At 41.0% G+C, this 127,616-nt stretch overlaps 3 protein-coding genes across 3 annotated transcripts in view; 1 reads left to right on the plus strand and 2 right to left on the minus strand.

Annotated features, from left to right (window-relative positions):
• Positions 1-13,217: 13,217 nt before the first annotated feature.
• fgf22 (fibroblast growth factor 22) lies at positions 13,218-36,644 on the minus strand. Its single transcript, XM_062396011.1, has 3 exons — positions 36,272-36,644; positions 14,703-14,806; positions 13,218-13,413 (listed from the first exon to the last, which is right to left on the minus strand). The coding sequence occupies exons 1-3, from the start codon at positions 36,642-36,644 to the stop codon at positions 13,219-13,221; spliced, it is 672 nt and encodes a 223-aa protein (XP_062251995.1). The 3' UTR covers position 13,218.
• Positions 36,645-45,585: 8,941 nt separating this feature from the next.
• Positions 45,586-88,196, plus strand: polrmt (polymerase (RNA) mitochondrial (DNA directed)). Its single transcript, XM_062395958.1, has 21 exons — positions 45,586-45,757; positions 46,994-47,092; positions 47,438-48,270; positions 49,440-49,573; positions 54,863-55,049; positions 56,866-57,015; positions 58,396-58,563; positions 59,035-59,205; positions 60,172-60,411; positions 61,656-62,441; positions 62,674-62,796; positions 64,132-64,254; positions 66,272-66,451; positions 67,464-67,550; positions 69,611-69,724; positions 77,571-77,623; positions 81,206-81,304; positions 81,578-81,650; positions 82,832-82,923; positions 84,760-84,833; positions 87,414-88,196. The coding sequence occupies exons 1-21, from the start codon at positions 45,616-45,618 to the stop codon at positions 87,461-87,463; spliced, it is 3,978 nt and encodes a 1,325-aa protein (XP_062251942.1). The 5' UTR covers positions 45,586-45,615; the 3' UTR covers positions 87,464-88,196.
• Positions 88,197-98,315: 10,119 nt separating this feature from the next.
• hcn2b (hyperpolarization activated cyclic nucleotide-gated potassium channel 2b) overlaps positions 98,316-127,616 on the minus strand; it is a 35,276-nt gene continuing 5,975 nt past the window's right edge. The window contains exons 3-8 of the mRNA XM_062395761.1: positions 126,661-126,822; positions 119,112-119,330; positions 107,292-107,438; positions 106,536-106,776; positions 102,710-102,874; positions 98,316-99,304 (exon numbers count right to left, since the gene is read on the minus strand). Coding sequence (XP_062251745.1) covers positions 98,334-99,304; positions 102,710-102,874; positions 106,536-106,776; positions 107,292-107,438; positions 119,112-119,330; positions 126,661-126,822 — 1,905 coding nt within the window. The 3' untranslated portion in view covers positions 98,316-98,333. The remainder of the gene's footprint in view (positions 99,305-102,709; positions 102,875-106,535; positions 106,777-107,291; positions 107,439-119,111; positions 119,331-126,660; positions 126,823-127,616) is intronic.

Below are 127,616 nucleotides of genomic sequence, written 5' to 3' on the forward strand. Positions count from 1 at the left end.
TTTTGGAAACACTTGCATCAAGCATGCCAAAACAAATTTTTGAAGTGATCAACAATAATGGTGGAGCTACTCATTACTGAGTCAGTTTTTTACACTTTAATTTCTGTTTTAGGAGGTTTCTGTTTTTTTTTAGCTGTGGTCTTAAACTTTTGATCAGCTGATGAACAGCCTACTTCAGTTAAATTGTTGTTTTCAATAAATTGCCTGCTCACAACTTTTGGGCTCTTGTTCCCATTTCTTCTTTTTGCATTTTGAGACTCTACTTAGAACCTTCCTAAGATTCAACAGTGCAAAATGCAAATTCATGCAATTTTTTAACTGGTCTTAAGACTTTGATCAGGAGTGTACATAAACACTGATGTATTCAAATGAATAGAAATAATAACAATAAATGCAAAACTAAACAACAAATAAATGCAAGAAAGAAAAAAATGGATAAGGACTCACTTGCTCAAATGAATGTAGATTAAGATGCATTTATTTGTCCCAAACACATGCACAGACATGCACAGGCACACTCATGCAGGTAGGGAAATTTAATCTCTGCTTTTGACTCATCGGGTGCAGGACACACAGAGCAGTGAGTGACCATTATTTGATCATAAGAGGGCGCCAAACAAAAATCCAAACCATATGTCTGGTTATCCCTCTACAAATGATTAATTTTGCAGTGATTCATTATTGCCTCAACTTATCCATATCTCTGTATCAGATGGGCTACAGAATGAGTCATTTAAGTTTTAGGTGTGACTGTCCTGTATGTTCTTGTAATGAAGATAAAGATCATAAAACATGTGGAACACACACAACTTTGGCCGAGGGGGAGAGCGGTTGTCCTCTAACCAGTAGGACGGCAGTTTGATCAATGTCTCCCCCATCTGCATGCTGAAGTGTACTTGGGCAAGATGCTGAACCCTGAATTGCCCCTCATAGAAAAATCATGATCATAGATGCACTGTATGAATGTGTCTGAATGGATGAATGGCACTTACCTGTACTGTGAAGCGCTTTGAGTGGTCATCAAAACTAGGAAAGCGCTATATCAATACAGACCAGTCACCATGGTTCTTTATTTTACATTTTCAGTTAAAGACTCATCACAACATTTGTGGAGAGGAGATATATGTATCTTAAAGCAACACAATGTAACTTTTACTTCACAGCAGCGCCCTCTGCAGCCACATAAGCTGATCCTATTCTCAAATAGGGAAATAACATTTTGTTGACTGGATGTCTGACTGCTTTAACCCACTCATGGACTGCAACAGTGGATATTACCTCAAGCCCTCCCAGATTCCTGAACCAGAGGAGATGCCACTTTAACAAATATATCAAACTCTGTTTGGAATTTTTCATGTTCTTTGCTGAATACCAAAGCTAACCACATTTTTACTGACTTCTTAGTGTTTGAACTGATCTACAATTCAGCATTAGTCATGTTGCTGGGCCTGATTCTGGCAATTTAAACTGCAACATCAGTTGGTTACACTTTACCATCAATCTAATTTTGAAGCTGCTAAGGTTATTCTTTTTTTTTTTTTATAATTTTTTTTATTGAGCAACAGAGATACAAAGTGAGAACATAGAATAGATATTTTACAATGCTCACATTAACCCTCCAGCCTTCCTCCCGCATACCCACCCGCACCTCCTTCTCCTGTAGGAGGTCCCACCCCTATCTGCCTGTAGGTAAATGGAAAAGAAAAAAGAGAAAATAGAAAAAGAAACAAAATAAACACTAGGAACAAATAAAAAAAAAGGGAAAAAAAAGTAAACTAAAGAAAAGCTAGCATTCTGGGAATGTACATTTTAGTGGTACGTCAGCAGAACTCAGATATCCGACTCCTCAGGTGTAATATCCAGTGAGTCTATAATGGATAACAAGGGGTTCCAAATTTGGCCAAATTTCCCCAGAGAGCCCTTGAGGGAGAATCTTAATTTCTCCAACTTTAAGTTGTGTAGAATTTCCTTAACCAATCGAGTGTAGGATGGGGGGAAGCTGTGCTTCCAGTTCAACAAAATTAAGCGCCTAGCTGCTAAGGTTATTCTAAGGTAAAAAAAATGCTGCTTGCTTTTTGTCTTTTTTTGGAGGGGCAGACAGCCCTTGATAGAAACCTTTGTTTTTGTCATATCCACCTACCTGTGGTGGCTGTGCCCTCCAACATTCTGAGACAAAACACCTTTTTAAATATGTAAGACATACTTTAATTAGATAATAATATTTTACTCGTACAATGCACCTGGTAGACCGTAAGGACCTGAGAGCATTCCATAGAAATATTTCCAAATTCTATTTGGTTCATTTCTGTCTAAATATATATACATCCTGGTATGGGGCGTCGACCAAATGGCTGTGAATGTGGGTCCTTAAACATTTGGCAACCACGGAACCTGAGACTGCTCTTTAATTGGTTGTTGTGGATTTTCCACAGTCTCTCTGCGCACCAGACACTCCCACTTTTATTTCCAGAAAATAGGTATTAATTTACATTTTTATTTGTCTACTGTGATTGGCCGAACCTCTCAGGGAAATCGCCTCTCACTTAATTACTTCTGCTGTGAGCTGACCAGCAGAGATATGGTGACCTGAAGTGGAACTGTGTAATTTCTTTACAAAAACACCCTTTCACAAGGTGTTCACTCGAAGAAAACAATTGAACTTGGGGCAGACCGCCTAATTGACAGATTCAGCAGCCGGCAATTTATGAGGACTTATATCCGAGGGCTCCTGCCGGTCCAGTTTGTGTGCCCGCACAATGATTTGCATATCTACCACTCGCAGCTCATCAACAGCTTTACTAGGACATCTTGTGGAACCCTCTTGTAAGCTTATGTTAAGTTTAATGTTAAAACACCATCTACGATAGAGGCAAGTGAAATAGGCATAACAATATCGTGTAGGGGTAAATTTTGTCCATGTCATCAAAGGAGCCTTCTTCATTTAGGACAGTTAGATTCCAAGACACACCCAAAACTCCAGCCTGATCCTGCTCGACAAAGCTCACTATAGAATTTATTTGAACTCTGTGACAAAGTAGATGAACCAGAGAAACCACAGTTTCACATGTGATCCTCAGTGGTCTCACAGTTATGAAACCGATCCTTAAAAAAGCCCTTTCATTATTAATGGACAGCTAACAGGCAAGCTTGGTTTTTCGGTTGATTTATCTGACCATAATCTAAAAAATGGGATACGTTATACAAATATAACCAGGCAGCAGACAAATCTCTGTCTCATATCTGTGTTGATTTCAGTAGGACCATAGAAATCTTCTATATTCTTTACATAAGCATAAATATTCTTTACATAAGCAGTTGGATCTGTGCTGTAGAGAGCAGAGCCTTTTCAATGCAAGCTTAGATTTAAATATATATTCTTCATCAAACCTCCCCTCAAAAACATTTGTGAATATCACATAAGAATGTTTTCCTTTACTTAGAGATAATACAGATGTCCAGTTATCAATACAAGAACAGTATATAAAACCAGACTGATGGTGAAGATATAGAGCATAAACAGAAAACAAAAGGACAAAATAAAATAAAAGTTGGTAAAAAGGAGGTCTAGTCAGGAAACAAAAGGGTGTGTGAGCCCAGACATTCAAATTCGACTCGGAGAGGCTTATAACACGATGTAAATGACGCTTTTTCGAGTCAAATTTGAATGTCTCGGCTTTCGGACACTTGGATGACACCACAGGAGCAGCATGGAGACATTGTTTTTTTTTTACATCTGAAGAATGAGTACCATTTACTTCAGTTGTTTTAGATTTGGCTGCAACACTGTTTAACCCTGAAAGTCTTTTGTGGAATCAAACACGTCGCCCACCCCTCCATGGTCATAGTGGTGAGTAAATAATGATGTATAATGTTTTTATCTGTGAGCTGTGCCTTTAAGTTATCTGGGGTATTTGTGCCCTGTATGATTTCACTCCCTGGTGCTTAGAGATTAAATAGAAGTAAAGGATGAGTTCAAGCCTGTATGACACAGAGTAAAAATTAGTTTCATAGGGTGAAACAGCAGAACCTTCTGTAAGCATGCATCGACCCAACCCCCAGTTAACCTTTATATACAAAAGTGTGCTCAATAAGTGTCCCTGTGGTTTTCCTTTTCTTCATCTCGACTTCTTTGGCCATATCCTCTCTGCATCACTGCATTACAGTAACAGGTACATGTGGTCAGTGAAAAAGAAACTGTGTTACTCCTGACCCCAGTGGAACAGGCCACTTAGTGACATTTATTATAATCATTTGTGAATCAAGTATTCTCACTGACTGAGGATACTGTGACTAAACCCAAACATGTACACAACCCTCTGGTTGTTTAACAAACAGGCATGAAATATGTGCAGAGGAGTCACCCGGTGAAATGTATGAATGAACATTTTGATTAGCAAATATCAAGGGCACATGAGGAAGAGCCTCAGAGCATGGAAACATTTAGTGAAAATGTTCCAGTGGTTCAAACAGTGGCAAGATATCATAAGTAAACCTTTGTGGTTCAAATATATGTACAAATGTGTATAATCTGTGGTCAGAGCTACAGTAATGAAAAAAATACCACAATCTCTTATGAGTAATAACACAAAATAAAAATTATCAAAAAAGACTTTCAATTAAGAATAATAAAAAAAAAATCCACCTCAAAAGCTTGGAATTAGATACAAGTCACTTGAAGCAACTGGAAGAGCTTAGAAAGTCACCAGTCCACAGTGAGACAAGCTGTCTGTGAATGGATATGAGTTAGTTTTGCGGCGAGAGGTTGGTGCCGAGCTGACGTGGTTTCAGAGGAACGACACAAAATGCACAGTGAGGGGAAGATAAACAGACAGTCAGAGTAACAGCTGGAGGACTCGGTGTTGTAACAACCCATGAGTCTACCATTTAGAAATCAGGATGCATGTGACGTCTTCTTGTCCTCTGCCCCACTTATCGTCCATCATTATGCTGTGGTACTTTCAGTCAGTTGCCTTATGCAGTGTATTAGAGTGCTTTTCAAAGACTAGATTAAACTATAGCACATTCATGTTTTTATTATTATTCAATTGACAGAACTTTGTTTATTCAGTGATCTGCTCATATTGTGGTGAGTGATTTTAGTGTTTCCCTTTTTCAATCATAAATCCACCTCAGCTCCGGCCTCACATTTTTGTGTCATGTATTAAAAATCTGTTAAAAACTCTTGTTGTTAAATTTAACCTTAATGCAACCCACTTTACACATAACCATCAATGTGGTAACATGTAAAGCCCTACTGATACTGTTACATTGGTCAGTTCTTAGTAACATCCAGTAGAGGGGGCCAGAGTTCTTTATAAAACTTTTTAAGTTACGCTGCTTTTGACCATCAGAAGGAGACAGCCTTCCGTCAGTAGAAATTTAAAATGAATTGAGCCGTCTTATGTATGTTACTGCATGCAGCCCTCTGACCCCTGTGGTACATTCAAATAACCACTTTCAAGGAAAACAGTTTGATTACAATCCAATACAAATACTTAATATTGAATATGAGGGTATAGAAATTATTCATGCTGCTGTGGATTGATATTCAAAAACACGAACACTTGAAAGTAATGATTTTTAAATCAACACATATTAGATTAGTTTGAATGAAGCAAAGACCAAGAATAACCAGGGAAGCTCTTCGAATTCAGGCTTTCATATCATTACAAATAATTTATATTCCTCTCTTTCACAGTTGCTACCTCCATCAGCATTAATCTACAAAATAGTCACAGACTATCTGGTTTCCTGTGATCTGTAGGATTGATGATACAGTTATGTAAAGTGGCCTTAAAAAGAGCTTGTGACAACAACCACAACAGATTTTTCCTGAGGTTTTCAAGCTCTGAGACGAAACTGTACATTGCAGAGCTTCTCTCGATTCAAGCCTCAATTCTGTTGCCACTGAGTCTGGTGCTGAGGGTGGAGAAAGTATGTTAGTCAGCAGTTATATTTAATGTACTGCTTTGTCAATATACCGTCAAGATTTGTCCTGTAAAGTCAAATTGACTTTAGATCTAAAACACTTCAATTTGAATAATAAAAACTCAGTCAGTAAAATAACCACATGTGAACATGTGTTAAAATCCATGAGTCACCTTTATATAATATTGGTCTGAAAGTCTGAACCATCCCCCCAAAAATCATCACTTCTGAAACCAACCATACCTTAGTTTAATTTGATCAGGACCAAGACCCTCCCCCTTTTGGTCAAGCAGAATGTTGGTCCATTGGTCCTGTCCCTGGTCCGAGACGCCTTTCACACCTGTTAATTAGCTTGAACTGTACTAATGAACTGTAAAGTCTGAAGGTAGTTGTGAAGTGCCTTAGGTCTACATTTCACTGTTACCTTTCGCAGTGTGCCTGTATGTTTTTTTAATCCCTTGTTTCAACCAGTAACATGACATACTTTGACTATTGTCAGACACAAGCCAAGGATTGTAATCAAAACAAAAAACTTCTCATCTACTTTATATCAAAAAGAGTATTTATACATGTGCTACATGTTCAGGAAGAACATCCACCTGTTAATCTTTGAACTGAAAAAAACCCTAAACTGCAGTGTTGAAGAAAAACCTCTCCATGCATGCAGTGGTGAAAGACAGGGTCTGTCTTGTTTCACTGGCATGAAGAATTACTTCACACTCAGCCTGGCTTGAGGGGCAGGGTGGATAGGCTTTGGAACCGCTGGAACTTTGCATGAAGCAGCACTGACTTTGGTCTTTTCCAGCCACGAACAGCCAAAGACAACCTCATGATGTTGACTGGCCCGCCTCAGCTGGCTACACTCTATACTGCTCTGTGCCCCTTTAGAATACCACCACCTTCTCTGTGATCTTTTATATGTGGACATTTTTGCTATTGTCTTTTCATTCCATTTATTACTATAAACTATAATGTTACATCTGTGTGAAAAACAGTGGGATAGTAACAGATACAGAAACTAAACAAAGTGAAAGGATGAATTGAGGGCCCACACATGTCTCCCAAGGATGTGGTTCTTTCCCCTCTTCTCTCCTCTCTGCCCAAATGGTTGAGAAAGTTGACCGCCAGTTCTAGTTGGTGTTTTCTTCCTATTGAAAGGGATTTTTTTTCTCTCAACAGTTGCCAAGTGCGGCTTAGTGGAGGAACTTTTTGGTTTCTCTCTAAAATATTGTAAATGACCTTATGAAAGAGAGTGTCTTGCTGTATACAAATATACTTGAATTGAAATGAAGGTCAATATAGATGCGTCCATCCGTCAATTTTCCATATCACTGGGGGGGAGTTGCAGCCAATCCCAGCTGACATCGGCCGAGAGGCAGGGTGCATGCTGGACAGATCGCCACCGAATCCCAGGGCCAGCATACAGAGCCAGACAACAATTTACATTCTCACCCATAGTCAATTTAGAGCCTCCAATAAACCTGACCAATTTGCATGTTTTATGACAGTGGGAGGAAGTTGGATACCCGGAGAAAACCAACATCAATCACACAGAGAACAGGCAATCTCCACACAGAAAGACCAAACTGGGATGTAATGCAATCAAGGGCAGCAGTAGTTTTTCATTGAAATTATAGTTATTGGTTGAAGACAATATTATATAGCCTCATGCTGACCTCTATTTGAAATGCACACCTATCCCTGCTTTCAATATTCATATATTTGTGCTCTAACTGAGTTGGAAATGTTAAGATTGATTTAGATACCAGGTTTTTGTACGTTCAGGCATTCGGTTTAGGACATTTGCTAACACTCTTATATATTTACATTCAATTTAAGTAGTAGTAGCAGCAGCAGTAGTTGTACATGGATGTTGGACATATTTGTCTGTTGCCCGATTTAGAAAACTCCTAGACTGTAAATTTCACTAATTAGCAAATTACCTTTCGTTTGTTTAAACTCAAGTCTCGATTGGTTGGCGTGGCAACCTCACTGTGTTTGAGGCCAGAAAGTCTCTGAGGGAATAATGAAATATTAACACATGAAGACAAAGTCTTTTACAATAATTTAGTCTGATGTCACGTGCATACACCAATATTGCTCTCCTTCGTTCTGATTCATCAGAGCCATCTTTCCGTTCATCTCTCGACCTCCTCCCCTGGTGTCTGGCACACTTGCAGGCATCCAGAGAATGCTTGACATGGGGTTTGGCCGGTCTGCACCACATACCTGCAGCGTGGCATGGCACAGCTTTAGGGGAATTGTGGCGCATGTGCCACTCAGCAGCCCTGTCTGATGTCCACTAAGTGGCTTCAGACATGAGCACTAATCCACTCAGTGATGAGAAGGCTGCAGCCTGATAGCTCTGCTGCAGGCTGCCAAAATTGTCCAAGCATAGTCTCAGGGTCAGACAGAGCACAATGGAGACAAACCTTGAGGCTTCAAAGGGAATTATTGTAACTTCAGTGAAATTATATTTCCTTTGCAGGAATTTGACTGTGATGAATCAATTTGTTCATGTTGTCCCTCTGTTTTATGAAGTCTTTATTTGGAAAAGGAGACTGAGGACCATGAGCTCTGTCTTTGCCTTCTCGTATGCACATCAGCTCACAAACACACACAGTAAATAGAGGATTTATTAAAAGACACAACAGGTTAATATGAGAGTTGTTGGAAGGCCTGTGTTTTCATTTTTGGACTGAGCAAAGCTAAATGACAAAATTCTATGACTTAACTGTGACTGTGTAAAATTTTGGGGAACATTTTTATATCAAATGGCACAGTTTCTTCAAGGACAGTGCTGAGTGGATCTGTTGTGCTTTTGAACATGAAGGCGAGAGCGAGTCATCTGGAAAAGACGACAAACTCATTTTTTGGAATGGAATGAGAATTGAGCCGAACACTGATTAGGTACTGTATTCTTAGTAATTTTGGTCATGAACATAGCCTGTACCCAATAACCACACACACGCACACACTCAAACGCACACATGCTCGCAAGCTCACATGCACTCTCTTCCATCGTCCATCCTTGAGTCCATCTATTCAGCATTATAACTTGGCTGTTTTTGTAACAAAACAAGGCCTAATCCTAAATTCAGGGAACTGTGAATGTGCTTCAACAAATGGCAGACAAATGAGGAGGATTAGCGAGGGCCTGTGAAAGAGTGAAAGGTTTGCCATTGATCTACGGTGGTCCTGTTCTCTTTCAGGGCCACTCGGTTTGAAGACCCCACTGAGTAAGAGCATACAGGGCCACTCCAGAGCCCCCTAGGCCACCGAGAGACACACAACAGCCACAATTAGTCTCAGGAGCTGTAATGGCAATTCAATAAGCGCTTTAAAATTGTGCCTTAGTCTGACTGCCACCCCCCAACCCCTCCCAACCCTCCCATTTTCGTCTACATACATAAGATTGGTATTATGAGTGGCGAGGGGCTCTTTTTTCTTTCCCACCCACCACAGTTCTTTTCAGTCACTCCGCGAGAAAATGACCACACAGGGTTTCAAAGGTTCCAGAGGCTGTGGTTTGTTGTCACTGAAGCAGCATGACTTGTGCCCCTGTCGATTTTGGCCAAGGCCCTCAAAATGGATTTCAATTATTACTTTCTTCTGTCACTCAGCAGCAAATTAATTTCGAAGCATTTAAAGTAACCTTCTCTGTAAACACTCATTATTGGGTCATGCAGAGCACCTCCATCCAAGAAATATCTTCATGGGCGTACAGTGTTCTGATCTTGCAGACATTTCCATCAGGATCCGCTTGTGCCTTTGCACAGGCATAGAGATGTGGCCTGCTGTGGAGCGTATATACCAGGTGCTATCTGACAGACACGAGCAATAGCATGACTCACTGTCTCAGTCCTCTCGAACATGGATCAGATCAAACACAGACCAAACACCTGTGCTCCTGACATCAACACGTCATAGCAGAGGAGGAGCTGAGGACGTCTTCTGGACAGCTGTCTCCTCCATTCCTCGTTGATTTTACAGTGTTTAGTTTTTTTTCTTCCTTTTGCCTCGTGATCAAAGGCCAAAGCTTTTGATCAGGACTTCCAAAGGATCCCTATTGTTTTTTGCTGGAGAACACACTGACAGGACAGTGTTCGAGCAATGATAATTACACCTCCCATTTGGTGTCCTCAGATCTGGCACCAGCAGCCAGTCGCACCCTCAGGCCAAGAAGAAAAGAGAGGTTCTTGGATGGATAAAAAGAGGAGAGAGGATAGGTACAGAGAAGAGATGGAGGAAACACTGACAGAGAGGCGAGTCAATCGAGGGAACAGGCAGAAAATGTGATTACCTCCTGCCGTCCATGTTTTTAGTGTGTCTGTGTCTGCTGAGGGTTGGATACCAATCATAAGTTCAGAAACACCTTCGAAAATGAAAGTCACTTGTACTCTGACTCAGGCTTTGTTCCATTTTGGTTTAAATTGAATAATAATTTTGGAAAATACATTTATTTTTTTCTTACCACACCTTCAGTTTAGATTTAAACCCCTCTCATGTCTGTACAGTAGGCTAAGTGTGAAGCTAGAGATAGCAGACAGTTAGCTTAGCGCCAAGACTGAATATATGGGGATATTCTTCTTTAATCCGTCCACCAGCGCTTTTTAAACTCATTGATTAAAAAAAACTTTAAGTAACCCACATAACATCCTAAGTGTAAAATGACAACTCACTGCTTTGCATGGGCTGCACTATTTCTTGCTTCCAGGCAACCAGAACCAGAGTTTTTGTGCTGGCATAATGAGATACGACTTGTAAATTTGGAACTCTAGAGATTATGGATTCAGGGGAGCTTCCTATTTACTGTACAGATGTAACACTTCATATGATTCTGGGAAAGAATTGCATTTCCAAAAATATCTTTTCCCTTAAATTACTTGATACCACAGTTTAAATAGAATTGTAGGACATTTACGACACAACAGCGCCTCAAGAATTCAAAGTTAAGGACAATGAAATTTGCATGGCAACAGTATACACCAGACCCACATTACCATATTTGTGTGCCGCACCCAGACTTTTTGAGATGAACTACAGTGTGACTTCACGCCATTCTGACCAGACATGTAACCCGTCACAGTAATCTCACATTATGTCAGACTCAAAGGTTGGTCTTTATTCACCCCTAACAGCGTCTATTCATCCCCGACTCTCCTTTCTGTTCACTGAAAGGGCTGAGTGGCCTCCTGTGCCACTGGAGGGCTCATCTGTGTGTAAATGATCTCGATGCTCGGTTGCATAGTTCATAACCACAGACCTTTCATCAGACACAGGGAGGTCCTCCACATCAACGGCTCTCCCTCTGTGAGTTTTGTCATGATTATGATGAGGAGGGGGGATTATGTCCGAGAGCTCTGATGGAGACGTTACCAACACTTAACGATCAGTGTCAGGCGTATGAGAAGGTTTAAATCCAATTTTAGCACTTCAAAATTATGTAAAGATGGTTAAAAACCCTAACCCTCAAGCAATAGAGCCATGAGTCATGATTCATTTACATTTTTTATTGAAGTTTACCAAACTCAGCATGGACCAAGGCACTCAAATGATTTTACTTTGCTGAAATAAAGATTGGTTTGTTCTGAGGATTTTGGCTTTATATACAACCTGCCAGTACTGGCCTCCAACCAGAAAACAGTTTATGATAAATGAATCACAAAATATCCAGTAAAATTACCATACAAAATGAATCGAAAATGGGCTTGAATACAATGAATTTTCCCCTTATTTTATAACAGTAGGACTACAATCCAACACAAAAAGTCAACAATAAACATTAACCTTAAACAGTTAAAGAGTACACAATGTTTTAAATATATTAAATGCTCTATTAGCAACAGGGTTGTTGTTGAGACAATGTTAGAAAGACAGATGTAATATCCATTTACAACTGTGAACAAAATGAATGATGTTGTGATCTCTCATGTACCTACATTCTTTGTAATGCATCTAATGTCTCAAAACGTATATTAATTATCTCAAACCCAGACGTGGAGAAACTGATTTCTAACCCATTGACATTCTGACAGAAACACACATCCCAGTAGTTAGTTTTGTCTCTGCTGTGTTCTTGTAACTGGTGTACGTATTTTTTTCTTCTCATCTTATCCTCTAGCATCATAATATCCCAAGCAACAGTAATCTCATAGATTTGTAGAAGGGCCACAGCCAGGATTTGAGAAACAATGCGGACACGGTCACATATGATTAATATCAAACATTTCACATGGGACATACATGGAAATCAATCAATAGCGAATTTTCCTATGTGAGATGATGATGACCATGTGCTTGAGATGAGAAATATGTTCAACATGATAAATCCACATATTTATTTTTAAAGTATAATTATACAATATTAAAGGAGCTATATGTAAGTTTTTGCTATTGTTACAAAGCCAATGTTAGCATTGATCTCTGATTCAAAGCCAATGAAACAGTTTCTCGCAGCAGAAACTGATGACGTATTATGCTCTATAGATTGTAAACACAATTATGGTTGAAGGTGTTGGTTAGCGACGATCACCACCACTCGTACCTGGCAAAAAAACATGCTCGGCTAAAGTGAAAACTTACATAAAACACCTTTTAAGTTTAGAAATACTGGAATCAGCTCATGAACTAGCCACAATATGTTAGTTTTTAATTGTAGAGTTTGACCCTCCCTCCACCCCCACATTGCTTAATCCCCCAAAACACCAAGGATATGACCCAAGTGTCTCATTGGTAGATATACAAATATTTTTTGATTTTTGTTGTACCAATGCATTTGGCCCATCCCTTCTTGAGCTTTAAGTACCCGATTTGTAGCTGCATATCTCAAAGTATGTTTTGTTTCATAATGATACTTCCATTTCAGATTGATAAGTATAACATGATTTCCCTTCTTATTCCGTTGAACATCTGAAATTGGGTAAAAAAGAGATTCGTTTCTAAGCCCTTTTCGGTGCTCTTGTAGTCTCTTTAATTCACCCTAACACCACTTCACATCCACTCCAGACCCACAGATGTAAACTATAACCAGACAGATTCTTGAAGAAGGAATTATTCTGGACTGTGTTGCTGAACATCATTAGAAAATGAAGAAAATAACTTAAAAGTACATATCTAACTACAAATGTTACAGACCTCAACAAATGTACATTTATTTGACAGGAGGATGGAGTATAATAATAAAGATCACAGCTAGATCAACACTAGTGTGTGTGTGTGTGGGGGGGGGGGGGGGGGGGGGGGGCAGGCGAGCCAGCCAGTTGCCGCTCAGAGTTCAGACTTGCAAAGCTAGGATGGGAGCATGGGCAGGAAATGGGTGGATGGGTGCCTTCGTCGAGCCTTGTGACCTCGCCTCGGCTTCCCACGCCCGTTAAGTGAAACAAACATCTGCCGGCCGCCGTGCTTCCAACGCAGGGAGGCGTACGTGTTGTAGCCGTTCTCCTCAATGCGCTCCTTGAACTTGCAGCTCGGGTTGTACTTCACCTGTGATCAGAGGAAGATAGACATGAGATATTGAGGAGGTTATAATAGATGAGTCTTTACCAGCTGACGTGCTGTAAGGGGCCAGTTCCCATGTATATTGTTACAGTACGATATTTTGCAGGTGTTGTGCAGCTAAGGTGAGATTTTCCATGACAAATTATTTAGTTTACGTTCATTTTTCTTAGTCCGCAGTCCGAGTTGTTTTTCCTAAATGCAGCGCAGATACAGTAGATGTGACATTTTGAGACAGTATCTGAAACATCTTCCTTATCCACATAATACTGTAGAAAGCATTAAAAAAGACAGTGAAATTATTGCCTATCAAGGAATATTTCGGTTACTCAGGATAATCCACAGACCTTCCAGTTAAATTTATACTGTGTCCCATTCATAAAAACTGACCACAGACTGAGTTACTTCAGTAACTGGGATGTTTTAATTGTTATACACACACTCTATTGTGTTGGATCGGCCGAGGAAATCCGATATCCTAAAACTTTAAAAAATTGAAATAAATGGAAAAATAAAAATGTTGGGGGCAACTTGCGTGAGTAGGATTTGGTGAACCAACCCTTTAAGTTCTCAGGTGTAACAAAATATAACCACAAGAGATAGTGCTGCATTCCCTTTTGCAGATCGTTATCTCGCTGTCATAATGAGAGCCTCTCTGCGATAGGATCAGGACAGTCTGAGCTTAGCATGAATCGCCTGCCCTTTTGATATGATGGGACAATGCAGAGTTAAGTAAAGGCCCAGATCTTAAGGTCTATTTCTGTCATATCTTCTGTGTTAGCTTGTCAGACACACTTGTCTTATCACTGCTGTCTGACTGATTGCTTGTCCCTGATTGCTAAGATCTAAATGCATGAGCTAGACACCACACTTTTTACTCACCTACAAAGAGAGGTGATTACTTTTGAAAGCTTGCTGTGCAAAGCAACAATTGGCAGATGACACGCAGACCTTGAAAAGAGCCCAGCTGGCTCTTTGTCATTGCTGGTTGGGTTTCTTTTTTCTGTTATATCTATTTTGACAGTGGAACAAGCATACTCAAAGTGCAGGTATCATCAACCAGGGCCCAGGTGTACAGCCATGATTGATGGTAACTCTGAACCTTCTCTTGACGTTCCAGCAGAAGATTCCCGAGATTTCACTTCAGCAGAATCAAACATGTTTGGATAGGAACTCATTTAGGACCCCTATTCGTATATACCTCCATCACCCTCCTCCCCTTCCCAGCCAATTCCATCTTGACCTCCAGAAACAATGTTGCCAGGTTGTATACTCACCGATCCAAAGAGCGTGCCTTTCTTGGACATAGCTAAGTACAGCCCGGTGCTGACAGATTTGATGGCAACAACTCCCACACTGACAGATCGGATTTCCATCAGGCCTGGAAAATAAAAGAGAACAAGAGTCTGGTTAGAAACTTCAAGCTCTGGGAGTTCCCCATCAAAAGCCACTCTATCATTAGTGATTACAATACCACCATATGCTCTGGGGAGAGAGATCCAAAGACAAGAAAAACAGACAATGACTTTTTTTTTAGATTAACTGAGCATTTTGGTCAACAGGTGTAAGTCTGGCTATACTGGAAAAGCCAAAAGTTAAAATTATTTAGTTTAGTGTCATTGCATAGTGTTGCAAATGTACCCCAATGTCCTGAACGATACAATAGAATATGTTCCACACACTTCTGTGGCAGACATGCGCAGTGTCTGAGCCTGCACAGTGTCAGTCTGCCCTGCTACATGCATTCATAAAAGCCCCCTGACTCCAGATGTGACACTCCATCGTGATGATACCCAGTTTTGTTTACTGGGGCGCACAACGCCTGTGTCTGCTGGCCACTTAAACGACCTCTCTCACTCACTTCACCCCATGAAAAAGCTGGCAAGCTGATGGGCTAATTGTTTCCTGTGGGCACTGATTGCAAACAAGTCCCATGTGGCTCTCTTTTGATCTGGTTTTTGTCTGCATTCAAAAATGAAGGCACACACCCATTGTCATGGCTACGACAGGGACTTGTTTTGGAGATGACCTGAGGGCTTTTCACAGTCTCCTGAATAGAAACTAATTGCTAGAGATGAAGCTTTTTTTGATGTTTTTCTTTTTCTGTCTTGATTTGCCCACTTACACCTTCAAAAGCACCCTTATGTGGCCTGCTATCTGATAGCAGAGCACTTAATCTTCTTTTTACACCCGTGAAAACCACATCTCTGCAGATAAAACATGTTATGCTGCTCCTCCAAGGCTTTGTCCCGCTGGATATTTGTGAAGACGGATCGTTGGATTTGCAAAGATGCTGTAAATGCAGCACCAGATCACGGGGCTGGAGGGCATATTGACCCAAAGCTTTTAGGAAATGAAGGAGTGATAAAAGCTGGACCCAACTGACTAACCCCCGGCTGCTTCTGTACAAACACAGATCTTGTACAGGGTAGACTGAGTTCCTGAATAGTCTTACTGATTAAATCCATTCGGTAATGAAAAAGGAATGTACACATCAAGCACCCAAAAATGAATCAAAGCCGCATCACAATTAAAAACACACTCATAGATCAGTTCCCTATATATGCATGATTGTTTTCATCAAGGTCGATGCATTAATCCTTGAGAAATTCGTAAAAGTTTTCAAAAACGGTCTATTTCACAATATTAGGAGTAAAAAAATGTAATGGACTCTTTCTTGGTCAGTATCTCATCCTCCCAAGTTTCATGGAAAACCTTTTCATTAATTTTGCCCAGTCCTACTGACAAACAACCAAAACTTTGTTGGTTGAGCTAGGTTACCACTCTCTGTTGAATAAATCCTATGACTTACAACTGGAGTGCAAGTTTGGGTTACAACAAGGACTTCAGTAAGGCTAGGTGGCCTTTGTCGCCATGGTTACAATAACAAAGACCGGTCATGCTTGGAGAATAACTTTGGTACGGATGACACCAACATAATAAATAATCGTATTTGGCACAAAGGCTATATCTATACTACTACGTTCAATTTAAACTAAAACAAACTCTGGCAACAGGACGTTTTTTGCTGGTTACTGATAGAGAATACTAAAAAGAAACAACAATAGTGATAAGAGCAGGGTTTTCTATTCTTGGACAAACAATGTGTGTAATTGTATGTAAGTAAGTGTGAGGAAAGTTTTGCCTTCATTGCTAGTAGTTGAGCCATGACTGATAAGATCCAACAAGGAAGCGAATGTCATACTTTACAAATGTCCGGTTTTGCCTGACCATACTAAAACGTTGCAGGAATTTTCCAACAAATACAGGGCCAACAACATTTGCAAACCCTGTTTCAGGCTCTCGAAATCTCTGGAGCAGTGTGGACTGAATGTGTTAACATGGCCAAGAAATGTGTATAAAAACTGAAATGTCGTAGAGCGTGTGTGTAGCCTCAGTCCTGGATGGCTGCTAATACCATCATCCTTCTGTTGTCGGTCTCAAAGAGCACCAGAAACATAAAAACACACATCTGCTTCTCCCATCACTTTAAACAAGCAACTATCTCCAACTTTTTTTTTTCTTCTTTTTTTCAGAACACCACTGGTCGTGCTTACCAAGTGAGGTCATCTACTTTAGTCCCGGACACAAAGAGGTACAAAGGGTAAAAAGACAGCAAAGGTAAACAAACACAAACTCCTGTTGAGTGTCTTTCTTCTCTGACAGGAGTGTGTAAATGAAGCCCTCTCTCAGCTCACCACAGCTGCAGGGACGGGGGGGGGGGGGGGGGGGGGGGGTGGCTGAGTCCATCTAGGTATCAAGCCCAGCTGCACCCCCATCATTCCTACGTTGTCTCTGATCCTCCGAGGAAACATTAACACTTTGATGGCAGTCTCCTCTTTACGAGCTGTGTTTACAAACACCGGGTGTGCTATGGTGGCACTTGGAGCGTGCAAGGGACTCATAAGCAATTAGCTGAGGCCCGGCTGGTGATTGGAGCGCTGCAAGGATTTATGGGGGATTAGTCCAGGCCTATGAAAACCGCTGGTGCCTGAAAGTGGTGCCAGCAGTAATTGCCTCTTTTTTTTTTTTTTTTTTTGCTGGTTTAAGTTCCAGGCACAGTAGGTGTGTTTGAAGCAAGAGTTTGTCACATCTGAGACATTACAAGTACCAACCCAATCCAAAACTCTGAGTTGTTTACTTTTTGGAGGGGAAATTAGAGGCATCTTTTGTGCAATATCTGTAACTGCGACAGGTTTTCAGGTTTGTTGGTAATCATTTTCTGAAGCACTTCAACAGAACTCCCCACGTCTTCCTTATGGCACATTAAATATTGTCCTTCCTCTCTTCAGGACTACTCTACATGTCATTGCATTCATACGTGGCGGTGGCCCAGCCAGCAGACACAAAGATCTGAGGACATAAACTGGGGATTTCACGTTGTCTACAGAAATCACTTGGGCTCTGGACGCTTGGCCACACATCTATAAAGACCAGTTAGATCCATATAACTCACAGTCCCCCTTTGAAAAGTCACTCCATTGTGTTCGAAGCCTGAGAAATCAGAGTGAGGCACTGAAAGCTATTAGAGGGTTTTCCTAACTGCTAAAATACAAAGGTCACTTTAGTGGAAGGAAGGCCTATATTGAGTTTGGCCTCCAGACTTGAACAAATGGAATTTAGAATTGATATAGTGTCATGGAACATTTTACAACATTTATCATAAGTTTTTTAAAAGATGTCCAGGTATATGGATGATTTAAAGAAAAATGTCACTATTTAAAGTTTAAGAATTTGTAAATCGTGTCCTTTTGGTTCCTTAAAAAAAAATTTTGGTTTATATCGACAAATAGCCCTGTGTCTCTGAATGTGTACTTAAAATACTTTAACTATGTATTCCCTGGAAATACTCCAGCCTTTATAAACCTCTTTTTTGACATATGATCTGTAAATGATCGGTTGATTTATTGTTAGGAAATGAATCTATGCAGACAGGCAGGAATATGAAATGAAATGTATTTTTGTTTGGTGATGATTAAGTAGAGAAGCGAGAAGCAAAGGAGACAAATTGCCTCTTTGTTCTTAAGTCGCATTGAGAACTAGAGGTCACCTCTTCACCGCATTCTGCAGAGCAAGTATCAACTGATGGCCCTATTGAGCTCATGAAAAAGGTGCTTTTGGCTTCCCACTCGCAATTGGCCAGATCTCTTAACCTTTGACATGTTTTGGCTGCGACTGTCAAGAAGCTCAAGCTGCCATTACAAGCAAATCCCGCACTATACATGTCTAGTCAACTGTGGACTTGCTATTTATTTCTTCTCTATGGGATTTTTAAAGCATAGAAAAGGTCTTTTGCCCAGTCTTTTTTTTACTCTTTCTTTTCTTTCCGTCCCCCATTTTTTTGGACGTTAGCCCATCGTCAGATCATTCAAGTCTTTTCTGACCTCGAAAAAAAAGGCAGAAAAGACAGAGAGAGACACTCTCACGGGGTTCCCTTTTATCAGACTTGGTATGGGGGAGTAGGAGGAGGGAGCCAGTACAGGGTGAAGGTGCTGGGTATAAGATGGGGGGATGGGGTGGTGGTGGGAAGGCTGCCCCCCTCCCCTCTAATAAGTCTTTGTTAGTCACCTGAGAGGTGAAGAGCTAGACAAGATCTTATTAATGACTAAGCATTTTCAATAGGGCTCCACAAAGTGTGGCAAAATGGTTCCTTCCATCACAGATTTAAAGCAGAAAAGGGTGAAAGACTGAGCAAAGGGAGTGAGAAAAAGAGATTTTCCTGCTCCTTTCCTCCTGTCTTCTTTTTGTTCCTTTTCCCAGGTCTTTAATTTCTTGGGTTGCCCCCTTGAGCAGCCCTCTATGGCTCAGTGCTCGACCAGAGCGGAGCCTGGGAATCTCGGAGTTCCCGCTGTGCTCCTGCTCTTGATTGACATACCTTTTCAATTATTTCACAGTTTGCTTGCAGTTTAAATGAAGAGGGCCCTGTTGTTTTTTTCCTTCTGCCCTCCTTTTCAAAATACAAGCTTTTCATGTTGGGTCTGGGCTGCCGGGCCTAATGGCTGTGACCAGCACCTTTGATCTGCCATGACCCCCTCGAAGGGTCTGGTAGTGGGCGAAGCATTCGCCTGTGTGTATCAGCATGGACAAAGGCTGCATCACTCACGTTTGCTTTAAACACCTTGAGAGATTACCATGAGAGCAGGCTCTAGTGGAGGCCTTCACCGGTCGTGTGATATGGAAACTTGTTAACCCTTGAACGTACAGTAATATACCAACCAATCATTAGCAGGAACTTTCTTAGAAGGAAGGTTTTCATCAATTATTCCAGAGGGTAATGTTACCTGTGTACAATTAAAATTTTTACCGTAAAAGAAAAATATCCCTGCATATTTAAGCAACTTTGCAAAGCTACTGGCCGATGATCATTGCTTTGTAAGATATGTATATTTACAAGAAAAACATTTTATACTCTTCATCAAATCAATAGAATGGAAGATATTCTCACTGATTTCTTCCAGGTGGTGGATTTGCATGTTGATGCAGTGGAAGCAAGCTAACCTGACATTAATTTAAAAATGGCTTTAAACACAACTTGCAATTGAATAAAACAGTTGCTTGTACAGTTTCATTGACTATCCTCATCACTGCCTCCGAGTACGACTAAAAGCCTGAATGTGCTTCAAGCAAAGTTCTGGATGAGTCATCTAACAGCGTCGAAACCTTTCAGCAGACTTGTGGCTATTCCTCCATCAACTTAAAGAATTCTCGAACGATAACGTCTATTTAGTACAGAAATTGGCAAAGCCCTAACCATAAGTAACTTACTATCACCCACAATTACATTACATGTCCAAAACACTCACAACAAATGTATTAATTATGAATGAATTTGGACCAGATATCAGTTGTCATTTGATTTTTCAGTTGGATTTAAAAGTGGATGTACCTGTGGTTTGAAATACTTGCACCCAAAGAGATTTAATAAATGGTTGTACAAGCGATGATGAAATTCAAGCAATGACTCTTTGACTGCCCATAAAATGTTACCATGACCTTGATTTGAGGGAGAGGCCATTGTTTATGTCCCGACAACAAACTGTGAACTTGTCCGCTTGTCAGCTTGTGATGTCTAATCAAAGGCAGAAGAGGTGTGTGAGCAAGAATCGCTGCTTCTGTGTCAGTGGCTTTGAGGACACACAGGAAGCATAAAGCAACCACTGCTCTTGCAGTACTCTTGTTTAAAAAGGGCACTCCCTCTCCCAAATGATTTTCAACTGAGACTCTTTCAGTGAATCAAATTTGCCAAAACGTTGACCTCATTCTTTGTTGAAAAAAAAATCCCAACGCTTCATCTCATCTTGTATGTGACGGATGGATTAATGTTTGCTCAGGAGGCTCATATAGCAGGATCCTAGTATTTCCGATTTGTGGCACATGATACTAGGTCCCTTGGTGCCGTGCATGGCTGCCCACTGCTCTGTGTGTCCTGCGATGTTCACCAGATGGGTCAAAAGCAGAGGACAAATTTCCCTCATCTGCATGTAGTGTGACTACATGAAGATGCATGTGTGCATGTGTTTGGGATCAATAAATGTTTCTTATCTTATCTTATCTTATCTGTCAGTGATGATCTCATTGGCTGATATGAAAGCTGATCTTCCATATTCTGTGGAATATGAAATTGCTGCTGAGAAGGAGAGAAATAATTTACAAATAGCATGGTGTGATGGACTTAAATTGTTAGCAGCAGAATAGTTATGTTAGCTTCTCTCCCTTTTAAATTGCAGAAGGTAAATTACATCTTTTAATACATGCATGTGTACTTGAGCTACAACAACATGTACATACATTCAGGTCGCTCCATATGTTACTTTTACTTAGATACTTTCCACATTCACATTGTCATGAAGGTCCATGTGACATAAATTTAGCCATGCAATATCTGCTTTGACATGCAAAAAAATCATTAATGCTCTACATCCACTGATAACATATATCTTTAACATATATGTTTGGTCCTAAACTTTCTTTACATTATTCCAAGCTATCTTGAGTCTTTGTGTTTTGGTACAGACGCCAGTCGGGCACACACAGATAGGACAAGCACAGACTATGGCTTTAACCAGGGGATTACGGTGGAAGCACAAAAACATTAAAAAAACACCAATCCCTTTGAGTGCAGTGGTAAATATACCACCTTGAAGAAGCATATCGTCCAGATGACTTTGTCTATCTGACCTTCCTCTGATCAAATACCTAACTAATTGGACTTTGAGCCTTACGGACTGAAATGTGCTGAGCCCTCAGTGGCAGTTATTGTAGAATTGGTTACTTTCAATACTGAGAGGGTTGTATACATTTTAACACAGCTGCCAGCCTTTCACATTTGAGTTGGGTACTTGTCAACCCGACCGGTACCAGATTGTCAACCCAGTTAGCTGAATGCTTTTTCCTGATGCACACTAGTATTTGAAACCAATGTTTATTATGTTGAACCCCGTACTGTACTGTGCAGAAATAGTTAGCCACAAGCTGGTGAACATAGTGGAGCTTTTAGCAGCTATTAAGTCAGATATTTGTGGTTGGAAGAGACCAATAACAGAGCTATAAGGCAGAGAGAACCCTAACCCTAACCCTAACCCTTTTCATTGAAAGTGTGGAATAAGTAATACCTAACTATTTTCTAACAAGTTGTCTATATCAACCTAAAAGATTATGATATGTCAATGCAGTTTTGGCATCATGTGTTTTCTGGTTTTCTGGCCGTTCCCCTTGCCTGCCAGACTGAGCCACTAAGTAATTCTTCTTCTTTTGTCCCAAAAATGACAACACAGTAGAGATTTGAACCAATGTACATCTAAGAGTACTCAGCTTTTTCAAGTTATAACTTATTGACATATGTTTACTATCAGTAAAAGCACCACAAACTATATATTTGATCAATGGCTTATCAAAGGACTAAGATAAAAATGACTGGCCAGGCAACTGTCATGTTTGATCACTGAGTTGTTTACAGGTTAGTTCAAGTTCAGTGAAAAATCTCTCCAGCTGTGATGTTGCTAAACCCAAAACATTACGAAACACTAAAGCTGCTCCCAGACTTGCACTGAACTCACGTGAGAAGTCCAAGTCCGTTCCTCTTGACAATTTCTAGAGCATTTCCTGGCAGACCCCGTGTAAAATGTCCTAAAAATGTCAGAGTAAGCCGATGCGGAAGATGCCAATGAAAATGTGAGTTTGGAAAAACAACAAGATTTGAGAGGTTTTGATGACCAGGGCAGATGCCTGTGTTGATGTGCTGTTCACAAACATGTAGTTTATGATGTTCTGGACATTTTAATGTTATTATAAACACATCTGACCAGTACAATCTTCTGCAGTTCTCTACAGGCAGAAACTTCTGAGCATGAAGCATTTTTGGTCCCACATGAGTGACGTCTGAACAGGTGTCTAACATCTGCCTCTGAAAGCTAAAACAGGACTGATTGGAGTGCCACAACGGTTTTCTGCCCTATGTCTTGAAGGGACATTATAATTTTGGTCTTCTTTGATTGAATTACTTGTGTAATGATGAGCCCATTTATAAGTAGTACTTTATGTTCATCTCATATTGCAGTTTTATTATGCAGCTACATCAACACCTTGTCATGACCATATCATGATATCAGGGGAAGCTTCACTCTAAGATAAAAACGTAAGGCTTTATTATTTTAGTTAAAGCTGATGGTAGGGTTTGTATATAACACATAAAGTCACTGTCCACAGTGTTTGATTCACATGCTGGTGAAATTACATTCATTTTTGTTTGAATAGGTGTGATCAGCCTCAAAATACACATTGTGATGACCTCATTGGTTTCTGGACAGCAACAAAATTTACAATGTCTTTAAAAGGGGCTGCACTACTGCGTGTGTGTGTGTGTGTGAGAGAGAGAGTGCGTGTGTACGTGTGCAGAGCAGCTGTCGGTCTATAGGCAGCACTTCCGTCAATTCCTACACAAAATGTACCTGTCTTTCATCCTGTCTCCCATCTGCTATCCTGCTTTTCACTGCCCCTCTGTACCTCACTTTTTCTCTGTTTTAGTCTGGCTCTATCCCTGGGTCACTCCATCACTCCCTCCCTTCTAGCCTGTCTGCACCCGGTCTCTGGAAATGCATCATAGCTATTAATTTTCACTGGACTCAGATGATTTATTCATCCTCTAGCAGCTATGAGATGTGTCTGCTTCAAGCCCAGGAGAGCTGAACTGAACACACACAGACACACACACACACGCAAACACACACACAAACACACACACATCAAGCTCACAGCCTACTGTTCTCAACTCATCACCTACACATGTGCGCGGTTGTATCAGAATTAAACTGCACAATAGGGCATAGGACGTTATTATTGTTAAATAGGGCGCGTTTTACAATAATAACGGATTACAATAATAACGGAGACCCAATTAGTACGCAGTTGTAAGTGTCTGTCATAATTACATAGCATCCCTGAAGTTTTTTAATTGCAACAGCGTTTTAAAATTTTTGCATCTCTAAATCTACAGACTAGTGTGGACGGCAGGCGTATCTGTAGGAGAGTTGATGTGTTTTCAAAAGAAAACATGGTGATATGGATGTAGGCTTAATAATGAGCCTCAGTGTGATCATCAGCCACATGTGAGTCAAAGCAGCACGTCCAAGCCAACATGCCAAGTAACCTGGCACTGAGATCTTATTCTGTTTGTCAAATGAGCTCAGACCGTCTGGAAGCCTGAACAGTGTTTCGCCCAATTTAGCTCAGAATTCCTGGACAGTTGGGAATCTTTCAGCTCGACTCGTGCTGGCTTTGATCAAACACAATTTAAAAAGCACTTAATTTAAGTCACAGCAAAGGAAATAAGAAACAGGATTATTTTTGCCCTTTTTTCTTTCTAGTGCTCTTGAACTTTTCACAGATCTAAACATGCTGTCACTTTCCAAATCGCTTGTGTGCTGTCATTTAAATATGACTGTACACAATGTCCTCTATACCTGAGGAAGTAGGAAACATGAAAGACTGGTCTGCGTGTGTGTGTGTGTACATTTTCTCGCAGGTGGCCCACCCTGTCCAAAAAACAGGGAGGATGGATATAAAGCACAAGAAGAAAGGAGAGAAAAGACTGGCAGAGGGCAGGTCTTCCCTGCCCACATATCACTTGCTGTTCCCACATTCCATCGAAATCTCTGGAGGGATGACAGTGAAGATGAGACTGATAAGATTGTTTTGTTTCTGTCTTTTTTGAATATATCATTCTATAGCCAATGATGAGGGCCTATTGTACAGCAATGATTTTGTTATATCTATTTTTTATTATAATGGAGTAGTAGTAAAGTAAATTATTATTATCAGTTATGGCAACAAGCCTTTCTGCAAGACAAACAGCTTCATAACAGTGATTTAAGAAAATGTGTTGCATTCACCAATGTTTTACGCAGATTAGTGTAAGATAGAAAATCCTGCACCATATCAGAGTTCAATATCACCTGCTGTATAATGTTCTCGTCTCCATCTCCATGACTCATACATCTCCTTGAACAAAGTCATAGACTTCTTTGCTTTGGCGTCAAACCTCAGGTCAAACCATTCCCTCTTCAGTATCGGGGATATCAATCTCTTTATTATTGAATGGGTAAAACATGAATAACTACAGTACCTTAGCACAAATTACAAAAAAGAGTCTGGAAACAATTTGAAGTGCACTCCATACTTGTGCGCAGGCTGGTTTTCTGGCCGTTCCCCTTGCCTGCCAGACTGAGCCACTAAGGGAGGTGTAAGGCAGAGACAATCTACGTCTCTACAAGCCCAGGCCCTGTTTTTTGGAGCCTGTGAACAAGCCACATGGTGGTGATCTGCTGAAAGCTGACTCCCACACTCCCTCGGCCCCAGCCCCGGCCGCAAGGGGTGACATTCTCTCACACACAATCCAGAGGCTGGTCCTCTTTCAGGACTCGCACTCGGCCCTGTTACCCCCACCCTTTCATATGGTGCTGCTGGGAGAAGTACTCCAGGGATTAGCCCAGTCAGGTCTTTCAAAGGCCATTAGAGCAAATTACAGGTATCCTGTTACCAGTGCGCTGGGACAGGCCAGGTGAGGGGCGTAGAGGCCAGGCGGGAGAGCAGGGGTCAGCTTGGGACAAAAAGACAAGGCCACCCTGGGCCCCACTCTGTCGGAGTGTCTCCCTGGCTCCCCGAACTGGTAGACCTGCATCTATGAATGGCTCACTTGATGGGACCTCAGAGACATTGTCTCACCAACGTAACTTTAGCCTTTTTTTCTTAGTGCCCCCCCACCCCCAGACCTCACTCTCCCCACCCTGGTTTTTCTTGTATTTCGATTGATGTGGGCATGACTTCGACCAGATAAATGATCACACAGCCTTTAAAATGTAAGGGTTAGACTGTAATGCACCACCTCTCCACCATTGCTTGACTAAAATGCTGCAAACACATCATGTCATGGCTACAGCATGCGCCCAAAAAGACTCATGCCTCAGGTCAAAGATTATTTGAATCACATTAACTATTTCTACTTCAGACCAAATTCAAACTGTAATGGCAACCACACAGCCATGAATGTGTTCTGTCAATGAATCACTGTGCTGCAGGCTTCATGAGTTTGATGCTTCTGATAAAGTCATGGAGATGGCCACAGGGAGTTCCGCATCCTGCCATTTTCTCTGGACTACACACACACTCTTGGCCACACAGACACACTCACACGCCTCACCCTATACCAACCGGTGGATGGCAATCTAGTAGAAGAGCTCCGGAAGTGTTTCATTAGCCAATTACCGCTGGAAGATAAAGCCTGTGTTCCCACAGTTGGCGAGGCCCGGGGTCAAATGTGACCAATTACCCTCCATCCCCTCACAGGACAGATTAGTTTGTCTGATTTATCCCCAGACAGGCTGACCCAATACTCCAGAATCCCCATCCACATCTGGATACACATGTGTGTGTGTTTGTATGTGTGCATGTGTGTGTCTGAGCAATTCGGATTCCAACACAATGCTTATATAGCCAATTAAACTTTGATAATGACACCAACAGGGACTAAATAGGAGTAAAAGGTAATTTTCCGGGAGTGACAATAAGAAGTAGAGAAAAAACTCCCCTGTCAGTGGTCAAAGGGCAGCACTGAAATGTCTTCTACCACAAACCCCACCGAACAGTAACCTGCATTTGCTGTCATTATGCATTCAATGGTAGTTTTACCTCTGAACACAGATTTCCGTGGACATGCTGAGCTGTGATTGTATGAAATGGAACATCTATCAGTTCATTAAGGACCTCCAGGATGCTGAATCAGAGGCCCTCTGTTGATCAAACCCCAACATTTACAAGCGTGGTGGGGGCAAAGGGTATAGAGCATGCTCTGAGGCAGTAGGAGAGTGGTGGGGTGGAGGGCTGCTGTAGGGGGGCTATGGGATAACAGAGGTGAAAAAGGTTAACGAAGGCAGTGTGGAGCCTGCTTGCTCGTCTGCGCCTGTGTGGCACTGAGGGGCCGCAATCCCAAGACCAAGAGGCCTTTTTCTTTAATCAAGGAGCTAGAACGGGGAGGGCAAACTGCCTCCAAATCATCCATCACATCCGTAACAAGCGCACGGCGAGCTATCAAAGGCTTCACAGATAGTTACGAGCAGATCTGCCCACTGAGAGCTTTTGTGACTCACGGCTTCTGCAGTTTCCTGCACTTTGGTACCTTGGGAGGGGCTGCTGGGCCGGCGGGATCCACATTAGGCCGCGGCCATTCCCCAGTGCCACAAATTTGCGGTAAGCTTGCGTATTGCATCTGTGACTGGTTTGGATGGCTGTCCAGAGCAGATTCAGCCACCAACCAGTCGAAGTGTTATCAGGAGAACACAAAGACCATGTTTCGAGTTTCCTGCATTCACCTTCACATGGCTCTCAGTAAAAAGAGTTCATACCCACTTTTTACACATCTGTCACATTTGAACCAAACCAGCAGTCGATTTAAAACACAATGGACCTGTGTCTAGTTTGGAACATATTCCTGAGATTAAAGGTAGATAATGAATCTCTTAAAGCAAATGATTTGACCAACGCAGATCTTGTAGGTGAGCGACATATGAGGGCGTGAAGCCTGTCAGTTGTATGATTTCTTATTAATCATGTCAGTGTTTAAACCTTTTGTGAACAACAAATTAATAATTAATTGTTGTTTATTTGTATTTTTGTGATTATGAAGCACGCTGAACCAGTCCCTTTATTTTGGAGAGTGGTACTAAGGGTAAGTGTGTGCATGTGAGTCTCAGGTGTGCAGCGAGGTTCCGGTGAGTGAGCACTAGGACACAGAATATATTCTGTGGTCTGAGCTTGCTCCATATCTACATTATTAAAATGAGATGGGCTTACGGGAAGGTGACAGAAGGCACAAGAGTGAAATCAGGGCCATGTCAGAGCTGTCACTTGCTCCAGTGGTCAAAGGGGCCTGACCCCAACCCTATCCACTGCAGGGGAGGAGAGGGAGAAATGGAGACAGCAGAAGGGAGAGAGATGATGAGGTGTAGAAAGGTGTGGACAAAAAACTAAAAAAGAGAGTTGGTAGTGAAAGTTATGTGCATACAGATAGAAAGGGCCACAGAGAGAGCACCAGCATTGTTACATTAGCATTTCACGTTCAGCGTCCGTCTGTGCAAAACTGTAGTTTCCCAGCCAGCACCCTGATAAAATGTCAGGAAAATGTCAAAGTGAGCTCATATAGGACTGATGATATTTATTGACATGAAACCTACTGCCACATTCTTCTTATGTTGAAGGCAAACTTCTGAAATTGTCCGCACCAAATTTTCTGGACATTTTCTGGAGTAATAGATGTTCAGTTAAATCATATCCAGAAAAAATGCCCTAGATGAAGATAGATGTCCACTTTCTCAAATTTGTACTAGTTGTTCAGCAGGTAGCCTCCATTCGGGACAATTACAGGTTTCTGTGACTATGTATGACTGTTACATGGTTTGCACTGTACTGCCTCAACTATATCACTGCAACACGTTTTGCCACCCTCTGTGTCCTAATGAGGAGCATGACTTTCCAGACAGGGAAAAACACCCGTGTGCACAAAAGCTTGCACATGTCTGCGTGCATGCAAACACACACTCACACAAATGTATCTGTATCCAGTGCAAGGTAAGGTCTGGTTCGTATTAACCATTAGGGAACGGAAAAGCACATCTTTTTCGGTTTAGGGTCCACTTCATGCTCCCACAGTGGCACAAGTATAAACACAGGCACATGCATTCTAAAAGTACACACACGTTCAAAACGCCTTGACACGATACTCACATCCTACTCGCATTCGTTTAACGAAATGGCCTCACAGATAAAAAGCAGGTACGGGTGGATGTGTGTAATGTAGTTCAGAGAAGACGCTGTGTGTAGTCTCATTCTGTTGTTACGCATGGACCTGCACTGGAGTTGCTGTTTTTAGACTCCCCGCATTTGCATTAATTATCCGACTTCTACTCTCAGGAAGCGCATTTGCAACAGTTATTTAGTCCAGATAACTTCCCCGCTTCAGACTTCGAGGCACAGGCAAACGTCAACATAGATGCTTTTAATCTAATGGAAATAAATAACACAGATTATTTGTTTGCTCTCTGTCAAATATCATCAAAATCCAAAATATAATCCAAAGTTAAGTTTCATTTGAATTTTTTACTTTCAGCTCAAGTTCTAGTCCAAGGTAGGTTTACCCGTATTTTAACATAGTCGTCCGTATGGTTTGCATGCTGCGACATATGTACAAGGAGGTGCATGGCCCGTATTCAGTAGGTGATTTGGTATTCTTCAACCAGGGTGGATCTTCCTGGCGTCCATATGTAAAGCTCTCGTGCATATTACTCTGAGGTGTATCTCCTGATGAGTAACTTTTGGACCTGATTCACTGGGGGTGGGGGTGTGAGGGGTGACACCCTTGCTTGTTACTTACTTGTTGCGAGAGCACGGACAGCAAAAGCGGAAGCACCCAAGTTTATGTAGAACCCTTCCCTGCTGAACAGGGTAAATGATTTATGGAGTAAAAAGAGGGAGTAAATTTGACAGGTCATTGAAGGGGAATGTTTTTTGATCATTTTGGTTTAAAGGGGATACCCCCCCCCCCCCCGGCCACAATCTTGTGCTCTTGTTGGTTGGTTGGTCAGTGTCCCACTTTGTTCCACAAGGAAATATCTTATCAGCCATTGGATTGGTTGGCAACAAAGGTGACTTTTTCTTTCAGGCCACCAGCCTGACTGTTGGATGATTCCTCTAGGGGCACAGACATACATGGCTTGATGGTTACATGATAAGGAAAGTTGGGTCACCTCGGGTCTCTCCTGTGCAGTATTTGACTTGAGTGTGATGAGTTGCAAATATGTCACATCCAGAGGTGTGTTTTCATGATTCGACACATTTTGAGTATGTTGCACATAGCGAGGAGCTGTTGTAATGCACAAGCTGTTTATGACTTGATTGCTCAACATCAAGTCAATATTTAGCCATGCAAACTGATGGGCAGGTAGAGGTGTTTGTGGCTGGGTGTGATTGAGGGATTGAAGTCTGCTGAAAGTTCAGGGAGCTCCCATGCATGCGCTCCTGTGGCTATATAACTTCACAGGGGAAAAAGGGTGGGGAGCCCCAGATTTACCAGAATGTCACCTAAGAGAAAGACTGAGGCACCTGATTTTACTGCCTCTTTTGCTCTCTTTATGATCTGGACAGGGAGGGATATCTGCCTCGTGGGCATCAGGTGCATTACATTCCTGCTATTATTGCTTCCTAGTCCCTGGCTCCTTGTGAGTTCAGGTTAAATTTGAACACCTTTAAACTCATGTAGCTGTTGTCGGTGAGCTGTAGCTGTATTTAAGGATGCCAAGTTGTTTCTTTTTTCCCCATTTACCGCAGGGGTTCTCCCTCAGTTTCTATATTCCTGGGCCAGTGGTTAAACGTCGTCCAAGACATGATGTCTGGCTCAGTCTGAGCAGGGAGGTGAGAGGCTTTATTGGAAGGTTCGAAATAAAACCATTAATCTGTCTTGGTCTAGCTGAGGTTGAGGCGAGACCTGTCTCCCAGTACTCAATGTGCTGGTCATGTCAGTGCAAATATGTGTCTGTGTGTATGTGTGTGTGTGTGTGTGTGTATGTGCATGAGTAGTGAGTGGTGGCTGCTCCTCTGTGAGTATTTCCTTTGGCGAATGATGTAAAACATGTGTTGCTGCATGAGTAAGACTAGCTGGCTGACTGTTCCCACCTGATCTAACTAATACTAATTTTACACCTTTCACAAAAAAAACATTCACAGTATTAACAGCACTAATATGTTCTCATTTGGGAGAAGGCCAAACTTTTCACTCCCATTAAAAAAACTCTGCATTTGGCTGTGACCCTCCAGTATTGCTTTACCCTACTGTAATTTATTCTGACTCATTACAATGGTGTAAAAAGCATCTAAATCATTGAGGGAGTAGTTTTTGGATGGCAGCTGATATACTACAGTCTGCTCACTGGAAAGAATATGAGCAAGTATAATGGTTATTTTTTCTGGACCAAACACTAAAGAGTCAAACCTCAATCGTTCTGTATTACACTTTAATCGCTTTTTCATGTTAACACTCTTTCCTCCAAGAATTTCAGAATCAAATTGTTTTACGAGCTTCTTTAAAACACCAAGGCAAACATCTTCTATCGATGACTCAAATGTTCAAGGAGCTGATTACTGGCACCACGAAGGCCTCTCCTTTGTGTCCCCTTGTCCAGAATTATGAAGGAATCGACTGACGTTGCCAAAGTCAGACTCTATACACCTACTGATGAACCCAGTAAATCTCTGAGAGGAGCCGCAGACAGTCTGCTAAAGGCTCTTAGCTACTAATTGCTACATTTCCAGAGCCCATTCATGATAGGCCATCAAACCCTGGTGGCAGAGACCAGTGATACCGGGCTAATTAGTGTGACACCGACACTCTTGTCCTGCAATGTTCCCAGGACAGTGATGGTTAGTGCATTTGTAAAGGATTTAACATGCACGTTCACCATCTGTGTGTGTGCCAGAGATGATTTATTTAGGTTTCAGCCTCTTCACACCAGTAACAGCTGGCAAAGGGTCGATTCTCAAGTGTCTCCCATCGGCTGAGTTCATGCACTGTCTCTATTGGAGTAGAATAATAAATGCATGATTCGTGGGATTGTACCCTCCCGTTGGCATCCAAAATGTCCACGGATCCCCTCACAGTTGAGACGACCCAGAGGAAACCTTACATAATGCCTAATGAGCAACGGGAAACGCTCCAGCACTCCTCTAGCCTTTAATTTCCACCTCAATACTGAGCAGAGCACGCCCAAGTCCTTCTCCTAGCCTCATTAACATGTGTATTCTCCCGATTCAAAACACCAAAGCACTTCCTTCAGCCAGGTGCTTCCCTCTGTAGCCCCTCCAGCCCCGATGCTGTTGATCCAGTCACACATCCCCATGTAAGCGCGAGCAGGAGTGAGTCATGGTGAGGATGTAGGAATGCCAGGGTAGAATAAACTTTCACAGACCTCTAAAATGGCAGAACAGACATTTTGTAATGTCTGTCGTTGTAGCATGTGGATGCCATTGACAAAACATCTGACATGCGGCTTGATCAAAAAGCTGTTTAATTTCACAAAAATCACACAATGTGCCTCCAATTATATAAAGTTGAATATTGTTAGGCTCAATGACAAAGTAAAAAACGGGTTTAGCATAACCCAACTATGTATTCTATATATTTGTCTGTGTGTGCATAGCATTGCATGTATATACAAAAGATTAGCAGTTAACTTCAATATCAAATTTTAAAGCCTAGATGTGGAAGTTGCAGCATGTGATGAACTTTTTTGTACTGCTAATCACATTCAATTACAGCCCTATAAATGTGTCCTAGCAATGGATTTACATGTTTTATTATTTATTTTCTAGATCAGACATTCATGTATTTTTACTTTCTGGCTCTCGATTTAGTGAATCATTCATTTAAAAATTGCTAAACATTGCTTAGAATCTCGGAGGGACTATAATTCCTTTCCGTATTAAAAAACAAAAATTGTCTTATGTTGCTTTATTTTTGCCTGGTAACTTATAACAGGCATAATACGATTTGAAGATGGCAATTTTTGCACAATGACAGTAGAGTTATTCAATCTTCGAATCCACCAGTCCTAGCATTTACACAAAACTATGTTTTTGTACATTTGGTAAAAAGTCAGCAACCATCCATATGTGATTCCGGATTTGTTATTTATCTCTATTTTACCGCCTCATGAACAGATGCTCGTCACTGCCTCCGATGTCAGACTGGTCAAACCTTGGACTTAGTCATCTGTCTGCAGTTTCCCCCTTTCTACAACACGTTTGAATCATTTCCACAACACATTTCTACGGGTTGGAAGATTTTCTTCCTGTGGGTCTCATCCAAGTTAAATACGCTCATGAACTTGGTAAACTCTCACATCAAACAGTGAGATGTTGGACACCGAGGGACATTTGGTAAACGCAGCACGCCCTGGCTGCGAGAGTTGTGTGGTTGCAGGGGCAGAATAGAGCAGGTCTGGTTTCAGTGACATCTGCGATTATAGCCGGTTTGGTGAGGTGACCTTATTTCCTACAAGGATGAATGGGCTGTCACTACCTGGAGACCGCACAAGCGTTTGATGCCTTAAGCCACACACACCCAACATTTAACAGTCCATCCTTTAAAATGAGAGGAAATATATGTAGGGTGGTGATCTAAAAACAGACACTAAATTATGGCAGAAATAAAAATTAGGCTTCTAATTAAAGTCTAAAAAATACAATCACTTTACACATAATAATTTAATTTGAATTTGGTTACTCTACTCTCTCACAGTTGTGTGATCTGCTGTTGTTATTGATTGTGAGCGTGTTGCTGGGTGTGGCTGTGCAGCTGTTGTGCTGCAGAAATGTCCAATTAGCAGGCTATGACTGATGACCCAGGCCAGGATATGATGCATACCTGCCTGCTGAGCTTTTGTAAACACTTGGATGTGTTTTTCCTTTCGATCATGCGCTACTTTGCCGTAGGTCAAAAGGGAAAAACATGTCGAAGCCCTCTCCTTCCATCTGTCAAACTACTGTACTTGTCTCACTTGGCTGATCAGGTGGATAGTAATTATAGGTGGCACTATTTGGAAATTGGCTGGTTTCAGAGGCTGGAGTCAGTTTTATCGGATTGCTATCTTAATAGTTTGATTAATAAATGGCCTGCTTAGCTGTAAAAGTGTGATACACGTGTATGCTTTATTCTGATAAGGAACAGATACCTGAACCTGATATTTTTTCAGAGCACTTTGGATATGTAACTGATATTAAGTCTATCCTCACTGCTGTAACTGATAGTTTTGAATTTCAGCACCCTGCAAATTGTATCTCTTTTTTGTCCTTTAGCCCATTTGAATGACTCCTTCACAATATTGCTTCATGTCATTCTAAAATCCTTGTGAGTTACTCTGCAAGTTCGATAAACAAAAGAGTACTTATTCTCTCATTCTCTGTCTCCCTTTTGACTCTGGCCAGCTCTCTCATCCCTCTAAAACAGCCTTTGTCCCCCTCCCCTCTTCCCTCAGCTGTTCCATGCCCCTGCTCCACTGGGATTGATACAATATTTTCCAGCCTCAATTAGCCGAGAGCCTGTTGACTAATTCCAACTGTTTTTACACCTGAGAGGGAGCTGGGAGTCGGTGCTGGAAAAACTGAGTGGGGTGGAGGTGAAGGGCTGGAGCCTGGGTGTAGCAGGCAGAGCTGTTGGGGTAATATAGCTGTGTCGACAAGGGCGTAAGGGCAACACAGAGGACAGAGCAGGGGTCGGCCAGACTGCTGGGAAGCTGCAGTCAGGCTGCGGGAGGACAGTCCTGAGCTGACAGCTACACATTCCAAGCCATCATGCCTGATACAAGCACATGTCTTCAATGTTTGCATTTGCATTGTGCTGTTTCATACTTTTATACAACAGATAGAACATGTATTGATTGAATCTTATGGAGAAATGCATCCTCTTTCCTGTGTAAGATGAATCTGTGCCACTGCTCTTGTCATTAAATATGTAGCACTTCCTGCTTGTCCAGCGTGGCCACTGTATCGGTATCAAGAAAGGATCTGGGTATTTGATGAAAGAAACGGTAGTCCCACTCAGAAATAGGACAAGACCTCAAAATGGCCTTTAAACTAGATCACTCCCATTGATAGACGCAACTGCAGACTTACCACAAGGAGCGTTTTTTTCAATTCAAGGCAAAGCGTACATGACCGCTGGTCTGGCAGCGCTCAGCTCAGGGTGCAGGTACACACCCTCGCTCTGTCTGAGCGCTGAAAGAATCGTTCTTTCCATTGAAGGTAATGAGAGGATGATGGTCAAAGGGTATGAGGACATTACGTTTAAGGGGACTGTACTTTTTCAAAGAGTGCAGCTCCAATCACCAAAGCATAAATTACATAATATGGCAATTAAAGGCATCTCACATCAATGCCCAGACATCAATTTAGCTGCCTTCCTTGAACACTTGTTTAAATTTGAACTCCCTCATGTTTCCAAATTGCTACCAGTCTTCCAGCATGACTTTTAAAGTGTCAAGTTTATTTGAGAGAAATATTTTATTATGGTAGCTGACACATTACAACTAACATGGGAAAATAATGTCTGAACTGGGAGACGCCCACAGGACTAAATTTAACAGAGTAATAATTCATCTGAAGATGACTTCCTATCTGTGTGTGTGTGTGTGTGTGTTTGCGGGTTTCTGTGTTTGTGTGTGTGTGTGTGGTTTTAAAAGATTCTGCCAGATGACTAATCCTGACAGGTTAACAGATGTCATCCAGTCTGCAGCTCTAGCTTGATGAAACTGTGGCATCAGACCTGACACTGGACGCAGCAGCTGTTCCTGCCCACCAGAAGCCGTATGGAAAATCTGACTCACCCACTTGGGTAAAAAGCATTAATGACCAAATACATAAATATTACCGTCAAAGGCATAAATGTCTCTGAGGGCTATCCAGTCCGTAAGTCAGCCAGTGACTAATGGAGAGGGAGGTCAGATCGTGACCACAGTCGGCTTCTCTGACCTGGTCAAGGATCAACCGTGGACAGACACACCCAAGAAGCTTATACCACTAGAAAAACCTGGGTCTATGTGGATGTGCATGTTGCACACATGAGTTCAACAAATGTACTGGCTGAGCAGGTGCTAAGAAGCAAGATGTGGGGTTGGAGAGAGACAGCAGACTCTGAGTCTGTGAGCATAAGTTGACGGTAAATGATTGTCAGTAAAGTGCTCATACACCAATCCAAAATCACTGCTATAGACCAAAGCTGTTACCTTTTCAAACGCACAGTCATAAATGCACATACACGGTATAAGCGCTTTCTTAGTTTATATCCGACTTCAAATCTGCCGTCTCAGCATAGAACACATGAATCCATGTTTGCAGTTGTTTGAAGAATGTGTTTCGGCTTACACCTGCTACTTACACGATGCATTTCCATCACAGTTTTGACAAGTTAATCCTCAGTGAAACTCAAGCTTTTTTCCCGCGTCACCAGTTAACATCGCCGACTGATGCTGAATGTCTTTCCTCAAGTCAGCTTTCTTGTAAACTCAGGGCCGGCTGTCCCATGAGGAGCCTATATCCAAACAAGTGTATTCCCTTCTTACCTAGCAACGCTTCTGCTCTAAACACAACACAAACAGCTCGGTGGTGATATTACCTCAGGATATCCCAATGAACTGCTATAAAAGTGAAAAGATAAGCAAGTCCAGCTTAACAGTAAAATTGAGAACGTCATCTCTGACACTCAACACACGTGTGACAGACAGAATGCACTTAGGCTGTGCCAGCTACTTACTGTCTGCGTAGTTTTTCCGCCGAGTGCCGTCCACCTTGCCTGTTTTGTCAATGCACAGAAAGAACTTGTTAGCAGAGTAAAGCCGCCGTAGTCGGACATCGCCCTCTAGGTGATTGTAACTGCGAGTGTGCCTTTCCAATGTCCATGAACAGTTGATGCCACTTGTGAGAACCTGTAGGGATTCATGCCCTACCCCGGGAGGACAGGCCCCTGTGGCAGTGCCAGTGGTGACCAGGAGCAGAGTGAAGCATGCCAAGCAAAGGGAGGCTGCACTGGGTAGGGGGAGAAGTCGCCTGGCGGAGGCTGCAGCAGTGGTGGTGTCAAGGGTAGGTTCAGGACAGAGATGGGCTACGGACAGCGTCCATCTGCACATGGTGGGTCAGACTCCCAAGGTGCACCTTGTGCAAGCTGTAGGCATGCTGATGATCAGTAGATGTCCTGGTGGAGGGATGACAGGAGGGTGGGAGTCCTGAAGGGAGGGAAAAATTGCACTCTCTCCGCAGACCCTCTGGATATCACCAACAACCAGTGTCCACTCCGTGCTGACAGCAGGCCTCCCTACAGAAACAAGCTCTTTTCTCCAGTTGTCATCTTTAGTCCTTTTTGTCTGTTTGTCCACTTCTTTCAGAAAGTGTTGTAATTCAATGAATCCACCTTTAAAAGTTCCTTTTTAATCCTGCTCCTCGTCTCTCAGTTTGTCTTCTTTCCTTCTTCTTTCCTGGTCCCCAGATAAAAAGTCCTGGGCTGTTTGAGGATGCTCACATTTGTGTCTTTGTGTGTGTATGTGTGTGTGTGTGTGTGTGTGTGTGTGTGTGTGTGTGTGTGTGTGCGTGTGTGTGTGCACCTCACAGTGCTCTGCTCTTTCCAGCTGGATAGTAACAAGGTGCCTGTCTGAGCTGCTGGCCCGCGGTTGAATGAGCGTTGGTGACTGACTCTATGTGAGTGTGTATGTGTGTGTGTGTTTGTGTGTGCGTGAGTGTGTGATACTGGGAGAGAAGAGGGAAAGAGAGGGAGTGAGTAAGTGAGTGAGTATGGGAGGGAGAGAGCGTGTGTGTGTGTGTGTGTGCGTTTGTGTGTGTGTGTGTTTGCGACAGAGAGAGAGAGAGAGAGAGAGAGAGAGAGGCAGTGAGAGTGTGTTTGTATGTGTCAGATTGAGTGGCAGTCAGCGAGTGTGTGTCAGCCAGCACGGGGCAGCGAAGCAGTAAGTTAATGGCCTCGCGCTCTGCTGTGTGCAGTCAGTCGGCCAGTCCTCTCCTCTGTGGAGGCACCGGCTGAGTCGTCCTGCATTTTATCCTGGGCAGGGCCGGCATCTCGGGTGTTGAAAATGAGAGGGGGGGGGGGGGGCTGTGGGGTGGGGCCACCTCACTCATTCATAACCATTTCAAGCAAACTGGAAAGTCTGCGACGAGCACCAGCCCCTATCCATTCTCACTCAGGAAAGTTTGTTCTGTGAAAACAAAACCAAAAAACAAGTAAATTATTTTCCTACCTGAGGGTTTTTGTTGTCCTCATTTCACAGACACCTGGAAAGACTTACATCCCCTTCCCCTTCCAATCCCGTGACCTCTGCTGTCACCCCCCCTTCATGTGCACGGTGAAGCATTGTGCAACTCCATCAAATCAGCTCCATTACTGTCCACTGACCAAGCTCGGAGGCTGTCCTTTTTTTTTTACACCTTCACCCTCTTTTTGTCGCTCACTCTGGCCACATGGGGCAAATTAAGGGAGCCTTTCCTTATTTTCTAATGGCCGCTGGTTTGAATCATCAAGTGGTCGGAAACACAGAGCAGGTTGCGGGAGTGTCGGCGGAGTTAGTCCAGAAGAAGCCTGAGAGACCCTCTGATCACCTGTGTTAATATTTCAATGAAACACCTTCTCTGATCTTTGTCCTTTAATTTTGGGAGGGCAGGACGGAAATGAAGAACACCTTTTTTGTGACTTCCAACACTCTTGTCTGTTTTTTTACAGGCTGTGAAATGAGCCTGATTAGGACAAGGCATCAAGCTCAGCCCGAGGAGTTCAGATAGCAGTGGTGACTCTTTATTTAATGTTATAACTTTAAATATCGATGTAAAGCAAAAGAAGAATAAGACATATTCTATTCTCTCTGTTTGCACAATAGCTTTATTGCATTTTTGACATTTGGGAAACAACGCTGTTTTTGCTTTCTTGCAAAAAGTTACATATAACCACTCTCATATCTGCAAAATAAATAGACAATCAGTTATCCTAGGTTAGCATTACGAAAATCTTGTCCTCAATGTGACAGCTTCTACACATAATATTCTATAAATCAACAACCGCGTCTCCACTTCCTCCCACAATCCAGAAATGAAACGAAGATAGTCTGGATTTGAACGCTGCTATCTTGCGCATTTGGAGCCGGAGTCAGTACAGTATAGGGATCATGAGAAGGAGCCATAGTAGCAAGATCCTATTGACAAAAAACAATCACAACCCATCACGGCTCGGCTAGCTGTCGATCGTTATGTTTCAAATGACACTTGAATATATATCAGTGTGATAAGAACTACCGAAAATGACAGAAACCATCTTTGAGTCAAATAGATTTATCGGATGACTTTTTTAGTTTGAAGCATGTCCCATCCACTAACAAGGAGGAGACGGGTTTCATGGCCTATGCTGCAACCAGCCACCTGGGGGTGATCAAGACCCTTTGACCTCTTTTGGCCAGCTGTTATTTCATTATGTACATTCAATGCTGCAGAACATGAATATTGAATCTGCTTCCCATAAAGACAAGCTACTCCTTCAAATTTTTATCAAATTTAAAAAGCGTGATGAAAACTAACATGTACCTTATTTCTATATCGATGTTGATGCTTATCGAAATATAAAGGGAGATTGAAACAGTGACAGAAAGATTAAAGAGTCACACATTCTGAAATGATGCAGCCCAGTTAACGTTGTCCCTGCTGTACAAGTGTCCTTGCTTCAGTTATAGTTAACTCCCTGAGATCCCTTGATTTTCTTTTTATGAATTTGTGGAGTGGTACTATAAATTTCTCACATTACAATACAGCGATAAATAAAGGCTTTCTATTCTATTCTATTCTGCACAAGTGGTTCTGAGTTGAGTATGTGTTCAGAGACGGTGACAGTCACTTCACACTATTTTGCTAATTTACTTTCCCAGAGACTTGCTGTCCCCCTAACCCCTATTTAAACTTCACAACCCTCACAAACAACAAAAAAAATCTACTGGAGGGAATCCAGTAACCTCTTACTCCAACTCAGCTATGACCCCCAACTCCCCCGAGCCATTCCTGTCTACCTATGCTCTGGTTCCCGGTCCCAGCCAGGCTCTTCATCAAAGCAACTTTCAGCATAGATGTAAATGGGCCCTTCGTGAAAATCACAGTCTTTCACCCTCAATTAAACCACACTGCCGTGTCTGTTAACATCCGCGAGCTTTATGTGTTTTCCGGTTCTTTACTCATCTTTTCTCCCCTGTTTCTGTCAAACAGGGTAACAAAGAAAAGAAACAGGGAGTGTATCTGTGTCAAGGGGACTGGGTTGGGGGAGATGGTGGAGTCTTAAAAACATAGAGATGAAACAAATTATAAGTTCCCAACCACCAGCAAATGTCAGGGATCACCAGCAGATGGACATCAATTGTGTTGTTGGTGTCTGAGTCAGTTGCTGTGTGATAAACAAAACTTTAAATAGCTTTTTATTTACTAATCAGAAAGTTCTACGTATTTTTACTTAATAAATATATTTGAAGTGTACAAAGTTAACATCCATTAAAAGGTGCTTCTCCCCTTAATTCCCTCTGCAGATCGAGACAGATTATTGTGTTGCACATGCTTGATTATTAGATTAAACTTCCAGCTAAACGTCCCAACAGATTCCATATGTCAGTTATAAATTGTCCAACTCTTTTAACCATTTATTTTCCCACTGTTCTCAGAGCAGAATTCCCAATGCCCTAATGTCGGAAAGCCTTTGAATAAAGTTGTTGCTAATAATAATTGTAATAGCAATTAACGATTTATAAAATCTGAACATTGTGCTTTTTCGTGGCTGGTACAGTAAAGTTCACATTTTCAATAGTCTATCATAATGTGTAAGAGTGTATTCGTAGACCTATGCTTACCCTTACCGAATACATTTACGTTGTAGGTTGCAATTGTAAAAGTACACAACATATTGCGTATATACGCAATATGTATATATATTTATATAAATGTTGTATATTATGACATTTAAAAAACCATATGTGTAGTTTAAATGATGTTCTTTTCTACTCAGTAGTATATGTGGCCCTATTTCTCTTCTGCAAGATAAAATAAAAAGGAAACATGCAAACAAACAAAGATGAAGAGTATGAGAATCACAGGAAGTTCTAGTTGTACTTCTTTTGCTGAAATTCCCTGTAATTAAAATAATACAATCACTCTATGTGCTGCAGAACTCCTCAAAAATCAGAGTGGCCCCCCGAGGTCAACGGCAAAGCGCGGGCCTCGTGTGAACGTCAGATGGGGCAGCAGATTGCTTTGTCTTGTCCTGCAAGCAAATGTTTGGGCTCTGAGCTCAGTGCCAGAGCAGAAACAAGCATAATGTAATTCTTTGTTAAAAGTCTGAACGTGCACTGTCTCTGTGTTTTACAGTGAGCATCTTTGATCTGGACAACTACAGTAATGTGGATGATTTCAAGGTCATAACTCATGTTGAGGATTTAGTAAATGTCCAGTAAAACTAATCCTGATTATTATTGTTAAAATCATTTAGATTTACAAGTATGTAATCCACTGCATCATTTCTTGGATCAGACGCAGGTACAGGGAACTTTTGAAGCTGAGCTGAGTCGAGTTGAGTCGTGCTGTGTGGGTGTGCCCTGAGCTGAGAACTCCACTCTGTGAGCCAGGCACCCAAGAAGGATGTTCTCAAGTGGAGGAACCTAATCTTTCCCAGCAGGGATCCAAGCGGCTCTGTAAGTGTATGAATAGAGATAATATCTCTATAATGAGGCCTGTTTTGTACCATCAAAGTCTTCAAAAGAGTCTGAAACCTGACCTCCCTCCTAGCACTGACAATCCCTCAGTAATAGCTCCCTATTATTAATTGTTTTGCCTTCCCGCTAAGTCCATGTCTCTGTCTTTCTGTCCCCCGCTTTTAGTTGTGTTTTAGCAGCTCACCCTTGACCCAGTGCTTTTTACGTGCACTGACATTCTGCCAATTGGCAAATCACTGCTGGAAGGGTAATTGTTTTGCTTGTGTTTTAGATAAAACTGTTTCCAGATACATGACAATCTACTTTCTCTTGACTGTCGATGCTGAGAGTTACAACACTCGCATGTGGAAATTATCCCTTCGATTTTATTCATGGCCAGTAAATTCTTATAATTTCAGTGATTATGCAACTTGTGCTTTCAGTGGGTCCAGCACTATGTGTGTTGTTGGTTCAGAATCAACGCAGGTGTGCCCGATACCTTTTGAGCTGTGGTTGGCTGACAAACATCCGGAGGTGGTGAGAGGAACTGACCAGGCCACCGCAGCTCAGACGCGGCCCTTTGCATATCCTGCTTTGTGACCATTGTCTATTGTGAGTGGCTGCATGATAACTGGGTCATCTATCTGATGCTGTGGAGAGTTCTGAGGGAAGCAGTCTCCCAGTTCTTCACAGGATAACACGCAGAGATCCTATCGTCTGATAGTGTTTGATAAAATAGTAGAATGACACTCAGTAGAGGACACACCTCCAAGGACCATCAGCCTCCGTATGAAGCCGCATTTAAATTCACCAGATACATATTTTGATTTTGATTTGCACCAAATAGTACGCACTCATAAAAACTTTAATTTTTTCAAGATCTATGAATTATTCCCTGAGAATTGGGAAAATGTGGCTGTGATTAAACATTTGTACCCTGATAATCTGATCGATCAGTGGCCCATACACAGATGGATCTATATGGTGGTGTTGATGATGTGGGAAAAAACACTTTGAAAATCTTTACTTTTCTCATTCTTTCAAATAAAGAAGCACTTGCAGCCTCAGCTACAGTAACTTGTCTGAAACAGGATGACACAGCATCAACACAAGACTCTCACATTATTCTATTAAGATGTGCTTAGAAGAATAGCAGCATGACACATCTTTTGACATTTTACTGACTGAGTAATTGAAACCATCTTCAAATGCATGTGTGGGGAAACGCAGCAAGAGCTGTGTGAGTCACAGCATCCAGTAAAGGCCTATAATAGTAATGTAAACCTCAACATTCTGATCTATCCTTAATGGACAATAATGGACAGATAGGGCTTAATCTGATGACTCCTATTTTGATGTTTGTTTCTTTGCTTCGTGAGTTAACAGCAGACTTTACAAAATTGTAATGTTTGTTTCTAACTTTAAACCCAAACGTGTGATTAAAAAAGATATGTTTAATAAAGTTTCCAGATGTGACTTCTTTGACCCAGATGTCACATAATGTGGCGAAGCTCCTTGAGAAGCAACTTTTACCTCACAGGACGGGACAGGTCACTAATTCCATGTAATGGGTGCTCGCATGCACACACACACACACACACACACACACACACACAGAATAATTGACTTCCATTTATTGTGGACATAGTAATCTCTGTATTTGAGGGACAAGATTTGTGGACCAGAAGACTTCTGGTTTCCATTTCTAGATTGGTTTCCTTGAGTCCGTGTGGAGAGCAAAATAGGCAGAACACCTTGACCGAAATGCATCTATCAATTATTAAATTTGTCTGCATTCATATACAGATAGCTGTAAATAGAGATTAGCCGAAATGTCGTCTGAACCTAAAACACTATCAAATAATCAAATAATTACTGTGTTTTGTCTAGAAAGAACCAACAAAAGAAACGTTCTACTTTGCCCAGATAGCCACTGTCTACTGGAAGCCCTGAGATGTTGGCGGTTGCCCCCAGAGCTATGTCGTCAGCTGATAGTCGATGGGCTCTGAGATTGTAGACAGCTTCACCAAAACCTTATCCCACAACCGTGACCAATTCATGCCTAAAAATAACCGTAACCTAACCACAATTCAAATCTTACCCTTTAACCTAACCAGAAACTCTGAAATTAAGATTTTTCTCACAAGGACCAGACTTTGGTCCCTATGAGTTTTCCTGACAAGGATTGTTTATACTGGAAAAGGTCCTAAAGAGGTAACAAAATGAATGTGCACACATGAACACAGGCGCACACACACACACACACACACACATACACACCGAAGGCATTTTGCAACACCGGCATCTCACAGAGAAGTATCTCCATCAAGTTTCCTCGGCCAGGTGAAGCAGTTTCAAAAACAGCCCTCTCTCCAACTGTTAAACAAATAGGGAGCCCCTACAAAGGTGTGCAAAAGAATCCACATGATCAAAGTGTATGAGAATGGCAGCCTTGTCCTTGCCTGGCCATTATCAGGCCCCATGAATGCCTGTCTTCTCCTCTTTTGTCGGCCGGGGCATTGACAGTCACTCACCCGGCAATGACTGTCACACCAGTGCAAAGAGCCAGCCGCCGACAGGGGCCAACCACATCAAACGAGGCTGTCAAGGGGCCCTGCTTGTGAACCGTGGCAACAAACACCTCCTGATCCTCACCTACAGCTCAGCGGCAGACACCCACCGCTGTGCTCTCAGCAACTGCCTCCACTGAGAAAAGATGTACTGCCTGGACCTCATTTCCCTCCATAACCCCCCCCCTCTCTCTCTCTCTTTCCTCTCTGTCTGTCTGTCTCTCTCTCTCTCTCTGTCAAGTAGGGCTTGTGTTAACCTCCAGCATGCCGAGACACAAAGGGGGCTGCTAAAGTGTTTAAGAATGCTTTATGGTTGCATGACAAGGGGAGGCTGACACTGCCGGGGGGTCAAAAAAGTAACCAGGACGTGAATGAGATCAATTCAGTTTTACTAACGATTTGGAGCTGAGTCACACTTTATTTAAACTGTATGATGGTGGGACTTCAAACGTCGACAGAAGACCATCTTTTTGCACAGGCTGGAACAAGTGCGCCGGTGCAGGCAGCAGGCAGGCAGGTTGCATGTGTATACAAGCAGCTTCAGATTTCACAGCAAACGTTACCTCATATGTCCAGTTTTTACTCACAGATAATGACAGATTTAAATAAGAACACAATTACTACTGCGAATGCTGTCTTGAGATAATTTACACAATTGTATGGAAAGATGTGTTTTTTGGTGACAGGCTTGATGCATACAACTATTCTGCATTTCACTTAAATATCATTCATGCAGTTTAAGATGGACTAAATTATTAAAACTTTTCTTTTCTTCTCTTCTTTTCTTTCTTTCTTCCTCTTTTATGTAATTTATTCTTTAAGTCATGACGTTTTCTGTCTCAACTCCCAAAGTTGCATGAGCAAATGTTTGACCATTGAAAGAAGCATCTATTTATTCAAATAAAAATTAGACATTTATACATGTGAATGCACACAAATATGATGCAAAACAATAATTTCAGCGCAATCATTTACAGCTTTGTCTCCTGTTTGACCTCTAGTGCTATTAGGGTAAATGTGGTGAGACTGCCATCTGTAGGCCAAACATACTTCCCTATCCATTTCAAACGGATGTGATGTAAAAATGTCACTTATTTCTCAAGTAAATTAGAGAGGAAAGAAAACTGTTGCTCAGGAATATCGAGCAACTGCTTTTATGTTATTTAATAAAGACATAACATACATTAATAAATATACCATAATGCGGGTCATGATACAAATGTGCTGTTCTGGTATAGATCTCTTAGGGCCATGGTTAAGAACAATATCCAAGACACAGATTTTTTTCTCATTTTATTTTAAATTTCAAGAATTAAGTTCAAATCTCAAGAAGAAGGTTGAAATATTGAGAATAAAGTTTAACTAAATCAAATCATTTTTATTTTTATTTTTTTTACATTTGAGAGTCTAATCAAAATGTCGAGAATAAATTTGAAGATTTGCGTCAAACTTATATAAACCTATATATCAAACTAACTAATATTATTAGCAAATATGATTGCTTATACAAAAGTCTTGAGTGGATGATAGGTTTATTGTTGATATTTTTTATTTATTTTTGACCTTATTCTCGAGATGGCAAAAAGGAAAAACATCTTATTCCTCTTTTGTTTTCCTCATGTCTGACCCTAATACGCTTCCGTACTTTTTAAATACCTTAAACTTTCCACTTAAACCCAGCAACGTTTGCCTCACTCGATTTATCGGTGATCTCCTCACCAGGCCTGACGCGGCCAGTAGCTCGCCGCGCGATTGGCTTGGTCTTATCCAAAATGGCTGCCCACTGCTGAGGGAGAACGCGGTTATCCCATGTCAACATGTCAGTCCTCAGAGTCTGTGCCTTAGCTAAGAGTCTCAGTCGCCGCAGTTTGTTGGAGAAGTGCGCACTTCGCGGGTATTCGGTGGACTGTTGTCGGCTGTGTGCGTCATTGAGAAGCGGCGCAGTCAGACGAATCTCAGGTGAGGGGACGGATCCTCTGAGCAGTGCCTGAGTTAGTTCCAGGATGTCCGCGACTCGTGTGTTACATGTCAAAGTGTCTTCGTGTTAATTTAACCTCTGAATAGTCCGTGTCATGTTAGAACGAGCGGAACAAGGGAAGAGGAAGGGGAGATTATCTGTTGACGAGTCGAGCTGGAGGATGCTCGTGCTTGACCTCCACAGTTAAAGTGTCACTTATTGATGTATTCATATTCACAAAGTGCGAGTGAACTTCTCAGAGCTGTGCTGTAGTTGCATTTGTTCCCTGTAGTAACTTCAGACGATAATATACATAACTTCACTATAGTTGCGGCCTCTCGTGGGAGACTCCTGAGCTGAACAAGTTAGCCACACAGCTCCATGTCTGTTATGACCAGTATCTCAAAGATCGAACAACTGAAGTCAAACATGCATTATTATAATCATCACACCTGGACCAATGTAGCTCTCTTCTGGCCTGCTCACATTCCAACTCTGTCCAACCAGGTTCCATTTATCCTCAACTCGTCAGCAGCCACAGAGGTTTAGAGATCAATTTAATGTATGGATAAACAGGATTTCTCAGTCCTTATTACGTTATCTTTTATAATTATCTTATCATATGTGTACATCAATGTATTGATGTTTGGGCTGATGCGTTGTGCTTTTGATATCCTGTCATCTTCCATGTCCTACAAGGGGGACTTCATGGATTTCAGATTTTAACACCTACTCCCATATAAGGAAAGCATTTAAGCTTGTAAAGTGCTTTGAAATGCAAATTATTATTATTTTTATAATTATTATTATTATAATTGTTAATATTATTATCATTATTATTATTAGTTATTGCTCAGAATGTGATTTGTGAAGCTCAGGTCTACGAAAGGGTTGATGTCAGATCCCTTGCTCCTCCTCGTCCCTAAGCAGGACACTGAACCCCCACATGCTCCTTCTGTGCATGTTACATTTCTAAAAATTATTCCAATCTAGCCTTTAATTGCTTTTTAACAGCAAGCTATAAACAGAATACTCTTAGTATTTTTATCAGTTGTTGCATCATTACAATTAGAGATAATATAGTTATACAGTCTGCATTTGGAGTCTAAAGCCAAGCCTAAACATTTTAATCCTATTGTATTAGGTTAGGATTTAAAAGCATATGTATGCAGCGTGTTATTCAGAAATATATTTGTGAGCTCTACTTGTAAATGGCTGTTTAAATTTTTTTCTTTCAGAAACACCGCTCCAGCTTCAGCGAAGAAATGTGTCGTTTGTTATCCCAAAGAAAGAGGCTGCAAAAAAGCGTGTGTTGGAACAGTCTCAGCTGTTCGACGGTACACTGCCACATTTTTAACCATTAATATCAAGCTATGCTGAATGGTCTGAATGATTTTCTTTCTAAATGCTGGTTTTGTTTGTTATTTCTCCAATATGCTGTATGCTCTTACACTGTTGAGTCTTAAAGAACCTCGTATCGCAATTATTGTTTGAGACTTGAGCAGTTCACTTGTCTTTGGTGTTCCTCATTTGGTTTCCTAAATGTGCTAGACGTCTTTTGTTCTACCAGTATGTGAGATATTAATTATGTTGCACTGCTATCTGTATTTCAGTGCATTGCTCTGAAAACAGCGTCATGTCATTTACTCACATTAAATGTTTTCATTGTTTCTCCATCTCAGTGCTTGAGGCCAGGATCCAGCAACTCCGGACCGACATTGTTCTTGACATACAACATGCTGAGCTGCAAGTTGTTAAAGCTGGCTCCTCTGGAAGAGGGGCTTCATCAAGTTGGGGTCCAAAAAGCACGTCTAAGGAGAAGATTGCCATTCTTAACTCAGGAGCTAAAGGAACTTCTAAACCTCAGCAAAGCCGCTGGACTGAAAAGTTAGCTCTTGAGAAAAAAGAAAATCATAAAATACAGCAGAAAGTTAAGCAAACTGATAAGAGGAAACCAACAACCAAATCAAAAGGGAGCAAAAGCAGCTCCCAGATCCTACCAGGCACATCACATAAAACTATATCTGCCGCAGCTAAAAAGACCATACCTGCGATTCAGACAAACAGAGGATGCACAAAATTATCAGATAAAAGTCATGCTGCGGCTTATCCAAAAGCCGCTTCCACTGCATCCACAGCACATTATGTTTCTAAGGGGAAGTGGAAGGACTCTAAAATTCAGCATCATGGGGAAAAGGAACTAAATCCGACTGATAATGATGCTCAGAGCAAAGCTACGGAACTGGCTGAGGTGGAAAAGTTGGAGAGGAGGCTCAGTCAACAGGCGAACCAGTCGACGTCCTCTAGTGTTCCAGAGCGCCCACAGGTGGACAGTGAAGAGCGTGCATGTGGGGACATGCAGATGAGCATCCGCTCCTACCTGGAGGCTTGTGTGTTTGTGGGGGACATTGATAGAGCAAGCCATTTCCTGCTCAGTCAGCACAGAGTAATACGTCGACGGAAACTTATGAACACGGATATTTACAACATCCTGATGAGGGTGTGGGCTAAGAAGGTGAGTCCAAAAGTGTTTCAGAAAACTTAAACCGTTTTACATTTAATTTGAGGTTTTTATGTATTTTAGACAGAATAAGAGAGTTAAATCATTTGTAACTCAAATTTAATGCTTAATTGGAATAGCTCACAGAAAAATGAAATTCACTCATTATCCACTCACCAGTATGCAGATGGAGGGGTGGGTGATCATGCGGCTAGAAGAGCGAAGTAAAGTTACAATGTTATAATTCGAACCCAACCCGATATTTTGTTATTTGCCTCACTGTCACAATGTTAAGGGCTGGCAGACCCAAGTTTCCGGAGCGAGACAGATCCAAATAAAAAAAAAACAGAATTCATTGAATAAAATAAGGGGCAGGCCCAGTATGAAACAAACAGGCTAACTGCTCACAGTAAACAAGGCAGGAAATCGAAACAGACAGAGATAAAACAGAGGATTTGACAGAACTGAGGAGTTGAGCTACATACAAACTGAACTAATGACAAGCTAGAGACAGATGGCACAGGACAAACAGTTGAAACTAATCAAGTGCGGATGGCAAAAATCAAAAATGGAGTGAAACACATAAAGGGAGGAAGTAAATTGAACAGAAACCTGTGAGGGAGATCAGAACTACAAAATAAAACAGGAAACCTCGAACTAAAGCAGATCACTCACACTCATATCGGCTACCAAAATCCAGAGCTGTCTGCCTCTAGTTATTATACAGTAGTTTGACTATAAACCATATTTGACACTATAGACTATTGATATGCCAGTTTATTATCCCCAAGACCAAAAGAGGCTCCTTACATGAACCATCATTTCATAGCAGGACCAAAATAACATTAATGTCTCTGTTTGATTTAATATGCCAGTAACTAAAATAGAATCCATGATAATACAACTCGGAAACTGAAGCGGCTAAATGGAATTCCTTCTTCATTATTATTTATACCTATTCTTAAAAGCTGTATGGTCACACCGCTTCTAAACGTTAGGTTGTGTCTTAACATGGAGTGGAAGTGAAACCCTGAATTCTCTACATTATTTAGATTGTTACTGTGTCAAGCATTTGTTAGTGAGGTTTAAGGGAATGTATGACTTCATGGAAAATTGATGAAGTAAACATTGTATAAACTGAACTGAAGTTTAATGGCCCTTCTGTGTGTGTTCTGTATTTGTAGAGCTTATTACATCAGATCGGTCGCATATTTATTCTGTTAGAGGAGGCTGGTCTTAAGCCAAACCTGGGATCCTACTGTGCTGTCCTGGAGTGTATGGGCCGCAGTCCCAGCTGCACCCCAAAAGTCGTCACGAGGTACCAGCTCCAATACACCACACACACACACACGCAAGAATCCTGAAGAGCTGTCTTTTTGATAACTTGCATTTGACATGTAAAAAAACGTTTTGACAGTTTCTTTCGATATTTGACTAGAGGGGTGTAGAGAATATTTAAGTTTTCCAAAAAAGGGCAGGGCGGTGATACATAGACTCACCAGCAGGTGTCATGTTATTCTCACGGTTGCCTTTATTCTTCAACAACTTCTTGAACAGTGTTCATGGTTTTAGTAACTTACTATTTGTTCTGATTCATGATATACAATTCATGATATACTTTTCATGAATGACTGTATCTAAGACGATCACTGTTAATAATTTCTCTAATCCTAATACAAAAAGGGCACTCGGTAGAGTGTATTCTTCAGCCTAGGTCCAACAGTCAACTTATGAAACCACATTTAAATTCACTAGATCCATGTTTTTATTGCACACATAAATATCACTACTCTAAACACGCCTTTTTGTTAATCAAGATCTGTGAATTGTTCTCTGAAAAAAAACTACAAAATATTAAAAAACCCCATTTCTCAGAGTTAATGACAGTGAAAAACATCCCCCCCAACATTTAATATATTCTTTCCTGAACTATGCTGCTATGCTCATTCCACCAAGTTTTTGGTGGAATGTAAGTTTTGTGTAATTCTACTAAAAAACAAACGCAGGTGAAATCTTAATCTCTTTGGCAGAGGAAATAATAATGTGGTCAGTCATGGTAATATTAATTTACTATGGTGTGTTTATATGTGTTCTACTACTCTATCAGTCAAAATAACTTATACAGAAGCATCTCAGTTTTACAACCACAGACATGTCAAACCATTAATGGACCTAAGATGCAGCATGTACTTTATATCAGCTCTACAGTATTATCACTAGTGTGTGGGAGTATATCATATAAAGCCTTTCTTCTACATCATCCCTGATACATAAATTGCCATGCATACACCCTCATTATACCATTATATACAAGTTGACTTGAAATGTAAAAATAGCTTCATGATTGGAGTTTGTGGCTTTATTGTAGCATCTTTGGTGAATGTTTCTTTTTGGACTGCTTTCATCAAATGATCGGGACGTAGAAGCAGCATTATCTAAAAAGGCCCAAGTGAGATTTGTGTCACTAATCTTATTTATATAAATTTTCTCTTTGGATTGTTTCTTGAATTTTGTGTTTTTGCTTATTTGTGCCCTATTATTTCTTTCTCTCCCTTAGTTCGACGACTGTTGTAGCAAGAGACACAATGCTACTGAGAGTGGTTCGCTCTAATCACATTTTTAAAGCGCACCAGAAACATACTAACAATAAATTATCGTGTATTTAATTCAATTTTGCTCAAAAAATATTTTGCAAGGACGTCATTGACCACCACCAGCCCAGTCGTGGGTCTGCAGTAACTAGGTCATCCCGACATATAACTGTTAAGTAATATTAATTGTGTTGTTATGTCATTGAATGTGACACACAGATTTATCACATTACTTTTTAACTCACAGAACCCTTCTGGACACAGCTCACAGCCTCAGCACGACGACATGTGTCTCAGTTAGTTTGCCTGCTTGATGGCAGCCAATACAATCAGCTTGCGTGCTGCCCAGGCAGTGGCAGAGCACATATTAAATTTCTTTTTTTTCTTCGTAGGTGCCTGACATGGGTCTAGTCTTACTCTTAACAGGAAAAATAAAAAAAAGGGCACTGGGGTTGTTTTAAGGTGTAGCACCATGGATGTTGACTAAAAGACCATCCTGAACACTGCCTCTATGGTTTAAGCCACAAAATCTGTCGCAGTTGAAGACTTGCTGCACTCAGAGGGGGGGTTCCTCTCCAAAAATGGACTTGTGTCGTCTCACGATCCCAGAGTCCCTCATAGATGGGTCCGATTCAATCAAGCAGTCTCTGTTGATGCTGTTCAAATCTATTAATATCAATTGACTAAATTGTACATTATTTACCAGGTTTTTTTAATTAAGTGTTCATCAGTTACCTTCTGAACTTTTGGAAAAAAAATAAATTCATAGGTAAAATAAATTAATTGCATTAGCAACTTTAGCATGAATTGACCATTAGTTTTGGTCTTGATGGTGTTACAGCCCCATATGGAAAGGGAATGCAGATTTGTCCCTCAAGATTTGACCTTGATAAGCTTTACTCTTTGATGAAGACAACCTGTGAGTTTGAACACCAGCTATTTTCTAATCACACCAAGAAAAACAGTCCACTTAACATCAATCAGGACAAGACTACAGAAGCACACTTATTTTCCCCCTGGACGTCAGTGACATCACACTGCAGATGGTACAGTGGTCCAATAGAGGGGCAGGTGGCAGTAGGGTTGGCTTGTTGGTATCTGGTTGGTCCATTGATCTCTGTAAGCTGATGCTCATTTGACATTGCTGTTGTGCAGTGGTGCAGTCCTGCTCAGTCTCTGACCGAACGGCCTGTCTTTTCTCTCACCTTCCTCACTGTTGTCATCATCCCAGTCACTGTGTGTTTGTTGTCTGCCAGTTCTTTTATTTCTACCTTGTCTTTATGGCCTGACTGGTGTTCTATCTTGATATCCCTCTGGCCTCTGAAGTCGCCAGGAGCATCCTTGGCCTCAGTGTACCAATCCGCATCCTCTCTCATCTGTCTCTTTCTCCCTCACACACACACACACTTGCCCACACTGACCTACGCACACTCCCTTTAGGTTTTCCCTTCGTAAGAGCTCTGTCCTCTAGACTTCTCAGCTCCCTGGAGTGCAGCAGAGCAGTCACCAGGCTGATTATGCTCTATCTTTCAACTTCTCTGCCCGCTTTGTTCCTTTGGACCTCACTCCTATAGCACTCAGACTAATCCTCTCTTTGTTTGATTCTCTTTCATTTGCTCTGACTCAAGTTGCATGTCAGCATCACAGACATGAGTAAAAATATTGAGAAATGGCCCCCTCTGTGGCTTGCTTTAGGATAATTCCCACAATGCATACATATACACAGTAGGTGTATGTCTTTTATCCTTTTGTTGTGCTCATTCATTCATTTACAGATCTCTGCTCTCTCTTGATTTGATTATGCGTAAATTGCTAGGCCAGGGCTCCTGCAGATGGAAATTAGCATCATAAGGTGTACAGGTTGAAGCGCTCTCTTCCTCTCTGATAAATTTGATTTACTCACTTCTGACTCTTGGTCTAGCCAATGCAATTCTGTAGTGAACCTTTAGGGAGCGGCTCTCTTAGTCAGTGTGTGGCAGGGGCTTTAGACGTGTGTGCACGTGCCTGAGAAGTTTACACTGCTTACTGTGGTCAAAAGCCTGCTGGGTGACTTTCAATCATCAAATTTAACATTGTTTCATACACACTCATAATAATTATAAATGTTCTTACATTCTGCTGTCAGACATTGTATGTGTACAGTTTGTAGAACGTGACCTTTTTGTGTGCTCCCTCAAAAAATACTTGATAACAATAAGGCTAGATAACATTATAAACCAACATGCATGATAAGAAACTAATCACAAAAGACCAGGCTGAAAATAGTAATTAACTTTCCTTCTTTGGTGTCATGTATCACATTTTAGTAATGTAATAATAATTTCATTACAGTTCCCATTTTCATTTCTGGTTGCACATTGACGTTATCTGCAGTCCAGACATGGACACTGTGCTTTAATGCAGTTACTTTCCAATCTTTAGTCAAGAGTGTGGTCTTTCATTCTGAGAGCACCATTTCTTCATTTCATGTTGAGGTTTTGTAATTCTTTCCCTCAGGGCCCTGCCCTTGCTCTCAAACAGCCTCCTGCTCACATGCAAATTTGCACTACTCCTACTAAAAACTGTCATTCGTCACCTTCATACCTGACATTTCATTGGATGCGGTAGTTTTGACCGGATCATTAAACAAAAATCTCTCCGAAGTCTGAGAGCAGACGCTTTTCAAGTGCACAGAAGCAGCCTGAGCATGAGCAGAAGGACTGAAACTGAAACAATGGGCATTTAATATGCAGCAACATTATATCTGAGGGCAGACAAACACATTTGCACGTGACTGGCTATTTGAGAGAGAGCGGACTGGGTTTTGATGGAAAGTATTTAAGACCACACTCTTGAATAGAGATGGGAGAGAACCACACTTTCATATGCGCTCTCCAGGAGAGTTTGTTTAAATAAATATTTTACTGATGTCGTCAGTGGCCATTAGCCTCTGGATCAGACTCGTACTTAGATTTCAGATAAGCCTGTCGATGCAAATACTTGCATTGATATTCTGCAACTGTTGATCAGGGTAGGCGAGACATACCATTATCTGATTTAAGATGAATTAATCAGGCACCCAGAACATTTTATCATTTTCTTAACCCTATTACCACAGATCAGGTCAGAAGGTTGTGATCTTTTGATCTGAAGACTCAAAGTCTGTTCCATCATTACAATTTCCCACTGAAATGAAAATCTAGCTCTTGTGTCATCTGATGGGCCCCCATTCAGAATATTTGACTTGAAGAAGTATCTCAAACATAATGTAAAGTATCGTAATAACTTTCTGAAAGAGAGTTGGCTGTGTTATGTTTTCTAATCTGATGGACTGATAACTCAGTATAAGAATAAGACAATTACATTTCAAAACATATTAGTTGTTTAAGCCACAGTTATTAAACACTGTGCACATGTAATGAGAAAGACCAAGATATGGGATGTCTAGTCCGGCTGCTAAAAATTATTTTATGCTCTTGCGGTAGACATGTGGTGAACTTCCTGGTGCCATTTTTAATGGGTTATGGTAAATGATTGTCTAATTAATGAATACAGCTGCTTTCTCAACCTCTCGCCACAACAAGTTACAGCAGCAACATTGCTCACTGTATTGGCTTCTTATGAAACAAGCCATCTTATCTCTCTGTTGGCTTTATCTGCTTTGCTGTACCCAATGCAGGCATCACATAGCACAATACAGTTAGTGCACAAGTGTAAGGACCGGACACTTTATATAAAGATGGAAGACACATCTCGTCTTGATCCCTTTGTTCGAAAATTAAGCTTCCTACAATAAAAAAAATATAAACCTTTTTCTTTCTTTAACATATGTTTAGTTTGGTTCATGTCCCATCTGCCAACATGGAAGAGGTGAGGGTTTATGACCTATACTGCAGCCAGCCATCAGGGGGCAATAAATATGATATTGCTTTCCTTTTGGGGAGCTGGGAGATGTTCTTTCCATACAGTCTATGGTCAAGTGTAACACAATCAATGCCACTGTAATAATAAACTGATGTATGTCCCTGTATATCCAGGTGCCTGAAGCAGATGCAGCAGGACGGTCTGTCTGTGGATGATGTGTTCAGCCAGTGTATGTTTCGTCAAGATGAGAAAGACATGGTGCTGAAGGCCATACGCATTGTCCAGCCCGACTACCAACCGTGCCTCAAGCTGACGACAAATGAGGGCTATACATCATTGGTTCAGGACTTTTACACACAGGTACCAAAGGCCAGCTTTGTCCTAAAGTTATTTCTTAAAGTTAACATATGATAACTCATTTTAAATTTGTCACTGAATGATGGTACCACCAAGGTAGTAGTTTCACAAGTGATATTAAACGTTGTCTTAAAAAGTATTGGAATTAGGGGGGACCTGTTACATTTTTTTTAAAATAATTAGTAATTCTGTTTTCATTCATTTATAATCACCTGAACCTTTGGATTGTGTGTGTTTTTGTTATGTTCGAATCACCATTATTTTAAGACCAAGTGTTTGGTATGTTTTGCCAGCTGAAGCAGCAGAAAGCTGGGAAGGCTGTCAGACGGCTCCGGCGTGACTACGAAACATTTGATTGTCACCCCATCACAGCCAGACAGGCACTGGCCTATTTATAGTGGGCTAACTCTGCTTTCTAATGGCTCTTCTGCTTTCCTTGGCTCTCCTCCTCTCACCTCTCCTCACATTTTCCCATCTCTCTTCCGCTGCTGACTCTCACCTGATTCATTAACAGCTTTTTGTACAATCGCTGTAATTTTATTATTGTACCATCTTCACTTTGATTTTCATCTAAGTGACATATTTTGGGTTCTTTATTTGAGTGTTGGCCTGTATGATTGTAGCATCAGCAGGTCATGTATTTTTATCCTGTTTGTGAAAGTATGCTACTTACAGACCTTTGAAACAGGTCAGATGTTACTGATCCATCTGATTGTGTTTGCAGGACAAGATGATTTAATGATTGAAAGTTTGATCTACTTTCAACTTAGTCTGATCTCTCATTTGATCATTTTTTTATCTTGTATCTCAGTAATGCCTTCAGGAAAGGTCTTCATTTTGGTGCAAATTCCTTGGATGAACTGAGTGGATTTTGGTGGCTAAAGGTCAAAGGTTAAGGCCATCACTAAACACTTGCCTGGCCTTTTGTGATATCTCAAGATCGCCTTGAGGGAGTCACTTCAAATTTTGCTCAATTTAAAGATGAATTGATTATATTTTGGGGCAACGGTCAAGATCAGGCAACATTTTTGGCCTTTTGAATGCAAAATCTCAGGAGCAACAGAGAGCACAGGGCATGAAGCCAGGGACCCCAGGCATCGGAGCTGCTTGTTGGTACTTTCAAAAATGATCATGCCATCACATTTTTCAGTGGCTATCTACTGATTTCAGCCCTGTCTAGTGATAATGCGGGGTTGGTTTCTTTGTCCATTTAATGTTCAAAAGAGCTCTCTAGTGAGCAATTTATGTGCCACTGTACCTCTAGCTTTGCTCTGGCTGCTGAACCTGCTCTGTCTCCCAGAGTCCTAATTAACCATCTTTTGTATCTGCTTTCCATCAGCTAATAAATGATAGCACTGCATCTTCTCATGTGTATAACCCTTGTACAATGTTTGGATAACATCCAGTAGCTGGTGCCGTGGCTAGGTTACTTCAGAGAAGAACAGTCATTTAAAGCACATTTTATGTTTATACAAAGACATGTTGCCACAATGTTTTCAGGAATAATTTGAACCAATATGAAGTATCTCTGGGTTTTGATTGGGTTTGATTATGAAATTTGATGATTAATTTGAAATATCTTTATCTTTTTACTATTACATTTTGTTATTTTTGTTGTTTTTATATCTATCATTGATTTTTTCAGCTTAACACTTTGTTGACTAGTCTAAAAAGGCTCCCTTTAATACTTGCCATCAATTAGTTTACTAATTATCGATTACATACAGGATCTGCCAGTCCTATTGTATTAGGGAAATATCAGGACAATGTAAGAAGCCTTAATTTGTGTCTGATTCTCCTGTTTTTGTTTGTGTTTTAGAGAAAAGACCACCACTACCCCAAACTGGTCTTCACTCAGGACCAGCTCCTCAATGGTTTCAAACGTCAGCTCGATGTGGAGCAGGCCTGCACCGTCACCATCCCTTCAGTGGAGGCTGACAAGCCTGTCACTAAAAACATGGCCAAAATGGTAATCCGACTCACCTCTTGCTTCTCTTCGTCCATAAGTAATCAACTCAAAACAAGGTGTTACAATATGGAGAAAATGTAGCTGGCAGTCAACAGAACATATATACTGTACCTCTTACCATAAAGCGGCTGAAAATAGCCTATCCTCAAGAGAACCCATATTTAAATTGGCAGGATCCAGATTTGTATTTTTATCTGAGCCAAATTGAGCACAATCATAGATATCAATACCCTATGTGTTATTCCCTGGGAAATAGGTGGAAATCTCAAAAACACTCCCAATTTTGAATATCATAGAAATGGATCTGCCCCTTTTTCGGGTTTTACACCAGAGCTTTTTTGTAATCCTGCTGACAAAAACAACAACTAACAAATGGACAGGAGGGAAAACATCATGGTCGGGGTAATAATAGAGGGTTTGGCATTTAATCTTAAAGCTATATATAGCCTTGTTGTGCACGTACAACAATATCTTAAATATCAACATATTATTGTTTGGTGGATTCTCACACACTGTTTAGGGTAATAGTATTTCAATTGTGTTCTTTTGAAAAAATACAGCGTTTTCCACAAATGGTTTCTGTTGCTTTCTGTTCAATGGAAAACATTGCTCGATCTGTGCCAGAAGAACATCAGTTATCTTCCAGTTTTGTGCTGTAAATTTAGACTGCAAAAAAGCCTGCAGATTGTCTGCAAAGCCCAACGTGCTGGCACACATCGTAGATACAGGCTGTATCATCCTGGCAGTATTCTGCTTCATTTCAAGAAATTCAACTAATAAAAGACCATTTACAATGTGACGATTTATTCACATGTACCTAAATTTCCACATCCATGGGTTCCTACTTTTTTCCATCTCTGTTCTAAACTTTGAAAATATTTGCATTTTGGCCTGACTGGTTCAAAGAAGAAAGAACATATTCCCATTGTGACCTTTTTTTCTAAATCTGGCATTTACAGTCCAGCCTGGCTCGTCTGTCTCTGCAGATGGGCTTCGTAGGAAGCGAGCGGGCTGAGAGTCCCTGGTGGTCAGGAAGCATTTACAGACAGGCAGGGCAGCATAATAATGTATTGTAATGGGGGAGTCGCCCTCCATCAACAATCCTAGACTGCCTCTCTGCTTCTGTCAGACTGGAACTCTTAGAGTAAAACCCCTCAGCTGAAGACTGAACACAAACATAGTCATACATAGAACGTACATATGTCACAATACGTACATAGGTGATGGCCCTAGCTCCTGCTTAAAAATGTATGACTTTCCTATGATCATGCAGTATTGGATTTTAGCAGGACTGGACATTTTATGTGACACATTCTGAACCGTTCCTGCCATCACTCAAAGTCATTAGGTCGATGTCCCACATGTGTGTTGTGTTTTCAGAGGGCGCTGCTAGCCGAGCAGCGGGCTCAATGGCAGAAGAGCCTCCTTCAGGCCCTGAGGGAGACCAAGACGATCTTGGCCAGCACAAATACCAGGGACTACAGACTCAACCTTTATCCCCACCTCTGTCTGCTGGAGGATAGAGAGTATGTGGACATCATGATACAGGTAATGCAACACACCTAACCCAGCCTGCCGCTCAATGAAATGCCAGAACCTAAGGATTTAACCAAACATCGTCTGTGTTTGAGTCAAAGAGATTTGATTGACAGCAGCTTTGTTTTGTTTTTACGTCAAAAGAAGACCTCTGGTGATGTCACTGCTAAAACTCCTTTTTTTTCTTGACATTGCTTTTGTTTAACGACCAGTGTGTAGTACCACAAAACTCAAATCAAGTAACTGACACTGATGACAACACCTGGAAGAGCATTGCATTTTGTCTTTAGCAGCAAAAGGGAGCAAACCTTTGATCCAATACCTCTGCTTCCTGCATAAACATTCACAGGGCATGATGGGATTTGTGAAGTGACCATTCAGACTTTAATTAAAGAATTGCTTGTTCATTAAACTAAATCTTACAAAAGTAGCACCCTTTTGCTGATGTTTACACCTTTTCAACCATGTCCTGTTCTTTTCCAGAGTGTGGCCAACCTGCCTCCCAGTGGAGATTCGCTGAAGATTTTAGCTGGAGATCTGGGCAACAGGATCTATACAAAGTATTCTGTGCGACAGAAGCATCAAAATCAGATGGTGGAGAAGCTGAGCAAAATCTACTGCAGTTACACGGACTTGCTGGCCAAAGATACCAAGGTAGAGAAATTCTATGTTTCTTAAAGATGCTCCAGATGTATTTTTATTTTTATTGGTGCTTTTGTGTTGTATACTTCCTCACAGTGCTTCATAAGCATTAAATATATATTGAATTAATGCTTCTCTTCAGTCTGCGAAAAGGCTAATGTCATAAAGATTAAAAGTAGCAGGAGCTCATTATACTCCAGCAGCTAGATCTCAGTTAACGTGTTTTCTTCATGGAAGTTGCTTCACATTCCACCTATGTAGTTAAATGTATGCCTGTTATGTATTTTTTTTTTGTCCTTTGTTGTTATGACAAAAAACTTAAAGTTCATTAACATTTGTATTCATCCACTTTGAAAGTTAAACACTGTAAATGTTTGACAAAACTGCCTCTCACCTCTGCTCGGCCTTATTTAATGAGGCTTAAAGTTGTTGTACTGCAAGTAACTGACACTGTGTTGTTCACTTCTATAGTTCCTTACACATTCAGCTTTTACTTTGAACTGGTTCAGTAGAATAAGATTGTATTTAGTATGCTTTCTCCTGAACCAAATCATGTTTGTTATACTAGCTACATGCGTACCTTCCATTCTTCATTCCTGTGGGTTCTTTCACTACACCATCTAGTCAGTTATTGTAAAAATTCCAAGCACCTGTTTTGACTTAATTTAGGTTTTGATATTTTTTAAGCAAAAAGTCATTATTCTCATATGAGAATCTATTCTGCTTTTCTCTGTGTCTTATCTTTTAATAATGAAAGCAATGATTGGTTTTAATCTGGGCTTTTACAATATCCATTAAATATTGAAATTCCACCTACCTACTGTATTTAAAGACTTCATGGCTTATTTCAGTAAGACTTTCAGTGTCTTTGCATTGTGTAAGATATTAGGATTATCATACTCCATGGTGTCTTTTCATATGAGGAAAATATCTAAATCACAAAAAGACAAGAACCCACTTCTGATTTTCTCCCTCTAGGAGTATGACGTCCTTCCCAGGGAGCATTGGTGCAACCTGGAGATGGAGCTGACTTCAGGACCCATGTTGCAGGGGGGCGAGACAAGCTGGCCATACATAGTGACTCTGGAGCTGGGCACGTGCTTGGTGGATATGATGGTGAAGAACCTAAAAATTAATAGTGACATCCTGAACCCAGCCCAAGAAAGGAAGCGCATCCCCGTCCTCTACCACATGTACACCTTCCGCAGCATCCGACAGGTACATTCACTGAACTTGCTTCTCTGATATGTAGGGGCAGTCTGTTCTGCAACTTTGGAGTGAATAGTCTTTTCATCTGACATTTATTTGGAATTTTTTTTTAAGGTTTAGTCATCAGAATCTCCTGCAAACTACGACTGAGGATCTAAGTATTTGAAAGGATTACCTTTAAAATAAAATTATCAAAGCAGTTCATGATTAGGACCTTCCATTGGTCAAATTATAATTCTTGTGACATTTGAAAATTATACACACTTAATTAAAAGATTAACCATGTAAGGTATAAGTACAGTTGACATGTAATGAGGAAAGAAGCATAGCTGAGTAGAAATGAGGAAAATATCTGAAAACACTTGACCTTCCCCTTGACTGGAAGAGTGTCTGCCCCTCTAAAGCCTCGTCTATTTGAACAGCCTCCTATCCAATGTGAAGCTCCAAAGAGTGTGAATTATAAAACCATTTCATCCCTGCGTGACTTGGCAGGGGGAACATTTGAGTAAGATGAATAGGCTCCAGCCTAATCCCTTTTTTAGTGTCGCCTTAATTGGCTCACTGATTTATTGCCATGGGACCCTGCAGGAAGGTGAGGCAACCCTGTCAGTGAACAGAAGCAGAAAGAGAGCAAGGAGTGGAGTTTTTTGCACTGACGAAGGGAAATTCAGGAACAGAATTAAGTTCTTATGTATTTTTTCAATCCTCTGTCATTTCGCCTCGACTTTTTTTCCCTCTCCTCTGAGTTTTGCTCATCAGGGGAGCATCCTAATGATTTTATAGCACAGCATGACACGCTGACTCATGCAAGCAGTTGTGAGGTCTTTTCATTTTTCTTATAATGGTCTTAATGTCCAGTTGTACAGACTCCATGTTTATTGCATTATAGCAAAGACAGTAATCCTCTTATATCGAACTTAAAATGGTATCAGAAGGTCAGCATGTGGTTTTGAAGTTTCATGTTGCAGCTGAATACCCATCACCCTCTCCTTCCAAACATGAAAGAGAACCTGTGGTAGCATTCAAAAGGTGTTTAATATGTCCAGTCTGGGCTACAATTTAGATGAAACACACTATTCAAAACGTCAATAGGATTATTTTGTCTAAAATGTCTGCCAATAGATCCCTTTTATTTAAATCTTACAAGCTGGACCTTTAGACATTGAAGTGAAAATAAATGTCGTCGTGTTTATGAGCGATTTATTTTGAGTGGCTGTTCATTTGAGGTTTCTTATTTGATTTTTTTCCACCAGATCGGTTTCATCAAGCTCCACCCCATCCTATCTCAGATGCAACAGGAAGCCATGGAGACCAAGCTGACCTTTGACTCATACGTGATGCCTATGCTGTGCCCTCCTGTGCCCTGGACTTCTGTGAAGTTTGGAGCCTACCTGCTGACACCGGCTAAGCTGATGCGCACAGTGGACGGGGCCATCCAACACGAGGTGTTGCTGGAGAAATGCCAGAACCTCCACGCAGTCCTGGACTCTCTCAACCAGCTGGGCAGCTGTGCCTGGAGGATCAACAAACCTCTGTTGGATATAATTATCTCCATCTTCAACGACCGGGGAAATGATAAGCTAGACGTCCCTCCTCCACTATCTGAGGCCCCCAAATTACCCCACTTCAATCCTCAAGATCCCAATCACACAGCTTCTGAGAAGGCCCATATGAGGAGAGAGGTGATCATGGCCAAAAAGAAATACAGTGAGATGCACAGCCTGCGTATGGATGCCCTCTATAAACTCTCCATCGCAAACCACATGCGGGATGATATTTTCTGGTTCCCTCACAACATGGACTTCAGGGGTCGTACCTACCCCTGTCCTCCATACTTTAATCACCTAGGGAGTGACGTCACTCGGGCCATCCTTTTGTTTGCTGAGGGGAAGCCCCTCGGTCCCAAGGGCCTTGACTGGCTAAAGATTCACTTAGTCAATCTGACAGGGTTAAAGAAGAGGAGCTCGCTGCAGGGACGGCTTGAGTACGCCAACACAATCATGGAGGACATACTGGACTCTGCCGACAACCCTCTCAATGTCAGTTAAGCACAGTGAAGCGCACACACACACACACACACACACACACACACACACACTTCTTAAAGATATACAAAGACTTTGAAATATTCATGAAATTCATGAAATATTGAGATCATATTATATCCAAAATAAGGATATAAATATCTGTCAAAGCTTGTAGTAAAAATCCTTCTCCATCTGTGTACATGTGTGCAGGATAACACCAGGTGCTCTTGTTTGTCTCTCTCAGGGTAAGAAGTGGTGGATGAATGCGGATGAGCCTTGGCAGGCTCTGGCATGCTGCATGGAAATAGCCACGGCTATGAGATCTCCCGATCCAGCACAGTTCATCTCCAACTTTCCTGTTCATCAGGTAAAATGATTATTTATCTGTTTACAAAGATCAATAGGGATTTGAATGTCCCATCTCCTCCTACCAATGTGTCCTTTAATAAGACGTTTGATTGAAAACAGATGAAAAAAACAGAAATTATGCGAAAAGATTATTCTTTAAGATTTTTTATATCTTGCATTACCTGAGGCCAATTGCAGTGCTCTCTGCCGAGGACTCATCAAGATCCAAAAACCAAGACTCCCCGAGCCACGTGCAGCCATTTCATGTCTTCTGTCACAAGCCTGCAGCTGAGATCTTACAGACTAGACCACAGCCTGAGCCGTCATGTGCTGAGGTCTGGCATTTATGTGCCAGCCTTTAATGTAGACACCGAAGAAACAAACAAATCCTCTACAATAGACTCTATGTTGTGCAGCCTTATGGAGTTCAGTAATTTACACTCTTCTTAAAGTAATCTTTAGCATTTATAATTTTTTTTTAAGTAATTGAACACAACATCACAGAGCCATGTTAAATATCTGTGTCATAGTTTTGCTTTTATTTGGCACTTGTCGCTCCTTTATGTTCCTTTTATTAATTCACATTTCATAGAGACATTTATACTATAGTGATTTATAAAAAAAGATCATATAAAAAGCATCGCAACAAGACATACTGTGCATCACAGTACTGAGCAGTTCACACAGAAGTGAGTGTATTCAGTTTGGCTCAGGGAATTTATACATCTTCCTTCAACCTGCTCAGGGACTGGAGATGAAAATCTAATATACTAGCATCAAATTAATGTGTTAATCAATGTGTGTTGCACCTTTTTATATATGAATAAATCAAGGAAAGGAAATAATTTGCCTAAATTAGTCGGTTTGTGTGAGGCTTTTCAAGGCAGGTGCAGAGCTTAATTGGACAGATTCATAAGTCTGTATTCTGAATATCAGATCCATGTTTCTTTACCACAGTTGAAAGAAATACAGATAGATGGATAGATGCAAGTCAGATATTGCTTTGAATGTGTTAATGGTATGACAATAAATGTAAAATTCCCTTTTGCAATTGTTGCTCTTGGTTATGGGACATGGTGATCTGTTGTTATAAACATCATCGGTTGAGCTGATGGTCACATTCTTAATTGGACCGTTTATCCCCTCTTTCCTATTTGTCTTTCTTCTCTTCTTGTTCTTCTACTTTAACTTTCTTTAAATCACCTGTTCTGTGTTATGTTCACCTTTCCCCCTCCTCCCTGTGCCGACCTCTCCCTCTCTGCACTGACCTCTCTAATTCTTCTTGCTCTCTCTCTTCACTGTCCTCCACTTTACTGCTTTAATCTCTCCTCCCCTCTCTCCACCGCTCCTCCAGGACGGCTCCTGTAATGGGCTCCAGCACTACGCTGCTTTAGGCAGGGATGTGATTGGTGCCACCTCAGTCAACCTCTTGCCCTGTGACGTGCCCCAGGATGTGTACAGCGGAGTAGCACAGCAGGTCAGTACCAGTGGGCAGCTTTTTGTGGTTTGGATCATTTTTGTTCCTCTTCTTTGAGGTGCTGGTTGGAGGGTACACAAATAACTGAATCCGGGCTGAGTTCAGTTGCAAAGCACGTTGCACTTGCTCAGCGGTTCATATTAAGATGACTCACTCGATCCCATACTGAGTGACAGACAGATGACTGAGAATATATCTGAAGTTTCCCACTTGAGGTTTCACTCTTAAATGTGCTCTGTTTCTCAGTCATGGCATAAGAGCGCAGCGAGAGGTGACATATTTTATAGAGAAACAATTTGAAGTTAACTCTGGTGTTTTGACATGTCAGTACATGAGGAATCAGAGAGCTGAGAGGCTTGGAGCTATCAGTGAGTGCAGTTTGCTACAGGACAATATTTTACTTATCAATATTCTAAATCTACTAACCTCTGTCAGTATGTCTGTCAGTGTGTATGCCTGTGGAATGCAAATTTAGAAAACTGTTCACACTTAGCCTGTGCATTTTTAAGGACCCAAGGAAGTGTTGTGTCAAATTTGGTGCAATTTGGAACTGTGAAATATTCAATATTAATAATAAACTTTAAATAAACAGATTACCAGCGCTCTGTAACAGGCGGTGTACCTTCAGTCTGTCGACCGAGTTGAACTTGTTCTCTTCTTCATCCTCGGATAAACCACAACCGTGGGTCAATATCGCCACAAGATTTTGAGGAATCATTTCTTTTATGTCACCATTTCAGACTGACACAGACATTCACGGGTGCTGATCTCTTCCTCTTTTGCAATTTTTCTAAAAGCACAACATACATTCTGTTGCTGCAATGCTGCAAGGCTTCATTTATATATTAAAGTCGTGAACTTGGGTCTGAAGATGTGGAATGCATTACTGAACTGTGGAATGTCCCACTAATGACAAGGAATAATTCAGAAATAGGCCTGAGAGAGTTAGTACAGGACAAGCAATCAGGCCATTCCAAACAGGCAGTTTTAGAATGTGCATTGCTCTGGTATTTATAATTCTGTCAAACATCTTACTTTTGGGCTACGCTGTCACAGATCTTACTCATTCTTTTCATGCTGATTTGGTGACACTAGAGACCTATGGAACTGTAATGTCCTGTTTCTCGAGTCCCCTCAAAATGTTCCCCCTTCATCAGCCCACATCTCCCTAAGTTAGGAAATGCGAGAACATTTCAGTTCCATTGGTTTCTCGTGTGACCAAATGCACCGGCATGCCAAATTTTCATTAAAGATCTGTGACATGGCATCCCAATGACCCATTCATTTCTAGATGGTACTGTTAATTATCAGGCTTCTGAAATGGAAAACTACTGTTTACTTGCAACGTTAAGCTGTACAACACCCCCAATTCATATTACTGAAGAATGCAGGGAATAAAGTTCTCCACTGCAACAGCAGGTCTCCTGATTCCAGAGAAGGAGAGGGGTCTACCTGCAGGACTTTTGGATAATAAACTGCAGGTTTATTACCCAAAAGCAAATGTTTATGAACGATAAGGGTGTGTAGCTTAACATCATTCAGTTCAAGCTGCCTCTGCTGTTTTAAAATAAAAACCTATAGGAAGTTATTTGCCTTGCCCTCCCCCCCCCAAAAAACAATAATAAATGTGGACTGTGGACTGTCATAAATCAGTAAAGTTTACTGGACCTTCAGTTTCATGTGTGCTTCTCTCCCTGTGTGCCTTTTACCACATGAAGGTGATGCTTGTTTGTCACAGGACTGAGCATTGGCAATCACAATTATTAAATGCTGTTTGACATTCTAGACTAATGCAAAAGTTGTGCGCAGCTAAATGACTTCTGCACTGATCTAATTAATCTATCAACCGAGAGACAGAATATAACAAATTGCTGCTTTGATAATTTATTTATTCCATACAAATAAGATATTTGCTGGCATCATTTGGGGTTTTCAGAGATACTATTAATGAACAATTATTTGGCTATTCAAGAAAATAATTGGCTGTTTAATCAACAATAAAAATGTTATGTTTCAGGTGGAGGAGTTCCGAGCCGAGGATGCAGAAAGTGGTGTGAAGATCGCCAAGGTCCTGGAGGGCTTCATCAGCAGGAAGGTGGTCAAACAGACGGTGATGACTGTGGTGTACGGGGTGACACGTTATGGGGGACGCCTCCAGATAGAGAAGAGACTGAAGGAGATTGATGACTTCCCCAAGGTACAGTGGTGGCGGTGGAGGAGAACGGTGATGTCTGTGGCCGAGGGGCTTCCCTCGCACAATGTACTGTTATATTTTTAGCATGGCATCAGTGCGGTTTGATGGACTGGCCTCTTAGCACAGGAACTTCTCCATTTGGGGCTCATGTTACACTGTCCTCTAAGGCTATGCATCCATACACACACACTGAGCATAGATGGACTTGTATTCAGACACAAGGTCTCCTCTACTGAAGTCTCTACTCCTTTCATATTATTGCCCCGTTGTCCTCTTCGTCAGCATTGAGACATTTTGAAGGTGTTCCCCTAAGGACTTTTAGTAAGTTTGACTTTAATCTTGCATATTCATTACATTTGCATATTATAATAGTGCAGTGAGATAAAGTATTTCATGGTTGAATAAGGGAGGCCTTGCATGTAATACAGCCATATTACATTATCAGCAAATACTAATTGATATCCTCTGCTTAGCCTCTCAAAATCTATTTTTAGTTCAAAACTATCACACTTTACATTTTGGTTGGACAAAAATTATCTGTTGATGGACACACCCATTCTGTCAAATGACACCATCGCATTTCATCATCTTACAGCACTCCTTACAATAATCTCATTGTTTGTGTAAATGGGATCACCATGGTCCCACTATCGGTGTATCTACCATCTCACAGCCAGACTATTGTGCTAAATGACTTCTGCATAATGTCCATAATTGTTTAAACAGGGAATTAGGGGGAAGTGTAATTGTGACTGATTACCAGGAGATGGATGAGGGGGTGAGGCAGCTCCAGCGGAGGGGGAGATCATATCTCTGTAATGATATGAGAACTGTGCCTTTTCCATTGTGTGCCATAACTCTTATCATTTACTTTTGCATTACACATGAAGCCTTGATAATAACACAGTCAAAATACTCTTTCAAGTTTTTATATATTTAATTGTATCCCCTGAAGCAGAAAACAATGTGTGTTTATAGTATTTGAATATACAAGCTTAATTAACTTTTTTTTCAGGAGCATGTCTGGGATGCGTCCCATTACCTGGTGCGACTGGTGTTCACTGGCCTAAAAGAGATGTTTACAGGGACCAGAGAGATCCAGGTGAGTAAACTACAATGGCACTCAGCAGATTATCTACCAGCACCAAGGCTCAACATTTCCCTCAAATTAATTTAAACCACCACCAATTTTTTACTCCTTCTACTTATTACTCATTAATATCAGGCCCCTAAATATGTCGAAAAACATAACCAGAATTTCAAAATGTAAAAAAATACCTAACGCTGCACCGAAATGTACTTCTTTCCTCTCCCATACCGCATCCTTCCAACTAGTGTTAAGGTAATCTGTCTAAAAACAGCAATATCCACTTACAGTTGTGTGTTTCTAACTGCATAACAGAAATGATATGCAGTCACTCTTCTTGTCTCTATATACACACACATGCATTAAATAGTATTTTTTAGTGAGGCATTAGGCAAAGATAGAATCCTCTATCATGAAACATGATGCACACAGAAGGTTTTATTTTTTTCCATGACCAAGATTACAGACCTACTGTTTGATGAAGTTTTGAATCAGCTTTTGTGGATTTCTCTGGGTCTGAACATTGTTCGAAACATTTGGGATACTGGAGGTCAACAAAATATAAAAGTTAGGTCAAGTTGTTTTCAGAAATTTTAATGAAGGATTTTTAAATATTATATCTTTAACTAATATGGTTTTGAATGCTTTGAAAATGGTGGCAGTGCAAATTGATATGCCTTACGCTAACATTCATGCGGAATAAATAGTGCCGTACTGAGCACACATGGATCGGATTATCTAAAGAAGTTTCCCCTGACAGCAGCAGCAGAGGACTAACCTCTCACTGACATTAGAACTATTCTTTCTAATTAAAACCAAATTTACTTTTCCAGAAAAAATCTTTTGAATTTTTTAAATCATCACACACCCCATTTCTTACTACTGACCTATTACTGCATATAGGATTTATTTTTATGAATGACTACTTCACTATTACCCCAGTAACAACACCCATTTATCACGTAGACTCCATTTATAGATGCAGGACGTGCACCTGGTATGAGATTGTACATTAACTCCACAGGCAAAGACTGGTACGATAATAGAACCACCACCCACTGCTGGTTTGAGTGTCCTCTCGGGAATGTGTTAGGACAGACTCAGTCTCAGACGAAAAAAATTCCAGCCCCATCATGCCTCAGTGCCGACCTGAAGTTCTCGTGTGCGAGTTTGTGTGTGTGTGTCTGTGTGTGTGTGTGTGTGCACCTGCTGCTTTAAAATGGGTCACATCCTCTTGCGTGTATTGTGAGTAGGGGGAGGTAGCTGATCAGTTGGTGGGGCTGACCTGACCTGACCTTTGCTCCCAAATTGATATGTACAGAGTTTTATTTCCATCTTATTCCCTAAATACAGATATTCATTCCCTACAAATCTGTCAATGTCCACACTATACTCTCCCTCTCTGTCATCCCCTTATCAGTCTGTTGATTGATCAGTCTCTCCAGCCATCTCTCTATTTAATCTCTCTCCTGTTTCTCTGCGTTCACACTATCTTCATTTCATTGTGTGTGGGAATATGCGGAAGGCAGGTGATGATGAATGGAGCTGCTTTGGGCCAGACTGCTACCTAGAGTTGATAGGATGTTTTTATCTTCCCTTCAGCTCAGTATGAATGTGTGTGTGGGGATATTTTTTGTGTGAGGACGAAGACACATATGGGACATTAATAGGGCTTCTGTTTGTGCAGACAGACTGTGCCAGACATGTCTTGTGTACTGTTGCACTTGTTATTTTTAGAACAAGCTACCAACTTCTCACCTCTTCCTCAAGTTTGCAACAATTGTTTGCAGCAGTTTTAAGAAGCCGCAGATCTAAATGCGTCAATCATCTATTGATACTGTGGAGATTCTAAAATGCATCCATGTTTTAAATGCAACATAGTGTCTTTATATTTATAGCCTAATTTATTCAAACCTTGACCAAACAAACCACGAACTGTCTGATTTGAGTGACTCTCTTTAGACAGAACACAAAAGGCAGGTTTTGACTCTATAACAGTGAAGTGCATTGAATATATTGTATATCCCGCAATCAGGCGTGTGTCCTCACTACCTGCTGTCATCCTTCTGTCGCAGGATTGGCTGACAGAGAGCGCAAGGCTCATCTCCAAGTCTGGCCACACTGTGGAGTGGGTGACACCCCTGGGTTTACCTGTCATTCAGCCTTACCATCGCACACGCAACCAAATGGTAAGTCGGCATGTGTTGGTTTTCTTAACAAATCTCTCTAAAGTGAAGATAAATACATTTGTACACACACTGTATGTGGGAATTCTTCTCCTGGGCTCCAGGTGTGCTGTGCTCCCAGCAGCAAGTTTCACGCTTGAAGGTCTTACCAGTAAAACACAGAATGTATTGTATGACTTCAGTTTTAAGGGATGGCACTGGTGTTAGCAATTACTACACTAAAATTCTCATAAAGGAGATTTTGAATTGAGCCAGGCCATATAACAATGACAGCAATCATTAAAATGCAATATGGAATCGGTACTCACGAGTTGGCCAGTACACAAATTCTACGTTACAAACAGTTTTGCTGGAGTTTTAGTTCATAAAGCTGAACTATTGGTGTTATCTGTTTTTTCTTTTTAATCCGAAGAGTTGTCAGAATTGCTATCAACAGTCTGACGCACCACGCACAATCTTTGTATGTCCAGCATAGTTTCCCTCAGTGTATGATAGACAGCATGGACAATTATAGGCCTGTCTATATTTCTCTGTATTTTCAGAAATTAACCAGCTGACCTTTCTGTTGTTCTTTCAACTCTCACAACATGCTCAGTATTTCCACAGCGGACCTTTTCGTGGCTCACGTTGTTTCCACCTTTTTAACTGCCTTTTCTACAATATAAGCAGTACTCTCTCTTGACAAACTGACCAATCTGTGAAACCTTTTGTGTGTTCCAGCCTGGTGCTTTCACATAATATGTGTTAGATTTGACTCATTATTTCCATGAGGCAGTGAGTGGATTTGGAGCATCACTTTAACTATAATTATCATTCACAGTGTAATTTCCATTCATTATGTTTCATTGGACTTTGATTGAACTCTGATGAAGCTGAGGGTGGCTGGTTTCATTACAATTACAAGAACAGGCATGCTTCTAATGGCTGCCAGCTAATGAGAACAAGATTTTTGTCTCCACACAACCAGCCCACACATTTTGCTTCACTTTTATTTGCTTTTGATAACAGCCTGAGTGCAAAGACATCGCTTTACATGTGATTTGGGCGGCTGCTCATGAGGTAGAGCAGGTCAACCACTAACCAGAAGGTTATTGGTTTAATCGTCATCTCCTCCAGCCTGAATGCGGAGGTGTCCTTGGGCAAGGTATTGAGTTATAAATTGGCAACTGTTCCTGCTGAGTGTGAATCGTGTGTGAAATAAAAAGCATTGTGCTGTATGAGTATTTGTGAATGGGTGAATGTTTTTTGTAGTGCAAAAAACCCTCCAAACCAGGATCTCTAATTAGGAAAATATTTGGTCTTAAACAAAATGTCCCCACTAATGCCTTCAAGTCAACACTGAGCTTCTGAGATACAATTGAATGTTGTTTTGGATTCAGAGTACTCACAACCGAGACCCTCTGTTCTTCCAAAATCTATTATTATAAAAAACTCAAATAATTAAATATCTCTCTCCTCTCTATCTTCCCCGGCATGAGACCTCCAAGTGCATCTTCAAATACTTTAGAAATGTTCAATTTGACTCAAGGATATACGTATACATTTTTAAGGTTGAAAGGTCAAAGTGGATGTGACCTCACGAAACACATTTAAATGGTCTGTATTTAGTTAATGTGTTTCTAAACGTGATGACCACTCAAAGCGCTTTGTAGTACAGTTTTGACATTCACCCGTTCACATTCCAACAGTGTGCTGCATTTTCCCCGGGGTTTATTTCATGACTGTGATGATGTCATGCACAAACATTCAACCTGACTCATGGATGAGTGGGTTATATTTTAGTGGTCAGGGGGCAGGGTCACTGTGTCCTTAAAATTCAATTTTTGCCTTGTTAACACATTCTCTTGAGAACGCCTTTAGAGAATTTAAATAGGCACCAAGGTTCACTAAGACTCACTGAATCACTGATTATATTCGTATGGTCAAAGGTCAAAGCCAGGATGGTCGTCTCACAAAAGATGTTTTTGGCCTCTTGAACAAATCTCAAGTCTGCCTCTAGGGGATTTTTTCAAATTGTGACCAGTTGTCACTTGGACTCATAGATTAACTGATTTGATTTAAGTGGTCAAAGGTCACAGTGACAGAATTAATGTATACTGAAACTGCACTGGTGGAGTGAGACAGTTTATTTTTTTTCTGCTCCACAGAAAATCCAACCAACTAAAACAGTGTTTGCCTCAGTATTCTCAGTATGCCGGATTATCATGGAGCCTTAAGTGCCCGGAGCTTCACAGGTTGAATGTCCCTGCTGAGCATTCCAGGTCTCGATAGGTTTGATGAAGGAGTGCACCACTGATTAAGCTGTGTGATTGCTGTGAGTGGAGCTGAACAACATCTCTGGAGTTGTTTTTCACTATGGAGATCCTGACAGTAGCACATCTCTGAGATAACGTGTCTGTGTGCCAGCACCTCTGAAGTTACTGTGACTTCGTGCCTGTGTACATGAATAGAAAAAAGTGTACGTGACCGTGTGATATTATATAGACCCAGTCCGACCTCTGACATCCTCAAGCTCATTAACGAAGAGAAAGGAGACAGACATATAGCATATGATGCCAAGCACTGCAGACATGTAGTTTGTAGGCTGACCCAGTGAGCCGCCTGCTCCGTCAGTGTGACATCCAGCAGAAGGTTACACTGGAGGGATTTTGACACCTCAGAAGCAGGTGACAGAGAGCGAGGGTGACAGATGGTGGATCCCCTCACTGTGAAGCGCTCTCTGTGGATCTTTCTTCTTTTAATAAATTAATGAATGACTTCACGGGAGAATGAGGTCTCAACCTGCATCTCACTGATAGCTTTTTTCATCCCATGCAATAATTCTCTAATCCAGTTGCATCACTGAGCAACAAAAATGAAACCAGCTCCCTGAAAGGTCACCCTTTCCCTGCATAGCTGGATTAAATTCAATCTCCCCGTCTCCTCTCTGCCTCTTAAATCCAAGGCCACGGTGCTTCTGAGGGTCGTTAGTAATTAGACTCGAGATGGAGTGGTAAGATGAACTGTGATGTGCGGCACGAAAATCAAAAAGTAGCTACAGTAGCATCACATAGTCAGACAGGAGTGTGTCTGCATGCGAGTATATCTCCGGGGTTTTGGTGTTGGTTGTTTCCAGTGTGCACACTCCGACCTGTGTAATGGAGTTTTTTCCACAGCTCATGCGAGGTGAGCAAATTAGAGTAGGATGGAGTAGCTGAATGGAGCATGAACATACATCAGGGAGGATGCCTAACAGGATTTGGAGATACTAATCGGATCAGAGGTCACTCTGGCTCAGATTCCTTGTTTATTTTTTATCCCCCCTCGCAGGCAAGGTTACAGTGAAATCTGGCTCTCAGCGGATGGTGACACGCGGGAGTCATCAGCTGGATTGGCTAGATTCGACTGGATTTGTGAAAGCTTGTAATCTAACGTCCTCTATGTGGAAAGAATCACTTTCAGTTACTTTGGGTTTTGTTTGTAATTTCCCTGGACATTAAAGCTCTGTCAATATTGTTCTTATTTCTTTTAGTTTAGTACTAAACAGTGAATTATTTGCTTTTGGCCTATAGCAAGAAAAAAATAGGGCACTGTCAATATGAATAAATAGTTAACTCCAATGTGTTTAAACACCTTAGAGTGGATGTAAAAAAACAGGTACCTGTGCATAAACATGAAAATACAACATTCAGACTGATATTAATTTCATGTGTTCCGGTTGTTTTGAAGGTCTCAGGGCCTTTACAGTAAGTATTTACAATATGTCTGCTTTTCATTATAGTAAAGGGAAAGTATGTAATGCCCTGCACTCCTCCCTTTGCCTTGGATTAGATACACAGCCTTCTCAGGGCTAACATGATATGTAGTTGATACTGCAAAATATTTTGCCATTTTGGGGTGAAATAATAACAAATGCAGTTTGAATTAGAAGGTAAAAAATAAAAGTTTGGTAGAAAGATCTGGAAAAAGCCAGTTAAACTGTGGCAATACTCAAGGGTGTTGTGTGTGACTGTTCCAGCTGTTTTCATCTTTCTCCTGGGGGAGAAGGAGAGGTAGAGGACTAGGTGACCCGGAACAGCAGAGAAAAGAGTGAGTGTGAGGTGTAGATCAGAGCTGTGTTACTAACCGCAATGTGATGGATGGGGATTCCCCTCTCGGCAGCATGGCTCACATGTGGTTACTGATGGCTTTTTGTATCTGTGACCATCTGTAAACGCTCAGGTGATGGTGACTGCAGGAGACTATTCCCCACAGACTTGCAGTGGGGCGAGCCAGGATCTCGTTCATCACTGCCTCAGGGTCTGAGTAAGCGGTGGTACACAGATCATTCACTTATTCATTATAATGAACAGGACTATAGCACAGGGTAGTGACCTCAATTACACCATGGCAGTCCATTTCTCACATCTAAGGCAACATCTATTCCTCACTCACTGCTTTTTACGTTGCCTTCTCTCCATTCCCACCATCCAGCCGATCCGTTAAGGACACAACTTTCGGATGTTAAGAACCAAGTGATGGACAGATCTCCTCACAAGCCCTCCCTGAGCATGATGGATGAGATAGCAGCCGTGGCAGAATCTAATGGGGTTTCTCCACACTACGCTTCTATTTTAAAACCATCTCTTGATAATTGTGCGATTCTGTCATTCATCACACGGCGACCTTCAGGCGATCGACTGGAACCACTAAACCAAATAGCTCGCTAGCTATAACGTACTTCAGTCCATGTGAACACCTGTCACTTTAATCCCTTTCTAGCTGTGCCTTCTTATATACAGTACATGTGGCTATTAATATCTGTACGAGTTTTACTTTTACAAGTCATCTGTCACACAGTTATCTGTTTCAGATATACATTCATACAACTTTACTATTAATAAAGCTCGTCTTTTAGAAGATAAGGTGTTGAAAACAATTTAAACCTTTAACAGTATCTTAATGCAGTTGAGAAAACATCTATATTCATAAGGTATTTTTTACTGTACAGTTTTTAGCAATATGGCTCTCAGGATGGCAGCGGGAGTTGATTGATTGGTTCGTCCAGACTGAAACACAACAAGCCCAAATTTTGACAAATTCATGACAATTTATCCTATTGACTTTGGTGATCCCCTGGACTCTTGTTAGGCCTACGCATAGCCACTGTCCAGGGGTATTGTGTTTATGGGTTGTATGTATGTCGATCCCTCCGTCCCACTCTTGTGATTGCGATATCTCCAGAATGCCCTTAGGGAGTTTCTTCAAATTTTTTACAAATATTAACTTTTTGTCCTTTGAAGGTGATATCTCTGGAACCACAAAGGAATCCTTTCACATTTGGCACAAACCTTTACTTGGTCTCAATTATTGATGCAAGCATTGAATGTGATTTCTTAAGATCAGTTTAAGGGAATGTCTTCTAAATGTTCACTTGGACTCAAAGATGACCTGTTTATATTTTGGTGCTTGGAAGTCAAAGGTCAAGGTCACAGTGACTTCACATACCTTTGAATTGGATATATTAGGACTGCCTGTAGGAAGCTCATTACATCTTGTACAATTCACCTGGACCCACTGATTAGCTGATTCGATTTTGGTGGTCAAAGTTACAGTGAACCAGTAAACCAACCTTCAAGCAAAACTGACGATGGAACAGTTTTGCTTTGTGTTGTTCTCGCAGCACCACAGGAAGTTTCCCATCCCTGTTTATATACAGTTTATAAGGAGATGCTCCACAGACACTGAATAGTGGAACCACTATCATGACACCCATGCTGTCGTTTCAGAGAGACATTAAATCACACCTTCAAGCCTTGCATTAAATTAAAACTCATTTGGATGTTATACCTTAAACAAAGGTAAAAGGCTGAGGGCCATATTGAATGTCAGTGGGCCACATTATACATTGAGATCTTATTGGCCCGATTTCCAGCTCCAGTTTTCATCTATGCTGACTTTGCTGAAATCAATAACCAGAATCATGGAGTCAAGAGCACGTCCCGCATTAAATGTTTGTTTACTGGCTTTCCAGAGAGTCATCTCAGAACCAGAATGAAGCTGAAGGGCATTAGACGGGGTCCTTGTGTCCTCACTGTTCACCCAGGAGTGTCAGAGTGCAGCAACATCAACAAAATCATAAAATGAGTAGGTCTGTGGCTGACTAAAGCCAACAATCAACTGATAAGAGCTGAACCAGAGACTTTCTTCCCACCTATAGTTCCCCAGGTCATGTAAAACCCTAAACTCTAACCAGAGAGCCACCATGCTGCTCAGTATGAATTGATTTCCCCATAATACAAGCAGGAGCAGACTTTTTCTTTTTTTACAATAAAAGCACTTTCATTACTCGTTCTTGCAGAATAATCACATTAGAGACATGCACTGTAGCTTTGTTAGTGTAAACTGAATGAACGCAAACCATCCAAAATAATGTGCTCCCTTAACAAGCAGTTGGCCGTCTGCTGCCAGTCATATCTAGTAGATAGTAGCTCGTCGTTCCCACCCTGGCATGGTTTCAGGGGTCAGTGAAAGAATGCCCCTCGCTGCATATGCCTCGGCTCTGCTCTCTGAATGGACCCCTCAAGGTCTGCAAGATTAAAGCCTTCTCTCCATTAATACTAACTGTTACTGTTTGGGTGTCGAGAGAGAACATAAAATGTGTTCTTCATATGTGAAAGACAAATTAAATATGTTCCATTTCATGTTTGAAAACACCTACTTTTAATCTGCGGTTTTGTGGAATACTGCTGTTACTTAAGCTTAAGCTTTCCCCTCGGCCTGCCTCAACCCTCCATCACTTTCCTGTCTGTGGGGACAGTGCATCACAGATAACTCTCTCTAGCTCCTGTCCTGTTCATATGAGAATACTTATGTGTGTGTGGTTGCTTATACTTTGCTTATACTTTCTTAATGCAATGCAGTTCTATGTTAAACTGTCAGGGTGTGACATAGCAGAGAGAGGGATCATTCTAAACTGTAAACCAATGGTAAAGGTTAAAACAAAAGTAAAGGAGGGGTAGGGGTGTTCTTCTCAAGTTGTGGTTCAGTTTACACTTGGGCAGGATGAGTTCACCATTACAGATTCACTGGTTTTCAGGTGACAGACACAAGTGTCAGTTTTCCTGTAAATACCCATTTCATGGAATATTTACACAAACCAGTAGAGAGATCAGTTTTTGTTGGGTGTGTTACTGTGAAGTACACAGCAGAATGTTAACTCCTGAACAGTTCACAAAACTATTCACTCAAAAGTACAATGCAGTTCCATCAAGGGCTGCTGGAAAATCACAGGAGATAAAACAATTAAACCTATTCCAAGAGATCCCATGACATTAGGGTAGAATTTCAAAGAAAGTATCTATTCTAATCCACTCAATCTCCAGGCACTATACAACCACAGCTATTTACTTCAGTGAAGCAGAGTTGAACCCTTGAACCACAGCCTCAGCTTTTAGGGTTCAAGTCTCCTGCGTTGCGTTTCAGTGTCACCTGGCTCCCTGTGGTCACTGACCTAAATAAACATCTGGTAAATGTAACATGGATGGATGGATAGGAGGATGGATGTTTTTCTTTGTTTATCCAAGTATGATTTGATAGTAAATGAATTTCCTTTTCATTAGTCCTCGGTATGTAGGCTGAGAATCCACCATGATAATTGTAAATCAGTCATGTTGGAAATTGAATTAATGTAAACACAACCATCAGCCTAAAAAATGCAGATTTAGCAGAGTTTCTGCTTTATGCATTTTATCTAAACAATCATTATAATCTTTTGGTTTGTGTGCGTCAGATACATTTTATAAGACTTATCAGTCATTATTTATGTCTGGAACTGGATTTACTTGTGGATAAACCTCTGTTTTTTTTTGTCTGTGTTTTATCTCTACAGATGAAGAGTATCATGCAACATATCAACCTCAAAATCAACCATGACATCAAAGAGTGAGTCCTTGTGGCACCCGTCTGTTTGTATCTGCATCTGTGTTCTCTAAGTCTGACCCACAACAGATTCAACAATACCAACAATATCACTCTCTCATGGGCAATCATTGTAATTTGGAGCTGAACTGTCCCCAATAACTGTCACCAGTTATTCTGATTGTAATGAAAAAGAAAGGCTGCTGGGAGAAAATAGTGTTTTTACAGCAGGTCTTTTAATTTTTTCATTTATTTGAGTCACAAGTTTTAGAAAAAGTAGCTTCAGACCACTCAATAATTTTGTGTTTGGCTTTTAGAGGAGGATGAAAGTAGAAAGTTGAGCTCTCCTGAGGCAATTAGCTTTTCTCAGGAACTTCAGCCGCACAAAACTTTTCTCCAGTGGATGTTTTCGCTAATTGCCATCTCAAGGTCGGATGTAACTTTGCATTGATCACATATTGGCAAATGCGATCTGAAAAGTTTCGCACTTCCAGTTGTGTGACATATAACTGAGGTTTTGCTAACAGGAACGAGTTTAGAATTAGGGGCAGAACAATAAAGCTATACTGATATGAACATTAAAAATTGTCGACCATGTAGGAATGAGTGAAAAATGAATTAGTAGTATTCTATGAGAATTAGAAACACTTTTTAAATTAAGTATTTGTAAAACAAATTAATTATGGGTTCAGTTACAGTTTTTCAGTTTAGATAATAAGATTGTATTGGTGACGGCAGGTTTTATGTCACTCCAGAGCAACACAGGCTTTGCTCTATCTTTGAGCTTGGTAAAATTGAGAATGAGGATTATTTCATTTTTTGTTTTCCGTTTTACGAGGATGTACAAGATGTTGTCTTTAGTAATATGTCCTCCATTTATGCTGATTTCTTTTGGTTGGATTATTATAGGGAAGAGAAGTATTATTTCAGCAGATTCTGTTTGCGAGGCTTGGGAAAGAAGGCTGAATTTTTTGTTTAATAGTTGAAGAACCACTGTAGCTTTATTTGTGGTGTCTTATAAACTCATGATAATTGGACACTTCAGTGTGGACATGAAAATAAAGAAACAATCATCAATGACTGACAGTTAAATAGGCATTTGTGTTATTGCAGACTAGTTAATGTATCGCAAATGACAGAAATAACAAAGAGTTACGGCCTTTATTCCCAATAGGTTCATCAGAGGGGGTTGAGATTTAACATGTAATGGGAGTCAATACATTTCACATGGAATTTTTTTTTTTTTATATACCAGATCATCAGTGTATGCACCTTCCTGAATATCTCATTACTTGTGTCATCTGTAGACGACTGCTAATCATAGTGAGGCAGGACAGATTTTAAAAGAGTAGACTGAATCAGGTTGACAGATGCTCACCTCTGTGGTAGAGAACAAAAAAAAGACAGAATGAGTGACAGGAGACGAAGATGACAAGGACTGACAGCCGTCCTCTTCAATCTGACATCCACAGTGCCACAGGATCAGCAGCGTCAATACTGAACTGCCAGCCAGTAACGTGCAAGGAGGGGTGGGGGATTTTAGAGTGGATGGGAAGGAGAGGGAGGACGGGGGGGGGGGGGGGCGACTCTCACAGAGGCCGACTTGTCTGAAACGAAAATGTTACTGTCAGAGAACGTATCGATGGCAACAATCGGAGCTAAATTTGACACAATTGGGAGGCTGTGGCTGAGGGGTAGAGTGGCCGTCCTCCCACCAGAAGGTTGGCAGTTCAATCCCAGTGTTCCCCATCTGAATGCAGAAGTGTCCTTGGGCAAGATGCTGAACCCTGAATGGCCCCTCGTAGGAAAAAAAAGTGCTGCTAATAGATGCACTGTATGAATGTGTGTGTGAATGGCAAACTAATGTAAAGCACTGAGTGGTCATCAAGACTAGAAAAGCGCTGTATAAATATTATACAGCGCCATGGCTGATTTTCTTCCTTCCACAGAGACACACAAATGGAAGCAGCCACCATTTGACTTGCTGTAATTAAAATAAACATAGTTCATAGCTTTTAGTATTTCTTGTTATATGAAATGAACCATCACTCTGCTAAGAGGCTAGAGAGCAATGACGCTTCAGAGAGCTTGTGGTTGCGAACCCTTAGAGTACAGACTGTGCACCTTGCTAGTCTGTTGGGCCCATGGGATTTGAAGGTGACATGCTTGCTTGGTGTGTCTGTGTGAGACAAAGGAAAAGAAAATAGGGGAAAGACAGTGTTGTTGAAAGCATCTCTAGCCGAGTGTGCTTGCAAATATATTTTCAGGGAATCTTGTTTTTGTTCATCTAAAGCCCAAAGCAGCAGAACTAAAAGCACCCTGATGTGAAAAAAATCTAACTTTTCAAAGCAAAATAGACTGAAAGACAGGCACTGTGTGGGTGCGTGTATGCACAGTGTGTGTGTGTGTGTGTGTGTGTGTGCATGGTGTGTATGTGTGTTTTAGCTTGGCCCGAGCTCTCTCCGCTCGGTCTGCATTTCCATTAGAGCAGCGTTCTGCTCTGTGGCAGCCCAGAGGATTTGAATGGCACAGGCTCAGTGTAATGGGAATATGGGGATGCAGATTGGCAGGATGCTTCTTTTATTTCCAGCTCCATCAGCAGCAGCAACAACACTGCATTTATATTACCTTGTAATATTCCTTTTATATCACGTCTACACTACTCATATTGACTGTTGTTTAGAAGATGCGAGTCGCCCGGAGGTCACATAGTAGAAAATACATATTGATGTTGAAATCCCAGCACGGCGAGCTTTCTGACTGAATGCAGGGAAAACTAATGCGACTTCATGATGCAGCTGTTAATAATACTGGTATTACATGTGTGCTTTTCCTGCTCTTGTAATTACATTTGATTTGTTTTATAATGAAAGATCCACAATAACAACCAGAATGTAATCAAGATTTACCATTAACCACTGACCTGAAAATGAAAGGTACCCAGCGGATGTTTTGGCCTCTCGTGCTACTGACAGAAGTCCTCGACAGCTCCATATCACAGTTTATTTGTTTATTCACAGCCACTTTTTTTATCCAGTTACATGAAAGGATTTGATTTAAATCCATCTCAATAATTCCCAAACGGGCAGATTAATTTTACTTTGAAATGTATCACAATATGGTTGATGAAAAAGCTTGAGCTTCCATTTCATTGTTACTTTGATGTTGCCAAAGAAAATAATATATAAACACTATGTGTAGCTGCTAAGTTAAGATATGATGAGATATGATGAAATAGAACTTAATCCGGAAGGAGATTCTGAATAACAGAGAATAACGCAATATTATGAAAATAATATGTGTAATGAGGAGAAGTAGAGGACCACCACACTTCTTAAAAAAAAAAACTTTATCTGGGTATATAAACCGTAACATTATGAGACTTGCTTTCTATTTTGTTGGCCATGTGATATATGCTATTTGAACTTCTTTATTCCAAGTGGTCCACGAACCAGTTTTCAACCTTTGTGAATTATCAGCACATAATGAGGCCACTTCAGACTTCAGGAAGTTTGGCTGACAGCACATTATGTGTATATCAGAACAAATGAAGATATCAGAAAGTCCACAATAGTTTTATTTTCTTTGTTTTCTGTCCCTTCACAGGCGGCCGGACACAGTCAAACAGAAGAACGCCTTCCCGCCAAATTTCATCCACTCTCTGGACTCCACACACATGATGCTGACTTCTCTCCACTGCTACAGGTATCAGTTAACATGCTGCACTTGTTACACAAATGTATTCAATCCAGAGTCATTTTTCAGTTTGTGATGTGAGACCTCAGATTGACTCCATGTGTGCATTACTTAAAGTTCCCTGTCATCTTAAAGGCAATTATCACAGATAGGTGTGGTATGATGTGCTTTAAACACAGTGAGCTCATTTTTACAGACTCAGGTTCTTTACAGGTTTTAGCAAATGATGTCTTCAGTACGTCTACTCTTTCTTAAACCTTCCCCCTCTATGTTTGATTCCAGCGCTGGTCTGACATTCGTCTCGGTTCACGACTGTTTCTGGACCCACGCCCTCACCGTGGACACCATGAACAAGGTATCGAATCACAGAACAGCCTTTTTTTCACTGACCCCTCTCCACTTTGTGTCACCGTTCCTCGTCCTTACCATTATCCCCCCACAGCCATATCCATCTGGTCTGATCACATATCATTGGGGGTTTGTGTCTCCTCTTTTTGCTGATTAATTGAAGCTAAAGGTGTCATTGCACATTCTTGTTAATCTGATCCAGGCTTCTCCATTTATTTTTAGCAACAGAAGAATGATTGTAACACTGATCTCATTGTAGCGCTTTTTCTAGTCGATAATTTGTTTAGCTTCTATTAAGGTAAAACAAACGTTCTCCCTCCCCGGCTTCACACATTACCATGCTGCAGACTGAAGGTAGCACCATCACACAGAGCCTGTCACGTCGGATAAATGACTGTCGGCCGCTGCCTGCTGAAACTAGCTTGTCAGCAGGCCTAGACTGAGACGCGGCGCCGAATTAAATGGACCGAATTACCATAAAGCCCCAATTTTCTGTGGAAGTAGCTTCAGAGCACTGTAACCATGTTATGTCCTCAACCAACCTCAGAGGAGTAACAACCAATGAAGCAGTTCCCTTTTATAGGTACATTTATTTTCTCTCATATTCTTTTGATGTGTATGAGTGCACGCCTCCAAAATTACAAAGCTACTTGAATCGGCAGAGGGTAATAAATATATCTTTAAAAAGCACAGGAAGCATCTTATTTAAATGGCAACTCATCCAACCCTCTATCCTCTGAATGATCCAGTTCCTGATCAGCTGGAGGAGTTGTTGTTCCTTGAACTGCATAAACCACAAAACTACTGAATGGAAAACATTCAAACTCCCTGTTAGTTGTAGTGAAGTAGGAAGAGTTGAAGATTTGTATGTAGTCTTTTACCTCTTTTAAACCACAATTAATGACAACTATTAAAAATGTCTATATACGTAGGAGCTCCCTGTACATTGCAGCAACATGTTTCTATCCCCTGCTCAGTGCTCATCCTTGAGTGGTTGCTAATGGGACAAACTTGACTATAGATCCTGATCCTGCAGCCGATACAGAAAGTATTAGCACTTATCGTTCCCAGGACAGTTGGACTCTCTCATGTCGTTTTCTCTTTCTTAGCTGGTCACCAGACACCAGAATAGTCTGAGATGATCAAAGTAACTCGGGGTACAAACTTTTCTTCTCTGCCTCCTGTCAGGTCTGTAGGGAGCAGTTTGTCGCCCTGCACAGCCAACCAATCCTGGAGGACCTGTCCAACTTCCTGCTACAGAAGTACTGCAATCGGCTCCAGTGAGTTCACACACACACATTGGATTTCACGCACACATGCACACACACTTGCACTTGCGCAAGTCTCAGGAGCAACGCTGTGTTCGTCTACCAATCCTATGATTCATTTTGTAGCAACCCCTGTTCATGGTCAAAAAATATTGTCATATAGTTTCTGAATATCAGTGAAATATTAGCACAAATATTATATAATAGTATTGCAGTCCACCTGCACTCTGTCCCTCTGGCTTTGTTTGGATCGTTCTTATACAATGAGCCATCATTGCCATTAGTCACTGTGTATGTTTATGCTACACTGTGATCTGTATGAACTTTTATGGTATTGACAGAGGCTATCGTACACTGGACACGCGACTCCCGCATGTACAAACATTATAAAACAGTCCAAACAGAAGAGCTCAGATTGTATGACTATAAAAGTTATATTAGCGTAGCTGAGATTTTCCTCTTGTTGTCTCAGGCATCGGATATAAAAGGATTTTCTCCCCTTCTCTCCGTGTGTCTGTGTTAATGGCCTGTGGCTGGGTTACGCTCATCATCTAACTGTGTTTTTCTTTCTTCGGGATAATTGGACACCTTCTCTACAGCATGAACTCTGCAGGAGCCCCTGTTCTCTGTCTCCCTCTCTCTCTCACTAACACAGACACATTACTCTCTCCTAAAATTCGCCAGTATGCTTATTCTCATTAACACCAGAAATAAGGGACGTGTGGGCTCACAGAGACATCCGTCACAATATGAAACTAAACAGATTTCTTGCCATCAGCACCATTTTACTCAGTCAATGCAAATGAGTTTTGCTTATAACGTCTCTTCAGTGTTTGGCACTTTATCGACTGACAGTGAAACTTTATTCGTTCTCACAGACTTAATAGGATTTCGTGATTTGTGGACATCGTGGTCCATTATATAACTTGAACAATTATCATGTGTAAACTTAGTGAATTGGATATTAGCTCATATACTAAGTAGTAGATATTTATATATTTATAGTTTCTGGATTTTTCGTAAAGGTAAAATTGGGAAATTGTGCTCTTAACAGATTTAACAAGGGGATTCCACTTTATTAAGAAAAAGAACACCACAGACACATTTTTAATCAACACATTAGGTCCCATAATTAAAAATATGTCTGCAGGGGTCCTTTAATACAATCGTGATTTAATCCTCTGCCTGTGTGTAAATTAAAACAATGATTATGTTTGGCATTTAGATAAAGTATGTGTGGACACATGGCTCTATTACACAGTCAGACAGATTTGTAGCTGTGAAAACACCAGGTTTCTTTCACTCTTAATCTCCTGCAATGTGCACGAAATTTTATGATGATTGCAAATTCTTCTTAAAGAATCACCTCAGTGACAAAAGGATGCGTTAAAAATCTACTTCTACTACTCATATATGGTGCATTCAAAGGACGTTCGAAGTTGAAATGTGATAGGGAAATTTTGGAGTCGTTGAATCCGGTCAGCACCCTAACGTTTGGAGATCACAGGATTTTCTTTACAACTCACAGAAACTGGCATCAGCTCTTATCACCACTAACCATCTTGACATCTTCGTTGTTGTCCTCTATCGTTCCACTTCTTTTCATTTTCGCGTCAGTCGAGTGTTAGAAGCGTCAGTGCATGTCTGAAATCAGCTTTAATGTGACCTCCCAAGTGTGAACAACCCAGTGAAGTTGAAATGCGAGAGGCCAACTGACAGAAGCCATAAAAGTTACTTGATTGAGGGCTAAGAAATAGTTAAAAGTCCAATTCTTTTCTACAAAGACTGAAACATTTTCTCCTGAGAGTCAATAAAGTTTTAAACTTCTATTCTCCTCCTTTGTTGCAGGCCTGAGGCCAAGAACAAGAAGTACCAGGAGTACAGGAGGCTGCTGCTGCTTCTGGCCAAAGTTCCCCAGACAGGTCAGTGTGTGTACAACTGTCTGGCTCCTAAACACCTGAGGCCTGTGCTACAAAGCAGGTTCAACACACCAAGGAATCCTGTTGTCTCAAGGCTTCACTGAACCTAGCACTGACCATTATGAATAATCTGAAGTCTGGAGGTTGTAAACCTACTGGGTTTTCCTGTTCAGCTACGAGAGCGTTCATCTGGAAGATTCATTAATTACAAGCAACACTGTCACCACCATGAATGACCTAAATAATATGAAATGAGAAAGACCTGTGATACCTGTAGGTCGAACTGATTATAGCGACAATCAAAAGGGATATTCTGTAAAGTGTCCGGCCCATTCCAAAGAACGCGATATCTCAAGAAACCATTGAGGGAATTTCTTCAAATTTGGTTCAAACATTCACCTGGACTCAAGGGTGACCTGATTAGATTTTGGTTGTCAAAGGTTTAAAGGTCAAGGTAATTTGACCTGGCTTTGTTTTGAACTCAATATATTAAGAATAAGACTCAAGGATGACCTGAATAGAATTCTCTTGTTGTGCGGAGTGGAAGAACTGAACAGAAGCAGCGTGTCGCTCTCTGTGCATCAGGTGAAAGCTTTGCTGTTTCATAACCTCTCACTCCATTTGAACACTTCAGTGTCAGCCCGGCTCCGACAGCTGGTTGTATAATTTCATTACTGTTAATTGTGGCCCTCCTCTGCATAATCAGCTTATGTGGAAGAGATCAGTCAGGTGTGCTCCTGAGGGGCGTGTGCCTCTAGGCTAAAATCCATTATAATCTTCAGTTCTTCTCTATGAAGGATCCTGAATTTATTACAGTGATTCGGTTTTAGTTTGTAATCCAGCCGGAGATCACATGAATCAGGAGCAGATATGAGCAGAGAACTGAGGGAGAGGACACTGAATAACTCAACAGATGTTATTGTCTGATGATGATGATGATGATGATGATGATGAAGAAGATAGCACAGTGGCATTCAACGAGAGATGGTGAATGTATCAGATCAGTGTTCTCATGTCCTTTCTCTATCATTTTTCTTTGGTGTCATGTAATACAACAAAGGAGACTAGAGGCAGTTTTGTAATCATGGGACTATTCTGTCTTTTACCATCAGTACATAATGTTCTTTGACAAAGTAAATTCAGAAGAATGCAAGAAAGAAAACAAACTACAAAAATCTGTTTTATCAAGTAGACTGAAGTTTGGAGCTGCTAGCAGTGACAACTTGCATATAAATTACCAAAAGCTGTGTGAAGCAGATTTTATTTTGATACCACTCGTTTTTTTTTTATACATGATAAAGGATAACTACGCATTTATAAGTATTGTAGTTGCTCTAATAGGTTGATGTCTTGATGTGAGAATTTTTCGGCTACCAAATTTTAGTGTTTATTCCCCAATAATTCACGCTGCAGCTTCTACTGGTGTACACACCTGTTAGAAGCAGAGTGCAGGACAAGGCGTTATCCATAGCTGATATTTGGATGCATGTGTTCATAGTTAACTTGCTGGTGCACAGTAAAAGTAAAAAGTTCAATCTAATTTCAAATTTTTCTTTTGTAGATTGAAGCTCTGTCTCCTGGCACCAGACTCAGAATATGGCAGAACAAAAGTCCAAGCTAATTCCTTCATTAATCATTAATCACATGAAGTTTGAACAATAAAGCAGTGATTGTTCAAATGTATCAGGATAAATAAACCTACTGTATTGAATATACAGAAAATATAGTCATGTTACCTGCAGCAGGAATCTAATTTAATCTGGTTAAAATGTATTTTTAACCAGATATTCTGATCTGCCTCAAGCTGTACTTTGTGTTCAGCATGCTAATGACCTATACAAGTCAACTACCAGCATGCTAGCATCATAATCCCTGAAGGGATAAAGCAGGGACATGTTCCTCATCTCTGCACCTTCATTTCTACAATAGGAGGGTCCCAGTCTCTGCACCCTCGACAACCAGTGGGCGGATACATCATGTTAATGAGTTGTCTGTCGTCCCTTTCTCCAAAATATCTCGAGTGCCTTGAGGCAACTTCTTCAGATCTGATACAAATGTTCCCTTGGACTCACGAAGGAACTGCTTGACATGTAGTGGTCAATGTCACTGGGATCTTACAAAACATGTTCTTGGTCTTAAACTGATTGTGAAAGGTCAAGGTGACTGTTCTTGTGAGCACTACAACTCAGGAACACCTTCAGGGAAAGTAGCCAAATTTGGCATAAATGTTAACTTGGACTTAAAGAATAACTGATTAGATTTGGAAAGTCAAAGGTCAAGGATCAAGGTCACAGTGGCCTCACAAATCATGAATTTATGTTGGTGTCTTGAACAGTAAATGATAAGATTTCAGTTGTCAAAGGTCCTGGTGACCTCATATGAGTCTGGGAAAAAAAAACATATGTAGAAACTGCATTACCGCTATGCACTATTTTTAGTTTGTTCATGCTAAACTAGCTGTTAGCATACCTTGCAACCCTTCTGACGGTGTAGTAAAGTTCGGCTAAACACGAGATGTACTTTGTGTAACTGCGTACCACCGATGATAACCTGCTCTGACACCTTGCTTCTTTTACTCTCCAGGTGATTTTGACCTCGAGCAGGTGAAAGAATCCACTTATTTCTTCAGCTGAGTGACCGGTGAGGGCGAGTCAGCGGAGGGAGATGAATGGAATTGACAGAGAGCAGCAGGAGTGGGCTGCAGGCTCCGGGGTCTCAACTGGTTTTGGCTCCCCCGGACATCAGTGCATTGATTAAGCCGCGCCTCGGCCCGCCTCCTGGTCCTCAGGCTGGCTGGAGCTGACAGAGCTGCTGGAGGCCTTCACACTCAGTGAACCTGCCGGATTAAGTGACTGGTGGGTTGATGGGAGGGAGGGTGCGACACACACTCGTCCAGATAAGGGGAATCTGCTCTGGATGGGAATGTTAAGACTTCACTCAGTGTAAAGTACCTCTTACAATGGACGCCTAGGTCATATTCTGATGTGTGGAGAGATCAAGCCTTACTGAATCACATGTGAACTGTGTTCATTTTAAGCCATGTGTGTGAGTGTGTGTGTGTGTGTGTGTGCGTGTCCTGCTGGGATGATTGCAGAGATCCGCCACTGTTACAATCCCACCCAATCATCGATCCCATCACTTACAGGCTGTCAGGATGCTTTCTGACACGATGCTCATTCATTAGAACTTTTTCTGAAGAAGTGTAAAGAGGAAATGACTGATAGACTGGAAGGAGAAATGTGGAGGGGTGAGTTGTGGGGCTTTTCCACAACATTGGGTCCCAGCGTACTCTCGATTTTTACCTTCTTGCAGCGACTAAGCATTTCTCAGTCGCCTAAAAATAAAGATACAATGTGTTTCTTAAAATGCCTCCTTATTCATTCCGTGGTTCAAATAAATAGACAGTACTCTTAGCAGGTTATTCGGTTATATCTGCACATTTCAACCCCACAGTGTCTGATGAAATGAAGGACTCCTTTTAGATGCACCACAACGGCTCTCGCAGGCTTCACTAATCAACTCAGATCGTATTTTTCTGGGCCAGCGCCACATCTAGAAGTAAAAATAGCAGCAGCGCTATCTGATCATCGCTGGAAACGTTGCAGCAGCTCCAGACAAAAGGTGCCGTTGATGTTCAAAGGAAAACGTCGGCTCAGCCAAACAAAGCTGGCTGAGTGACAATGTAATGAAACGGAGATAATCTTTGAGGGGGCATAAATGGTGAGCTAGACTGTAGGTTTTCAGATAATTTGCATGGCAACACACATGCTGACACTTCATATTCTAGGACATGCATGAGATGGGAATTGAGAATTTTATGCTTTTTTTTTTTTTTAAATGATATATCACCTTAATGATATGACAGCTGTTGAGAAATTAAAGGTATATTCACACCGAATGTGAAGGAGAAGTCTGAAGGGTCTGTGTGTTTTCTCACCTGATTTCCTTTCATGCCCATAAAGGAAAACCTTTTTAATGGCACCAGACAGCAGCAACAACTGGGATGTAGCTGTTCTCTAATTAGAATGGAGAAGTTGGACATCTTTGCCGTCTTGCCTCACGCTGGATAAAAATACATCACTCGTATATCACATGAGGAATAGGAAGTTAGAGCCAGCAGACGTTGATTCTGGGTTACTTCAAAAATGAAGTCCAGCGTTAGAATCTGAATTATAGGCCTTGATAAGTCCTAAATACATTAAAATGTTAGGTACTAGATCTTGAATATGTTCAAGGAGATTTGAATTATGTTAACATTCATTTGACACTGTCTCCATCTGTTGTAGTTCTTTCTCAGCGATGCAATTATTAGTTAACTGTAATAAAACTACAAATAAGAACAATATGGCTGTGATAACTGAGTCTATAAACACCCTGGTCTGAAAAGACTAAAGATACCGACTGATAACCTGCTGTCCTGAGGGTTATTCTCTACTTTCATACTTCATCTTATCTTCAATTATGAAGAAGTATAAGTAATTCAGGGACTTGCTAATTTACTTCACATCTGTCATACTTGACATAGGTCATTAATTTAATTCATGAATGTCCTAAAAAAAGTCTTAGATTGAACTTGCTGAAACCTCCAGAAACTCTAGTTTCGTATAAGCACTCAAAGGAGGGAAATATCTGACCCTGCTCTACCTGCACGCAACAAAATATACCTGCCATGTAAAAGATTGTACGTTTTGTGAAAGTTTTTGGGTTGGGTGCAGAATTGTTTCTTGGATGCAGGAACGAGGGCATAATGGAGTCGGGCTGTTTCACCCTGTTTGTCACACGGGTCACAAGCAGAATAGATGGGACCTGAAACTTGGTCACATGGTGAGTCCTGTAGCTGCCGAGCTACTGTTAACTCCATCATCAGCAGCCAGTCCAACCTCCATTACATCTAAATGATGAAGCAAAGTCAAGGTGTCCTCCCGGCATGCATCAGCCCAGCGTGTCTGTCCTTTCCCCTCATCTCTGTGAGGGCCACTTGTCAAGGACAAAGCTCGGGGCTGTGAAGTGCTCTCAGCGTCTCACACACTCAACATATATCACATTTCACAACTGAACTCTGACGCACAGCTGCCTAAGAAAAAAAAACACCTCTGCACTACGTGACCCACTCAACACCCAGGAGTGGTCATGGAGGGATGGATGGATGGAACTGGGAAATGTTGTGTGTATAAGTGGATCAATAGCTGTGACTCATGGCAGAGGGAGGGTTGGAGGGTTGGACTGTTATTAATTAGCTTTAAAATGCAGACACTACAACAATTAAAATGCCTCAGGGTGCAGAGAGGAAGGTCAAGGATCACACACTCACTGTGTGTGTGTGTGTGTGTGTGTGTGTGTGTGTGTTGTCGGGTGTAAACTACAGTTGACTTTGACCGAGGGAGTAAACAGGATATTGAAGATGTCCTTACAGCTGCCGCATGCCTTGATGGGTCTGTCTCACTTTCCCTGGGGTGATTCCAAGGATGTCTGCTGTGAGACCTACGAGCTGCACCAGTCCAACCTGCAGTAAGGGAGCACAGATTGGAGCAGGAATTAATCAGATCATTGCCATTACCGGACGTCTACAGAGAATAACACACACGACCTGCTCATTAGGATTTAATAGAAGAGGAACAGAGCAAAGTGATGGATGTCAGAGGATGTTTTTTCTTCTTCACTTTATATCCATGGTTATACAGGATGTTGATATTTAATGTGACTCCTACTGATGGTGGGGTTATCGGTCTGTTTAGAAGAAAGAGATTGTCTTCACATAACACCATGTTAATATATTTAAATCTCTGTAATAACCTGGTGAATAAAACTCAGCACTACGCTGCAACAGTAAAAAAAATGTGCATCAGTTTATGAAACGAAAAAATCCATAAAATAATACGATTAATTTTGTATGAGCTGTTAATATTTGTTCTCTTTTATCTCAAATGTTAACCAGCACAGGCACATTTTATTCTATTTCATCTGTATCTCTCTTTCATCTATGTATGTATGTAGTATGCCTTAATGAACAAACCCATGTCCTCTTATTAACCAATTTAATCTGCTCTCCTTTGTAGCCAAGCTATTCTACTCTATCTATTCTATTCTATTCCATTCTATATTCTAGCCATCCATAATCTACATCCTGCTCTTTGGAGGTCATGGGGGGAGTTGGCGCCAATCCCAGCTGACATTGAGCAAGAGGCGGGGCACACCCTGGAGAGGTCATGAGCATATCACAGGTTCAACATGCAGCGAGTCGTGAGTCTAATATCTTCATGTCTATTCTATTCATCTAAATTCAAATCTATTCAAATCTCTTCTATTACATTTCATTCAATAGATAATTCATAAGGAGTAAATTATGAAATCAAAAAATCCATATTTAACATTTGTAGCTTTTGCTTTGTGATCTGAAACCGTTGGTCTGGATCCTTCACACGAGGGAAACTTCTGACACCAGTGCAGAGACGATGGTGAATGAATAAAGAACGTCTCTCAACCCCCTGGTGCTGAATGCACTTCATTAACATTCATACTTTTAGCATGGGAAACATCTTGATATTTTGCTGTCATTCCTGCTGCATTTTCAATATTTTCCTTGATTTCAATTTCTAAATGTATCTTCTTGGAAAGTTGTCAAGTGAAGCACTAGTGTGGCTGAGTGATGCTGGATCGTTGTTTTTCCATGTGGAGTTGTTGTTCGTCCAGGAAGCCTCCGATCAGGTTTTTCACTAGCACCCAACCAAAGCATGCTGGGATATGGTCCCGGCTCTATGTAGAAAAATAAGTAATCTGGTAAACAATAAAAATGTATTAATGAAAATGAAAAATAAATTCAGTATTTACAATTGCAGGCATTTAAACCCGGAATGTGGCTTGTTGTCGATGTACCCTAAAACAGCATGACTGACATGTTTGCTGATTTGATAATAAGTGAATGTCCTGTATGTCACTGGCTGATGTCCCACCAGTAGCAGTAAGTGTCTGACATGTGGTGCAGACTGGAGTGTGGGGCTTTTAGCGAGCTCTCAGCATCAAGAGAGAGTGGACATTGTGGAAGTGCCGGCCGCTATCTGCCAGGCATATGCCGGAGCTGGAAGTCTCTCCCCGATAGCTGGACTGCTCACTCGGAGCACTTTGATTCCTGTGCCAGGCGGCCCGGGCTCTCCCGGACTATCTCCTGCTGTGGTGTCGTGAACGGCCGGCACTCAGCAGCACAGGCAGAGGAGCAGAGGAGACAATCCTGGAGTGGGGGGGAGGAGACGGAAGGAAGCCCAGTACACAGGGAGAGCGGGAGTGTGGGAGTTAAGAAGGAGACAGGGGCAGAGTGTGGGGAGAACTCAGCAGTGATCCTGTACGAACACATATTCATATTTAAACAGTATTTGTTATGTCTGCCGTTTCATGCGGGTCAGAGATTAAGAACTATATACACTTTGGAGCAGTTTGTCTTTGTCTGGTTCGAGGAGCTCAGCTGCAGACGCCAGGCTCCATCGCAGCTTCTCAGCTTATCGGTTCTTACAGATCATCGTCTCTGTGAGGATACGTCTTGAGTCTGTGTTTTCACTGCCAGAGAAAGTTTCCACATGTAAGGATTTCACGTGTGTCGTTTCCATCATTGTCTCTGCAAACCTGGAAGCAACTTGATGCAGTTTATTAACGTCATGTAACACATACATACGAAGAGGCCGGAAGGGATCCACATTGAAGAACATGTTTCCTGAATCTTTTTTTTGTTTTACTGCAGAAACATAAAAAGAGAGATATTTATTTATTTTTTTAGTTGCTTTTTGTGCTTCTGATTTGTATAGCGACCACATACAGTCCAGATACCGGAGGTTCCACAACAAACAACTGCACAGTATAGTCTGTTTACATTTCCCTGTCACTCTGCTGCTCATCAGTTTCTTTGCTCTGTGACCGTTGTCCATTCCTAGTCTTGGAAATTGAATTGGAATTTTCAGTGAAATGGTTCCAGAGCAATCTACAAATGCTAATTGTTCTGGCAATGCAAGCTCATGTCCTTGTTTGGTCCTAAAGATGGATGAGCAGTCGACCATTTTAGGACTTCATGTGTTTTTATTCATGATTATAATTTCAAATATGAAGCAGCCATTCTAATCATACTAAAATAATATCCAGGCTATTTTGTCCAAATAAAAACAATATCATAAAGTATGTACCCAGGTTTATAGTAATAGTAACTATCGCATATTTTTTGCTCATAAACTGTTGGACTGTTTTTTATTGTGTTTTAGAAAGTAAAAACATTTAAACGCAAAAATAAATAAATGGATTTACATGTTAAATGGACCTAATCTACTAATTTCACGCTTGGACTCAAACTTATCCCTGGAAAAAAATGTTGTCCGCTTTTGGTTTAATATTTAATCAAAAAGATATCGGAGAATCAAAACCAACCTTTGTTTTCATCTTTGAACTTTGATTTGTTCCCTGTTCTATCAAGTGCTAATTAATAAATCAACCACTCATCTCCTCTGTGATTTGGATAATGTTTTGTTTTTTTTGCAGTCAAGTTTCATTCAGACAAATTATTTTTCTGTTTCTTCTCCATAATTAAAGCTTTGAGGGAATCGACAGCTTCCCTTTGACTGTTCGCAACAGGAACAGTGATTAAATGTTTCACTATCAAAGAATTAACCATCAAAGTTTCAGAAACCCAGGAGGTTGTTACCTCTGTTCTGATGACGTTTCAAGAATCAGAAAGACTGGATAAATGAGCATGAGGTAACTCTCAGACACAGAAAAATAGATTTCCATGTTACTTAGTAGAAAGAGCATAGAAGAAAACTTGACACTTTAGCAGGGACCCAGTAAAAAATCGCAGCTGAAGGATTTTTATCACCTTTTTAAACATTATGACATTATTTATTTTTATCATTTACACTAATTTCCCAAAGAATAATTCATACATGCTTGGATCCTGATGAAATAAATCTAGTATGTTTAGGGGACTTATATCTAGGTGAGATAGGTAGGTTTAATAAGTGAAGAAGTTTTGCGTTTTTAAACCAGCTCACACAAAAGTAAACAACCTTAGCATCAAGCAGTGGAATCACACTGTATTCAAATACAGTTTATTGGTTTTCCTCTGTACATGTATTGCAGTGGGATATAACCAACAGTGGTGTTTGCATTGTGAGGAGCTTGCATTTATTTTTTACAGCCACACACACACAGAGAGTATAGTACATGTATGTGGAGTCTACGATATGCTAGGCACTATAGGAAACAGTACATTATAAGGGGAGGTGACAAGTTTCGAGCGGCTCGATAAAAGAAAATCAGGTCCCTGACCCAGAAACACTCGGGCTGCAGCATCTGCTCTGAGTGCCTGTGATCGTCTGTTGGCTTCTGGAGGATTCACGGTCAGTGGTAGAAGAACTCAGTGTATGTTCCCAGCGCACATTCGTCTGTAGTGTTAAGGTATTGATTGCTTTCGGTCTCTGGTTTTTACCCTTATCCTTACCATTACTCCCACCGACTTGTCTGGGGTTTGAAGAATGTACAAAACAGATACATAAATGCTGACTGCAGTTTGGTATTGACTCATACTGTATTATATTCTGTAAAATACATAAACAACTAGTATAAAAAGTGCATTATATATTGTTTTAGTGTTGGTGGTCCTCATTATTGGCCAATGGAATAGAAAAGAATCTGAACTCATGAGCATCAATGTACATTTGTGAGAAAGAGACACAAAAAACACATCCTCCCTCAGTTCGAATGAACAGCCCTTGTAAGTAAACATTTGAAGCACTTCCATGTTTTACTGCCATTGATGAACCCAAAGACACGTGTGAATGAAACGTTGGAAAATAGCGTCTAACCCGGAGAAGCTGTGGCAATGAAGACAGGAAGAAAAATGAATGAGATCTTTGAAAACTTGACGAACACAGATGTTTGTGTTGACCCTGCTCTGTGTGTGTGTGTGTGTGTGTGGCACAGATGTCTTCTGCACCAAAGCCTGCAGGGCGAACAGCTGAGTTGTTTGTAGCATTTACATAATATGTTTGTAACGTTGCAGAAAAAACATGGAAAACATGTTTACAGAGTTCTGGGCAACATGATCCTCAGGTGGTAACGGCCGAGAGAGAAAAACGTTTCAGAGAGAAGCACTGGTCAAAGGTTCAGGATTTTTCCAATGCACCGAGGTGTGAGATCCGAAAAAGAAAAGAAAACCCAAACAAGAGAAGAAACCAAGCAGACCTCACAGCAACTGGCACAGGACCATACCCAGACTGGTGGTACTGTGAGCCACTGGTACTGTGAGCCACTGTAGACAAAGAAGGAGTGATGCATCCTCTGTATTGCAAATAATTCTGCTCTGATTTCATTACTACGCTCAAGGAATGATGGTTCATTCGAGATGATAATATCCATTTTGTTAAAGATTAAAAGGATTTTTCCAACTTGTGTTTGAGTGTGTCTCTGTAGTTACAGTAAATCCATGTTGTCCGATGTCAGCATGGCGATCATGTATTTAAAACTTGATACCCGCTCGTACTCTTTCAGACTTTGAACAGATTCTCGTTAAAGTTGGAGAACTCCGTCCATGACGTGAAATATTGCATCTCCATTAACACCTCAAGAGAAAATCATTGCATATAGGGACCACACTCTTCAGCTATTGCTTTGTGTGCCTGTGTGTGAAACTTCACTCTCAGACAGTCGGAATGATTTAAGGGTATTACTCTATAATTTGAATGTTGGCAACAGTAAATAGTTCAGTCTGTTTGTATCTTCACATCCTGAAATATTTGTATACATGAAAATCCCAGGCCTTGAAACTTTGGTATCATTGGGTTCATTTGTCATTTTGTATTGTTGATGTTTATATCAAGGATTGGTAATCTTGGAAAAGCCAGCAGGGAACAGGCTACACTTAGGAAATATGCAACTTATACATCCCGCCCCCTCGCACCAGTTCCTCTCGACAAAGCCATGGCGCCAAAAAACATCTGAAAAATACTTGACTTTCGAGCTTTCGACTTCGTCGAATCTAAACCGAAACATAACACAATGAAAATGCTAAAAACGATCATGCGAGAGGATTATTGGCACAGTATAATGAAATCCAATGGAAGGGGAATGGTAACAGTCCCAAACAGACCAGAGAAATTCCAATTTACGCTCTCATTATGCAGTAATGGCTCAGGCATTAGTGAAATGAGGTGAATAGAATGTCAGGTCCGGAGAAAAGGTTCTCTTCCAAATGCGTTTGGACGCAACTCAGCAGCGTCTGATGGACTGTTACTGGGGCATTAATGATAGAGGCACGCTGAAAGATGCATCCTGCAAAGTGTCTGCACTGTCCTTGGCTGTTGATCAAAACTTAAGTGTTTATAGTGAGGTCCAGCTTTGTAGGAGTTTCATTATCTCCACGAATTGGCTTTGTCCTCGCGACTGCCGCTGCCAGAAATGTGACATTCAGAGTTGGAAAAGAATGGATTTACATTTTGATTATGCGACTTAGAATAAGTTTACATTTAGACTGGTATAAAATTTCTTGTAATTAACTGGCAGTATATAATTATTTCTAAGAAGTAATACTTTCACAAAGTGTGAGCTATAACTAATCTATTCAGAAAACATTTCTGCTGTTAAGACGAGGTGTCGTTTACTCAGGTATAGCTGTTGAATTTTTAAAGCTACATTAATATATATTCACCCACTAGGAGGCAGAACTCCAAAACAACACAGCTCTGACAATGAGGTTACAAACAATGTCGATGCAAAGACGTGAATCGATACCGGTTTCGATCCTCTCACGAAAGCACCGCGCAAAATTTGCATTGTTCACTTCCTCCTCTTGAGTTGCGATATTTGAACTGAGTAAGATTTGCACGACACGATGTTGCTAAATCTAATCAGTGACGTTGAATGTAATGGTAACATTATTGGCTTGCTTGATAGCTTAAAACTAGTTTCATGTTTGTATCCAAGACAGTTTGAGTTTAGGCAAGTACGATAGCAATTAAGCAAAAGGGTGCAACGTGTCTCTGTGTGTCTGGGACAGACACAGAGACGTCCCCTCAGTTTCTCACTGTTTATCAAGCAGTTCAGTCAAATTCTCTGTCTTTTGAGCGGACATACCAATGCAAAATCATAAACTATCATTTAAGCACAAATGAACAAATGAATACAGAATCGTTAGCACTACTCCTCCTTGTTAGTTTACTGTACACTATACAATGTAAACTATGACTTTGACTTTTCTATTTGCAGATTGACATAGTTTAATGTTTCCTGATTGTTTTTGATGTGACTTCCTTACCTCTTGTCTTCTCTGTCCAATTTTATTAAAAACCTTGATGATTGATCATTGAAGTAAATCCCTTTGAATTATATTGTAGCACAGCATAGACTCAATTTGGGATAGTCCACATTCAGAATAGCTTAGATCGTATTTCGGGATGTTCTTCATGGTTAGAATAGTTAAAAGCCCCAGACGCTAGAGTAATTGTGGGTCTTAAAACCAAATGAGCTATATAAGGGTATAAATAAGCAGATTTGAGTGATGACTTGCATTGCACTCATTTGATTTACTGTTACCTTAAAAAAATATATATCGATTAATGCAGTTTAAAATAAAATAAAAAAAATTATATTTCCACTTAAAATCAATGGCTTGGCATTAACAAAACATTTTGTCCCACAGATGTAATTTCAGTTTGAAGGATATTCATCGATCCTACTGCCTCACATATTTTTCTGTGGTGACAATCAGAGGCAGGGAAGATTTACAAAAGAGCCCAACTAGATTCAGATTGGGTTTACATACAGTACAAACATTTAATCAATTCATATCAATGATCTAGGGAAGATATGCCTTAAACAACTGGAATAAAGGTGGTGAAAAGGGAGTGATATATATATATATCACTGTTTGTGCTTATACATTTGCTCAGATGTTCTATTTGAGTTGAGAGGCAACTAAAGTGAAACACACCTATTTCAATATCAAAATTGTTCATGACTTTTTATGAAGCCATGGATTATTATGCTTTTGTGAGGAGAATAATGTGGTAGATAAAGTAGTTAAGACACATTAAAGTGCGAACTTCTGTTATCAGGTCCCTGATTTTCTTTTAGTCCCATCTGGCCCCAGATTTCCTTTAAATGAGCGGAATGAAATGGATGGTGAAGCAGATATACTCATTTGTTTTTAACTACTTACTGAAATACAATAAATAAAGGAGGGGGGGGGGGGGCTGGCAGATGCTACATTACCACTACTGTTATGTGCATCTACTGTTTGTGTGAGTAGAAATGTCTTGATGCTGCAGATTCATAAGTCACCATACAGACTTTATTATATTAGAACAGTCATCTCTAAGATTATCCTCGCAGCCACTCAGTCAACATTCATACAATCGGAGAGTCAAACTGGACTGAGTAGAGAGAAGAGGAGCTGTAGGGGGAGAACAGAAATCCTCCCATGTCCGTGCAGTGATGCCCCCTATCTGAGTCCCTCCTGCAAGAGTTTGATTACCATCACAAGTTTGATGACAGCCTGGATCTAACTTTGATGAGGTCTGTCTCAGGAAGGCTCACAACAGAGTCCTTCTTTGGTCGTCCCGAGTCCCCCAGACCTGCTCCCTCAACCCCGACTGCCAGTCCTGCAACAGCCCCAAAACTCTGTGCAGAACCAGGTAGCGATGCTACAGGGAATGCCCCCACAGACATTTGGTGGGGCAGTACCACCCTGAGTGGTATAGCGCTCCGAAACCCTGTGTGACTTGATGGGGTCTGGGGGGGTCCAATGGAAGTAGAGGAGACTCGTGTAGAATGGGGTGGAGTAGGGGCACCTGGTTGGGCCCCCTCATGAGGCAGTGAGGGCTGAGAGAGTGACAGTGCTCTGGCGTCTTGGCTCAGACTGCCCATTTGCAAGGAATGGGTGCTCTTATGTGTGCTGAGCCGGTGTACAGGGCTGGCTATGTGCTGCTGGGCCAGTGAAAGCTGGGAGCCTGAGGTGGGACCTGCCAGTGCACTGGATCCATAATGGAATGTCCGTCCTCCAACAGCCAGCGGGCTCTGGACAGGGGGGCTGGTCAGGACCGGAGCAAAGGCACCAGAAGCAAGGAGCTGAGCCTGCAGGGGAGAGACTGGGACAGGGCTGGATACACTTTGCACCACCTGGAACCTCCTCACCATCCTCGGGGACTGAAGGTTCCCTGCTCCCACTGAGTTCCCCTGCATTGGGGCACAAAAGTTCATGGCGACTGCCTGCTGCAAAGTGGCAATTGCGGAATTTTGAGGCTGGTTTGAGGAACCCGGAGGAGTATAGATCCCACTATTCAAAGAAGGTGTCATGGACATGGCCCGTGGTCGTGGTACTTCCACCTGTTGAACCATCTCCCGATCATATTTAACTATCTCCTGGATCATCTCATTCTCATGGTTGTTGAAAACACCCGAGTTCAGATCATGTTGAACTTTGTGCATCAGGATCGAGTTCTTCTTGCCTGAAATGAGACAGAAACAGAAAAGAGCACTGTTGCTTAAGTAGATACTGATGGTGCTGAAAAACTTTGCTCCTGCCTTTTTTGCAAGAAACAGAAATAAAAACCTTATCATTTACCGTCATCGATTTCATTCTATTCCTGGTGATACCGCACATGACCTGGTGATGCCCTACACATAATCTATATTTTCCCTGACATGGGGACAGGGAGTCCGTGTTTTTGTAGACTTACCTCAGCAATGACATTGTGACAGAGTATGTCTGCTAATTTGTGCTTCTACATAAAAAACAGTCGATTAGGTGATGCATTTGTGTGTGTCTGTGTACATGTACTCAGATACTCTGCATGCACTGGCCCTCTAGGAGAAAATAGAAGTTACCTTGGAGTAATGCTAGCTCTAGGTATGTATGCAGCTGTGACTGTTCTTCTGCTAGAACAGTTGCAGCATTTGAATTTGATGTCATGAGAGTTACTATATTACCAGCATCACATGGGCTCCCCTAACCCCCTTGTCTCCACACACTCAAAAATCTGAAGGAAGTACAGTAGATTGTGTAGAATTCTGATACAACAAGAATTGCACAAACCTGTGGATATGCAAACAACCCAATCAAGGTCAAGGAAGAACCCCTGTTTTTCAACTTCTCTTGTATGGATTCAGCAGTCTGTGGCAAACTGATGTCCCCACCCAGGCATTCTCAGTTCACTTCAAGCTTAAAATCAGGTGACTGATGATCTCTCCTGACAGCCACAGCACCTTAACAAGTTAAAAATGACCTCGACAACTCAACGTGTGGCATCAAGCTGTGAATGACGCACACAGATTAAATTGACTGTGACTTTTCACCAGTAAGTGACGAGGAGGAGGAGGAGGAGGAGGTTTGTTGAATACCCTTGAATGCAGATGACCGATTTTCGAGTTAAGGAATACCTACAGTCACACTATCAAAATGTAAATCAATGCAGCATCGATAAAGTTGTGAAGAGATCAGAACAAGGGCTCTCATGAGAAGGGGCAGAGCCATTAGCAATAAATTATACTGCTGCACCCACTACACAAGTCATGATTGAGACATCATGGAAGGGAAGAGTATGAGAGATTCTTCACATCTGTCCACACATGGTTTATCACTGACCATGGCTGTGCCAGCAGAAGCATGAAGAGATGAAATTCCATCTTTACTGCTGAGAGGAAAGTAAGACGAGTTTGTCATAGTTATGGTCAGGCTCGTTCTGGGTATACTTCCTGAGGAATGGTCAGTATAAAACATAAGGTACAGGCAACGCCTCAGGGTGAGGTTAACTTGCTGATGGAACTTGAGGGTGGGCTGAAAGAAAAGGGAACAGGGCATCCACATAGGGAGCTAGGAATACAAGTTGTCCCAGGTGCCACTAGAGGTTATAAGTCCTTTATAGATCAGGTCCCATAAGAAACCAAAGCAGTTGATAAGCTGAAGCTGCCTCTGTAGCAGACATAAGCAAACACAGGTACAAAACATCCACCTTTATTCCAATGTAAGACCTCTGTAAACCCTTAAATCACTGGTATACTGTTTCCTGTACTGATATTAGGTGGCACCATGTTTACAAGCATCTTCTCAACTGTATGATACAATGACAAAGAATCCTCCAGCTTCTTCTTCTTCTGTATATGAGTAAGCTAATATTATTTGATGTTTTATAGGGTATGGACTAACGTAGAAAGCCTGGTTTCATTAACATGTGTAATCATGCCTCAGTCTGAACTGTTGTGAATTGCAACAAAAAACTTTAAGATATGAAGGTTTTAGACAAAGATAATGTTGGAAGCGCTGGACTTAATTCAATTTAAAAATGAGGATCTTGTCAAGTTGCATCCATCACTGTTTACAGTTCAAACGATATGTTGCGTCATTATTTTAGAGCGTGTCATTCGATTTTATATTCTTACCATGACTTGTGATAAATCCCACTGTGTTTGATCCTTTTTTCTTACGGAGAGTTAATTAAGATCCCATTAATGGTCATTAATATGTATTAAGTACACATGGAATCAAGTGGGGATATTTAGTTGGTGGTTAGCTCCTGAAGCAGAGAGGTCAGTCTCGCCCCAAATACGTGATCTGTCTGACTGAAGGCTGCTCATGTGTGGAATCTGGCTGCTATGGCAACAGCTGGCAGCTGGCAGATGCAGGGCTTTTGTTAACATGTGAAGTGTGGTCATGTGACAGGGGGATGTGACATCAGCTGCATTGCTGACCTTGGGGGTGTATAATGTCAGAGGACAAAAAAAAAATTGCACGTTTTGTTTACTCCTTTACAGTGAGCTCCCGAGGTTACAGAAGACAGCTGCGAGCGTGTGTGTGTGTGTGTGTGCGTGTGCGTGTGTGAAAATACAAAGCGATGATGGTCACTGCTGAGCATTCATTCGAACAAATTAGTAAATGCATTTAGAGAGGGTTTAGAAGTACAGTAACACAGGTGATCTTGCTCAGCACATTCTGCGTCATATTTCAGGTGTCACAAACACACTTTGTTAAAGGAACTGTTTTCCACAGGAAACATTCATTTCTTTTACACAAATAAACCCGATATATGATTCACAGCCATGAATACACTTTTACATTCGCTTCCTTTTCTCCGCCCCACACATTGTCCCTGTCAGCACCAGTCCTACATCACACCACAGCTGTCAGACATAGACATCAAGCTAATGAATGGACACATTCTCCTTATGCTTCATTTCATCATATGAATGAATCATCCATACCTGGGGGTTTTATCTGGGAATTAATCTCTTTAATACATTTCATGAATTAGGTAAGGATGGAGGGATTTTTTTAAATGTTTATACGTATATATATATTTATGAAAATACAAAAAAGGACTTAAACATGAATGATTCATGGGCTCGTGAGGTGGTTGACTGGACAATAATTTCATGCAAGCAATTTGTCTGAGTAAAAATGTATCTGACATTATGTTGGATGGGCAAAAAATAAAATTAGAGTAATGAGGTTATTCTACACAATCTGAGAATAATAATATAACTCAGTGAGCACCTCAATTTAAAGGATCATGTGAAAGACATGTGCCTGAAATAGGGCTGGACGATATGAACAAATGTTTTATTTTTATAGACAGATATCTGCTCCGATGTAAAAATTGGGGTTTTAAAGATTTCTTCACGAACAGAGAATTACAAGCGAAAATCATTTAACAGATCTGAAGTTGATCAACTGTGTGTTTTATCGCCTGCTGAAACAACATATCAGCATTATGTTAATAAATATATATTGTGCATCTTTTATATTGCTAATGATGAAAATTTGATTTCGCTAATTACTGATATTGTTTAATCGCCAAGCCCAAATCCATACGACACTAATGAGCAGAGTTTACAAATCCGTGTCTGGGTTTTCTTACCTATTCTGTCCAGTCTGTCAATGGCCACCGTCTCAAAGGCCCTCCTCATCATGGGATACTCCTCCAGCACCTCGTTGAAATTGTCCACCGAGAGGGAGTAGAGGCGACAGTAGGTGTCCGCTCGCACACTGGCCGTCCGTCTACCTCGGGTCAGCAGGCAGATCTCTGATGGGGGGGAAATAAACAAGACAAGGGGCTTTTGGTCAGGTTTGTAAGAAAGGCCAGGCCACAACACTTTATATTGTAACAACATTGTTACAATAAATAATAGAGCTTAAAATGTGTGTGGATTGAACAAAACTATGTGCAAATGTGCGATCATAGTGAAAATGTTTAATGCAGGCAGTCGCTGTGTGGACTCAGGATGACGCACTGACAGTAACACTGAGTATTTCCTGCAGCACTGTACAGTCAGGTTAAGGAAACACTATATTTGGAGATGTGCAGCTAAGCTTCATTACATTCAGCTGTTCTCTCTCTCCCTCCCTCTGGTATCTTAGCTTTCCTCATCTATGGGCTGGGGATGTCTGTTGTCTTGACAACCATATGCCCTCCTTCCACCTCGCCTAAAAAGGTCGACCTCTCCTCAATCTCTGGGGGGGCAGGGGGGAAATGAAATGCAAGGAGACTCCACTCGTACGTGCATGGTGGCACTGGACTGAAACTGTCTGTGCATGACTATCTGTAGCAGCAGAGCAGAGAAGAGTGGTCTACTTCCTAATCTTAGTTGAAATTAAAGAATGCAAAGAATGCAAACATTAGACTTTGGAGAATATGCATATTTGCTTTTTTGTCGCGAGTTGGCAGATTAGATTGACAGCATTGTAAAAATTCTATATGCTACTGCTACCAGTAAGTTTAGCACAAATACTGTAAAAGGACATTTATTTTGATAGAGCTAGCCTGGCTCTATCAAAATAAAATAGCTTCAAAGTTGACAAAAGCTCAGTTATTATGAGTAGTTATGTAATAAACAATTGTTTGACCCGGTACAGTCTCTTCAGGCAATCTCCAGTGGTTGCCTGGCCCACTCACAGTGATGAAAAGACTCAAAATGTTATCAGTTTTGATCGGGATCAAACTGATAACATTTTATCCAGAGTTTTTTTTTTTAAGTGCGACCTTCAGTGTGACTATGTTTTCTGAGAATCTAATAAAGGATTTATATTTCCATGGTATATTAATGTTTAATATACAGAGAGTCGTCACTGTGCTTACAGGACGTGAGTGGTTAGACGTTTCATGATCAACTGCTGTAATGAAAGTTTATTCTGTGGGATGCACTGTACAAGACAGAGCTGTGACATGCAGTCAAATCACCAGTCTGTCTGTTGAAAAACAGCTTATTCATTCCATATAATCTGGTCAAAATAGCTGAGATGTCAGTGCACAGACATCTTGACCAAACCATACTCAGTCATGTTTGGAAGGCTAACATTTCATATGTTCCAGTTTTATGAGAATTGTGGAAAAACTCTCCATAAAATGGCCAAGACGTCCTTTCATAAAGTGTCTCTTGGGATTTTCCTGGTTATGCAAAAACACATGCATTTGCATATTTCCAGCATCATTACAGTGGAAGTGGTGAGCGCTGGGAGAGGATGATAATCTGTATGAAGCCGCTGGGGCTGAATTAAAAAGCTGTTTAACACCACGGGATAGCCATTTGCAGCTTGTGGATAGGGCAGCTGTCATTCTCAACTATCATGAAAAATGCAGAGAAATCAATGATGAGTGAAATATATTCCAGCATTTATTTGAATAGTCCAAGCTTCATGGGATCATGACTGCAATCATCTTTTTTCTCCAGTCAAGGCACTGATTCTCCCACTGTTTCCTGCCCACATATTTTTTTTATATAAAATTATCCTTTAATGGGCTATTGCCTGATATGTTTACTGGAGAACTCCTTCTGTACCATAGCCGGCTATGTTGCGTTTCCCAATTGAAACTGTGATGATTGTCGTGATGACCATCATGGCAGCACCAAGTCTTGGATCCATTGTAAACAAAATGCATAGGTGTGAGTCCAGTATTACAAGCCCCACAATATTATATAACACAGCCTTTTGATGGAGAGCTCTTTAACCTCAATCAGTGCTTGCACCTACTTTAACTAATTCAAATTATAAGAAAAAAGTCACAACATATTGTGAAAGCATGGTCTTCACCATAAATCAATTCAGATTCAATAACTAATCTACTGCACAAAACTCAATACATCATTTTAAACACATCCATTTTAAGATTACAGCGGTTGAATGCCTCCGCCGACGAGGGCAGTTTCCATGTACAAACTGTATTTCTGTATTTTTTCCAATTCATATAAGGTCAGTGTGACCTTTGACCACTGAAATATAATCACTTCATCTTTGAGTCTGACAACAAAAGTTGAAGAAACTCCCTCAGGCTGTCTTTTAATATCACATTCAAGAGGCCAACAACATGTTTTTATCGCCACTTTCGACAAAAGAAATCTAATAATTGAGTCTAAGTGAGCATGGGTCAAGTTCCCTTTAGAGGTTTCCGGGATATTACATTAAAAAGGAAAAACGTATGTTTGACTGGTCAAAGTGACCTTTGACCTCCAAAGTCTAAGCAGGTCATCCATGAGTTCAAGTGCATTGTGTAAGATGTAATGAAATTCCTTATGGGCAGACCTAATATATCACATTCACAGGGATGTGAGGTCACTGTGACCTTGACATTTTACCTTAGTTACCAAAATCAAGTGATACAATTTTTGATTCCAAGTGAATGTCTGGCCAAATGTGAAAAGTTTCCTTAATGGCATCTCAGAGATATCATTTTAATAAGGCAAACCAGATATGTGCTTTGTGAGTTCACTGTGACCTTTGACCATCAATATCGCATCAGTTCATCCTTGAGTCCAACTACATATTTCTACCAAAAGTGAAGAAATTCCCGCGAGGCATTCTTGAGATTTCTGGCATATAAACAGATCCATTCAAGCCAAGTTTTACAAGTGAAAAATATGGAATTCTATGATGGTAGTACTGAAAGATGATGGGGGAGATGATACCTATTGAACCGTATGATCTTACTAAGCCTATCTGAGAGGAAGCCCTGATGTCAATCTGTAACATGTATAAAACATGTGACCCTAAGTCCACAACCACAAGTGTAAGAATAGCAAAATTCTATAAAAAATGTAGTGCATTTTTGGCTTTATACGACTATTTGCTGTTACTTACTAATTCAAAGATTTTACCACGGACACTCACTGCTGCTGCAGTTAAAGTCAGCTGTCCCTCAGATCCAAGCTCACTGCTACTTGTATGTATGAAGAGAGACGTGCGATTCCCTCCCTGGTGGCAGGGGTGACATTATACCTGACCCCGTCTTCACTGTTCCGTGCTACTAATTAGTTGTTATTAATTGGCTATGTGATTTGTGTGCCATGCGTCCCTGCCACTGCAGCTTCACCCTGGGCTGCCAGCACAGCAACGCTGCTGTCAGTGAACTTTGGTCAACTGCAGAGGGCGAGCAGACGTTAAAAACCCCACATAACTTAAAGTTGCAGTGTGAAGAATTTAGTGACATAAAGCTTGGAAGCTGCATGTGGCAGCTGAATACCCCTCGCCTCACCCTCCCCTTCCAAACATGGAAAATAACCTGTGGTAACCTTCAGTTTTCATTAAAACTCAAAGGGTGTTTAGATTGTCCAATCTGGGCTGTTCCAAGTAACATGGTGGCTTCCGTGGAGAGAAAAAAAAAGACTCAATTGTTTTCCCTACCTTTTTCAATACAATATATTTTTTAAGTAAAACTAGCTTGTCAGATTTGACAGTAAACAGCAACGAACCTCCAAAGTAGGATCCGTCCATCAGCTTCATCCCAATGTTTCCTTTGGTGAGGATGCTGACCACGCCGTGCTGGATGAAATACATCTTCTTACCGATGGTGCCCTCTCTGACGATGTAGTCTCCGGGCTGGAAGACTTCAAATCTCAGTTTGGTCAACATGGCGGTCACAAAGTTGGGATCGGCGTTAGCAAACAGCGGCATGGACGCCACCAGTTTGCGACAGTTGAAGTTGACGATTTCCTGCATTATGACAAAAAAGTAGTTTTTTGCTTCAGCATCTGAAGAAGCAAAGCTAATGATGCAACCATTGGTGATGTGGGTATCTTGAGTGTGAACTACAAGTGTGATCGGTAGAGTTCATTCTTTTATGTAAATAAGATTTGGATCTTTAATTTGAATATTTTGGTGAATATGAGAATAAAGTCAGTTTGAAAATTACCTTCAAATTGTGTAATTTTCACTGAAGACTGGTATAAGCTTCAGGTGACTAAACTGAATAACTAGAATATGAGTAGCTTAAGAATAAATAATATGTAAATCCATACATGTTTTTGTCTGTATGTCTGGATCTGGACCCTCAATCCCTAAACTGACAAATCTGAAGCTCTAGACCAAACAAGGTAGGTCTCAAAGTTGAACTTTGTAATGAATTTATTCCGATCCACTAACTCAGTGGAGGGTTGAGAGCTGTGTGTCTTTGTGAGCCACTGATCACAGTATAGTAGGTGCTGGGTGTCGGATGGGTGTTGTCATACCTCGCGCAGAGGCTCATTGAGCTCCTCCAGGATGCTCTCCTCATCAAACATCTTGCCCTGGTATCTGTGCTCGTAGTAGTCATGGATTTTCTGTCGGAAGTCGGCGGGAAGTTTGTGGAAGGACATGTACTGCTCCACTTGTTTGTACTAAAGGACAGAAGAGAGAGGCGTGAGGGATTGTGAGTATTGGTGGCAAAAGTTTCACAGCATCATGCCTTCACCTGAGATAAAACACTGACACCATCCTGAAGCATCGTGGTTATTTCTCATTTCCCACTCACTGTTGTTTTCAGACCGTCACAGGGGGCTAATCAGCTATCAGGGAGAATTAGTTTGTGAAGTCATTGAGATGTACACAGAGATGCTGTAGGTTCTGCCTTTAGCTATGGGGAAAAAAACTGTGATGAAGCTATTAAGGAAACACATAAAAATGAGTTGGAGTAGATGGAGTAGATGTTGGCTGCAGAACATTGATTGTTCACTGGAGGATCACTTGAAGAGATTCACACCATCACATATACACATATTCACCACAGTTGTTCTTATCTCCATCACATGCGGCCTGACTTTCCTCCTCTCAAAACAAATTACGACGCTCCATAACACAGTTAATGTCTGGATTCCCTGGAAAATTGAAGAACTGCTGTAAGATAGAATACTATTGCCCTCTGCCGCTTAGGGAATAAATCTTCGCTGTACACAAATGGCTTTTGGCTTTTCTTTATAGGAGGATGGGGGGGGCTTCTGTATACTTTCATGCATCACCACCTTTCTGTAAAAAAAAAAGTATAAATATATATATAAATACACTGTTACACTGCACAAAACAACATCCTGAGGGCGAGAAAGTAGCCACATGACTTTTAGCACAATAGGGCAACAAGATAACCCTTATACTAGTTTAGGAGATCTGTTCACTTCCTGTTACATCAGCAACCAATGCCCTAACACTGTGGAGAGATGGAGTAGGAAGAAACAACCTGCAAATAAAAAAGCCAAAGTAATTTGGTTAAAAAAATCAGAAGAGCAGGAAGAGGGGGATGAATCAGCATTTTGGCTTGTGCGAGAAATGTAACAAATCCATGTTGGAGTTGCTTTAAATATGATATAAGGCATTTGTTGCTCCCAAGTGTGTGTGTGTGTGTGTTTGTGCGTGTTAAACAGTCTGAGTCATCCCTCTGTGGAGTAAACTGACAATTGGATGAGTAGTAGATTTCAAGTTAAAGGTCAAGGGAGAACCTCCGCTGTCCGACACCACACTTGAAAAATACAACAAGACACATCTCAAATCGTCCACAGAGTTCAAATCTGTTTACTTAAGGAGGATTGATCGTTGATAAAAAGCCTCGGATTGTAAACAATCGAAATCTTTATCGTGACAACCATCGTGTTTTAATTCCCATCACTTCCAAGGAGAGAAGATATAGCTCATCTGAACTAATAGTTCTAACTTCTACCCAGATCACTCTGTAGTGTTTGTCAGCAGCGGACCCCATATGCTAAAGGTCTGTGCAGACCAAATATGTGTTATTCATCTGAAATTCTCTCATTAAAAAAAACCTAACCCAGAGATGCTTGACATGTTCAAGATCACAGAAATGTGTTTTCTTCATTTAATCTCAGTGGTGGCAGCTTATCAAACTGACATCAAGAAATAGAGTTGATCGGGATCATTTCACATCTCTATGATCAGAAGATTAAATCATCTTTAGTTGTCGCTGACAGCTTCTCGGGATTGGATGGACCAAAGCTTTTTCTTTTTTTACGAAGTGAGAGGAGCACAAAATAATCGTCACTGCTTGACTCCATTGTAACTGCAGCAAATTCTCAGATAAAACAGAATAAAACATCACACTTGGGGCATGATCTACTAAAGGTTTGCGCGTGTGAAAACGTGTGCAAACTTTATTTCACCTGCAAAAAACATGCAAGCTGATCTACTCACGGTTAGCATGCAGAATAACAGGCGCTGTCCATTTAGTCATTTGCAATGAATATGCAATATCGGGCGGTTCTTTCTAATGAAATAAATCCTCTATATAAGATGTTATGCTGAAATTAAGACTCTGAAAGTGTTTTTTCATTTAACTTGTGTTTTGACTTTTGGACCCAGTGAACATTCAGAGAAATACAATGCTCTAATCATGGAGAGTGTTGATATCTTTCTGCCTAAGAGTCAATGTCCTGAGCCGACACAATCATGAATTATGATGACACGCCCTGTAGGGGGGTGCAGCACGGGCGTGGACCGTGACCTTGCTTGTAACAGTTGATGACTCGCATGAGGTGGGATGGCACACTGTCTAGGAAATTACATTTTGTCACAGTGTACGGTGACATATGGGTTAGAGAGAGAAACGGAGGCTTGACCCTAAGTGCTGGGCTGACACGGCAAATCACGATACCCTTAATACGGCACATACTGGCTGTCATGGGGGGATGATATTAATATTGCTTCTGTACAGGAGGATTTTCTCTTCATATATAAAGTGCTTAGTGGTTTTTACAAAAGGAAAAACCTTGGGCTTATATAAGAACTCCAACGGTTGTGGATAAATATGACATTTGTCCCTATTTTGAGAAATTTAAGGCATTTGTTGATTAATTTCTGTTTAAATTAAATCTAAATATTCTCCTATAATCCCCTTCTGCAAACTCTTTCTTTATGTTTCTCTTTCAGGCTCTTTTACTGAATTATCATCTAGTAACACATGGTTCTCCAGAGTAACGCACATCCTGAGGAAATAGATCCTTTATGTACATAACACACAGAGACATAAGAGCGTGACCTTATACATGACAACACGATGATCAGACTGGATCACTCACGTTAATGAACCATATAATGAAATTACAATTTACCGCATCTTTTTCTTACTTACTTAAACCAATTTGATTCTAAACATCATTCAGTCGTAATTAATTGCCTCAGGTCATGGTTAGTTTAGCGTGAACAGTCACAGCATGGCTCTGAATGAGGATGTCTTCCACAGCCATCTTTCCAAAACTCAAATTAAAACTGACGATGTTTGTCTCGGATGTTTGAGGGTATCCCCCCACCCCCCCCTCACTTTAACTTGATAACAACCCTTCACCATTTTCTGTCAATGACAATAAAGACGCAGCTGACTTCCAGTGTATCCAGCTCATTCAATCAAGCATGAGGATAAACTGGGAGGCTCCCATTAAGTGTTTCCTGCCTGAGGATTCAGTGTGTGACAGTCTCAATTAACTTAAAGGACATCTCTCTCTCTCTCTCTCTCACACACACATATACCCTATCTCTCTCTCTCTCTCTCTCTCTCTCTCTCTCTCTCTCTCTCTCTCTCTCTCTCTCTCTCTCTCTCTCTCTCTCTCTCATTCTCTCTCACACACACACACACACACACACACACACACACACAAAGCTCTTGCTCTTGTTCTCCTTTAACTCTTCTTAGTGAAGGAGACAATCTTTGGTTTTCTTTGCATTAGCCGTAGAGTATTGGCCATGTCAGTCAAAGTCAGCGGAGAGGAACTGAGACCGAAAAGTGAAATAATGATAAATAATAGACTGAACTACAAAATGCACAGTCCGACACAGTTATCTCATATCCAATTTGGTTTGGAAGTGCATAATGCACTGGAGACACTGGATAGATCTAAATTTCCAGTTTACTATCCAGGTTTGCAGAAAAAAAGTCCATTTATTTTGTTAAAAAGTTCCCACAGAAGCAAATCCGTTCACATTCGGTTGACATTATGCAGGGTTTGTCTCATAGAATCAGTCTTTATGACCAGGAATGCAGTTAAGCCTGGACTTAGATCCTCCGGCTGTATTTGTATACAACTAACAAATGCATTACATTTATGAAATCCAATCTATTCATTTTAGCCATTGGACTTAGTTAACACTGAGCCAAAACAGTACAGAGGTTTTTTATAGGACATAAAGCCCCAAGTTGGTGGCTTGGGCACATGATGCATGGTTGTCACTGTAAACTGCCACAGAGGGAGAGGAGAAATTGAATTGGCCGATCCTATTAATGGGCTGTGACAAGTCTCATGCTGTATCTGTGTGTGTGTGTATATGTGTTGATGTGCTGTCGTTAGGGTGTAAAACCCAAGTTGACATCAACTGAAGCTTTAGCTCCCGAAGTGGAGAGCGAAGACAGAGAGATAAACACAGACAATCAAATATGCACTCACACACTCGCAGCTCCCTGTGTGACGTGTGTGTGCAGAGTCTGAAAGGTTAACGCCACAGTAGTTGATGTCCTTTATTAAATAATGCATGATCACAACAGCAGATATGAAAAGGTTGTGTTGTTAATGTCGGAAAATCAGTGATGTGAGTCAGCTTTTTCTAAACTTGGATCCATGATGTCATTATGATCAATTTATTCCTAAAATTAGAAAAGGACTTCCTCTTTTCATGAAGTGCACTGATGACATGATCCAGATAAAAAAACATCTCGTATTGATTTCTCAATTAAATATAAATATCACAAAAAGGGAAAATAGGGTGAGAGAAGGCGAATTATGTATATAGGAAAAGGTTAAAAGAAGGAAATACTAGTCAGTTGATTTGAAATTGGTACTCTACTAATCATCAATGTCAGGTTACGTCTGGGAAATTCTGCTGTGTCGTTTCTTTTGAGGCTCTGGAGGAAGACTTCCAAAGTCTAACAAAGAATATTTTCATTGTTTGACCTGGGAGACCTTACATTTTTCAGAAAAAAATGTAAGGTCTCCCACTCTCAATCGCTTACAGATGCCCTTCATGTAATGTGTATCCTCACCATGTGGCTGCCTGATATGTTATCCTCTCATTTCTTATCTGTGAGGACTATTGTACATTAAGTCTTGTTTTGAAATTTCTACAAATAAATCATATATAAAAAATATATATATAAAAAAAAAGAAAGTAGGGTTGGTGAGATTGGTAGTCAGGGACAGCCTATTCAAATACATTATCCACTAACAGGTTTTACTATTATGGGAAATGTATGATGCAGATTATTTGACCGATGTTAGTCCGGATTTGTTAGCCTCCGCTACGTCAAAGACTTAATAGTTAATCCTCGGATTATCCCTATAGCTCTAAGAAGAACTATCTGAACACCGAGCATGAATGAGCTGCAAGCAAAACCTACCACTTCATTTCCACCAGTTCTTCTAAAAACTAAAACTCAAGCCTATTGAAATCATTTGAAAGTATCTGTACTTATACCTGTTGCATAAAGAGGAAATTTGATCATTGGATTGTCTCAACAATTGAGGAGAACAACCCTGATCCAAATATATTTCAGATCAAACAAAAAAATGTTGAACTTGAAAACCAATTAAATCCATTTCTGACTCTCAGGGATGGATTGTGGTTATGAGCTCCTCAAAAGAGCAAGAAACCTAAGTCAACCTTGAGTGAAATTCTATTTGTTGTCAAACTCCAGCCGAGGTGTGTGTGAGACTCAGGCCAGGCTTTATTGAAAAAGAGCAGTTCCTCAAGTCGCTGCTTGATGTGTCAAGGCTGAGTGGAACAGTGGCCATCACCGAGGGCCCGGGGGGTCACGTCTCCCTCGTCTCACAGCTATTCGGACACGCTGCTCTGTTGCTCTTGAAGGGATGCGAGTGCAGTTACATAATGGCTAATGTGTGGTGTCCGCTGGCAGATGGTGTATTGCCCAACAGTCAAGGGCGAAAGGATGGAGGGTGAGATGAGATGGAAAGTGTTGTGCAGAAATATGGGTTTACCTCAATGTGAGGGGGAGTGGCAGGTTGTCACCACCGTATCATCATTTTTACTGTAGTACTATTTGTAGAGACTGTGAGTAATAGAACAAAAAATCGGCCACAGCCTCGCGTCAACAACTGTGTGTGTGTGTGTGTGTGTGTGTGTGTTTACATACTGCACTAGAGTGTGTGAAAACCAAAGACTGTATATGACGATGGACAATGTATCTCCACTTCCCCCCACTATCCAGAAACAAAGCCAAAACACCCCGGATATCCTGTGCATTTGGAGTTAATGCAGTATCGATTGGACGATGGAGCCGCGTGAGCACACTCAACGAGTCGTGTATCAATCTCAGCTGTCAATCAAGACGTGTCAACTTGTTCCATAGCATTAAAATAAAAATAAATGCTTGAAGAAACACCAGTATGACAAGAACTACCTAAAATGGTAGAAACCATCATTGAAACAAAATATTAGACTGGGTCCATATTTTGGTCCGTGTCCCATCCACTAACATGGAAGAGGCAGCGTTAACGACCTTTGGTGCAGTCAGCCACCAAATCAGGATGTTTGGCTTGATTTTTGGGGAGCTGGCAAGTAAAAACCAGTTAGCTAAAAGTAGTGATACATGATTTATGTAGATAATTAAAAGTGAATAACACAACTACCTATAATTAGAGTATAAACAGGCTGATTAGCTAAATGGATCATTGTTTGAATAGCCATGAAGTAAAGAAGGTTTAATAATTGGATAAAAGGATAAACAGTTAAAAACAATTGCTAAAATGTGAAAGAGTGAAAAGTAACAGATAAATGTTTAAAACGGATATATAGAACTATAATAAAGAAAATTGAATAAAGTGAAACCTGTCAATATTAGTTCAAACTAATCAATGAAATGTTGAATGTCGAGCCGCTGACACTCAAAGTGGTAGTAGTGACGCAAACTCAACCTTAAACATTATGGAGGACCATACATGACATAAGTAAAAATAAATAAATAAATAAATGTATAAATAAATACAGAAATAAATAAATAAATGAATAAATAAAAATGGAAATAAATAAATAAATACAGAAATAAATAAATAAATATGTTAATACCAAAAGAAATGTCAAAAGAAATGTCTTAAATATATTTTAACATTTATTTTTTCCCTGATACATTTCCTTTGCATTTGCAGTGTCCTTATGCTAATGAGAAAGGCGGGCCTAACCGCAGTCTCATGCAGGATTGGTCACAGGAGTGTAATGATCCAGCCCTACTACTTCTGCCTTTCAATGCTGGTGTCCAGTAGCTGTTTGCAGCGTTGAGCCAGTTCACACTTAAAATGAACTAGTTCAAGTTCAGAGGGTTAGTTAAGGTTATTTTTTATTGGGATGATTTAGGTGTCAGTAGTCCTGACTGTGAGCGTCACGTCTCGTGTTGTAATGAGCACAAGGAGCGAGCCGAGAGGAGGAGGAGGAAACAGAAACTCCAGCTCGTTACAAACCACCTGCAGCTTCTGCTGTGATCATGAAGCCGCTGATCTCTGAGCAGATGTGACCAGAGAAGCTCTGTGTTTCCACTGTTTCCACTGTTCCACAGAGTCACTAACTGGCTGCTTCACGGTGAAGAGATCAAGTCTCAGTCACTGCCCGTGTCTCTGAGCGAGTGTGTGACGGAGCGCAGGGGCTGTGTGTGTGTGTGTGTAGCTCAGTTGACCAATCCTGCTCGAGACTGAGGTTAAGCCCGCCTTTCTCATTAGCATAAGGACACTGAAATGTGGAAATAAATAAATGTGGAAATAAATAAAAGTTGCAATAAAAGTGGAAATAAATAAATAAATGTGGAAATAAGTTTAAGACATTGATTTATTTAATTCTGCATTTATTTCCATATTTATTTATTTATTTCCACATTTATTCCAACTTTTATTTTTCGATTTCAGTGTCCTTATGCGAATGAGAAAGGCGGGCCTAACCTCAGTCTCGAGCAGGATTGGTCAACTGAGCTACACACACACACAGCCCCTGCGCTGTGCCACACACTCGCTCAGAGACACGGGCAGTGACTGAGACTTGAGCTCTTCACCATGAAGCAGCCAGTTAGTGACTCTGGAACAGTGGAAACAGTGGAAACACAGAGCTTCTCTGGTCACATCTGCTCAGAGATCAGCGGCTTCATGATCACAGCAGAAGCTGCAGGTGGTTTGTAACGAGCTGGAGTTTCTGTTTCCTCCTCCTCCTCTCGGCTCGCTCCTTGTGCTCATTACAACACGAGACGTGACGCTCACAGTCAGGACTACTGACACCTAAATCATCCCAATAAAAAATAACCTTAACTAACCCTCTGAACTTGAACTAGTTAATTTTAAGTGTGAACTGGCTCAACGCTGCAAACAGCTACTGGACACCAGCATTGAAAGGCAGAAGTAGTAGGGCTGGATCATTACACTCCTGTGACCAATCCTGCATTAGACTGCGGTTAGGCCCGCCTTTCTCATTAGCATAAGGACACTGCAAATGCAAAGGAAATGTATCAGGGAAAAAATAAATGTTAAAATATATTTAAGACATTTCTTTTGACATTTCTTTTGGTATTAACATATTTATTTATTTATTTCTGTATTTATTTATTTATTTCCATTTTTATTTATTCATTTATTTATTTATTTCTGTATTTATTTATACATTTATTTATTTATTTATTTTTACTTATGTCATGTATGGTCCTCCATAAAACATTGACACAATATTTGAACAGTAAATACCTGTTGTGGTGTTACTTGACTAACAGATCATTTGAAGTGAACACATCATGATGGGTGATGCAGATGCAGAGGTAGTTAATCTGACGGGGATGAGGGGGTTTATCGGTTCTACAGTGTTTGTCATCAACATGCAGCGTCCCTCTGTTATCTTACATTTACTGTGTGTGTGGTTCTCTGTTTAAATCTTGTCCCCGGACGTGCCTAACACACAGCTAACCAAACAACATGTGTCAATTCTGATAAGGCTGAAAAAAAATTTGACAAACTTTTCAATCCATGGTTAAACAGTTTGATGTCACACCTCTCTTTGGTCAGTGGGGTCGTTGCACATGTACACTCTCTGGAGAAGACGCTTAGCGGCAGAGCTATTATGACATTTCTGTCTCAACACTGAGCACGATGCCGGCTGTTGACTCTGTGTTGTGTCAATAAAGGTTCATGCTGTCGCGAGCGGTTATACAAAGAGTCTGTTTCCTCAGGGTGGCAAGTTCCAACCCACAGCTCTGCATCCAGTCTGTTATATGACGGACCTACTGCGGACGGCCGTGCAGCACGACTCAGTTCATTGGGTAATAATGAACAAACAGTCACAGAGTTCTGGATGTGGGGTCTGTTGTTTTAGTCAGGCAGGATGTTAGCACTCACTGTGCTGCACATCATGGAAGGAAGAGAGAAGGAGAGCAGCAGCAGGAACTGACTGCTCCGGACGTCACATCACTGACAAGCTACAGCCACACATAACTGACACAAAACAGAGACTCCCGCACAAAGTGGGCAGCTGGTTTGTCTGTTTCTGTTTGCAACTCGTGAAACTGTGCCTGCTGTTAGAAGACATACTCTAGACACATGGCATCAACGCTTTGTGCTAAATTTGGTATAGCCTGACTTACATCTGTGGGAGTGGTTAACAACAGGTCTTTAACAGTGGTTAGGCAGAAATAGATGGCCTGTGTAGATCATCTGGCTCAAACCAAAGAAAATATAGGCAAGAATAAGTCTTCTTCTGAGTTAAGAAGTAAATTATTTGTATAAACAAAAAGCCTGGCTCTGGTATTATATTTAAACCCATACCAACAAATAATCAAACCTGGATTAAATTTTCATCCCCAAATTCCACTGTAATTCCTTCTGTCAAGGTGGTTGTGTGTTCGTTAGTCTTTTTGTCTGTTAAATATCAAGATTACTGAAACATTACAGGACAGATTATCATTAAATTTGATGGAACGATGCTGTAAAGTTCAGAGAATAACCCATTCAATTTTGGTACAGATTTCATTCAGGCATTTTTAAGAGAGTGATATTTATGACTGTGTGCAAGTTGGTGTAGCTCCAGATCAAATCTGGATCTAAAGAATTTGAATTTGGTTTCTAAAAGGGGCTTCTGAGTGTTGGCATAGTTGTGCACTGTCTCAGTTGGGACAGATAGCAGGAGCTTCCACACAGTTAATAAGGACCACAACAAAGAGAAACACTGGAAATAGCACTTAATCAAACAAGGTTAACTAAAGAAAAGATTAAGATCAAGAAGGAAATACTGAAAGAAAAATGAATAAATAATGAGAGAGAGAAAGAGCATTTGGAGAGCTCATACCTCTGCTAAGGCTTGTTGTCTTTTTAAAGGAAGCAAAACAAAAACAACATTCCTGGATCCACACATTTATCTGGATAACCCAATTTGTTCTTTAATAATTTGGTGGGTTAATCATTGTGGCCTTAACAAACCTTCACAAAATGTTCTAGGAAATCTGTTCAGTAGTTTTCTTTAGTTCTAGTCTATGGTTCATCCACAGTAACAGGTTCATTGTCTGTGTAAGAGATGTTTCTGTGAAGAAAAGAAATCCTTGTGCGTCCGTTAAGTGCATATCCACCATGTAGTTACAGTAACATTATGTATGCTCAGTGATTATGGATGGTATAGCCCCGATCCATTGATAATGAATCCATTCCCTGTTGTGTTTACCCTGCTCATAAATCTGGCACATACATACAGTGGCTTCATTACAATTTAAAAACCGAAGCCTTCCCACAGGAGAACGGGTCCGCTATGAATGCGACATCATCATGGATGCTCACTGATATCATGACCTAGAAAATAAAGCAAGACGGTTATCGCTCCAACGAGATGCACGGCTACGCCACAAGAGTCCAAAAGTAAACAGGGTAGAGCCAAATGCTGTTGACGACTCAGTGGTAAAACAGATCTTTTAGGTAAATCCCTCCGATGTGTGTGTGCGTGTCTGCATACATGTGAGTGAGTGACAGATAAGCACGAGGCATCCCCACATCAAGCAGGATCTAAGGAAGATAATAAGACCCAGAGCAGTGACGACACCGTGGCCTCATAAAGCAGGAGCGTGCTCCCCGGTTTGCAGACACCCGCAGCTTTGATCTGCTGTTGTCTGGGGACGACAGACGACAGACGGGCCGAGGCCACCGAGCTCCAGCCATGAATAAACAGCTAATAAAACAGATGGTGTTCCTATCAAAGTGTGTTGGAATCAATTGAGGAAACCCTCTCTGTTCAAATTGAATGTGATGACCTCGTCTACAGTGTTGTAAAGGGTTAACACTGTAGATTTAATATCCTCATGGAGTCTCCTAGTGGCATCAGGCTCCGCTCTAGACAGTGGGGCCATCTGGGTACCAGTAAGGTAATCATGGATCCAACAGCCTGATTTATATACCTGTGATCTGCAGTTAGGGTGTAGTCAATATATCTGTTTTCTAATTTAAGTTTTAGTGTCATCTAAATAAAACCTTTCCTGTAGTGCAGATTAAGATTTATGACGACACCGCAAATAAATTTAGTTTTTGGTGCTGACGCCATTGAGAATTAAAAATATCAAAACAGCTTTTATCAGAAAAAAAGTGTCTCAGGACCTCGATAGAAAACACAGTGCATGGTTTTCAGAGGAATTATTTCCTCAGAATAAAGAAGTTCTACTGATGCCTAACAGCACAGTCTGTGGATTACTTGGAGAAACCAGGACCATTACTTCTGAAAAGAGATTTATCAAAATAATTGTTTGATATTGATAAAAATCCCATTTGTTGCTTTCTTGACTCTGTGTTGAATGAGAAGATTGATACCACGTTCATATCAGTCCATCAAGTACAAAGCCACAGCAACAAGTTTAAAGTGAAAATACAATTTGTCATTGCTTCTTTCGAATCTGAATACAGAATAAGTAAACACAACACTGAGTGTGACTTAGTGAGCTTGAGGAGTGCAAATAGGTATGTAGCTCGCTATCTCCTTATCTGGATACTAATCTAAACTGACTGCTGGTGTTCTGTCAGTTTGATAACTTAACATAACACTTTCATTGCAGGGGATAAACACATATTGACCTTTTCCTGGTACTGCCGCCTCGATGAGTCCAGAGACTGGATGAGCGCAGTTGCATGGCCGATGAACATGGCGTAGCAGGTGGCTCCCACGATCATACTCAGCATGGTCAGCCAGATGTCCGACATACTCTCCGGGGCTTGTCTTCCATATCCAATACACAGCATGTGGCTCATGGCCTTGAAGAGGGCGAAGGAGTAGAGCTCGCTCCATGAGTCGTTCTGTGGGAAGAGGGGAGGGGAGAGAAATTTAGGATAACAAACTATTAAGAGTAAGGAAGTGTCAGTAGAGGAATATCAGGGCATTAATGGTCTACAATTCTTTGCTCACTGCTAAATGGTTATGTCTCTGGACCTGATAAGAAAAAGATGGCTGGTCAGCCCTGACCTGAGATAAACACTCAGCATGTTTTTTGGATCCTTCATTTTTAGGTGGATGAATATTTTGTCATATTACCCCTGAAACTTTACCTCGAGAAATATCTAACAGTGTGATGCCAAAATCTGTCACACTTGACATCAGATCCTCATCCATCATGCTGCTGCCTTATGTTAAAGGTTCAGTGTGTAGAATTTAGTGACATCTAGTGGGCAATAATGCTGGATTATAAATGTAGCTCCACATTATTAGAGTAAAATGAGTAAGGTTGAGGATGGATAAATACATAATCCTCAGAGTGCCCACTTCCATAGAATAGCTTACTACTATTGTATTTTTACTCTTCTGCTTTAGTGGTTTTGACCTGATGACCTGAGCCTGTCATCTCTGCCCAAGGTAGTATACTGTTAGGACACATTGCACTGAATATATGTGTGGAGATAGAAATAATGAATTCCAGAATGAGAGGGCTAAAGTGTATAAGACAGTCCTGAAAAATATGAAGGCCCTGTGTCTGGTGATTGTTGCAGGTTTGGTGGAGAGCCTAATCATCATCACTGTGCTGCCTCGTCTTGTTCTCGGACAAGCAGAAGGAGATGAGGGATACAAGTGAGTGTTAATGAGAAGCTGGTTCATGTGCCTGCTCCAGTCTGCCTTTGATTGATGCTCAAGCACTCACTCAACTCTAATTCCCCATGTTAGAGTCATTAGAAACTCTGCAACACAGCTGAACCTCACATGGGGGATGTGGGGGATCCAACAGGAGTGGATCACACACTGTCCGAAGTTCACCAATATGTGTTTGTGAGTGTATGTCCTTGGACCAGTGGTGTCCTCAGCCTCTGATTAACTGGTTGGACTGGTGGGTGATTTGTTTTTTTTTCCAGGGTCATTTGCATTTAATTTGAGATTCAAATTGAGTTGGTTTTGGGGGAGGTGAAAGAGGGCTGCTATCAAACGAGTAATCAGAAAAAGGATTCAAAGAACCGCAAAGACAAAAGAAGAGAATTTAAAGGCACTCAGCCTTCGAGCAACAGGACAACCGCAACTCAGTCCTGTTGTCAGATTGTGAGCTTTATAGCTCAAGCCCCAAGCATGACTCATATTTGCATGTCGTGTTTTGAGCTGTCAGCTGGATAGATTGTTAAGATTTGCTGGAGGAGTTAAACTTGGCCTGCTAATCTTTGATTAAAGACAGACAGTTTGAAGCCTTTACGATTTTAAGTGGCGTCATAAATTGACAGATCTGTTGTTACAATGATGTATCCTTGAAACTGCAAGGTCACTGTATCCACAGCCCCCGAAGGCCATTATAATAAACATATTTCCTGCAGACCCTGACAGAACATTTAATCTCTGGAACCTCAGTCTGAGCTGCATGCCTTTTGCCCCTGGTGGGGAACAGACCTGGAGCTGAATCCCTCCAGGTAGCCTCATCATGCTGGTCACATTGCTGATGGATATACAGCAGGTGAAAGCCCTAACCCAGAGGCAAAGCACAGAAATATATACCTTTTTCCATATGGCTAGCTTTCTCTCACACTCACAGTTTTGATCAGGTCATGACCACACCATTGGATCAAATCACGAAAGAGCCTTTAGTCTGTCTGCGATCTATACAGCCTATCTACTACTGACATATGCTATAGTGGCATTTGTTGCTGTTATTATTGTTAATCTGTGGTAACCTGCAGCTGAACTTTCTACACTGCTTTGCAGATGAATGTGAAAAACTGCTGGTATAAAAAGGTATAAATCCCTTCATCCCACTGTATTCATAGAGATTTGTTTTTCTTTGTCAAGGCCTTCATTTTATACAGAACAACCTTAAAGCTTTTTTTTAAATAACTGATTCAAACCAAAGTTACTAGAAGCCTGAGCATTTAAACCCACATCTGTGGGATAAGACCTACCTAAAATGGCAGAAGTCACCTTTGAGAAGAATTTATTTGACACATACATTGACTTTCTAGACCTGGAGGAGGTGGTGTTTATGACCTATACTGCAAGCAGCCACCAAGATAGTTCGGCTTCGCTTTTGAGGATATGTCGTATCGTCCAACTTTATTTCCATTATATGATCTCGCTAGGACCACATCAATTTGTCATAAACACACAATTGAGATGTCATGTGATCAATAATGAGTTGTAGGGATCTGGTGGGAGGGGACAGAGACAGGTTAGCTGTTTGCAACTCTTTGCGGCTAGTCTTCAGCTAAGCTAATTGGCTGCTAGCCCACGGAAAGATAAGTCAGTGGTGCTGATGTTCTAACTGCCTATTTATCGTGAGAGAGTACATTTTTGCATTTGACTTTAAGAGCCGGACAACTCATACTGCTCAGCTATAGTTTATCTGGTCTGTATGTATTCATCTTTGAGATAATAGCTTATTAAAACTGACAGTGTACAGCTGTCTCGTACTATTGAAAATTACGACTTTCGTAGTAACACAATAAACTAATTTCTTCAGAGATACCACCCTGAGTGAAGAGGGGAGAAAGAACTAATGAAATCAGCCATTGTTTTCATTTTATTTTCCATCGGTCTTCACTGAGCAGTGTGGATGATGGCTAATTGTACATAATATATTTAGCGAGGAACACAAAGGGGGCATGGGACATCTATGATGCATGATGGCGTAATTATAGAACAGTGAATGTACATGCATGCTGGCACTCTGGGCATACATGGAGTTTGACTCTCAGCTTGTATTTGAGTGTGTGCAGGTTTTCATGCTGCTCAGCATCTCTCTGACAGGGTGCGGCCGCTCTCTGACTCTGTCGTTCGACATCTGACACGGGGAGTTTGGCTGATTTGAAAGTAGGCATACTGACATTTAGATGACATCGACATCTAGAATTTTAAGTGCCAAAAAAGAGCTTGTTAGCAATGAATAGATTCATTATTTAGTGCCTGTGGGTTTACGTTTTTATTCATTATTTAAAACCAACTGAGTAGAGAAGGTTGGAAGATGTTTTGGTGTCTCCCATTATTACTTAACAATGTTAATGAAGAATGTTTTTACCTTTCCTAAAACTTTGACTTTTTTCATTTAAGTTACATATAAAAATTCCATGTAACTTTATTACATAACTTTAATGTTCAGGGTCACATTGAATGTAATGTGAATAAATCAAATAACTTGAGAGTATTTCATTAAATACAGGTCAACTTATACATATATATGTATGTTAAACACACCATTTCAAGTGATTTGTTTCATTCACGCTATCTCGATATGATAGAAAACACTGCTATCGCCCCACAATTGAATAATGCCTGCTGAGCACCTAGTCGTGGTTGTAGCCACACCAACATGGGCTCTGTCCTTCAGACGATCCAGCATCTGTGCTGAGCCACAGCTGTAGATTTCAGACAGCCGTTGATGCGCAACCATGTGCATATGGAGAGTATGTCTCTCTGATGATTGCAAGCTGCGGCCATATTACTTCAGCTGAAACCATCTGTTCTGCTTGTGACAATTAGGTGTTAGGCAAAGCTTTTGTAGTAATATTTAAAGAAGAAGAGTTTTTTGTTTTTTTGCCTCGTTAAAAGTGAGATTCAATCGGCAATATCGATCTGTCAGTTCACCACTGGAATGCCAGGCTATTTATACACTCATTTCCCACTCAGGATCCTGCAAATCCATTGTGTGTATAAAGATGGACCACACATCTCCATTTCCTCCCAAGGTACCAAACTGATGCCAAAATATCGGGTGCTGCATCTCGAGCAAAAAAAACAAACAAAAAACTTGATAATGAAAAGATAACGAACGCCAACATAGACACAAAAAGTGTAATAAGAACCACAAAAAAAACACAAGAAGAAACTTTATGAAAAAAAATTGTTAACATTTAATTTGATCCCTGTCCCATCTGCTAACATGGAGGAGGCAGAGTTTATGACCCTTGGCAGTCAACGACCAGGAAGGGATCATGATGATTTGGATTCACTTTTGGATATATGTCATGTCGTCCATCTTTACGGAAAAAGCTACCGTTCCATTAGCATCAGCTGAAAATTACTGTAGGCTGCCTGAGAGTTTCAGGTCTGCAATATTTCAAATATTTCTCAATTGTCGGATTCACTTGAAAGCCGGCATAAAAGTACTGTGCCTCTGAGCAAGTGAATGAATTTCCACAGCCTAAGTAAACAGAAGATGCAAAACAGAAAAAGCAGGGTGGGGTCCAGGTTACAGTTGAGCGCAGGCCGACAGCCAGAGGAAGAAGCATGAGGAGGAGGAGGAGGATCACGTAACACAGCTCAGTCATCTAAAGCCATTCTAAAAAAGATCCCTGAGCGTGATTGCACCGATATGGCAGCAGCACAGCACACCAGGCAGCCACGCCCACAACCCACACAGGCGCTCGCCAGAATTGTGACATCGATCTCGGAAAACAGCACACAGGAAGAAACAACCTTCATCAATCTGAGACATGAGAGAGACAAGTGAGCGTAAACACGAGGAGGAGGAGGAGGGAGAGACAAGGAACAAAACATGTCCGGAGGAAGGAGACGGGCTGTTTGGATTCATGCATTCATGGATGAGAGCAGAAAACAATGTGTATCCTCTGCAATCATTCCCCTTGGTGTTTATTAGCATTACAGAAACAAACTCCAGCCTGCTTTATAGAAACTCCTCGTGAAAACAACAGCACAACATCTGGCTGTGAATTTGGGTTTAATGCTAATAGGAGACTATCAAGTATGATAGTCTGAGGTTTTCTGCATCTGTATTAGATGTGTAGTTAAGAATTGATGGACAGCGGGGCTCTATACAAACAGGAAAGTTGTGTGTGTGTGTTTGTGTGTATGTGTGTGTGTGTGTTTGTGTGTGTGCGTGCGTGCGTGTGTTTGTGTGTGGAGAGAGGGGGAAAGTGAGAAAAAAACTAAGATGGTCAGGGATGAAGCGAGAGGAAATGAAATGAGCGCGAGCAACAGTGATGATCCCCTAGGGGTCAGTGGGTGTGAGATCCATCTGTTCCTGGAGATCTCACAGACACACATCCAAACACGCTTGTGCACGCACACCACGTGTCACAGTGTTATCAGAGGACTATTTCCGAGGTCTGAAAGTCACAAATCTATGTGCCAAATTTAGAAAGTTCCTTCTCAGCATAAGAAACTTTTCTCGGCGACAGCGGCGTTAGACTTCTCAGGAAACAGCCGGCGCCTGACAAACGTATAAAGAGACACAACATAAAAAGTGGCGCTCCCTCCGAGAAGTACTTTGAGCAATCACACAAGCCAAAGTTATATGTCCCCTTCTGATCGTGCAGCAGTAAGAAGCAGTCAACCGCTTGACTCTGTCACAGATTATGTTAATGTCAATCAGGAAACTGTATTTTACAGCTATTTTCTACTTTATCCAGCTTCACAGTATTCTCTCTCCTGTGTATGCAACCTGTCCTCTCCAAGTCCCACACCTCATCCTGTTAGTGCAATTCTCTGTGTCTCTGGAGTCACACCCAATCTTCTCCCACAGCTGCACCCAAATTAATTAGAACCTGATTTTCACATTGTACGTGTGAAAACCATTTATCTTCTGTATGTGTCACAGCCCATCATCAAGTTCTCATCAGCCTCTCCTATGAACTCACTTCATTATAATAGTTCACTCTGACCTCTGACCTTGGACCTAAGATCTACTCATTCAACTGGTCATCAAAATTTGAACAAATTCTCCAAGGGCAGACTTTAGATCATGTTCAAGATGCCAAAAATACGTTTTGTGAGGCCACCATGACCTTGCCTTTTGACCTTTGGCCACCAATCATCACTCATCTGTGAGTCAAATTGCTCGTGCAAAATTTGAAAGGAATCTCTTGAGGCATTCTTAAGATGATGCAGCTTGACTCATCTCAGTGACATGAAGGTATCAAAGGCAGATTTTAAAAGATTTATGCATAAAGAGAGAAAAACAGACATAAAATGTATTAGACAGGAACTGAAATTAACTCGCACATATTTAAAGTGACAGAGAAAATGTTTAATTCAAAAATGTCTCATTTAAAAACCTTATGTGGGACAGGGTAATAAATAGAATATGAGAAACACATGATGGTCAACGTGCTGATGAATATTAATATCACATGAGGAATAAATCAAACAGAGCGGACTTACATTTGAGCTGGATTTGTTTGGTTTAGTTTTAAATAAAGTTTTTCGAGAATTTTCTAATTTTGTGTATTTACATATGATAAACTACATATGCCAAAAGATTAACTACCCCACTTAGATTGTTTTATTAAATTTCAAATGTTAAGGAAAAAAGAAATAGAGCCCTAACAAAGAGATAAACAACTGACAACAGGTGTTGGTTTATTGAGTGTACCAGGCTTAACGCTGTATTTCCTGAAATCCTTCTCATATTTAGTCGATGATAATTACCCTTGTTAAACCTATATAAACTGCATATGTGATATTATTATACAATGTGAGTTTAACTGAAAACAACATTCTCCTGTTCTGCAAAATCCTTGGAGTGTGGTATAGGATGCAGGTCCAAAACAAATGTGTATAATGCTGATTATTAATTAATTATCTGGCGAGATAATTGTTTTTCTCGCAGCTTGAAGGTCGCCAGCACTTTCTCTCCAGAGAGTTCTCCTTTTCACGCGAGCAATAACTTGGGAGAAGACCTCTCCTCGTGGTCTGTCTATCAGCAGAAGGTCAGATGCTACCTGCCATGACTGAGAGGAGGCATAAAGGATGAATAAAGACAAGAACCAGCCTCATGACATGAAGAATGAACCGAGTGGAAACAGGCTCTTTTTGCCATCCTTCGCTCCTGCTGTCTGTGCACTGCCAAGTCTCCTGGGTTTTACTGGAGAGGGTTTAATTAAGGCCGTTTGTGTGTGTGTGTGTGTGTGTGTGTGTGTGTGTGTGTGTGTGTGTGTGTGTGTGTGTGTGTGTGTGTGTGTGTGTGTGTGTGTGTGTGTGTGTGTGTGCATGTTGTATGTCTGTGTTGTGTTGGTGTGTGTGCAGACTCAACTTTAAATAAATCCCTTTTCCCCATCTGCCTGCAACACACTTTGAGCTCCATGGGGGATATGATTTGCACGCTGGTTTTGTAGTCGTTGTTTTGTTAAACACTTTTGCATACATATGTGCGTGTGATTGCAAACACACATTATGTAAACAGAGAAACAGGCCAAGCGCATCGCTTACCACCATCTTGTTGAGGGAGACCCAGCAGTCGGACGGGAAGTCCTGCAGCATGGGAACCAGGAACTGGAGACAGCCGTCCCAGTGACACAGCAGCAGCATCATACCAATCAGGTTGAATATTCGCATCACAGCGCTGGCCAGGTCATAGGTCATGTGGAAGATCTGTCAGGAAAAGAGGAGATGGGCGGTCAGAGGGTTACAGACGTGGAGAGGAGGAAAGGCGAAGATAGATGTGTGAAGAGAATGACAAACCAGTGGATACAGACTGAATCCAAATCAACACTGACTGCTTTTTTTGAATGTCTTGTAATCAATAATTCCAAACATAGAATCAAATGACAATGTCAGAGATACATCCGTTGTGAAACTATATACTGAGTTTCAGGTCATTTTCAGGCCATCTTCGTTGTTTCAGTTCACACTCACTATTCTCACAGTTTCATTTACAGCTGTTATCAACAAAAACCTCTATAAGCTGAAGAGACAATTATTTCCACCAGTAGTTTTTGTGAGACCAAAAGCATATTTTCCTTTGCCGTATTTTTTGTTCTCTAATATGAAAAGTTGCCTAATGTGGCTAAATATTACACTGTGAAATGTGTGTACCCCAGAGAAGTAAAGTTGAGAACTAGGACAACAAAACAATGACCTGAAAGATTCTAAAAATCTCCTTGAAGTTTAGAGAACGATGCTGGTGATAATTAATACAATAAGCAGGACCTCTCAAATAACAGGTAGATATCAACCAATGGCCAAAATATCAATATGATTGATGCAGGCTTAACTAAATCAGCAGCCTGTGTGGATGAGCTGCTGGTTGGAGTGAAAAACTGAAGGTTTCACAAGCTTTCTTCTCACTCAGACTTAAATAATGAGTCTCTAAATTATAAGCAGGTGTAGAAAGTGAACAAGCACAGACTCTGGTCTGCACTCAGTCATGATCAGCCCTAATCAGA

Source organism: Platichthys flesus, chromosome 9 (genome assembly GCF_949316205.1).
Source record: "Platichthys flesus chromosome 9, fPlaFle2.1, whole genome shotgun sequence".
NCBI lineage: Eukaryota > Metazoa > Chordata > Actinopteri > Pleuronectiformes > Pleuronectidae > Platichthys > Platichthys flesus.

Excerpts from the sequence above, each read along its gene's own strand:
- polrmt (XM_062395958.1), top strand. The coding sequence starts at position 45,616 with ATGTCAGTCCTCAGAGTCTGTGCCTTAGCTAAGAGTCTCAGTCGCCGC. Across the intron at positions 62,442-62,673 it reads CTGCCGACAACCCTCTCAAT|GGTAAGAAGTGGTGGATGAA; the intron begins GTCAGTTAAGCA and ends TGTCTCTCTCAG. Across the intron at positions 82,924-84,759 it reads AAGTACTGCAATCGGCTCCA|GCCTGAGGCCAAGAACAAGA; the intron begins GTGAGTTCACAC and ends CCTTTGTTGCAG.
- fgf22 (XM_062396011.1), bottom strand. The coding sequence starts at position 36,644 with ATGTGCAGATGGACGCTGTCCGTAGCCCATCTCTGTCCTGAACCTACC. Across the intron at positions 14,807-36,271 it reads GCGGAAAAACTACGCAGACA|GCCTGATGGAAATCCGATCT; the intron begins GTAAGTAGCTGG and ends TTTATTTTCCAG. Across the intron at positions 13,414-14,702 it reads AAGGCACGCTCTTTGGATCG|GTGAAGTACAACCCGAGCTG; the intron begins GTGAGTATACAA and ends CTCTGATCACAG.